General features: G+C 40.7%; 3 protein-coding genes, 1 long non-coding RNA gene and 1 pseudogene across 6 annotated transcripts; 2 read left to right on the top strand and 3 right to left on the bottom strand.

Annotated features, from left to right (window-relative positions):
- Positions 1-6,674: 6,674 nt before the first annotated feature.
- LOC138804993 (uncharacterized) lies at positions 6,675-11,342 on the bottom strand. The gene is made up of 3 exons (XR_011365394.1): positions 11,210-11,342; positions 7,056-7,182; positions 6,675-6,881 (listed from the first exon to the last, which is right to left on the bottom strand). It is a non-coding gene; the product is annotated as an uncharacterized lncRNA (long non-coding RNA).
- On the top strand, positions 8,509-10,749 carry Izumo1r (IZUMO1 receptor, JUNO). The gene is made up of 4 exons (XM_069989570.1): positions 8,509-8,646; positions 9,491-9,679; positions 10,188-10,327; positions 10,485-10,749. Exons 1-4 carry the CDS (start codon positions 8,509-8,511, stop codon positions 10,747-10,749), a joined length of 732 nt encoding a protein of 243 aa, XP_069845671.1.
- A 32,337-nt stretch (positions 11,343-43,679) lies between the features above and the next one.
- On the bottom strand, positions 43,680-58,190 carry Gpr83 (G protein-coupled receptor 83). The gene is made up of 4 exons (XM_069989569.1): positions 57,804-58,190; positions 52,550-52,675; positions 49,543-49,676; positions 43,680-46,329 (listed from the first exon to the last, which is right to left on the bottom strand). Exons 1-4 carry the CDS (start codon positions 58,188-58,190, stop codon positions 45,705-45,707), a joined length of 1,272 nt encoding a protein of 423 aa, XP_069845670.1. The 3' UTR covers positions 43,680-45,704.
- A 20,637-nt stretch (positions 58,191-78,827) lies between these two features.
- On the bottom strand, positions 78,828-137,770 carry Mre11 (MRE11 homolog, double strand break repair nuclease). 3 transcript variants are annotated; one of them, XM_069989501.1, is made up of 20 exons: positions 137,639-137,770; positions 136,889-136,998; positions 136,004-136,136; positions 130,362-130,522; positions 125,969-126,056; positions 124,880-125,021; positions 120,520-120,634; positions 119,821-120,006; positions 117,499-117,670; positions 116,078-116,158; positions 110,726-110,852; positions 109,522-109,622; positions 107,592-107,765; positions 101,313-101,375; positions 94,347-94,566; positions 92,529-92,609; positions 86,289-86,347; positions 84,744-84,808; positions 83,064-83,139; positions 78,828-79,304 (listed from the first exon to the last, which is right to left on the bottom strand). In XM_069989501.1, the coding sequence occupies exons 2-20, from the start codon at positions 136,906-136,908 to the stop codon at positions 79,248-79,250; spliced, it is 2,121 nt and encodes a 706-aa protein (XP_069845602.1). In that variant the 5' UTR covers positions 136,909-136,998; positions 137,639-137,770; the 3' UTR covers positions 78,828-79,247. The 3 variants fall into 3 exon arrangements, with proteins under 3 accessions (XP_069845602.1, XP_069845604.1, XP_069845603.1); XM_069989503.1 differs by lacking the exons at positions 130,362-130,522; positions 136,889-136,998; positions 137,639-137,770 and having other exon boundaries at positions 136,004-136,049; XM_069989502.1 differs by lacking the exons at positions 136,004-136,136; positions 136,889-136,998; positions 137,639-137,770 and having other exon boundaries at positions 130,366-130,435.
- LOC138804975 (protein LMBR1L pseudogene) lies at positions 137,628-143,446 on the top strand (annotated as a pseudogene).
- Positions 143,447-144,179: the final 733 nt, after the last annotated feature.

The raw sequence follows: 144,179 nt of genomic DNA, 5'->3' as shown, positions 1-144,179 counted from the left end.
CATTTGTTTGCTTACACACTGAAACCTGGATTACCTTGGTCAAAGGCAGGTGAGAAGTCAAATAGGCAATAGCCTATTTGATGTCTATCAATAAACAGACATTGTCCAGTGGGTCAAATATTAGAATTGCTGCCAAATTTGGAAAAAGTGGACTGTTTGGCATAGCAGGTGGTTGAAAAGGTGAGGTAACATAGAAGCTGGTGAGGAATATAAAGACAAAGGATAGTTGGGTAGATTGAAAATGTACTGAGAACTGTTGCATGTTGTAAAATGTATACAAACTTTAATTGGTAATATACCCAACAACAGCCTGATCTGAGTGGAACAGGGATGTTAGCCAAAGGCCAAGCATCATGAGAACAAAAGCCACTGTAAACCACAAGGGAAAAAAATAAGTAATCTGTCCTTTGTGGTATGGCTTGCTCTTATTTCTAATTTTCAGCCAGTCTTTTTCTATTAGAGGAACTCTGATGCCTTTCTCTGTTCTCTCTTTACTTGGATTCTCTTCAATACCTAATAGGCTTCACACTCATTTCTTTTTTGTGATTAGATCTAAAAAGTGGTGATGAAAGGCTCTAGTATTAACACCCTGAAATCTCACAACCATCATTAGAGACTGGAAGATGTGCCAGTCTAAAAGTGTAGAGGTGAGGAGGAACTGCAAAGGAAGGAGAAAGAACTGGAGAAAGGAGAAAATGGGGGGAACAAGGGGTAGAAAAGAGGAAGGGGATGGAAGAATTCATTATGAACTAGAGGGAAGTACTGAAGGAGTCAGAGGGAAGGGAAACAAAGAAGAAAGAGATGAAAGAGACAGGACAGAAAGATTGGGAGAGGAAGGAGGTCACTTTAAACTAGAAGGGAGGAGAATGCCTAAAGTATAATAAAGGAAAAGAAAGGGAGAGTAAAAAGAACGAAAAATGGAAAGTGAGACATGATAAGCTAAATTAACGACAAATCTGAATTTAAAATGTTTTTAAGAACTTGGGCTGGAAAGGTGGCTCAGTGGTAGAGTGTTTGCCTCACATGCATGAGGCCCTGGGTTCCTCAGTACCACATAAACAGAAAAAGCTGGAAATGGCACTGTGGTTCCAATGGTAGAGTGCTAGCCTTGAGCTGAAGAGCTGAGGGACAGTGCCAGGCCCAGAGTTCAAGTCCCCCAATCAAAAAAAAGAATAAATAAAAATAAATAAATAAACGTAAGGAAATAGTATCTTATTCCTCTAAGACATGTCTTTACATCTTCCTAACAAACATTTATGATCTGTCTATCTACTGTAGGACAGGCCCTGTGTCTGCCCAGGGGAGAGGCATGGCAAGGCTGCAGCAGGCAGTCCCAAGAGCAGGAGGTAGATACAAGCACAGATTGATAAGTATAAGACCCTAGGAGAATTACCTCACCACCCCATGAGGTCCCAGGAAGCACTGCTGAGAAAAAGCAAGATGGGGGTCAGTAGAAGAGAGACTGGCAATGAAAGAACAGCTTTGGCCAAAGAAACCATGTAAAAAGAGCAGGGCAATTATAGATACCAGGGCTATAGAATTATAGAAGTATAGAGAAAACTAAAAACAGATTAGGAAAGAAAGGTAGAGACTAGATTAAAAAGGATCCATGCCCTATGTTAAGGATGTGAGACTTACCTTAATGTCTATAAGGATTTTAAACATGTTAATCATCTTTACATTAAACAATAAAGGCATTGGGCTGGGAAGGTGGCTCAGTGGTAGAGCGCTTGCCTTGCATGCCTGAGGCCCTGGGTTCGATTCCTCAGCACCACATAAGAAAAAAGAAAAAAGCCGCAAGTGGCGCTAGCCTTGAGCTGAAGAGCTGAGGGACAGCGCCCAGGCCCAGAGTTCAGGCCCCACGACCAGACCCCAAAAATAAAAAATAAAAAAATAAAGTCATTCTGGTGGAAGGGAAGATTTTCAACAACTACTAAGCTCTGGTTAATATGTTTGCACTATTTAAGGAAGAAGTATATTGATGTTTGAACTTTTCTCTTTTTCAGGGGTAGGGGAAGTTCTCAGGATTAAACTCAGGGCCTCAGCTCACACTAGGCAAGAGCTCTACCATTGAGCTACTTCCCCAACCACTACTGCTACTACTACTTGGAAATACAAGTAAGACGGATGACTCAATACAAGAAAAATAATACAGAAAAGATAAAATCAATAAAGTAGATAGATAGGTTTCCATTGTAAATTTTTCTCATCATTCCTTATGTTTGAAACTTTCATAATAAAATACTTGGAAATTAGATCATTCTGGCTGCTATAGAGGAGACAACGCTTAGAAAAAAGCCGACGAGCCAGGAGGTGGCTTAGTGAGTAACAGAGGTAAGAGTTGATCATGTCCCTGACTATGCGGAGGAGAAACAAGTAGAAAAGAATTTGAATTCCAGAGCTACTCAGAAAGTTAAATCAACTCAGCCTTTGGATGAGTCTAGAAGAAATAAAAAAATAAGGATATGCTTTACCACCCTAGCTACAAATGATTAAGAGTTTAAATATGGATTGTCACTGTCTCTTGAATGAGAAGAAGGACTCACAAGACTAAGGACTCTGAGTTATGTTGAGCCCTCTAGCTGTCCTCTGCCTTCAGATCCTGGCATTAGTCATTTCTTTTTCTCTTTCTTTCTTCTCTTCTCTTTGTCTTTCTCACTCTCTTCTTTCTTTCACTTTCTCTCTTTCATTCATTTTCTCTCTTTTCTTCCTTCCTTCCTTCATTCCTTCTGTCTTCTCTTTCTTTTTTCAGAGCCAGTTTTGGGGCTTGAACTCAGGGTGGCTCACTGTCACTGGCCGTTTCTGCCCAAGGCTAGGTTTCTACCCTTTGAGCTCTACTATACCTTCACTTCTGGCTTTTTTTTTTCTGGTTAATTGGAGATAAGAGTCTCATGCACTTTTCTGCCCAAGCTGGCTTTGAACTGTAATCCTTAGACCTTAGCCTCCTAAGTAGCTAAGATTACAGGCATGAGCCACCAGTGTCCAGATAGTTCTTTGTTTCTTAGGCTGCCCTTGAACTCAGTAAGCCTTGCCTCTTGAATAACCTTACAAAGGAGAGAAGAGTCATCACTGCATGGCATCCTTTTGCCCCCCAAAGAAGACTGGAAGTGGTGCTGCTCCATCCACTGTGGCCCCTCGGAAGACCCTGAACATTGCCACACCACCTCCTTTGGAAATTTAAGGTTCTGTTTTGTTGTGGTTTTAGAGCTAAATTGTTTTTAGATCCACTGCTTCAAATGAGTCCATCCACAGCCAGCTTTGATTTATCAGCTTTCAGACAGGAAACAGATTTCTTTGGAAGACTCCTTCACAATAAGACAAAATGAGCTTTGCTCAAGGGCCTCAAACTGCCTCTCTAGGGAACAGATGCTGCCGGCCAGCCTGATGGCACTCAGAAAAGCACCCCGCCATAATTCCTCCACCCACCCTCCACCTGCCTCTGTGCTGGCTGTAATTTTAGCTCATTTCCTACAGCTTTGTCCTACAGATCATTAGAACGTTCCTTCTTGTCCTTCTTCCCTCCACATGAAGGACAGTTTTCCATTGCAGTAATGACTTGATGACGCATCTCTGGAGTTTTGTCCTTGCCATATCCACAGCCATTTTAAGCTTAACAGACAACCGCAAATATCTCTGGCTTTTTTGAGGCTTAGCACCCTCTGAATGTTTGTGAGGAATTGCATGGGGCATTCATGCTTACTTCCACCTTCCCCAGTGGGCTCTAATGTGAACAGATCATGTGGCAAAATTGCCATTCCATTTAGTATCTAATTGGAGGAGGAGGGTTCTCCCAGCTCTGCTTTAGGCAGGATGTGTATGCTGGGTGGTAACGCAACTGTTCCCCCACAAATCTAACACACACACACACACACACACACACACACACACACACACACACACACACACACACACACACACACACACACCATGGCATTTAACTGTTTTGTTTGTCGGCAGTACTGGGGATTAAGCTTACAAAGCAAGGCACTCTACTGCTGGAGACACACCTCCAGCCCCATTTTTACCTTGGTTATTTTCCAAGATAGGATCTTGCATTATGCCCAGGATGGCCCATGTTGTATTCCTTCTGCTTGTGTTTCCCTATGTCACTGGGGCTGCCAGGCACACACCACTGCTCCCAGCCATTGTATGAGATGAAGTCTAATGAGCTTTTATGCCCAGATTGTCTCCATCCCTGATCCTCAGAACTCCCCTCCAAAATAGCTAGTAATACAGGCTTGAACAACTATTGTTGGCTATTAATTTTTTTTCTTAAAGTAAACTTGAGACTCATGAAGTTGGCACTACATAGTACATACCCTTTCAGCCCTGATGGCCTCCTCTTTTTTTTGAGAAATTACTGTAATTATTATTGTTGTTATTATTACTATTATTATTACTTTATAGTTATTATAGAGGTGATATAAAGATGGATTACAATTACATGAGTCAGATAATGAGTACATTTCCTTTTCTACAGTGTCTTCTGTTCCCTCATTCTCTCCCAGGACCTCCCTCCTGTCTCCACCCACAAATTGTATAATTCACTTTCATCCATGTCCAGTGAATTCCATTGCTGTACTTTTTTACCCTTTTTCCCTCAAGTTCTTTCCCCCTCCCCAACCCTTCCAAAGATACATGAATACACCATACATAATGTAAAGAAAACAGAATCATCAAAAACTTTGAGAGAGAGACAGACAGACAGGCAGACAGAGTGGAGTCTCTTGTTTCTATATCTTGGAGTTAATTTCAAAACATATAAATATATTATTTTACAAAAATATCAAGAGGCACTTGGGCATTGTGTTTTTCTCCTGTCCTCTTTCGATCTCACTGTATCTCACTGGTTCTTTTTTTTTGTCAGTCATGGGGCTTGAGCTCTGGGCCTGGGTGCTGTCCCTGAGCGCTTCAGCTCAAGTCTAGTGCTCTATACTTGAGCCACAGTGCCACTTCCTCTCACCTGGTTCTTAGATATGAAGTCCAATATACCTGAGTTCAGATCCTAGCTCTGCATTTCTAGCTGAGCCACAGTTCCCCTACACCTAAAGCAAGAAAGACACCCTTGGGGTTGTTGCAAGAAGTCAAGTCACATTGTGCAGATGGCTCTAATTCAGCGTGCCTGGTTTTTATTGGTGTGCGATAATTATTACTCAGATGTGGTAAAGAATCATTTTCCAACAAGACCATTCATTGTCGATGGTATAGCTGAATTAAAAAAATGTTTCTACAGGGGCTGGGAAGGTGGCTCAGTGGTAGAGTGCTTGCCTTGCATGCATGAGGCCCTGGGTTTGATTCCTCAGTACCACATAAGCAGAAAAAAAAAGCCAAAGTGGTGCTGTGGCTCAAGTGGTAGAGGGCTAGCCTTGAGCTGAAGCGCTGAGGGGCAGCACCCAGGCCCAGAGTTCAGGCCCCATGACCAAACCCCCCCCCAAAAAAATGTTTCTTCAGATAAAAAATGTTTTTAAACCAGTGTGATAGCTCACATATGTACTCCTAGCTACTATGGAGGTGGAGATCAAGATTAGATTAAGGCCAGTCCAGGCCAAGTCCCTGTCTCAATTAATAAGTTGGGTGAATGGTATATGCTTGTCATCCTAGCTGTGTAGGATGCCTCCTCCAAGGCATATATCAGAGGATCAGTCCAGGCCAGGCTGGAAAAATGCAAGACCTTACTTAGATGGCCATCCTTGAGAATACAAGCAATAATAAATGTTGGCATGAACGTGGGGAAAAAGAATCTCTGATACACTGTTAGTAGGAATGTAAACTGGTGCACCTGTTCTGGAAAGCAGTTTGAAGATTCCTTCTAAAACTAAACACAGAACTACCTTATGACCCAGCAAAACAACTATTGAAATTTATCCAAATGATTACAAATCAGGATAGAGTAAAGATACTCACACAACCATGTTAATTGCTGTACCATAGTCAAGGTATAGAAACATCTCAGATGCTTTTCAATGAACAAATATATCCAAAAAGGTAGAATATAGACATAATGGAATTTTACTCATCCATTAGGAAGAATGATACTATATCATTTGCAAAGAAATTATACATGTTTTCTATCAGATGTGGAAGTAAGATTTAATTTATAAATATATAAGTAAACACATATGAACTCATGTGTAAGTAGATACAAACATATTAACCAAAATATGGCATGTGCAGGGGAGAATTCAAATGAAGTAACTCCTTAGGAAAACTAACTCAAAGTCCAACAAAACATATACCAGGAAGTTGGTGCTTGAAAGATGTCGGTGGAGGTCATAGGAAGGGGTGTAGATGAATGAAGAGAAGAAGGGAGGAGAATACACTCATAATATGTAATGCATATCCTATGAAACTTAAAAAACTGAAGGGAGGGTTTGGGTTGAGAGGAATGAAGGAAATAAAAAGGATGATATAGACCATGCTATATTATACACTGATTAGTTGAATGGTAACCCCTTTGTACAACTATTTAAAGATAATAAAAGTATAATAAAAAAGGTTACATTCAAAAAAATAAAATAAAGTAAAATAATAAAATAAAGAAAGAAGTCATGTTTTAAATGATAGAGTGACTACCTTGCAAGGCCAAGGCCCATAGTTCAACCCCTACTACTACCAAAAAAAAAATGTATGTCTAGACACTAGTATTTTTATTTCCTATGTATCAGTACCTTCAATGGCTTTTCCTACTTCTCCAAGAACCAAGCAAAAATATGGCTTTGGTTCCCAAAAGAACAGTTGCAGAATATCTCACAGGTCTATGTGTTCATGGAGGCAGTCTTGTGGGTTGTGAGAGGTGTCTTGTTTTGGCTTTGGTTGTACAGTTAAATTCTTGGGTCCCCAAGACCATATCTTATCTCTGTATCCTGTGCTCTTCAGACTACCTGGTGATGGAGTAAGAAAGGAGCAAATAGAGGTGAGTAATATAACAGGGGAAAGAGAAAAGAGAGGCAGTAAGAGAGGAGGAAGAAAGGGAGAGATAGATTCAGAAAAAAGAGTTGACTAAAATCATAAGACATATCAAAATGTAGCATCGAGTCCTTTTCTAGAACTCTTACCTTTTTTGTCACAGTAATCTCATTTTATCTGGATGGGGGAAAACAACAGATTTGTTCAACTCCTCAGAGGACTGCAGGACCAGGGTATCTCCTGATATAAGGTCATGTTTTTCTGGATACAAACAGGCTGCAGAGACAGATTAAGATGGAGGTTGCTCAGCTACAGCTGCCTGCGGCTCTGATCTCCACCTGTATCTTGTAGAAACTGAGTTCGGCAATAAATAGGTGGATTTTCCCGAGCCTTTCTCGAGCCTTTCTCACTTTCTGGGGGGTAAAAACAAGCACCTGGGAGGAAACTTCCTGTTTGAAAGTGAGTATGGAGAGAATACTCAAGCAGCAGTTTCTTTCCTCTTTTATTCTAACTTAGTGTCTGTATCTGAGCTTAGAACTGATCCTGTGGAGAGAGTAGGCAGGTTTACCCTTGAGGATGGGCTCTGACTGGCTACTCACATCTCTCTTCCCCAGGATGTCTGAGGTTCTTTACTCCATTTCATTGTCATCGATCCAGGATAGTTCCTGGCCTGAGCTGGGAGGAGGGGAGCCTGGCAGATATTGCAAAGGCCCATGGGTGGGTGCTTGAAGCAGGGTACGCCTTGCTTTTTATGGGAGTGTTGTCTTTCTTTCCACCTATTGCCAGTATAATTGAGAGCAGAGCTGGAAATAAAGTGTTCAGCACTTTACATAAGGCTAGCCTCTTTGCTCTGTGTTGGGGCATGGGCATGGAGCTGATAGCTCCTCATACACTTCTGCCTGAGCATACTACTGGCTCTGAGAGCCAACAAGGCCCATACGTTTGGCTTGCACTCAATCTGAGATGGGCTGAGGTTGATAGCAGCAGAGATACTGCTCTCAGGGAAGAACTCTGACTGAGGATGCTGGTAAGGGGCTGGGCTACACTGAGAGCTTTGGGCGTTATGTGGACCTCTCCTAGGGGCAGAAGCTAAGGTTTGGCACCTGATTGGATAAGGCTTGCATTGGCACATTGTTCCACCCCACTATGCCATCCTACAGAAAATCTGATTGCTGAGTATTTGTTCAGTTACTCAGCCAGCATTTGGAGCTTGGCTGTGGTCCAGGACCAAAGCTCTGATTTCTCAGTCCATATAGAAAGGCTGCCTATAATTGGGGGTTAGAAAAAGTTCCTCCCTGGAGAGGCTAGAGTCATTCTTTCCATGACCTCCTCCCTAGGACTGGTCCCCAGCCCTCACTGGATGTCAGTTTCTGTATCTGCACAATGGTTGGGGGTGGAATGTGTGACTGAGGATTGTTCCATCTGCCCTGAAATTCTATGATGCTGCTCAAGGCAGAAGGTCTGAGGAGTCACCAGTGTCAGAGCCATGTGAGGGAGCTTTGGAACGCATACTCCCCCTCCAGTGCCTGATCTGGTGGAGGGAGTGGGGTAGGGTATGCTACTCATCACATGAGCAGCATGAGTCTCCTTCTATGGCAGGCCATGGCACAGTGGTGGCAGTTCCTGCTAGGGTTGTGGACAGTCATGCCCACCTGGACTGCGGACAAACTGCTCGATGTCTGCATGAGCACCAAACATCACAAGAGAGAGCCAGGCCCAGAAGACAAGCTCTATATGGAGGTACAGAGGGAGGCCAGACCTGGCCTAGGCTTGAGAGAGAGCTTCTCAGGTAGATCATGGATGCGCACCAGCCCTGATCATGTCATTACTGACTTGAAGGGCAGCAGGACAAATGGTAGTCCCAGTTGCCAAATGTTGGGTTCAATATGTTCAAAATGAGTCTTCTATCAAAAGGCCCTGAGGCCATAGGACTTTAGTAACCTAATGGCCATTGCCACAGATATGGGTGGAAATACAGAGCCAGCATTTAGCCTGTGAGTATCTTACCCACCCAGTGCAACTCTATATTTCCCTGTGTCTCTCTGGAGGCCTCTTGGATTTTCCTGAAAGGCCCCTGCTGCCTCATGGTTGGAAACCCTAAGAGATTGTGGTGTGTGACAGGGAGACAATGCAGTGGGAAGTCATAGTCATTGCTCTCCTGCCCTTGGGATGCTTATTGATAGATTATCAGAGTTGCCCTTCTGTGAGGAGTACTGAAGCTATCCCATCTGCTCAAGCTTTCTCTTTATATTTTTATTTTTTGGTCAGTCATGGGGCTTGAACTCTGGGCCTGGGCACTGTCCCTCAGTTCTTCAGCTTAAGGCTCGCGCCCTACCACTTGAGCCACAGCACCACTTCCGGTTCTCTGGTGGTTTATTGGAGATAAGAGTCTCACGGACTTTTCTGCCTGGGCTGGCTTTGAACCATGATCCTCAGATCTCAGCCTCCTGAGTAGCTAGGATGACAGGTGTGAGCCACCGGCACCTGGCTCAAGCTTTCTCCTAAGGGGCATTTTTCACTCTGCCACCCTTCACCCTAGACTCTCGCCAGACCCTGCCCCTCTGCCCCATGCTTTTTGCTTCAGTGCATGCCGTGGAAGGACAATGCCTGCTGCACCGCCTCCACAAGCTGGGAAGCCCACCTGGACGTGTCCCCCCTCCACGACTTCACCCTGATTCACTGTGGATTGCTAACTCCTCACTGCCGGAAGCACTTCTTTCGGGCCATCTGCTTCTATGAGTGTTCTCCTAACCTGGGGCCTTGGATCCAGCCGGTAAGGAGATGGAAGGCAGACCCATGCAAAGCTGTTACTAAGACTGGGAGATCCCATCAACTCATAGGCTAGTATAATGGGGAATCATCAACTCATAGGCTAGTATAATGGGGAATCATCAACTCATAGGCTAGTATAATGGGGAATTCTGTCCCTGTAAGGACGGTGGCAGAGCCAGAAGCTTTTGTTGAAGAAACAGATGAAGAGAATGCCCTGGGGGCTGACAGAAGGGATGACAGGTGACACTGGTCTGATGGGGACGGTAGCAGGAGACTCTGTCACCAAAAGAGGTTTGGTGGAGTTAAATAGAACTGAGTTTGAATTCTATCTTCTGTACCTCATAGCATTATACACTGGGGCATACTATTTAACCACTTAACCTAACTGTTCTCATTTGAATACTATTTAGAGACTTTAGAAGGAATGAGGTACAGGGACCCTTGCAGCTATTAGTAATCTTCAAATTGCTGCTGTTCGTGTTCTCATCCCTCACTGTGCTTGTGCCCAGATGGACCCCAGTGGGCAGACAGAGCGGGTTTGGAATGTGCCCCTGTGCAGGGAGGACTGCAAGCAGTGGTGGGATGACTGCAGATCCTCTTACACTTGCAAGTCCAACTGGCATGGCGACTGGGACTGGAATAGGGGTAAGTAGATTTGGCAGTGCCCAAGTGGAAGGTAGGTCCTCAGCGTGGGTGCATGTGCCCACCTGCATACATCTCTCCAGAGTAAACAGGAGCACCGGAGGGGAGCAGTGGGAGCAAACTGTCCGTTCTCAGCCCCCTCCCCACCCCACCCCTCTAGGGAGGAACAGCTGCCCTGCAGAGGCCTCCTGCCGCCCTTTCCCTGAATATTTCCCCACTCCAGCTGACCTGTGTGAGAAGATTTGGAACAACTCCTTCAGGGCAAGCCCTAACCACAGGAACAGTGGACAGTGTCTGCAGAAGTGGTTTGAGCCTGGTCAGGGCAACCCCAATGGGGCTGTGGCCCACATCTTCGCTAGTCCTGGCCCTACCAGGGAACTCTCCTACACCCTCATGGCCTTTTCCGTGTGCCTATCCTTCCTCCCCTGAGGTCTTCCCTCCCACAGCCTCACTTATCTAACCATGGGCCAGGCCATGGCTGCCTCCTTCTTGAGGTCATTGAATGAAGGAGCAGCAAAGCCTGGAGCATGGAGGAGGTGGACATAGAAGCTTCAGTGGCTGGTGTCAGAGCACTTTGGGATAAGGCTCCCTCCAATGCTCTGTTGTACTCAGCTGGTGTGGGAAACCACTGAAGGCAGGCCATGCACACACCACCACCTCCTACCTTTAGAGATGGGGACAATCATGGAGCTCCAAGCCCTTCTTGTCCAGAGCTCAGAGAGACAGCATGGCCTCCTGTCCTGCCATGGGACCTTGAATAAAATGGCTGTGGCCCTTTTTTCTCTGTGTGTCATTCAGCTTCACCCCTGGTATGCACAAACAGGGGGCCAGTTTGTCCAGTGCTCTCAATTCTCAAAGTTAGGAAGTTACTTGCTGAAGAATTACTAACCTTTCATTCACTGCCACAATCTCCATAAGACCTCTCTAATGGCAATACTTTCAGTACCCCCTTTTTTTTTTCAAGAGTCTGAAAGACCTAAAGCCAAGGGGAGAGATGAAACTTCCTCAGACCATCAGTTCTGTTTTGGATGCTAAAATTGAGGCACCTATCTTAATTATGCTGTGTTCCCTCTTACTCTTAACGCCTTTTGTTTCTTAACTTCCAGCATCATAATACACTGGAATTTTGGACACTGGAGTTCTGATCTGTCCTTCTCATTTTCTGATCAGTTAGGCAGGTTTTGTTTTTTGTATTTATTTTTATTTTTTGGTCAGTTGTGGGGTTTGAACTCTGGGCCTGGGCACTGTCCCTCAGCTATTCAGCTCAAAGCAAGCACTCTACCACTTGAACCACAGTCCCACTTCTGGTTTTCTGGTGGTTAATTGGAGATAAGAGTCTCACAGACTTTTCTGCCCTGGTTAGCTTTGAACCATGATCCTCAGATGTCAGTCTCCCGAGTAGCTAGGATTACAGACGTGAGCCACCAGCACCCAGCCAGTTTGGCAGTTTTGACCTGCTCCATTTCTGACCTGGGCTCGCTCACCTCTTCTTAGGTTACTTGGTGGTCCTCTGCTCTTTGGAGGAAACCATGTTAATGCCAGTATGGATGCCTGATCAGCATAGTGCTATGCTCTAAGAACTCCTAGACTCAAGTGATCTTCCTGCCTCAGTCTCCTAAATAACTCAAACTATTGGCAGCACTAATGACACTGGTGTTTTTCTGTTCTCTATGGCTTTTGATACTCCTTGTCCTTCATGTGAGACTGTATTGTGTTTCTCTTTAGAGAGAATGAACTAGTTGGACCACATGGTTTAACTTAGAAAAGTACGGAAAAAATAAGGCAAACCAAGTGTTCTTGTTTGCTAGGATGCAGTATATGCTTCTTGGACAGTGTCATGTCCTACTGAATGAGACAGAGTATAGCACTGAGCTGGAGAAGGGGCACTGACTTCCTTTCTGTAAGTGAATGGGAGGCTGATCTGCCCACTAGACATGTTCAGGAAATTGAAGCCTGGTCCCTTCCAGCACTGGAGTGCCTTCACCACCACCCTTCTTGTGAGAGAGAAGGTCCTAGTGCTGCAGTTGGCTAGCTTGCAAGAAGTGTTCATTCTTACCAGATAAAGTGCTTATCTTACCAACTATCCCATTCTTTCTGCACCTGCCTGGAACTAGCTCACTGAGAGAGGAAACTTTATTACAGGTGTCACTAGTGTCATAAAATCAAATGTATGCAGAGTCATGACAGAAGACAGCCAGCTACTAGTCAAGGCTAGTCAAAGAATGTCTAGAAGAAGGGCTGGTCAGCAACTGTGTGAGCTGGCATCACAAAGGAATGTGGCTTAGCTTCAGTGGGGAAGAAGAGAAAGAAAATGCTGAAAAAAAGTAGCTGAGTCCTCAAGATATGAAGCAGCATGAGGAGCAGGATGGCCAATGGCTCTTAAATGCATCAGTCAAGAAATTGTGGTTTCAGGTGGATATACAGGAAGATTGTGCTTTGATGAAAGTTATTGAGAGACTATCTCAAAAACAAACTAGGCATTGATCAAGATGCACTGTACTCATGAACTGACATGTTGAATTTAAACCCCTTTGTCCAGTTATTTAAAAATATTTTTAAACTGATAAAACAAGCTAAGGAGTGGTGGGGCATGCCTGCAGGCTCAGTTCCTCAGAACAATCAAACTTCAAGGGAGAGGTATGGAAAGATTCTATCTGATAAAAACAAACTAAAGGCAAAATTACTTGTTCAGGTAGTACAGCAACAAAAAGGAGAGGGAATGCAATGCCCAGTACAACAAAATGTAAAAATATGAATACATAGGTACAAATCTCTTTAGAATGCAGGTCTGAAGAAAGTATCTGAACTAGAGCTGGGAAGGTGGCTCAATGGTAGAGCGCTTGCCTTGCATGCATGAGGCCCTGGGTTCAATTCCTCAGTACCACATAAGCAAAAAGAAAAAAGCCAAAGTGGCCCTGTGGCTCAAGTGGTAGAGCGCTAGCCTTGAGTTGAAGAGCTGAGGAACAGCGCCCAGACCCAGAGTTCAGGCCCCACAACAGGCCAAAAAAAAAAAGCTTTTAAGGGCTGAGAAGGTGGCTCAGTGGTAGAGCGCTTGCCTTGCATGCCTGAGGCCTGGGTTTGATTCCTCAGCACCACATAAGCAAAAAGAAAAAAGCCGGAAGTGGTACTATGGCTCAAGTGGTAGAGGGCTAGCCTTGAGCTGAAGAGCTGAGGGACAACGCCCAGGCCCAGAGTTCAGGCCCCACGACCGGACCCAAAAAATAAAAAAATAAAAAGAAAGTATCTGAACTGGTTGATAAAGCTGAGGGTTTAATGACTATATATTTATTTTGGGGTCAGGGTGACTTATAATTCTTTGTAGCCATAAACTATTTAACTTTCTTCAATAAAAGCTCAGAAAAGGCCAAAGAACATGTAATTTTTCTTAGCAAAAAATAAGAAAGCTGCCTGGAACACAATGAAAAGGTTTGTATGGGTTTGAAAGGGTATTTTTTAAAATTATCTTTAAGAAGTATACAAATGAGTTATCATTTGACAAAGCAGCTTATAAATATAATATATCCTGATCAATGTCACCCCTTTGAACATTCTCACCCATCCATCCCATATCTACCCCTTCTCTCATTCTTCTTAATTTTGTAAGATACACATTGAGTGTTGATTGCATTCTCCCCCTTCTCCTCCACATTTCCCCTTGATTCCACCACACCCCTTTCGAATACCTATTCTACGTATTTTATTTTGCTGAACTTTGAGTTTGCCTTTCTAAGGAATTACACTGGTTGAGTTCTCCCTTGGATCTGCCCTAGACCAGTTAATACATTTGTATACCCTTGCATACCACTCAATGTATTTACTTTTAAGTTTATAAGCAATGTCTACCTTTCACCTGCAAGGGAAAACATGCTTCCTTTCAATCTCTGGACCTACTTAGTTCACTTAACATCATTTTTTCAGGCCTGTCCATTTCTTTACAAATGCTACAATATCCTTCTTTCTAATGAATGAATGAAACTCCATTACATGACTTTATCTTCCTCACACATCCCTCTCCACCCACTCCTTACCTCGTTTTTCTTAATTCTGTAGGCTATACAGGGAATTTTCTACCACATTCTTTATTGTTATTATAAAGGTGATACACAGAGGGATTACAATTTCATGAATCAGGAATGAATATACTTCCTTTCATACAGTGTCTTCTATTCCCTCATTCTCTCCCAGTCTCTCCCTCCCATCTCTACCCATGAGTTATATAATTCACCATTCATCAGTGTCCAGTGAGTTCCACTGCTGGACTTTTCCACCCTTTTTCCTCAAATTCTGTACCCTTCCCCTACCCACTCTCCCAAATGAATACACCATACATAAAGAAGACAGAATTATCAAAAAATAAAAAAGAGAGATCTCTGTTTCCATATCCTGTTCATTTTAATATATATATATGACTTTATATAAATATAGAGGCACTTAGGCATTGCACCTTTGTGTTTCTCTCCTAAGAGTATCTTTTTTGGCCTCACAGTATGTGACTACCTAGAATCCTGTATAATTTATCATATCCCATATATTTTAGATCTAATTCCTGCGTATCCAAGAGAACATACGCCATTTGTCTCTCTGAGCTTGGCTTACCTAACATGATTTGTTCTAGTTCCATCCATTTCCATGCAAATGGCATTGTTTTATTCTTTCTAATGGCTGTGGAAAATTCCATTGTATATAGGTACCACAGTTTGGATCCACTCATCTATTTGTGGGGCATCTGGGCTGTTTCCATGTCTTGGCTGTTGTGAATAAAGTGGCAATCAACATGGATGTTCAGGTGTCTTTATCATATCCTGGCTCATGTTATTCAGGGTAGATGCCCAGGGGTGATATGGCTGGGTCATAAGGTTTAGTTTTTTTGAGTAACCTCCAAACTGCTGTCCAGAGTGATTTTACTAGTTTACATTCCCACCAACAAACACTGGGAAAAGAAGAGGCAAGAATAGCAAAAAATACATGAAGAAATGCTCATTATCCCTGGCCATAAAGGAAATAAAAATCAAAACAATTCTGAGATTCTATCTCACCCCAGTTAGATTGGCCAACATTGTGAATATGAACATCAACAAATGTTGGTGGGGATGTGGGGAAAAAGAAACCATTGCATGAATAGTTAATTTTTAAACCAAGCCCAGTGACAGTGACTCACTCCTGTAATCCTAGCAACTCAGAAGGCTGAGATCAGAGAGGATCACTGTTCAAAGCCAGCACTGGCAGAAAAGACCACAAAACTCTTATCTCCAATTAACAAGCAAAATTCTGGACTAGAGATGTGATTGAAGTGGTAGGGTGCCAGCTGTGAGCAAGAAAGCTGAAAGAGAGCTTGAAGTCCAGAGTATGTACACACACACACACACACACACACACATACACACACACACACGCACGCACGCGCGCACACACACACACACACACACTGGGGTGAATCAAATAAGACCAATTCTAGGAGTCTCAACAACTGTATTTACTAAATACTTATCATGTGCCAAGACCTTGCCCAGTGAATTATATGTGTTCCATGTTTCACTTGGGTTCAGTGATTCATCATGCTCAAATTAGAATAGTGCCAGCTATTGGAACCAGTAAAATCTGACTCTATAGTGTGAGCTTACACAGAGTGGCCTGGTAGGTAGATAAGGAGAGCATGGAAGAGAGGGAAGGCCAGGTGCTCCTGGCAGAAGTTGTGGTCAGGGAAGAGACAGGGTCCTACCATTTCATTAGGTTGGGAGGAGTGTAGCTCTTAAGCAGTGAACTGTCTGATGTGTGGTTGGATTGACTGAATGGCTTATCCATGCCCATGGTGAAAATACATGAATTAAGGAAGTGTTTGTTTTCCAAAGCTGATGTTTGAACTCAGGGCTTTGAGCTTGCTAGACAGGTGCTCTGTCACTGAAGCCAGTCCTCCAGCCCTTTTCACTCTGATTATTGTTTATATAGGGTCTCACATTTTACCTGGGCTTGCCTGGACTGCCACTTCCTGCTATTGCTAGGATGACAGATATGTGCCACCACGCTTAGCTTTCTCTCTCTCTTTTTTTTTTTTTTGGTTGGTCGTGGGGCCCGAAATCTGGGCCTGGGCGCTGTCCCTCAGCTCTTCAGCTCAAGGCTAGTGCTCTACTACTTGGGCCACAGCGCCACTTATGGCTTTTTCTGCTTATGGGGTGCTGAGGAGTTGCATTCAGGGCCTCATGCATGCAAGGCAAGCACTGAGCCACCTTCCCAGCCCCTAGCTTTTTCTCTTGAGATGAGGTCTTATGGCCTTTGCTTCCTTTGAATTTCAATCCTCCTGATCTCTATTTTTCTGGACTACTAGGACTACAGGTGTGAGTAATAGGCCACTGGTGAGTCAAAGAACTCCTCACATAAATCTCAGAGTCCCAGTTAGCCTGCCCCTTCCATTTCAAGGCCCTACCTCCAACATACATACTTAACCATTTCTGGAATTAGCTATTTTTTTAATTACTGAAAAGTTGCCTATTTTTCTGCCACATATTCAGACTGTCTTGTTGCCTTCTCTTCTGCTATAGTTTCTTAATCTTCCAATCTTTTTTAATTTCAGCAAATCATTTTTAAATTTCCAGGAGACTTTTTTCATCGCCAACTGTTTTTGGTTTTATGGATGTAATATCTTCTCAAGTCTCACCGAAGATCTAATTAGAATTTTTTCAAAAGCTTATTTCTAGTCTAAATGATGAGTTTTCTCCAGGGTCATTCTGTCCTGTTGATGATTCCATGTGCTGCTTGTTTTCTCTGTGGCTGATGTCTTCGTCCTTCAGAGATGAGCTGGGTTGTGTATGTGGTTTGCTTCCATAGAAAAGTGGCTGGGAAGTTCTGGGTATGGAAGGAATGCTTGTTGACTGGGGGGCTGGGCTTCCAAGGGTGGAAATAAATAAAGATGATTCAAATGAGCTTGAGCAAAATCAATTTATTCCAAGAGCTAGCTGCCATCACTTGTATTTTGGCAAAGACTCAAAGGTAGGTAAAGCAATGGGAATGCTTTCTTAATTAATTGGTTGCTTGATTGATTGATTACATTTTCTTAGACAGGTTCATGGTATACAGCCCAGGCTATCCTTAAATTCTCAACCTCCTGAAAGCTCCTATCCCAGAAGACCATGAACACAATCACATACAGGGAAAGGAGTTTATTGCCAGCTGAGGCTGACACGGCCACCTCCCCCTTGAGAGAGGGAGAAATGGCGCCTGTCCCTATTCAGGGACATCCTTACACCAGGGGAACTAGAGGCAGGAGGTACTCCATGCACAGCTGGGCACTGAAGACTGCGCATAGGCAGGGTGGAGTTTAGATCTGGCAGAGAGCAGGAATGAGGACCAATGGGGAGAAAGAGTGGGAGCCCAAGGAGAGTTCTCTTTTCTTTGTGAAGGGCAGGGTGGAGTTCAGGTCTGGATGGAGGGCCTTCACTGGTGCAGCTGGGGGCTAAGGGTAAAACACGGTTCTGAGAATGGCCAGGGTTGAAGGCCAGCTGCAGTTAGGCCCAGCTAGATCGACTGGCTTTCTGGGAGGGGGCCAAGGATCCAAAGTGGAGGGCATGATAACACCTCCTACTTAACACTGCCTCCTAAGTATTGGAATTGCAGGTGTGTGACACCAGGCCTTACTGGGGGAAAAGGAAAGGCTTTAAGTCTGCCTTGAATGTGGGCTATGGACAAGGGAAGCCAGAGGTGGGGTAACTAAAAGCCAGGCACCCCAAGTAGTTGCTTGGTGACATATTTGGCTTTGTCTTCTTTATCCTTAGAAGGTGGGATTAAAAACTAAGGAAGCTGCTCATTAGTCAAGTCCTTGCCACTTGAGACAGATTATTTTAAGTATCATTGTTTGGTTACTTGGGCCGCTGCTTAGAGATAGTAGTCTAACTTCCTATCAGTCTGACGAGTTCTAAAATGGCTACTGTAGAGAATGGGGCTAGAGATTTGCTTTTGTATTTGGTCTTGCTATTGACTGTATAGTTAGATTCTCAAGACTGAATTGATAGGAACAACATTAGGGTATGGGTCCTCACCTGCCAAGTAAGGAGGTTCCTTCTGCTGTGCTTACAGCCATACTTGACACTTCAGTTCTATCTAGAATTTCACTTAATTCTTTTAAGAATACCTCCACCACGTTCCCCCACCCCCAAGGATTAACACTTTTTTACTTGACCTGATTAACAATGGTTTATTCTTTGTAAAGAGTAGATGCAGGGTTTTATTTTTGCATATATATATATATATATATGATCCCATTTATTTAAAAATAAAGATTACATACTTGCTTGTATATGCATGAAACTTTTCTGAAAATTATATAAGTAACTGTTATAGAGGTTACCTCTGGGGAAAAAACAATTAGATTAAGAGGCCAGGACGGAGCCTTCATTTTATATCCTTATATATGCCATTTTGGATTTCTTACCATGTGTACTTTAAAAGATAAAATTGAGGAGGGAAGGGTTGGGAAGGTGGCTCAGTGGTAGAGCACTTGCCTTGCATACATGAGGCCCTGGGTTTGATTCCTCAGCACCACATAAGCAAAAAGAAAAAAGCTGGAAGTGGTGCTGTGGCTCAAGTGGTAGAGTGCTAGCCTTGAGCTGAAGAGCTGAGGGACAGCGCCGAGGCCCAGAGTTCTGGCCCCACGACTGGACCCAAAAAAATTGAGGAGGGAGTCTCTACAAAGATTTTTAAATATTCCCTCTGTACAGTATTTTTACAATAAAAAATAGAGAGAGAGGAGACATTTAAAAAGCAGGTGCAATGAATCTAAACATTGCCACCTTTCCAGGAGTCATGAAGCCACAGAGCCAATGCCCAAAAAGGGGCAGGCCCAGGAACTAATGTAAAGAATAAACCAATAGAATTTGTGGGCATGAAAATGCCCCAAAACGGCTAAGATGAAATGTGGGAGGAAAGGAATTATCACGAAAGAACCAACAGCCTTGGACAACTCGACTCCCATGATTTCAATTAGTAAAGATCCTTTTCCTAGACTACACTTAGGCTCAGACAGGAAGGGAGGCTCTGGAGATGTCCCAGTTCTGAATACAGCCCAACCACTTTTCCAGGATAGGATTCATTAATCCCATTCCCACTCTTCCTATACTATTCTGGAAAGTCCTGGGGCACTCTTTGGTTTGTTGCCCTGACTTTTAGGTTCATTTCTGCTCTTTCTTCAGAAAGCCTTTGTTTACTGTGAGTAGTGGCATGTCTGTCCAAAGGTCTTTTTCCTGAACCCCAACTGCCTGAAAAGGGGGTGCTGAGCACCCTCCATACCTCTTCCTAGCCCAGGCCCCCTTGGGCTCTCTACAGAAATGACTGCTTCCTGTGAGCTTTCCCCTTTGGCTTTGGTTGTTAGAGGACCTAGATTTGGAACATATTCTGGGGCTCTAAGCTGATGTTTCTCAGATCATTTCCCCAGCTTCAGCCTTTGGAAAAGCTTGAGTGTTCAGTCCCTTCCTTCCCTTCTTGGACTCCCAAGGAGCTCTCTCCCTGTAAACACTAGTTGCCCATTTTTCATTTTCCCTCCTTCCTTCTGTGCTGCCTATATGCATCCTCAGATTCACTTTCCTACAAAATCAGAAACCACATTTGGCAGTATTTTTGTCATAAATTAACCAAATAGAGAGATCTTCACACCAGGGAAGACCTCCCAGAGAGGAGGGACCAATGATGAATCTTAAGATGCTAGAGGATGCCAGCGTGGAGGTCTTCATCAGAGAGTTTACCTGCGGTGTAGGAGAGAGATCCGGGATAGAGGTATAAATCTAGAAGAGGTACTCTCCTGGAAGTGTTATTTGTCATTATGGAATTTAGTATGAAAAATATGGAGAGAAAAGTGAAAAACTGTAAGGAGTATCTGTCGCCTCTGGTTACAGGTGACAGGGAAATAGACATTAATGAAGAGCAGGTTAAAGAGGCACAATGGCCAATTTTGAGTTCATTTGTTTCTTAAGTATGTTGGACACTGTGTCAGTTGAAGGAACTGAAAAATTGAATATACAAACAATAAATAGCGTGTCTGTATATAAAATAGGTCTCTCTACAGCATCCAGGCCAGGAAGGCAAAAAACAATCCCTGGAACAATTTTCCAGAATGCCAGGTATTGATGAATTGTCAGCTTCACTATTTCTGGCATAGGTTTCTTAGGACTACTGGGGAAAAGCCAAGGATGGTGCATTTGTTTCAAGCTCCTCTACCTCTGGCTTTACCTCCAACAGTACCCATTTGGACAGATCTGAAGTCTTCCTTTTTCCTACTGCTCTACCTGCCCTTAAGTCTGACGAGTGCAAGTGACAGTGGCCGACTTGCTTGTTATAACAGGCTCAGAATAGAGCACCTTTGCTTCCCCTCCTTGGTATAGTCTTTATCTCTATATACTAACAGTGAATCAGACAAGTAAGACTCTGTCCTCAGAAAGCTGATATTGTCATGAGGGATGCAGAAAAAAAAACTAGGGAAAAACAAATCATTACAAGAAATATAAATAAGGGGGCTGGGAAGGTGGCTCAGTGGTAGAGTACTTGCCTTGCATGCCTGAGGCCCTGGGTTCAATTCCTCAGCACCACATAAGCAAAAAGAAAAAAGTCGGAAGTGGCGCTGTGACTCAAGTGGTAGAGCACTAGCCTTGAGCTGAAGAGCTGAGCGACAGCGCCCAGGCCCAGAGTGCAGGCCCACAACCAGACCAAAAAAAAAAAAAAAAGAAATATAAATAAGGTATTTTTTTAAAAAGAAACACAAGGGACTCTGAGCGGGTTGACAGTCTGCTAGTTGAGATGAGTTAGATGTATTAAAGGATTAGCTAACTAAAGGACCAAGTGTCATGTTCACTGAACAAATGTAAAGTAATACTGGAGATGAAGTAAAAGTAGGAAGAGGTACTGAGGGCAGCGGTGCAGGGGTAGGTGATCCAGGGTTGAGCATAAGGTGAACAGAAGTGAAATGCTTTTTCTATTGAGACAATGGAAGAAAAAAAGTAATTAAAAGCAAAATTAATCTCAGAATGAAAGTACTTTACTTTTGATCAGCTTATTTCTATTTTATTGTGAATATTAATTGAATATTTTGTTCCTGATTGTAAGAGGGAGCCAATCTCCAGTATTTCCTTGGAAACTGTTAAATGAATGTTAAATGTTTAATCCTCAATTAAATTTCTATGAATACACAGAGGGGAGAGGGAGAGAGAGAGAGAGAGAAAGAGAGGGAGAGAAAGAGAGAGAGAGAGGTGGGGGAGGGAGAGAGAGATTAAAGTTAAAAGTCAGTTAACATCAGGACTTTGCCACCTGCTGGGACTATAGAAACCCACACCTCTGGCCCAGTGGAGCACTCTGTTCAGAATGTGGAGCTTCGGCAGCTTATCTGAACCACATGGTAAGCAGTCCAAGCTTGCTGCCAAGAGAGCTTGTCTACCCCGGGCCAGATGGCAAATGGAAGCTTTCCAGAGGATAAACACCACCGGAAGGTGAGATTCAAAGTCAGATCGGATTACTTTCCGTGGCAGGCTATTTAATAGAAAGACTAGAAGTTTGGCACTAGCAATAAAAATGAAAAAGAGCTTAAATCACTTCAGCCTTTCCTGAGCTCTGAATCTGTCTCCAGAGATAGAAGCTGTCGCTGCAGACCCTAGACAGTGCTGATTGTGAAGCTGACAGGCTCAAGTCCTTGGCTTCATGCAGAAAGAACCCAGTGCTGGCCAGGCTGTGATTGACTTTTCCATTCATAGGCAAGCTTTGTGAGGAAGAACAATTATTCCTAGGATGGAATCTGGTGCTTTAGGAAAAAGCCTCAGGAACCAGAGCAAAGAGGCAAAAGGAAGGAGCCTGTTTCTCAACAACAGCTAATTTCAGTCTGTCCTTTGCCGATATTAAGTCATGTGGATACTTGACCGCCCCTCTCCCCCCAAGCTCCACAGCACCGAAATAGCCACAGCAAAGCTTAAATAATGTATGTTACTAAGGTGTCTATGATTAAGTAATCAGCCAGTTGTTTGTAATTCTTTTCCCAGATCAAGGAGGTCCAGTGATGGAGTTCAGATGTCTTCAATGTATTTTTAAATTAAGAATCTTAATCAGCACTCTTTTCGCTGACATATCACATGCAACATGAATTATTACCCCTGAAGCTAGAGTTCTGAAAGAACACAGAGAAGCTGAACTTAATCATGTAGAAAGGAGATGGAGTAAATGTTAGGCAAAGGCCCTGCTCAAGAAAGAAAAGAATGGCTCATAAGGCCGTATTCCACTTCTCCAGGGCCTGGGGTTCTGTGTCTCCCTGAGCTAACACCAATGGTTCCAGAGCACTGCTGAGGAAAAGAATTAGGCAATAGTTTTTGTTTCCATGTTGTAGGTGCTATAAATTGCCTCAAACTGGATAATTCACAAATAATAGAAATGTATTTCTTATAGTTTTAAAGGACAATCCAATCAATTAATCTACCTCCATATCGCCTCCTCCTGACTTGTTCTTTCCTGACTTGCTCTTCCCTCAGTTTATCTCAAGTTCTGGGATCAAAATCTGAAAGATAAACATCCTGCACCACAGTTCTAGATTTGAGGTCTGATAAAATCCTGTGAGGAAGCCAGGCACCAGTGGCTCATATTTGTGACCCTTGTTACTCAGGAGGCTGGGGTCTGAGGATTGCAGTTTGAAACCAGCCCAGAAAGCCAGAAGTGCTCTGTACATCACCTTTATAACAACAAAGTAGAGTACTGGGCAGACCTGCTTCACTTTGGCCCTGCTTCACTGCAGCACCTAGACTAGTCCTTCACCATGTACCATGTTGACGCACAATTGATTGTTTAAGCAAAGGAGGTGATACATAGCTCTTCTAGTTGTTCTTCATTAAACTGCTCAAAGCAGTTTCGGAGCTGTGGCTCAAATTGTAGAATGCTAGCCTTGAACAAAAAAGCTCAGGGAAAGTGTCCAGGCTTTGACTTCAAGCCCCAGGACCAACACACACACACACACACACACACACACACACACACACACACACACACTCCATCCTGTGAAGGAAAATGAAACTGTGACCTCCCCACCCTACCCCCACTCCCCAAGTAAGGCCAATTTCATTGATGCTGATTAAGACTCTATGCAACTGATCCTAGAGGAGAGATCAACCAGATTATTACTTGACCAAGATTGCTATGCAAACCTTCTGAGCACTTGCCTTGGTTCCTTTTCCTTATAAACACAAAGCGACTGTGAAGAAAGTACTTAGTTCTGTTTTTCCAGTGTAGCCACACTGAAAATAAATTTATTTACTGCTTAAGTATAAATGTTCTGTCTGCTTTTCTTAGGCTAGTGGTCAAATGTGCTGTGTTGGGACTATTACACACCCAGGCCTCTGTCCTGGCCTCTGGCGACCGTTCTGGGGACTGGGTCATTCAAAGTGAAAGCACCCACATGTCTGGTGCCTGGAGAAGGCTCAATTATCTGCTTTGTAGATGGTGCTTCTTACTGTTCTTCCCATGGTAAAAGAAGCAAGGCAGCTGCCTCCAATATCTTTTGTAAGGGTACCAATTATATTTTTAAAGGAAAAGCCCTCATGGCTTAGTTCTGCTGAAGAGACCCTATTTCTACTTGTTGTTATGTAAAGGTGACATAAAGAAGGGTGACAGTTACATGTCAGGTGATGAATGCATTTCTTTTTGAACAGTGTCACCACTTCCCTTGTTTCCTCCTAGTTTTTCACTCCCATCTCCCCCTCACAAGTTGTAGTTCCTTTTCAATGTATCAAGACTCTATTTCTTAATACTCGGTTTCCACATGGATTTGGTGGTGGAGAAACATCAATATTCAGATCATTCACTTCTCTGTTTAAGCAAATGTCTATATCACCAGAGAAGGCTGAATCTGCTGAAGTACTGGCTTCCTGAGGCTGACACATAATAAATCTCCTTTCTCTGACTTTCACGGTGTTTCTTTAGCCTATAGGGGTAGTTGGCCAACCTCATATATAGGGAAATTTTGCCTGAGGTTAAAAAAACACCTGTGGTTTCAAGAAGAGGGGGTTCACATGAAAATTGTGCAGCTCAGGCCTTCTCATTGCAATATCCTGCCAACGCTTCTCCTCCTCCGATACCACCTCTGCTTCAACTCAGATCCCATAGCAAAACCAAGGGTTGAGCAGGCAGACTCCTGCCTTTTGGCAGGTTGGTGGGTTTCTTATCACCTTGCCACTATGTTCTTTGACTATAAAATAATTTGTTTTGCTTCTCCAACCACTACTGATTTCCTGACAATCTATCCAACAGGACTTTCTTATCAGGAGGGACACAAACACTATGGATTAAGAGGAAATAAAAAATGAAACAAATAAAAATCATTAACAACATTGGAAACTATGTGGCCTTGAGGAAAATAGGATTCACTTGCTCTGCAAAATCATTTGTTAGAACAAAACAGTGTAGAGAGTATGTGCATTATGAATTCTTTTGTGTCACAGTGCAAAGCTAGTGTGTTTGTAAATAGATTTCTGTAAAGATTAACCTTCAGTTGCCACAACACTAATGCACATGAAAATGTACTATCTCCTTCTGTCCTCACTACAGTCCTGGGCAAATCAGTATTGTCCCCATCTTGTGAATGAGGGAACCAAGAGAAGCCCAACACAAGGTTACACAGCCCTATATAACAGGGCTTAATTCAAACCACGCTGACTTCAAAGAGGACACTACGTGCCTTGTGCTGGTACATTCCTGAGGGCAAGACTGTATTTAACAGTTATTTATGCTTCTCTCACAGTGCTTTTATACATTATCAAGCTTTAATAAGTGGTCAGCATCCTAGACCTAAAGAAACCTCCTATCAGAACAAATCCAAGTGAGTAGCAGAAAATTCAACTAATAGAGTTTCAGATAAATGGGGGCTGTTTCATTCACATGGTATCTGTAGTTTAAGCCAGCATCTCTGGAGTTCTCCCTGTCTTTCAGACACATTAGCTGTTGTATTAATCAGCATTCACAGGTAGCCAGGGGCTTTCCAGTCCCAAATCTCATTCTACACATAAGAAAGTGCAGCCTAGAAAGGTTAAGAGATTTGACAAATATCTCTCAGGTAAGTGAGCTTTGACTCAAACTCCCAGAACTGTGGCTTTTTGCTTCTAAGCAATTTTCCTATTGCAATCCTGCTTACCACTAAAGCTAACCTGATAATGGATTTCAGATGAGTCTACCTTGATCATCTACCTTCAATTTAATATGTTTAATTCTAGCCTCGCCTAAATTTTTAATGGCCAAAACGGAGGAAATTACACTTCCTGCTTTGTACGGAGTAACAAGAGGTGCTTGAAACTGGAGCCAACAGAGCCTCACAAAAATGCCCCTAAAAATCATACAGAAAGTTGGTGACTCACATAGGATTTATATCTAGTGAACTTTTATTCAAGTGTTTAAACACAACTGTGTTACAAAAAATCATTTATTTCCCTTTTACACTGGGCTACTGCCATGGAGCTTCTAAACTGTTGGAATTTGCTAAGCCGCAAGAATATCTTTTTTCTGCTAATGAGGTGACTCTTGGTGAATCTCTGAAATAGGATGAGGGCTGATCATGTCCTCAGTTTTCTTTGGTGTTGATTTTTAAGGTCTAGACTATGCATGTGAGATTAAAAAAAATGTGCTATTTGTCTTTCTGAGTCTGGTTTACTTCATTTAACATGATGAATCTCCAACTCCTTTGTTCTGCAAATGGTATAACTCCTTATAGCTAAATAATACTCCTTTGTGAATATATACCACATTTCCTTTGCCTGTTAATTGGTTATGGGCACTTTCACTGATTTGAAAACTTAGTTATTGTGAATAGTGTTGCTATACACACAGAGGTACAAGGCTCTTTGTAACATACTTAATTTCCTTCAGCTATGTGCCCCAAAGTGGTTCAGAGGGACAATGTGATCGTTCTAGATCATGTGTTTAGTTTCTTGAGGAATGTCCATACTGACTTCCATAGTTTGCATTTCCCCATGTGTAAGGTTCCCTACCTTTTTCCTCCTCTCCACCTTAATGACTTCCTCTAGAAAATAAGTGTAGGAAGCTCTTTTGGTCCCTTTTAAAAGATTGGCAATCAACAGAAATGGTATAAATGATGATGAAAACAAAGAAAGGTTAAGAAAATTATTTATATTATATCTGTCATCAACTGAATTGTAAACCCCTTCCCCAGAATTCATGCAGTGAAGTCTTAACCTACATCGCCCAATTTGGTAAAAGGCCTTTAGAGAAGTAATGGAGTCAAACCACATCATAAAGCAATCAGCAATGAACAAGAACCTCTGCTGCTCCTCATTCTCACCAACATTTAGTATTGCTCATATTCCGTATTAGTCATTCTAATACCTGTGTGGTTATATCTCATTGTTTCTGAATGTTTTCATTTACATATTGTGATTTCCATTAGAATTCTTAGTATGTTTGACATGTGCACCTCTTTTCTGCTTGCTTTTCAGTTCTGTAGAGTTTTAAGTGTGCTTTGACTTGAAGTTTAAGTAGTTAATGCTCAAGAGAAGCTGAATTTTTAAATGCTTTAAGGGATATTTATACAGAATTCATTATTGGAGTTTTGCTCAAGATATATCACTGGTCTGATACAGGATATTTCATGCCTACATAGAAATATCTAAAACTAAAAACAAATAAAAAATATCTTAAACTAAATTGGGAAAATACTGACTTTATACCAAGAAGTAAGCTGACAGCTAAACTGATGAGTAGGAGCTAATAACAGACCTGTTCATGGGGAAATTAGAGGTAAGTATACATATCAAGTGTAGACATTTATATTGCCTTTGACAATATGGAGGCTATAATCATGGGTGGAGACTTGTGCCTATAGCTAGAAGCCTGTGGCTGTGAAGTAATGAGAGTAATGGAGCTGAGACTAGGCTTTGTGAAGCCTGAAGAAGTGATACGGAAGCTTCCCATTCATTCTGGGCCACTCATGAAACACAGTGTTACCCGCAGGAAGTTCAGAGTCTATATCTGCTCTATGGTTGGGTGTAGGACCAAATTGACAATACTTATTGGGATGGTAAGTCTAAGCTGAGAGAAACTTCTTACCACCATCTGCAAATCAGAGAGTGCTTCTCTTTTCTTTTTCTTTTTTTTCCCCTGCTTTGTCCCACTGTTCTAAATAAATCCTTGTTAAATTAAAAAAAAAAGAATGAAGGGAAAAAAGAAAAAGGAAAAGAACATAAAAGAAAAGTTAAGCTAAGAAATGACCTTAAAATTTTTCATCCTTCTAGAGTAACAAGTAAAAATCTGGAAGAAATATATTGAAACAACTGTGTGAAGATACTGGAGAAAGATACAGAGTCAGATAAGAGTCCACCTTTAAAATGCACCAATTACAATTGTAGTGACTTGGAGCCTAAGGTTTTTATGATAAAGTATATTTACAATAATAGGTGGAATACTCTACATCCAAATAGCAATTATTTTTTCAAATTCAAGTGGAGAAGAACGGAACTTATGTAATGGTGGTATTAAAAGGTCAAGTAATTACTTAGAAGACAAAAATGATGTTAAATACTAAACTAAGTGATCAAAAACAGGTATATAGAGGCACTACAAGGAGTCCAAATGAAAGATAGAAAACTAAGTTGGGTGCCAGCAGCTCACACCAAGGAGGTAATGCCAGCCCAGGTAGGAATATCCATGACTCTTTAAAAAAAATTTGTTATATAAAGGAGATGTTCAGAGGGGTTACAGTTACATAACTCTTATAGAGTACATGTTTTGGACAATCTTCCCTCTCTCCCAACCCAACCCACAAGATGCATAGTTCATTTTCAACATAGGGTCCAATGAGTACCACTGCCGCATTTGTTTACCCCTTGTCTCTCCTTTTCTTCCTTCCTTCCTTCCTTGCTTCCTTCCTTCCTTCCTCCCTTCTTTCCTTCCTTCCTTCCTTCCTTCCTTCCTTCCTTCCTTCCTTCCTTTCTTTCTTCTTTCTTTTTTGCCAGCCCTGGGTCTTGAACTCAGGGCCTGGGTATTGTCCCTTAGCCTCTTTGTGCTCAAGGCTAGAGCTCTACCACATGAGCCACTTCCAGATTTTTCTGTCTATGTGTTACTGATGAATCGAACCTAGGGCTTTGTCATGCTAGGCAAGCACTCCACCACTAAGCCACATCCCCAGCCCTGTGTCTCCATTTCTGTGCACCACTCCTTAGTCTCCTAAAGGTAGATAAGCAGATCCATAAGGTTCTTATCTTCAATTAACGACCAAAAAAAAAAAAAACAGAAGTGGGGGCTAGGAGTAGCTCAGTAGCAAAGCACTAAGTGTAACATCCTGGGTTCAATCCCTGGTACCAAACAAGTAAAGAAAAAATAAGTGTCATATTGGCTCAAGTTATACAGTGCTATCCTTGAGCAACAAAAATGAGACAGCACTTAGTCCCTGAGTTCAAGCCCAGGACTAGCAATCACACACACACACACACACACACACACACACACACACACACACACACACACACACACACACACACACACACACACACACACACACACACGGCAGAAACCTTTGAAGCATTTCCTCTTTTTTCCATCTTTTAGATTTATTTCAGTTTGTTTGAATGTAAGTTTTTCACTCTTCTTATTATCTTTAAAAAATATTGTCAGAAATTATTGTGTAGAGGGATTTCATCATAATATTCCATTATAATCTTTGCCACAGGCAAATCCACTCCATCTGAAGGTTTTATTCTTGAATGATTGGTAATATATTAAGTTAGAAATGTGGGTTTCTGGCTTTCTTTTCCTGAAAGAGCTCTTCAACTTGCTGAACTCGGGATGAAAATATAACATGCTTACCAGCTGGTGACGACATATGATAGGGTACAAATCAGTGAAACAGCTAGAAACTTCCAAGGAAATTCCAAAAATCAGAACACTGCCAATGGACTGAGCTCCAAAATCTGGGAGTCATTTTTTCATAAATCCTTGGCTTTTTATTAATATGAAAACCTTGGGGGACCCTCTAGAGAGCCAGGTCCAACAAAGCAAAAGCTGTGAACTGAAAAAACTTAGAGATGTCTTAACTCCCTGTGGCAGCATAGCTCTACTCTAGCCTCTCTCTCCTACTGATCACAACTAATAAATTCTGGACAAAATTTGAAAGGGAATTAACTATCTAATGACTGCCAAAAATTTAAAACAAAACAAAAAGAAGAAACGTGAGTTAAAACTTGGAGAAGTGACATTCTAAGGAGTAAGTTTACAAGTTTTTTCCCCCTGCTCTCTTTGTAGGTTTTGCCATTTGCAGATCTATATGTAAGGTATGAAAACAGAACTGAAAATGAAGCACTAGTATTGAACCTACAATGTTCAAGAGGCTTAGCCAACTCCAGACAGGAAAAGTTCAAACAAAACAAAATCTAGGCATAGCATAACCTGGTTGCCAAAATCCAAGCTCAAAAATATCTTGAAAATAGTGAGGTGCCGGTGGTTCATGCCTGTAATCCTAGCTACTCAGAAGGCTGAGATCTGAGGATTGCAGTTCAAAGCCAGCCTGAGCAGGAAAGCCTGTGAGACTCTTATCTCCAATAAACCACCAGAAAACCAGAAGTGGTGCTATGGCTCAAGTGGTAAAGCACTAAAAGTGGTAGAGCACTTGAGCAAAAAAAAAAAAAACTAAGGGAAAGTGCCTAGGCCTTAATTTCAAATCCAAGTACTAACATACACACACACACACACACACACACACACACACACACACACACACACACACACACATAAATATACATAAAGCAAAATAATTAAAATAAATCAAAATTTCTCTTAGAAAGCATAGAGGTCAGAACATGGAGGATAACTTTTGTAATTTCTAAAAGAAGAACTGCCAACCAAGAATCATGTACATTCCACTGAAACAAATGACTGAATTTAGATTGCTTTCAGGATACAAACTGTGCATTTGTTTATGGACATGCATATATATACAATTACCACATATGATTTATCTCAAAAATGCAAGGTTACTATCACACTTGTAACTTACCATGTTGTTAGAATAAAGGAGAAAACCCATATGTTCACCTCAATTTATAGGTAACAATCATTTGACACTTTCAGTACCCATTCATAATAGAAAAGGGTAGACTCATGATAAAAGGTATCTGCAAAAACATCACAACAGTATGTTCCTACCCCATGCTATAAACCCTGTTTTCACTGTATTTGATTCCAGTGCCCTGCATCGTGTATATACATTTTTCTAATTTGGAGAAGGAGGGAAAGGGAAATAATAAAATGCTGAAATAAGGATACACACTGATCCATTATAACAATGAGATGCACAGGACACTATGTTGAAAACTAACTTTACAACTTGGGGAGAAGGAGGGAGGAGTTGGAGAGGTGGGGAAGGAAGGGATGGTAGCGGAAAAACAAAGGAGGAGGTAACAATGCTCGATAGGAAATGTACTCATTACCTTACTCATGTAACTGTAACCCCTCTATACAGTATTTTTATGATAAAAATTATATATAAAAATCATGACAAACATGATACATAGTATGAAAGATTGAATGGTTTCTATTTAATGTCTTCTATTCTCTATTACACAGGAAGATAGGCAAAGCATATATTAGAAAGAAATTAAATTACCTATATTTTCAGAAGTCCATAAACAATACTAAAATAATCTCTTAAAGTATTTATAAAAATAAATACTGAACTTAGAATATTGGCAGAATAAGAGTTTAATCATTGGCAGAATAAGAGTTTAATACTTCTTTAAAAATTCCATGTTGGAATTGTGTGGGAACAAATGCCAGAGTGATTTTTGTGAATAAGACATCAATCATATGAACAGAGAATAAAAATGGAGATGCTGGGAGAGGGAGTAGTTTTGTTTAGCTTGGAAACTTGGTTGGTGGAATGAATCAATAGTGAATTACAGGCTGAGGACAGTGCTCTAAAAAATCAATACATAGCCTTTGTTTTGAAGCCTATGGTTAAAGGGGTCACCAGAATCCTCTGCAAACCCACTGAGAGCAACCACAAAACAAGAGAGAAAGTCTTCTCACACAATCAAGTGAGAACAGTTTCCTCCTCTCTATTTCTTTTTTCCCTTTCTTTCTTTCTTTTTGTTAGTCATGGAGCTTGAACTCAGAGCCCTGGGCATCATCTCTGACCTTCTTTGCTCTAGGCTAACAATCTACCAGTTTGAGTCACAGTGCCATTATCAATTTTCAGGTGTTTAATTGGAGATAAGTCTCGAAAACTTTCCTGCCTTGGGCTGGCCTTGAACTGCAATCCTCAGATCTCAGCCTCCTGAGTAGCTAGGATTATAGGTGTGAATCATCAGCACCTGGCCCTCTTCTCTATTTCTTTGACTCCATCCCTTATTTGCTCCAGGTGAGAGAGCGAAGAGTATGATGGAGGACGTTGGACAGAAGCCAGTCCTACCTACGGTCCTTAGGGCACAATGCTACTCCTACCTGACAGAGAGACGGAAATTTGGGCTTTGAATGGAGAGCTGATTCCTTTATCCAACATTTTAATTTCTGAAATTAAAAATTGAAGCTGATTTTTAATTTAAGACTATGTTCTAGAGTAAGCAAAAAAAAAGTTTATAACATGTAAAAGTATGACACATGAAAGAAAAAATTGACCAACTGGCCTTTATGAGAAGTTAAAATTTCTGCTCTGTCAAATACGTTGTTAGAATCATCTATCTGCAATGGATTTGAGATGAGACTATCAGCATGCACTCATAGTATGCATAGCTACATTTCCTTGCTCTGCTTGCCAAAAGGTCCTAAAAGCAATGATACCTCAACAGCAAAGCACACACCTAGATGCAGATACTGATTTCAAAAACCAGATTTTAATAAAAAGAATCCAGTGCTCCTGAGGAAATAGTTGATCCTTAAATGAGAGCAAGAAATATTCAGGATGATCCTGAAGCATATCAAATACCAGAAAGTAAATAAGTGAGTACTGAAATCAGGAAAAAAAAAAATAAGAAAGCTAAAAACACAGTACCAAAATCTACAATGGTAGGAACATGTTGGATGCAGGAAGCAGCTGAGGGAGCTCCCTATGATCAAATCTGGAACAATTTAAGCAGCAAAATAAAGTAGTAGGAGGTTAAGTATAAGATAAATGATTGAATGAATGAGTGAATAAATAAGTAAATAAGAGAACGGACAATGGCAGAATTCAATAATTTATCTAACTCCTCCACCTTCATGGAGGAAGAGGAGGAAATTATGTTACTGAAGTATGTGGGTACCTTTGCAATGAGTACAGTAGAAAAGGGGAGAGGCCATAAAACTTTACAGTAGAAAAAAAAAATAAGGAACAGTGCCCGTACAAGTGCCTCCACAAATGATCAGAAATGATCATTTCTGTTTCTAGTACACACATTATTATGACATGATGAGATGAGTGCTTTGTTTCTGTAGTATTCTTCCTCAAAATAGAGAACCTTCCCTAATAATGAGAAGTATCCTGCAGATCCTACTTAAGGCACATCCTCAAATCACCTAATGAGTACTTGTTAAAACTATCAAGGTCATCAAAGCAAGGAGAGTCAGAGAAGCCATTGGTCTTGAAGAGCTTAAGAGGAAATGAACACAAAATGTGATGTTCTTATCAGATCCTGAAATAGAAGGCTTAGAAAGGCTTAGAAAATGTATATAGATTTCAGCTAAGAGCAGTGTATCATATCAGATAGTTAACTGGGACAAATGGTACATTCGTCCCATACTAGTACATTTCTAATAAGGAAAATTAAATACAGGGTATAAGGAAACTGTACTATGTTAAAATTTTTCTATAAGTCTAAAACTATTTTAAAAGATAAAAGCTTATCTTAAAAAAATAACAAAGCCTATTCATCTAGCTTTCATCTTGGTATAAAAGATTATGTAACAAAAACTTAAATTGTGATAAAGTTCAAAAAACTTACTTTTAATTAAGTCACAAGACAATTCACCTAAAATTCAGTTACATAACTACACATAACTGATAGTTTTACATTGATTCTACAAAAAAAAAACAATTCCTACCAAATGAGTCATAGGCAAAAAGTATAGAACACATAGACATTAATCCTCATAAAAGAGATTTAGATGGTGCAACAAACAAGAATATTTGTAACTAAGGAATGACAGACATGAACCCAATCAATCACTAAGGGACTTAGACAAAGAATGACTAAATTGTTTAAAAGGATAAAGGGGAAAATATCATCAATTCAAGGAGAGGAAGGAAATAGAAGAGAAGACATATTTCAGCAAAGAAACATAGTTATACAAGGAAAATAAGAAAATAGCCATTTAGCTCGGCGCCAGTGGCTCACTCCTGTAATCCTAGCTACTCAGAAGGCTGAGATCTGAGGATTGCAGTTCAAAGCCAGCTTAGGCAGGCTGTGAAACTCTTATCTCCAATAAACCACCAGAAAACCAGAAGTGGTGCTGTAGCTCAAGAGTGCAAGCCTTGAGCTGAGGGACAGCACCCAGGCCCAGAGTTCAAGCCCTACAACCGACAAAAAAAAAAAAAAGAAAAAAAGGAAGAAAGAAAAAGAGAGAGAGAAAGAGAAAGGAAGGAAGGGAAGAAGGGAGGAAGGAAGGAAGGGAAGAAGGAAGGAAGGAAGGAAGAGAAAAAGGAAGGAAGGAAGGGAAGAAGGAAAGAAGGAAGGAAGGAAGGAAGGAAGGAAGGAAGGGAAAAAAAGCCATTAAAAAAATTTTAAGTTATGGGGCTGGGAAGGTGGTTTCGTGGTAGAGTGCTTGCCTCGCATGCATGAGGCCCTGGATTCGATTCCTCAGCACCACATAAGCAGAAAAAGCCAGAAGTGGCACTGTGGCTCAAGTGGTAGAGCACAAGCCTTGAGCTGAAGAGCTGAGGGACAGTGCCCAGGCCCAGAGTTCGGCCCCACAACTGACAAAAAAAAAAAAAAAAGTTAAGATATAATAAATAGCTGACTAGGTTCAGCTAAAGGGAGAACTAATTAAATGAAGTCCCCTTGTAAAACTAATATATGATAATAAAAATATAAATAAAAACTTTAGAAATTATATAGGAGGCAGCACAGAGATAAAGGAGATAAAAACTGTAAGGGGTAAAGTAAGATTCCAAGAGGACTAGGAAGTGGAACTGTGGCTCAAGTAGTAAAGCACTAACTTTGAGCAAAAAAGCTAAGGCACAGTGTCAAAGCCCTGAGTTCAAACCCCAGTACCAGCACACAAAGGATCTACATAAATCAGAATACAGTAAAGACTGCTGTGCAACCATGTTCATTGCTGCACTATTCATCACAGCCAAGTGATGCAAACAGCCTAGAGGGCTTTCAATGAATAAGTAGGTCAAGAAATGTGATAAATTCCATCAGGAAAAAAAATATTATTTGCATAGAAATGGGTGGACATGTACCTGGAAAAAGTGGTGTGTGATGTTAAGTGAAGTAAGTCAGGCTCAGCAAGACAAAGAATACATGTTTTCTCTGATATATGGAAGTTAGATCTAAATTGTAAATATATGTAAAAATACACAGGGTCATAAGCATACATAAACAAATTTGTCAACTAAAGTATGATATATGTAGGGAAGTATTCCAATGATGTAACTCCTTAGAAGAACTAACTTACAGGTTTGGTGTGTGTGTCAAGGCCTGGGTGCTGTCCCTGGGCTTTTCCTCTATCTTTTTTTTTTTTTTTTTGTCAAGGCTAGTCACTACCATCTGAGCCACAGCTCCACATCTCTCTCTCTCCTCTCTCTGTCTCTCTCTCTGTCTCTCTCTCTGTCTCTCTCTCTGTCTCTCTCTCTCTCTCTCCCTCTCCCTCTCTCTCTCTCTCTCTCTCTCTCTCTCTCTCTCTCTCTCTCTCTCTCTCTCTCTCTCTCTCTCTCTCTCTCTCTCTCTCTCTTCTCTCTCTTTAGTAGTTTATTGGAGGAAAGAGACTCACAGACTTTTTTGCCCAGACTAGCTTTGAACCCTGATCCTCAGATCTGAGCCTTCTGAGTAGCTAGGATTATAGGCATGAGCTACTCGCACCAGCCTAACTTAAATACAGCTTAACAAAGGAACTGGAACTTGTGGTATAAAGGGAGGAGGAGAAAGAGAAGAGGGGGAGCCAAAGGAAGGAGAAAGGGTAATGAGTGCAGTCATAATATTCAGTGTGTATATGTAAAAATGGAACCAGGAAGTTTGAGGGGATGGGTGGGTTGGGGGAGATGGAGGAGAAGGATGAATGGGGTGACAATGATCTAGAATCATTGTAGTCATAACCTGAAATGTTGAAATGAAATTCCTCTGCTTAATGATAAGTTTTTGAAAGAGAATCTAATTTAAAAAATGTTCCAAAGAAGAACCAGGTAATGGCGACAAGCTAGGTGTGGTAGTGTATACCTGTGTTCGTGAAGCTACTTGGGATGCATAGATCAGAGGATCCTAGTCTAATGCAGACAAAATCTTGAGATTATAGTTGAAATGTAACAAAAGCAAAAGTTCAAGCATTGGTGTAGCAAACAATCAGGCACCAGTATCACTAAAAGACAAAAAAGTTGCAAGTGAAAATGAGTATATATGTCTGTGTGTGTTTTCAGAACTAGAAAAAAGACATAAAGTCTTATAGCAAAGGATCATAGAGTTCTAAATAAAATAAATAAAAACATATACACTCAAATAGTATTAAAAATTCAAAATGTCATTGGGTGCCAGTGGTTTATACCTATAGTCCTAGCTACTCAGGACACTGAGATCTGAGGATCATGGTTCAAAGCCAGCTGACCTGAAAGTGGAGCTGAGGGTCCCAGGCCCTGAGTTCAAGCCCACAAAACACACACACACACACACACACACACACACACACACACACACACACACACACACACACACACATTCAAAACATCAAAGATCAAGAGAAAAACCTTACAGCCATCTATAAATAAACCTGAAGGATATTATGTTAAGTAAAATAAGTGAGTCCCCATAAGGAAAATATAGTGTCATTCATATGTGGAATCTGAAGGGTTGAACTCATGGGAACAGAGTAGAATGGTACTTCCAGAGTTGGTGGAAAGAGAACTAAGATGTTGCTCAAATGGTAGAAAGTTTCCACTAGGCAGAGTGAATAAATTTGAGAAATCTCTAACACAGCAAGCTGATATTAGCTAATAATATATTATATATTTGGAAATAGCTAAAATAGTGGATCTTAAATGTTCTCATCATAAATTCAACGATAATTATCTGACATGGCAGGTCTGCTAATGTCCTTGATTTAGTCATTTCATAATGCATGCATTTATGGAAAAAACATGCTGTGCACCATAAATATATGCAATTTTTGTCAATTATATTTTAATAAGGCTAGGAAATAAAAGTAAAATAACATGAAAAGCTTCCCACATAGCAAAGACATTCAAAGAGCAAGCCCTTTGTCACAAACAATAAATGCCAGATGTCCTTAAAATAAAATAATAAAAATAATAAAATAAAATAATACACAATGTCCTTAAAATGTTAAGGAAAGATGACAACCTATTAATCTTTACACTGGTTATTATTATTATTTTCCCACTATTGTAACATAATTCTGGAGGGTAATCAACTTACTAGGAGGAATGGTTTGTTTTGGCTCCAGATTTCAGAAGTCAGTCCATTGTTGGTTGGCCCTGTAGCTCTTAGGTCTTTGAGAACATGCCTGTCATGGTGAAAGCACGGTAGAGCCAAGCTACTTATCTCATGGCAATATGGGGTCCCATATCTCCTTCCTGGCACACCCTAGTGACCTAACTTCCTTCCAACAGCAGCACCACAGGCATCAGAACCAGGCTTATGACCTGTGAGCCAAGAGGGCACTTAACTAAAGCATGGCACAATTAAACTCTCTAACTCCAGAATGAGAGCATAATCAAAAAGCTTGCATTTTCTTTTGTGCATGTATGTGTTTTGTTTGTTCATGCCTGTGCTTGTTTTGGTTTATGTTTGGTTTTAGAGGCAAGGTTCTCACTGGGTTGCTTAGGCCGGTCTCATACTCTATGTAACCTCCAGGGCTTAGCTGATGGGGAGAACCACCACACTTGCCAATACTGAAAGATGAGTCTTTTGCTATGGTAGATAAGGCTACGCCAGAATGCAAAAGGGAAAATTGCATGTTCTATTCTTTGTGATCTGCTTGTAATGCCTGGTCTGGCAGGGAAACAACAAAATTTAGAAGGCAAAGCAAGAGGTATGAAGTAGAAGCTGTGTCAAGGGCAAAGCACTGTTCTAGTAAACATTAACATTTTCTGACTTAGAAGCCTCTAGCCCACTTTACCGCAGATATGGCAGAGATTGCACTCTCCTTTGTGTTGAATGATGGGCAATTGGGCTTTCTTCTAGCACTGTCCCAGAGTATGATCAGGTGCTTTTCTCAGCTAAACTTCACTCCCACGTTATTCTGAAGATCTTGTAATTTCTCTGATACCCTGTAATCATTTGCTTTTAGACTTAAGTTAGTTGGAGTGGTGTGTTAGCTTTCTGTTGGTTGCTGCGACAAATACCTGAAGATTAAAAACAACTTAAGAAGGAAAAACTGTTATTCATTGTTTCAGCCTATCATTGCTTGGCTCTGTTGTTTCTGGGTCTGTGAGGAGCAGAGCATCATAGCAGACAGGGCATGGTAGAGCAAAGCTAATCAAGCAAATTGATTAGCAAATAATTTGTTTTACAAATGCTGGCAGGCTAAAGACTTGCAAGAAAATGGAATGCATTGGTTTTCTTCTTTTATAGGGTTTGAAGGTCATGAGAAGCAAGTCACCGGTGTTCACAGCATGTACTGACAAAGCTGTCACCATTTTACATCTCCACCAACTACATAGACTTGTGCAGGTCAAGGTGTTAACAAGAAATTTAGAGAAGCTAAAAAATCTTGGTCTTGTGTCTGGCAAGAGAAGAATTCAAACAAGACTCCAACATAGTAAAGGAGATAGAAAAGTTTATTAGGAAAGAAATATGGTAGAGAAAGAAATCACATGACATAGACATGCCATGAGAATACATCACCAGCCTAATGCAGCCATGTTTCACTCTCTGCCTCATTCAGTGCTTGGTTTTGGATTAAATAGTGAGAATTGAAGTCCCTGAAAATAGCTTTCTAAATTAGTGGTCTCCTTCCTGTGTCTTGTTATGTTGTGACACCAAAGACATCATCCTGCCCTTATCTCCTCGTTCCTTGTTCTTTATACTTTCTCATTTTTTTGTAGCCCTCTGCCCAATTTTGTTGTTAGGTTTTGGTTTATCATCTTATCCTGCCATCTATAAATCCTAATGGTGAAATGTTCCTGATTGCCTGCTTTCTATTGACTCATATCAAAGGAAATGGCAATGGTAGGGAATTCAAGCTGTGTCCTGCCAACTGTAGGTCCCTATGTTGATTCTGTGACCAGTTCTTGAGATGCCACGTGGAGAGTTAGCACACTTAGCAATGGGCAGAATCCACACATGAGAGACATTACAGTAGTGTTGAGCAAAAGCCTCTGACGCTCTTTTTCCTATGAAAACAATGAACCAGAAACAGCTTCACATTCTCAGATGACACCTACAGACCAGTGCCAATATTAAGTACTTGAAAGGAACAAGCAGTCACTAAAGCATTCAGTTTCTCAGGAGAAGACTCTGGAGTGATGCAAATAGGAAGAATAATGGCCCTCTTCAAAGATACTCAAATTTCAATGCCTAGAACCTGTGAATGAGTTCAGACAAAGGAAGACAGATTTAAGGTTGCTAATCCACTGACAGAGAGTATACTAAATTACCCCAAAGCAACTGCCCCAAAGCAATCACAAAGTTCAGATAAGTGGATATTGGGGGTGAGTAAAAGAGAGTGGGAGGGAAATTTGACAATTGAAGCTCAACTGCAATGCCATTGGCTTGAGGCTGGAGGGAGGACATTAGTCAAAGAGCATGGGTAACCTCTAAAACCCACACTGGCTGGGGAAAAGGTCTTAACCAGAGCCAACTGATAGAAATTCAGCTCCTCTGTATCAGAGTTCTGATCTACCTGCAGAACTATAAGATAAACAAATATTTGTTGTATAAGCCATTAAGACCACAGTAATTTGTTATGGCAGTAATATAAAACTAATTCAGCTGGGCACAGGTGGCCTGTACCTGTAGTTCTAGCTACTCAGGAGGCTGAGGTCTAAAGATTACTGTTTGAAACCTGCCCAGGAAAGAAAGTCTGTGAGACTCTTATTGCCAATTAACTGCCATAAAACTGAAAGTGGAAGTTGTAGCTCAAGTGGTAGAGTGCTAGCCTTGAATAAAAATGCTCAGGGACGGTGCCCTGGCCCTGAATTCAAGCCCCAGGACCAGCATAAACAGTTACAACAAAACCCTAACACAATGCCTTCAAACTGTGAGAAAAAAATGACTGTTGACCCATTGTCCTATAGTCAGGCATACGGTTGACTAAGTGTGCTTTTTTTTTTCTTTTTCTGGTCATGAGGCTTGAACTCTGGGCCTGGGCACTGTCCCTGAGCTCTTCAGCTCAAGGCTAGTGCTCTATCGCTTGAGCCACAGTGCTACTTCTGTTTTTTCTGCTTATGTGGTGCTGAGGAATGGCACCCAGGGCCTCATGCATGCAAGGCAAGCACTCTACCACTGAGCCTCCTTCCCAGCCCTTAAGTGTGCATTTAAACTACAAACACAGTGTAGGCGGATAAGGCCTGTAAAAAAATGAGCTCCTATGTACCTTTTCTTGGGAAAATGCTAGATGTTTTCTGAAAAAAGAAAATAAATAACAAAAATAACAAAGGAGCCTGAACTGATCTAATCCTACAAAGGGAAATCCTAGGAACGCAGGTATGCATAGGTACAAAGAGAAGTTATCCCAGAGAGATTCACCCAGGTAGCACAGGAAGCCCAAAGGCACAGCAGGGGACCAGCATCCTTGCATGCCCTCATACCATACAAAGAGGTTCAAATTATCTGGAGTATAATTATCGCAATTATTATTAATTAGATTGTTTATTATTATTAATTATATGCAACATGTTACAATTTACATGTGCTTTATGTTATATTTAATTATATTATAATTAATATATGATGTAATTAATGTAATATAATTATAGCATGTTATAATTAATTATAATTATAATAACATATCATTGGAGTTAGTGACCATGATATAAAAAACTAAGCATAGGAGCTGGGAAGGTGGCTCAGTGGTAGAGCACTTGCCTTGCATGCCTGAGGCCCTGGGTTTGATTCCTCAGCACCACATAACCAAAAAGAAAAAAGCCGAGCCAGAAGTGGTGCTGTGGCTCAAGTGGTAGAGCGCTAGCCTTGAGCTGAAGAGCTGAGGGACAGTGCCCAGGCCCAGAGTTCAGGCCCCACGACCGGACCCAAAAAAAAAACAAAAAAAACTAATCATATAAATAAAGTAAAATAAACCCTCAAAGAAACAACAACCTAATTAATAAATGGACTGAAAGAGAGACCTAGTGGATTTAAAGAGAAACTTCTCTGAAGAAGAAATAAGAGGAAATGGCCAATAGATACATGAAGAAATGCTTGAGAGCGCTGGCCATAAATGAAATGCAAATCAAAACAACATTGAGATTCCACCTCACCCCAATGAGAATGGCCACCTTCAAGACAATAATCGATGCTGGCGGGGATGTGGCCAAAAGGGAATGCTACTACACTGTTGGTGGGAGTATAAACTTGTTCAACCACCCTGGAAATCAGTATGGAGGTTCCTCAAAGCCTACACATAGAGCTCCCTATGACCCAGCAATTCCACTCCTGGGTATTCATCCAATAGATCCCCTTTCTTAATTTGGTATTATATGCATTGAATTTTATGACTGTATTTCCTCCATCCCTTCCTCTCTCATCATTCAAATGAACAAGGTTATTCATTCAGGAAAAAAAAATTGTTATATTTGGGTTATCTTGGCAGTAAGCTCTATTTTTTTTGGGGGGGGGGGGGGTCCAGTCGTGGGGCCTGAACTCTGGGCCTGGGCGCTGTCTCTCAGCTCTTCAGCTCAAGGCTAGCGCTCTACCACTTGAGCCACAGCGCCACTTCCGGCTTTTTTCTTTTTGCTTATGTGGTGCTGAGGAATCGAACCCAGGGCCTCGAGCATGCAAGGCAAGCGCTCTACCACTGAGCCACATTCCCAGCCCCAGTAAGCTCTATTTTTTGATGCCAGTCCTGGGGCTTGAATAAGGTCCTGGGAGCTGTTCTTGAGCTTTTTGTGCTCAAATCTAGAGCTCTACCACTTAAGCCACAGCTCTACTTCTGGCATTTTGCTGGTTAATTGGAGCTGAGTCTCACAAACTTCCCTGCCTGATCTGGCTTCAAACCTCGATCCTCAGATCTCAGCCTCCTGAGTAGCTAGTATGATACATGTGAGCCCCCAGGTCTCTATTTGTATGCTTTAATAATATAAATGAAGATCTAACTTGCTTAGAAGAGCTTGAGGAAGAAAAGCAAAGTCTAGAGCTCTAGATCTCCATTTTCAACACCATATTAGAATAATCAGAAAACTTTGTTTATGGTTAACTTGTAACACTGGTCCATGTTTGGCTTGCTTTGAACTATCTGATCAGTTTTTTGTATGTTAAAAGCCCCTGTGAACACACTGCCCAAAATGAAAGAACAAAACCTGAACAATTATCTATGTCTAATCCCACAGGGCCATTCATATTTGAACCAACCCATAATCCTCCCTCACTTACTGTAGTCAATAACCTAAATCTTGTGTTCATGATTCCTTTGACTTTCTTGTATTTAAGCTGAGCACCATAAATTCATGACCAGTCTGAAGATAGGATCCCTGCCGGACTAGAAACACAAGGAGAGAAAGAGCTGTTAAAAATCAAGCGTTTTGCCCCTGGGTGGAAACAAATAGCTTCTTCTCTTCAAGGCACTTTGTCATGCCTCAGGAAGGAAAACCAACCCAGGATTTTCTCATTAAATTCCACTGTTTTTGCTTTTTCAAAATGTGCCCAGTATTCTATCTTTCGCCCTTTCCTAAGTACTCCTGAAATGAAAGAATTAGCAAGGAGAGGAGCCTAGGGATGCTGAAGCAAAACCAGAATCCACAGCACTGGCAGCATGTGTCTGCCAGCTCCAAACTACAGTCTTGAGATAGGCATGCTTCCCCAAGACCCAGTCTTCTCAGCTTCCTCCCTGGCCCTCTAGATACCCTGCAGGCTTCTAGCTTCACAGAGGCCCTGGAAGCATGTTGCATATAGCATGTGAGGATGGGGATGCAGAGGTTTGCTCACAGTGAAAATAAAATGTATGCTACATCGAGGCTCAGGCTGGTGATTGAGGCCCAGACTATAGTGATTCCCCTTGCCAGGCAGGACTATGCTCATAGGTAACCATATGATACTCCCTATACTACAGCTATGCATGCATTGACCACTAACTTGCAAGGGCCCTTAGCAATCACCTAGTTGACATCTTCTAAAATACATAATACAAGCACTAGGATAGGATGGTTGTAGTGAACAGATTTGACCTTCAAAATCAGCTCAGAATTAAGAAGATTTGAGGAACACTCTAAAAAGTAAGATTCTTTTCTACATACTTTCAGAGAATCTCATCTCCAAGAGGGTCATATTTTTTTTTCTACCTTGGATCTATAATCTTCAGCCAGTTATATCTAAATTCACCTAATACAGAATAATAATGCCCATCCCGGAAGAGAGCTGTTAAGGTTAGTGAGATAAGCCCAAAAGCATTTAGTGTAGTAGTACAGATAGAATCTATTGTCAAATTTTAGTTCTGTTCTCCCATGGCCTTTCATTTTTCTTTCCGGTTTCTTTCCAGGTTTAGCTAATCACCCTTACTTACAACTTACAACAGTAAGCTTATTTTAAATTGATTTTTAACAGATTTTTACTAATGTCAGAGTAATTATGTATGTGGTAAAGGATCCCACACAGCTTCCCTGAAGGCTGGGGGACCCTCTGGGAATGTGATAGATTTCTTCCTGTAGATTTCGGTGTGGTAGATTTCTTCCCACACACTGTGAGCGAGAAATGGGTTCTTACAGCTCAAGTGACAGCTATGCTGCCTCCTGAATTGCCAAGAGACAGACACATCTTGAAGTTCAAACATACAGTGCAAATGCATCATCTACCCGGCTTGACAGCTGGCTCAGTGCCAGGGATTCTGGGCCAGGAGGCAGAAGCTTCTCTCCTGCTCTTTGTTCACTACGAGCCTGAATTTCCTCAGTTGAAACCTGGCCTTGGAGCACACAATCTCCACATTCTTGTCACATAATTTATGTCAATTCCCATTTTAAAGGGTACTAGTTGGGATATATCCATCTAAGAGGCACAATTCACACACAAAAGTGATACTTTATTGAGACGAGTAATTTACAATAAAGTGCTCTTTACACAACATTGAAGAAACCTGAGTTTCACAAAATTCCCATGCACAATTACACATCACCATGTGCTCTGAGGCGTACAGGGAGCAGAGAGAAGGGGCAGACATGAGTAACTGGAGGCCCTCAGGCCTGAGTCCGCTTTGCTCTGTGCCTGGGCATTATTATTATTTCTACATAGGCATGAAGAAGCTTTCCCCATCAGTCTCAAGGCAAGAACATTTTTCTTTATTCCTGCTGCATATTCTCACTCTGGTTTACAAAATTTCTATAGCAGCATTAAAGTGAAACTCATAATTACTTCTTCCTATCATAAAAACAGAAACGTGAGCCGTTTCGCCTGAAAAATTCACTTTGGGAGCCCTCTGAACTTCAAAAGCACTCTCTCCCAATGAATATCTTCTTTTCAAAAACAGCTGTTCAGAAAATAATTTTTAATTGTGTATCTTGAAGGTCTTCTGTCATCCTTATGAATAGACTAGGACATTCCATGTTTCATCCTAGGGAAGGAGGGGCTGTAACCAGGTTCTGATTCTATTAATAGCCAAGCACTCTAAGTGAAGCTTGGACACACCCATTCTTCTATAAGCCTCAGTTTCTCATCCAGCTTCACATGAAATGCCTTGCTTCTAGGAACTTTCTGGAGCTAAACCCAATACAGTACAACAGTTGTTCATAGAACAAAACTGTTTTGCCTGCTCTCATGCATGCGTTCTCTCTCTCTCTCTCTCTCTCTCTCTCTCTCTCTCTCTCTCTCTCTCTCTCTCTCTCTCTCTCTCTCTCTCTCTCTCTCTCTCTCATACCATAAAAACTCAGGACTAGATAGAAGCTGATGAGAATATTCAGTCTCTGGAATTAGATTTCTCTAGCAAGTGGCCCTTAAAAGGAATAAGGTTTCTTTGAGGATGCCATAGGTATTAGGAAGTGACATGTGAATTGCTAAGGTGATATTGGCTGTCTTCTTTCAGGAACTGGTGTGGGAAAAAATCTCATTAATCAGACAATGCAGAGAGATAGCCTGTCTAGACAGCTTGGGTGGATGAGGTGTGCAAGCATGATTATTTCCAGCATGATGGAAAGTAGGCTTCTCATCCACTATGAAAGTGGAGGAATGTGTCAGCCTTTCTTGTCTCTGCGTGATTGCAGAAAAAAAGAAATACATTTTCTAGCTGACCTGTACCATGGTTCATTGCGATAGCGTCTCCTCTAGAGAGAGGGACCTCATTCAGTCCTGCTCACCACTGGCCACACAATAGAATGGGTCCTGTTGACTTAGCAACCTTCACCTAGAGTTCCCCTGGAAGCCATTCTTCAGTGCTTCTAGTGGACACCGCTTGAACACTGCTGAGAAGTACTCTGTTATGCCTATTCCTCTTGTTGGTTATTAGAATGTAAATAGAAAATTACAGTTCAAAAGTTTAGGTGGTACACACATGCATATGCACAAAATCACAAGGAGACATATATACAAAGGGGAAAAGTCACAAATAAAGCCACAAAATGATCACACATGGATTGGTTGGGTTTAATCATTTCCTTTACAATTTTCTGAACTGTTCAAAATGGTAATAAATGTTTTCGCTTGTATTTAGGGAACATAAGTGAGTTCTTATAAGTTGGACTTGTGATTCATCTCGGCACAGTGACTTCAAAGGGTAAGGCATGAGGTCCTCGGTATGAGCACTAACCTGCTGACATTTCTCTGGCCAGTGAACCAGCCCTCTGCAGGGCCAGGTGCATGGGTCAGCCACAACTAGAGTGCATCTCAGGCTTCCTCAGTAGAAGGGCGGGGAGGCAGCTTCTGACAGAAGCAGCTGACTGATTCTGCCATTGTCGGAGCTAAGGTTGCCTTAAGTCCTTTTGCTCTGAAATCCAGGTGCTACACCTCACAGCATTTCTTAGATGGAGATTTATTAACTGGTGCCTCATGGTTTACTCATTACACGGGGCTAGGAATCCCTACAGTCCTAGGAACTCTGTTTCCAGCACTGTGAAGATTGGCCAGGACCCTCTCCTTGTCTCTTCTCAATCTCTCCTAATTCATCACCACAACTGGTTCCACGGATGACAGATCTGTCTTCCCAGATTGGAGCTGGGTAGCAGGCAAGAGGTTACTGGCTAGCACAACCCTCCGACCATGGTTCTTCTCTGTCCACGCCACCCTGAAGGAAGGCACTGGGGAGGGCATTCTTTCTTCTTGAGGCTTGGGAGGCCTTTGACACATGCGCAATAATGCCTTTAGCTCAACCCTGAAGTTCTCATTCAGCCAGCAATAGATGAAGGGGTTGTAGCAGGTGCTGCTCATGGCAAACCAGTGGAAAGCAAAATAGAGTGCATTATTGGTGTGGATGACCTTGCTGGAGAGGAGGAGGACATAGCAATTGAGGGGGAACCAGCAGAGGGCGAAAAGGACTACCACCAGCATCAGCATCTTGATGGTCTTCTTCTTTTTGCGCCGCAGAGCAAGGTACTGCTCCGTGGTCACATCACCAATTGCATTGCACAGCCACAGCTTCTTGGCCACGCGCATGTAGGCCACAGAGATGATGACGAGGGGGAGGATGTAGAGCAGGATAAAGGTGGCTAGGTCCAGGTACTTCCAGAAGAGGTCGGCTGGCTCTGGGAAGTCTGGCAGGCATAGTGAGCGTACAGTGTCCTCGCTGGGGACAGGAAGGAGAGGGAAAGAGGAGATACAGGTGTGGAAAGGCTTCCTCCTAAGAAGCCTACCTCTTCTTCCTGCCTGCCTGTCTGTCTAATACACTTTTAGAGCCATGGGTTAATTATCTGCTCATGTTTCTGGTTCTCCACAAGGCTGGGTGGTTCCGGTAAGAGAGATCCCTGATCTCTAGGCATTTACACAGAGTGGGATGAAAGGAGGATATTCTTAGGAGAGAATTACATAGGCTCAATAGCTATGTGCTATGTGCTATTTTTCAAAATTAACTCCAGGAAATGAAAACAAGAGGGATTTGGGATGCTATGGTTGTTTTCATTTCCTTTTGCCTTGTTGATTCATTTATCTATCTTTGGGAGGGTAAGAAGAGGAAAAGAAATGGAGGGACAAAGGGTGAACAAATGCAGCAGTGATACTCACTAGACACTATGTTGAAAATAATCTATATAACTTGTAGGTGAGGACTGGAGGGAAAAATGAGAGAGAGCATGGGAAAGGATGATATTGTCCAAAGAGAAATATACACTTTATCTGGATTACATAACTGTAACTCCTCTGTATATCACATTTATAAGAACAATATATGTTTTTTGGAAAATGAAAGATCCCTGAATCACTTCATGTCCTTTAACCTTACATGCTCCTAACCCATAATAAAGACCCCATAGGTATTTGTTGAGTAAATGAATGAATGAAGCAATAGTGTCCTACCCTGAAAACTAGTTCATTCATGAAAAAAAAAAGTTAGAATTTGCCATTGTTCTAGGGTCTCCTTCCCAAGGGAAACTGAAATGTAATAGATAGATAGACTGAGAATATGAGTAGGAAGACCTGATCAGTAAATGGAACTTCAGCCATTCATATATAACAATATTATTATATATAGAATGTGCCCTGGACCTCTTTGCCATTCTTACATGTGTGCTTATGGCTTATAATATGTGCTGGTGTCATTACTGGCAAAAGAAAGAGGAAACTCCCTTTCCTTTTGTTAGAAAGTAACAAAATTTAGTCTTTAAGATGTGAAGGAAAATGGGAAGTGTGAAGGTTGAGGGTCTGATTACGTGATTCTTTCCAATGTCCTGGAATTTGTGGAGGAGCCTTCAGAAACCCACCCAAACTCTAGACTCTGCTTTTGTCACCAGCGTGAGTACAGTTGTCTTTTCCACTTCAATGCCCCAGAATTCTCTTGGTGTGTGTGTGTGTGTGTGTGTGTGTGTGTGTGTGTGTGTGTGTGTGTGTGTGTGTGTGTGTGTGTGTGTGTACTAGGGCCTGACTTCATGGACGTGTACTCATGTTTGGCTTTTTCATTCATAGATGGTACCATGCCAGCCACACCTCTACTTCCATCTCAAGATCCTTGTTGTCAGTCAGAGCACCAGCCTCCAACTCCTGATGAGCACAAAGAAAGAGCTAGCACACAGGACAACCCTGAGCCAATGACAGCTCTTCCATAGACTCAAGAAGAGAAGTGGCTGGCAGTTTCCATTTCCTCCAGCAAGCTTAGAACCAATCGCTGAGGGAAGAATGTGAAAGTCTGGCTTGCTTGGCTCGGTGCAAGTAAAGTGGGCCAGTCACATTGCTCTAGAGCCTCAAATGGCACTCACTGATACCTCTTCTCCTAAAAATCCATTTTGGTTGGTCTCTCCCTCTCTCACTCTCATCTCCCTACTTCCTCACTCATCACTTGTGGGAGTTCAGACACACTTGGATGTGCACCTGCCTCCATCCCAACACCTGTTCTGAAGAAATCTCACCTGCAACTGTAAAATGCTGAGATCACTCTAAGCTCATTCACCATTTCTTTAGTGAATATGAATGAGGGTTCAAAATGTAGAGATAGTACACAAAGAGTTGGGATCACCTAGGTATCAGATCAGAAACAAGCCAAGTCTTCCTTAACTTTGTCTAATAGGTTTTAATTAACTAATTCAAAAACTTTTAAACCTTGAGTGTTTGAAAGAAATTCTCATTTGGTGAGAGCACATGGTAATGACACCAGAATGGAGCTCAAAAGAAGTAGAAAACCCCATCTTATTCATATACATGAATGCATGTTTTGTGTGAACATTTAAATGAATAGTAGTCAAAATGAACTCCAAGATGTAGAAATGAAAGTTGTTTTGGTCTTGTTTTTTAATGTGCTGTATGACATTATTTCTTTTTTTTGGGGGGGGGTCCGGTCGTGGGGCCTGAACTCTGGGCCTGGGCGCTGTCCCTCAGCTCTTCAGCTCAAGGCTAGCGCTCTACCACTTGAGCCACAGCACCACTTCCAGCTCTTTTCCTTTTGCTTATGTGGTGCTGAGGAATCAAACCCAGGGCCTCAGGCATGCAAGGCAAGCACCCTACCATTGAGCCACCTTCCCAGCCCATGACGTTATTTCTTATTTCTTTTTTCCTTTTGTTTATCCCCTATGGTCACTGTTTTTTTTATTTTGTCTTGTATATATGTTTGTCTGATTTGAGGAAGGGAAGGGGAATAACAAAATGGTGAGACAAAGGACAAAGGGTGAACCAATGCAACAGGGATACTCACGAGACACTATGCTAAAAACAAACTTTACAACTTGAGGAAAGGGAGTTGGGGCGGGGGGGGGGAGGGAAAATGGGAGAAAAAGGAGGGAGGAGGTAACAATGTTTAACAAGAAATGTACTCATTACTTATATAACTGTAACCCTTCTGTACATCACAGTAAAAGAAAAAAATTTTAATGTAAGAAAAGAAGAAAAAAGATGCATTTTGTTGAATGGCAACTCTTTTGCACAACTTAAAGATAAGAATAAAAATTTTTAAAAAGATTTAAAAAAAAACTTGCTCAATCTAAACAAGGCAGTGTTGAGTCTCATCTAAGGCAATGTGAGTGTATGCCCCCTAGTGGCAGACTCTGATAACTACTCTGTTGTCCTCGTAGGCACACTGAAAGCGACTGAAGAAGCAAAAGTTGTACAGAAAAGAAAAAAAAAAAAAAAAACAGGGAGGGGGGGACAGGAGTAAATGTGTGTAGACCAGAAAGTAACGGGAGAGGATAGATAAAAGGAGAGAAGCCCAGTGACACAGGCACTTCTAATCTTCAGAGTTATAAATCCAAAGGGAACAAACACCAATTTCCCTTTGCCAAGAAGGCAGCTGTCAATTTGGGAGGAGAGGGATGGAGCAAGCTCCCTAGAGCCCTAGACTGCTTCTATGAGTACATCTCACCTGTACTTGAAGGTAAATAACTTCTGGCAGATTGCATGTGGGAGTGAAAAGAAAGTAGCCATGATCCAGATCACAGCAATGTAGATGACACCCTTAGTGATGGAGATCCGGGGTTTTAAGGGATGCATAATCACCTGGAAAATAAGCAAAGGGTATTTTACTAGGGAAAAAGATTGAGGCAAATGAGACACCTGTTGATGTAGGGTATATTTATTGTCAAGCAACATTTCCTTTCATGGTTGAGCCCCTGAGCTATGTTGGATAGCTGAGGTAGGGCACAGTTCTGCTTCATCCACAGATCATCTGGGATCACACTGGTTGACAGTTCAGAAGCCTATAGCTGCAGTGAATTGAGCAGGGAGGTACCAAAGAAGAGGTCTAGCCAGCTTCCAGAACAAAGATGGCATAGGGAAAAGTTCATCCTTGGTCCCTACCTCTTCAAGATCTGCCTTCTAAAACGCTTGACCCTCTAAAACATGAAAGGGCCTGCAAAGGTCTGGTGCCGAGAGACACGGACAGTAACTTCTCATGACTTATGGTAGGAGGGAAGGCTGCATTGTCACTTCTCAGAAGCTCACAATAATATTTATTAAGGCTGCTGTTAACCTTGCCATGATGAGCCAGCATCCTTCACATAGAAGAGGCAGCATTGAAGGCCTTGGGCTGAACATTCATTGTGGAATTGCTATTATAGGTGGGTCAATTCTAAAATGTTTAAATAATATGGATTTATTTAAGACTTGGAAACATCTGAGGCTCATTCCTTCTTGCTAAAGGTATTTGGGGATGGTTAGTCCCGCTGCTGCTGCCTTGGGATACCATTTTAGGACATACGGGACACTCAAATGTTGCTTTTTCTTCCATTTCTTCCAAGGTTTTTTGAGAGGATGTGATGAAGCTTCAGAGCACTTTTATTCTAGACTTTGCCATTTTTCATCCTTATACTCTGATGGGAATCAGCCTAGGCAGAGGCCTTAAACCCTGCTCATGGACTATGTTGGCTTTAGGTCAATCCTCCATAGATAAGCATATGTCCTAGCTATGTGGTCACTATGAGCAACACTTCCCCTTTGTTCCTCAGAGCCACTCTCACTTCATGAGTCACCTCTCAGTTATCTGTGTTAAATTGGCTTCAACATGGGCTAGGTAAAGGCAACCCATAGCTCTTATTAAAGTAGGGAGAATTAAGAAAAGAAAGGAAATATTGGTATATAAACTTTTACATTTTCCACAACATCCCTGCAATAGATATGAAGAGCTGGTCTTTACAAAATTACAGCATTCAGAGATAAAGAGATTTTTTTCAGTCTGGTCAACCCAATTTCTGATCTGATTCATGAATCCCTTCAAAAGGTATCCGTATCAAGGTGTCATTCAGACTTTCCTAGATATGGCTGGTGACATGAAATTAATTACCTTTCAAGCAGTTTAGTCTACCTTTAGATATTTCTATTAAATATTCATTTCTCCCATTGAATCTGCGTTTTTAAGCTTCTGTCCCTTGATCCTTGGTACCTCTTGCTGCTTTTCAAGACAAATTCCATCTCTCTGTTTAACAATACTGATGTGGATGTGTAGGTTCCTTTGAGTCATCTTGGAGTAGAGCAGTCTAGTGATGAGGGAGCCAGATAGATCACAGTCTCCATTCTAGCTTCCTCATTCATAGTTACAGGATCTTGGGAAAGCTACACAGGCAATTCCCTGAGCCCTTGCTCCTTGACTCAGTATAGTCTAAACAGACAATATGGCGTACTAAATTAGCATGTGTAAGGCAACTAACCTAGAACCATTCCCTTTCCAGGACTGATATGCTGGGGTCTGCTTTGGATTCCTGTCACTAAAGAGTCACCCATGGTGCTCACTGTGGACTCTTCCATGCACCACTCTGTCACCTACTCCTGCCACCTGGGCATCCCAGTTTGTTTACTCCTCCACGGTCTGGCCAGTACATATCCATCTTCCACTCTACAGACTTTTCTCTGACCTGCAATTATGTGCTGCTTTCAAACTTGTTCAACCACTCTGGAAAACATTGTGGAGTTTCCTCAAAAAACTAAGCATAGAGCTCTCCTATGATCCAGCAATCCCACTTCTGGGCATTTACCCAAATGACCACAAACAAGGCCATACTAAAGCTACCAGCACAACCATGTTCATTGCAGTATTTTTCACCATAGCTAAGATACAGAACCAGCCCAGATGCCCCTCGGTAGAAGAATGGATCAAGAAAATGTGATACATATACACAATGGAATTCTATGCTTCCATCAGAAAGAATAACATTGCTCCATTCATAAGGAAATGGAAAGACTTGGAAAAAATTATATTAAGTGAAGTAAGCCAGGCCCAAAGAAAAGTAAGTTGCATGATGTCCCTCATTTGTAAGAACTAGAATACATCTATGATATTTTTAACAGGGGATCTCAATAACTGCTTAGTGCATAGGACCATATATAACGAAGCATATCAACATGAACACCAATAAATGGAAACAAAAGGTTCTTATTAGACCTTGTATGTAGTTTGTTCTTTTTTTCTATTGTTTTAATTTTTTCATTTCTCTTAGTTTTTTGTACCTCATGTTTTGCATGTAAAATTATTCAAAATGTGGAAGAGAAAGGGAATCACAGAAACAACAGGAGAAATGATTAACCAAAGCAACATTGATATTCACTTGACACTTGGATATGAACATTACAACTTGGCAGGGATGGGGATAGGGAGGGGTAAGTGGAAGATAATGAGGGATGTGGTAACAATGATTAAAAACAAATGTATTCATTATTTTACTTATGTAACTATAACTTCCCTCCTCACCACCTCTTCAATAACTTCAGCTTCACCTTACTACCATCAAAACAAGCTCATTTGTTTCTGAAACAGAAAGTGCTAGTAGTTAGATTTAATTGGAAAAATCAAACTGGGAATAACTTTTTGCAAAACTAAAATAAAGGGTTTAATGATGTGCTCAGAGTTGGGAATGGGAGTGGGGGGGGAGGGGTCTCACCTGGTGGCGGTCCACAGCAATGGCTGTCAGTGTCAGTGCTGAGACATGCAGGGAGCAGTACTGGGCGAAGCGGCTGACATGGCACATTCCCTTCCCAAACACCCATGTGCTGTTCACAAACCGAACCTAGAGACAAGCAACCAGAGGTCAGACAGGTCTTGACTGTCAATATATGTAAAAATCTCTGGACATTTTACATTTGCTAAAATGGCTTCTAACTTTTGGGCTTAGTATAAAGTCTACAGAACAATAGACAAAAATGTCTGGAACATTGATAGAAGGCTGTTGAAATAAGTAGTGAGTAAGAAAATGAGGGAAACTGATAGGTGGTAAATGGATCGTGGCACATTGCATGCATATATAGAATATCACAATGAAATTCCCTGTACAATTAATGAAAGGAAGAAAGGAAGAAAGGAAGAAAGAAAGAAAGAAAGAAAGAAAGAAAGAAAGAAAGAAAGAAAGAAAGAAAGAAAGAAAGAAAAAGAAAGAAAGAAAGAAAGGAGGGAGGGAGGGAGGAAGGGAGGGAGGGAGGAAGGGAGGGAGGGAGGGAGGAAGGAAGGAAGCAAGCAAGGAAGATGTATATACTGGTGGCTCATGCTTGTAATCCTAGCTACACAGGAGGCTGAAATCTGAGGATCATAGTTTTTTTTTTTTTTTTTTTGGTCGGTCGCGGGGCTTGAACTCTGGGCCTGGGCGCTGTCCCTCAGCTCTTCAGCTCAAGGCAAGTGCTCTACCACTTGAGCTACAGCGCCACTTCCGGTTTTCTGGTGGTTTATTGGAGATAGGAGTCTCACAGTCTTTCCTGCCCGGGCTGGCTTTGAACCACGATTCTCAGATCTCAGCCTCCTGAGTAGCTAGGATTACAGGCGTGAGCCACCAGCGCCCGGCCTGAGGATCATAGTTTGAAGCCAGCCCAGGCAGGAAAAACTGTGACAGACTCTTTTTTTTTATTTAATTTTATTTTATTTGTGAACATACTGTACAGAGAGGTTACAATTACATGGGCAGGATAATGCGTACATTTCTTACCAAGCATTGCACCCTCCTCCTTTGGTTTACCCTTCACATCCCTTCCCAGCCTCCCCCCTCCCCCCCAACTGTGACAGACTCTTATCTCCATTTAACTACCAGAAAAAGCCAGAAGTGGCGCTGTGGCTCAAGTGATAGAATGTTAGCCTTGAGCAAAAAGGAGCTCAGGGATAGTGCCCAGCCCCAGAGTTCAAGCCCCAGGACTGGCAAAAGAAAAAGAAAAAATGAAAAGAAAGAAAATGTTGTATTTTATGTGTAATAAAATTTTTATTGACCGATCAGAATTTAGTCTAGTGAGCAAATGTCTGAAAAGTTCTAATATGGCTGTGTTAGAATCTGTTTTTGTTTTTTGGTGGTGCTGGCCACTGTACCATTCAGCTATATTCCAAACTCCCATGCTAGGAAATGTTGTCTAAACTGGTTTTGCAACTCATCATCTGGGAAGGTGACCCAGGGGCCTAAATAAGTATAGATTAGAGTGGAGAAAGGGTATAGCCCTAGGAGCAGACCTCATCCTCATCATGTTCATTCAGCACTATTTGCTCACTCAATTAATGCTTGAATAGTATGCCCAGGAGAGACTGTGTGTCGATTCTAATAGAGGAGCTTCCAATCTGGGCAGAGGAGGGCTTAAACAACTTGAATTAAAGATAGAAAGTAATCAGTGTATGTGCTATGGAGATGAAGAGTGGGGGCTGGAGGGAGGTGGCGGGTAGAGATGGAGTGGGCCAGAGAGGAGTGGCGATAGCCATTTAGCCTAACAGAAAGAATATTCCCTGTACTTAGAGCAGAATTTTGGCCAAAACACTAAGGTCTCTCTGAGGCCCATTTTTCCTCCTCTGTAAATCAGATCAAGCCTTTTCACATAGTTAGTAGGAAAATCAAATGAGATGGATTACACATGTAGAGAAGGTATGAGTATGCCTCTTTCATAGCAAGCATGTGTCATAATTTGCCATTGTGACAGTGTAAGCAGCATTAGAAATGAGGAAGGACTTATACATGTGGAGATCAGAACAAAAGTCATAGATACTGTCTGGACACAAGTGACTCATGGCTACAATCCTAGCTACTCAGAGCTGAGATATGAAGAAGAGCTGTGGCTCAAGTGGTAGGACACCAGCATTGGGTGAAAAGGCTAAGGGTTGGTGCACAGGCTCTGAGTTCAAGCTCCAATACGTTCCCCGTGCCCTTCCCTTCCCCCCCCCCCCCAAAAAAAAGAAGAAAAGAGACATAGACACTAGGCCAGAAGTCTGAGTGAGTTGATTTAGCTGGCATGCACACAAGAAAGGCGGACAAGATTGGCTAAATTATAACACAAGGACAGCAGGCCCCAGGCTGTTTTTCCAGGTCAATGGAAAGATTCAAAGCCATTTGAGGCTTTTGAGCAGCCCAGAAACATTATTGAGACAGCAATCTTCAGATACTCCTGCTTTTCATTCCCCATACTCAGTGAGTGACCAAATTCAAACCTCTAAATATTTTTCAAACCAGTTCCCTCTTCTTCAGACCCAAGGCCATGGGGCTATGACAGCCTCACCACAGCTTTCCCCCTTCTGCAGTCTTGCCTCTCAATAATTCAGCCTGTATATTGCTACCAGGATTTCTTAACCAGGGCTGGGAAGTTGGCTCAGTGGTAGAGCTCTTGCCTTGCATGCCTGAAGCCCTGGGCTCGATTCCTCAGCACCACATAAGCAAAAAGAAAAAAGCCGGAAGTGGTGTTGTGGCTCAAGTGGTAAGCACTAGCCTTGAGCTGAAAAGCTGAGGGAGAGCGCCCAGGCCCAGAGTTCAGGCCCCACGACTGGACCCCCCCCCCCAAAAAAAAGAAAAGGATTTCTTAACCACAGATCAGATGGCTGTCATCATCCAGCTGAGCATTGTCACAGTTCTCAGGACAGAGCCAGCTGCAAATGAATATCCCAGCCCAGCAAACATGGCCCCAGTCTCTTTTTCTGGCCCATCTCCATCTCTTGAGCCCACCCTCACTGCCATCCCTCTGCTGTGCCTCTTGTCTGCTTTTCCAGCTACACAGAGCTTCAATACACAGTGAAATTTGCTGCCTCCTCGCCTTGTTCCTGTCTGCACTGAGCATTCATCTCAACTCTTGACCTGGTAGACTGCCATTCATCTAGGTCACATGGAAATGTCATGTCCTTTGAAGGTTTCCTTTGACCCAGGCATGGCACTCTGGCAGGTCAAAATGAAAACCTGTCTTCTGTGAGCTCCACTATATCCTGTGTCTGTCTCTGCCATTGTTTGGTTTGTCTACCCTAGCGCTAGGCTTCATTACAACTATGATGTATGAAGTAGAGGAAGGTAGATTGGGGAAGGAAGATACAATTACCAACTAGCCAAAGGCTGAGTAGACTGCATGGCTCTAAGACCCTCCCTCCAAAAAACCTTCTCTCTCATTGTCATCACTTTCAAAACTCTACCATGAGTTTGGATTGGGTCCATAGGTCATGTTCAAGGGTTTGCTTGTGCCAGAGGGAATACTGAGTTTTCAGGACCTCAATGTCTTTTCTTGAAGGAGACACCCTGGGACTGTCAGATCTGTGGTCTCCTAGATCACTCCTGGGTCTTGTACATAGCCACATGGCTCTGGGCAGCAGGGCTATGGCTATGTTCCCGGCTCTCCCTGCTCTAACCTTGGCATTTCCATTTCTCAGCTTAGAAACCGAGAAAGTGGAGCCAGAGCTTCTGCTTTCTTATGTACTAAGAAGAAGGGGTGTTAGTCAGAAACCTTTCTATTCTTGGTCAGTGCTCAGTGGATCCAGGGGACCATCAATAGGTTACGTATAAGCTGGAGGGCAAACAGGACAACTTCATGTTTGGAGCAGCAGAATCAGAACATAGTTCAAGAATGTCCCCCTTTCCTATGAGTAACAGACACTGGACTTCAACTAAAGGATGTAACTCATTATGGATAAAGGTTGAACCTCTCTTTACCTTAGTTTCCTTAGCTACAAAATATAAGTAATGTCCTCATAAGAGAACAAGAGACTGGATGAGTGTTTTGAAGAGAAAAGATTTAGAAGAACATCCACATAGGTAGAAACTCTTGAAAAGGTTCATCCTTTAGTTGTTGTCTTTCATTTCTATGTGTGTGTCTTTGTGTGTTTGTGTGCATGTGTGTGTGTGTGCGTGCTCATGCATGCTCACACTGAATAGGGGAGAGACAGAGAGGCATGAACAGATTCTGATTGGTAGTAAATAAGTCATTTGTTATTCTATAAATTGAAAACAAAACTCATGTTACAGAAACCTGTTGTGTATCTGTCCTTATGACTGCTAAGTCATAACCCTCATTCTAAACCCACAGAACTGCCCCCTGGCTTGTGAATGACAGAAATGGCATCACTGATGCTGGTAGTAAGGGCTGGAGGAGAAATAACCATGTAGGAAAGCCTCAGACCTGCCTGAGTCTGGGCCCAAGTCCACCTCATCCTCATCTTATTCCAGCACAGGCCTTGGGCTCACACACACAACCACAGATGGGAAATGCAATCCAGCTAAGCAGCCTAGGGAAAGGCAAAGTTTCATTGACAATTATTGTTTGAGTGCAGCAAATAGCAGCACCCTGTGAATGGGGAAGAGGAGGCTCACTCAAGAGTAGGGAGATGACTTGACATAATAATTTCAGACCTAATCATTACATCTGCTTCATTTACTGCTTGGTAAGTTTTTTAAAAATGTCCAATGCAATGAGTTCAAACAGCAAATGTTCCCTTATTTGCAACCAGCTGCGGACACTCAGATGTTTGATCCAATGTCACGAGCTGAAGAAAGTAATGGAGAAAAAAGAAGAGCGGAAGGGGAGGCAGGAGTCAATGTGAGAGAAAACCACAGAAGGAGAGTAAGTGGGGAAGAGAGAGAAAATTAAAACCATAGAGGGACTGATCAGAAAAGAAATAAAAAAGGAGATGGGGGGGGGGACTTGAGAGAGACAGAGACTGACCGAAAGACGGAAAAGCAGAGGAGAGAGTGCAAAGTTAGAAACTAGAAATGAGTAGACAGAAGAGACGTGAGGCTGAGGGTGAAGACAGAAAGGCAGACGCAGAGGTGACCAAAACGGAGAGAAAGAGGAGGATGGGGTGGGGGAGACCCAGGGAGAGACGGAGAATGCCAGGAAGAGAGGAGCGAGGGAAGGGGGGACGGAAGGGGGGTTGAGGGGTCACCGAGGGCTGAAGCCATCCCCCCCCCGCCCCGGGCCGGGCCTCACCAGCGTGAAGGGGGTGTTGAGCAGCGTGATCATGAGGTCGGCCACCGCCAGGTTGACGAGGAAGAGGCTGGTGGCCGAGTGCAGGCGCCGGTTTTTGAAGATGACATGGCACACCAGCACGTTGCCGAAGAGCGAGAAGACTATGATGAAGGAGTACGCCACGATGAGCAGGGCTTGGACCGTGGGGTTCTGCGACTCGGCCCCGTAGCGCCTCCGGCCCACGAAGTTCTGCCAGTCGGAGAAGCTGTAGTTGTTCCAGGAGAAGAAGCGGGAGGTGTTGGGCGCCGCCGGGGCCGCGTCCGGGCTGGGCTCGGGGCCCCGGCCCTCGGCGCGCTCCGCGGCTTCCCCCGCCTGGAGGAGGAGCAGCAGCAAGAAGTGCGGGCGCATCTTGCGGGAGCGCACGGTCCGGGGATCCCTGACTCCCGTGCGCGCGCGGGGCGCGGGGCGCGGGGGGCGCAGAGCCAGGCGCGCGGGGCGGGCAGGGCGCGCTGGGCGCAGAGCCGGCCCGCAGCCCTCACTGGCTCCACACGCGGGATTCTCCCCGCACTTTTATATCTCTGCTCCCCCAGGGCGCCTCTGACGATTGGGCAGAGCAGCGGCTCTGGCGGCGCCGGTGACTCAGTGATGCGCTCGCTCTCGCTCGCTCTGCCCGTTCCTCACTCCCCGCTCTCCGGGAGGACTCGAACTCACACACTGGCCCAGGGTCTGCTGCTTTCCCAGCAGCTGGAAAGGGGCGCGTGGGGACGGTGTGAGGCGCGGGGTCTCGGGCACGGCTGGATCTCAGCTGATGGGGACACCGTTCCCAGACCGGTTTCATCTTTTAACAGTTTCACACACACACTGCTTGCTCAGGAAATCGCGCTCATCTGGCTTCATTCCCACAATGAGCACTCAGCTGCCCGAACCTGAGGGAGACCAAGCATCCGGTCTAGGTCGAACAGCAGCTTCCTCACTTCCTAGCAGTGTGAGATACCTGTGCGAGGCATTTCATATTCCTGTCCTTGGTTAACAGCTCTCCTTTCCTCTATGTAGAGTTCTTAGACACACACCCACTTTATAATCTCCCACCACATAGTGGTGGAACACCACTGGAACACCGTGGTCTTGATAAAGAATTAACAAGTGTGGGTCTACTCACTACAGTAAAATACAAGATGGTGCTGATGCGGGTTAGAGTCAAGGAAGTCTCAAGAGTCAGCAAAGTTCAACTCAGTCCTGAAGGACCAGCAGGAGACAGGTCAGAGAGGAAAAAGAAGAGGGAAGAAGATGGGGTTGTCCAAGGAGGAGTCATCAGCCAGATGCTGCTGGCTCACACATGTAATTCTACCCACTCAGGAGGCTGAGATCTGAGGATTATGGTTTAAGGCTAGCCCAGGCAGGAAAGTCCAGGAGACTTTTATCTCCAATTAACCACCAAAAAAGCTGTAAGTGGAGCTGTGGCTTAAGTGTTAGAGTGTTATCCTTGGGGGGTGGGGGGAATCTCAAGGACAGCACCCAGGCCCTGAGTTCAAGCCCCAGTACTTGCACAAAAAGATAGAGGGGAGGGAGGGAGGATGGGAGGGAGGGAGGAAGTCATGATCACGTTAAGGATTTGAACAATTTCCTAAGGGTAATAGGAATGTATAGGAGGGGTTTAGGTAATAAGTGACATTATCATGTTTGGATTTTAGAACACTCCAGGGTGTGAGTAGAGAATTTGGAGGTTGTGGCTTAAAGCTGGTTTGAAGGCTGTTCACAGCCAGCGTGGAAGTGAGCCCTGAGGCAAGGTGCTGGCAGTGGGAGAAGAAATGGTGACAGGGGTTGGAGGGAGGAATCAAGAATGTTTAATCAACTTGGTTGAAAAGCCAATCACCAGAAAAGCATTAAAAAAAATCTTGCTTTGGACTTAATCTTGTCCATAGCTATTAGCTTTCTTCATTTTTATTTCTTAGTTTTGGCAGTATTGTCATTGGAACTCAAGGCCTTGTGATTGCTAGAAAGGACCTCTACTTGAACTATGCCTATAGCCCCAATTTAGTTAATCAGTCAAGTTCTAAGAACTCCATTTTTTTGGGGGGGGGTCTGGTCGTGGGGCCTGAACTCTGGGCCTGGGCGCTGTCCCTCAGCTCTTCAGCTCAAGGCTAGCGCTCTACTACTTGAGCCACAGCTCCACTTCCGGCTTTTTTCTTTTTGCTTATGTGGTGCTGAGGAATCGAACCCAGGGCCTTGAGCATGCGAGGCAAGCGCTCTACCACTGAGCCACCTTCCCAGCCCAGAACTCCGTTTTTATCTGTAATATTTCACTTTTCAAGCCACTGTCTTTGGAGAAAAAGATGGTGAGTGTAGATATCCTTCAGTTCTACTGATGGATTTTGCAGGATTATATGGTTAGAGTAACAGATTATTTCACTGATCCTAGGAGAAAAGATTGACAGGCAGAATAAACAAGACCTATTTAGCTACAGTAAATAAGCAAGGAATTGGTGCTATGGCTGAAGTGGTAGAACACTAACCTCGAGCTGAAGAGCTGAGGGTGCCCAGGCCCAGAGTTCAAGCCCCATGACTGACAAAAAAAAAAAAAGAGGAAATAAACAAGAGACTGTTTGTAACCATATAATTCAAGAGCCTGAGAAGACTTAATGGTCCCTTAGGCTGACTGGCTGAAATGTGATGGCAATTTAGAAAACAGAATTGTGCCTAGCATTGAGAAACTATTTACAGGTAGAAGGAAGTTAGTGAGCATCAACACAGAGAAAAATGCAAAGTAGGCATTTTCTTCTAAGCACTCTTCCAAGTTCCCTGTACTATTCACACATATTCCAGACACTTACTAGTGTCTCTGATTTGATTTCTTGTTCATCCTTCTCAATTTATAGGTATGAAGACATTCATGTAAGGTGCTAGAAACTTTCTCTCTTAAAAGAAGAGAAAGACTTTAGTTCTCATCTTTCCCTAGAAGTATATTCTGAGACAAAGCATCTATTCCAAAGGTATTTGGGGAAGGTAAAGTCAAACACTGCTAAGCAGTGGGGAAGTGAGACAAAGAAGGGAAACTGGCCAATAAAGAATGTCCTATAAAGCCAGCTACCACTCTGTGTATTAATCATAGACGTCAATGGTGTGAATCAGTGAGGGAGTAAGCTGGGACATCTATATATTTGGTGCAGCGCCATGTACAGGAAATCTTAGCATAGGTTTTTGCATTTATTTTTAATTAGCATAGTTCTATTGTGATTTTTAGGTGTTTTCCCACTAGGCTAATGTATATTATGCCAAGAATTAATTCTATTATTACAAATTAAATACCTGCTACTTGTTTCTAGTCATAGTTTTCAAACAACTTGCCAGACAGTGTCTGCCACAGTTTTACAGCTAAACAAGCACTGGTTTGGGGCTTCTCCGGGTGGCTGATTACCCCAGACTTCTAGCCTGCCAAGTAGGCAGTGCTGGTGGACTCCAGAGGTAGAATAAGTCTTTCAGGAAAATTGTCTGTGGTGTCCACAGCTGGAAGTTGGACTGGCATACACTTAAGGGTAGAAGGTAGGCATGAAGTCTAGAATTATTTCCTTTTCTTCTTCCCTGGTCATTCAGCCTTCTGCCCAACCAGGTGAGGCCCTTACAGCCCTCCTGAACCTGCAGCCAAGAATCCAACTTACCTTAAACTTGTATAACAACTCAGTCCGTGACAAAGCAAGAACACCTTGTCCCCCTACTACACACTGAAGTTCAGTTATGAGAAGCTTTTTCCTCAGATGCTTTATGGCTTCTGTAAATTACCATTGCTCTAAGGAATTACAGCAAGACACAAGTGGCTTTCACAGAATCAATCAACTCATTTTGCACATTTTAAACAAGACTGAGGACATTGTATTTAAGTCAGTATGTGCCAAATAGTAATTCAATGTTTTCATCTCTAATAATAGTTACAGTTATTAAAACATATCAAAGTGAAGAGAGTTTAGTGTTTCTCTTAAATGAGCTGAAGACAAAAGGAAGGCAGGTGTGTGTGTGTATATGTGGGGGGGGGGTGCACGCATGTGCACAGGGGAGTGGGAGGGGGGAGGGGGAGAAGAAGACCACGACAGAAACAGTAAATTGGCTGCTTGCGATCTGAACTCAGGCAATCAGTTATGGTCTTAACCATTTTGCTAGAGTGATTCACCTCAAAAAAGAAGAACATTATCAAAGAAATATCTTAAGGGAATTACTTAAACTAGATATAAGCACCCAAATTGAAAATGTAAACTGAATGCCCAGCATGATGAACTATTGACGTAAAGCACATAGTTATGACACTTCAGGATACTAGTGAAAAAAAGATTATTCTATGAATTCCAAGAAAGCAAAATCCCAGGGGACAAGGGAGTAGAAATCAGCTAGAAGATAAAAAAAATCAATTTCTATGAGATCGTAGATGAGAAACTTCAATTTAGGATTCTACATCTGCTCAAATATTTCATTAAAAGTAAAAGGTGAATGAAGATGTTTCAAGTATCAAACTTAAAGGACTCAAAACTTTATGTTCTCTTTCTTGGATGACGCCATGAAAAATGTGTGATGTACATTAAAGCATAACTGAAGAAAAAAAAGGGTATCTCACCTGACCAATTAATGAACGTCCCAAGATGAGAACTGAGCAGCAAGGCCACAGAACAACTATGTCCACTGGAAAAAAAGGACAGCGAATGGCAGAAACAGTCCTTAGCAGGAAGAACAGTGCTGGAGGAATATCAATACCAAACTTCGAACTCTATTACAGAGCCATGGTAATAAAAACAGCTTGTACTGGCACAAGAATAGACCTGAGCACCAAAGGAATAGAATAGAAGACCCAAAAGTGAACCCACAGGCCTATAGCCCCCTAATATTTGATAAGGGAACCCAACACACACAATGAGAGAAAGACAGCCTCTTCAACAAATGGTGCTGACAGAATTGGCTATACACGCACAGAAAACTGAACTTAGATCTTTATGTATCACCCTGCACCAGAATCAATTCCAAATGGATTTTTAAAAACCTCAATATAAGGCCAGATACCATGAAAATATTACTGGAAGGTGTAAAGGAAATATTAGGGCTCCTAGGAATGGTTGGATACTTCCTAAGATTCAGAATCACAACAAATCAAAGAAAGACTGGATAAATCAAACTGAAGAGTTTCTGCCTGGCATAGGGCATAGTTAGCAAGATAAATAGAAAGACACAGAATGGGAGCTATTTAGTAGCTATGCATAAGACAAGGGCCTCATATTTAAAATATACTTAGAACTAAAAAAATTAACCCCCCCAAATAATAAGCCCCCAAAGAAACAACAACCCAATTTATAAATGGGCTAATGACTTAAAGAAAGACATATCCTAAATTCAGCCAATGACAAATGCTGGCAGGGATGCAGAGAAAGAGGAACCCTATTGCACTGCTGGTGGGAATGTACACTAATAGAACCATGCTGGAAAACAGTCTGGATGTACCTCAGAAAGCTAAATATAGACCTTCCCTATGACCCAGCCATATCACTCCTAGGCACCTACTCTGACCAACAGAAACCAGGATACAAGGACATGTCCATGTTCATTGCTGCACTGTTCACAATAGCCAAGATATGGAAACCACCCAGATACTCCACTATAGATGAATGGATCCAAAAATTGTGGTACCTATATACAATGGAATATTTATACAGCCATTAGAAAGGACAAAATAATGGCATTTGCAGGGAAATGGATGGAACTAGAAAAATAATGTTGAGTAAGGTAAGCCAAGATCAGAGAGACAAATGGTATATGGTCTCCCTGATATGTGGATGTTAACATCAAAATGCAAGGAGACATGACAAAGTAAATAGGACTCAAGAAACAAAGGATCTCCACTCAATTTATCATATCATTTCTAGATGACTCCATGTTCTTGACCTCATATATGGTATATACATGTTGTACATCTGAGGGAAGCTAAGAGAAGGGCACAGAATCAGAGGGAAACAATTAAAAATACAAGAGAGGGCCCATCAGCTGCACTGGACATTGATAAAAAAAATAAACAACTCAAAGCCAGCGATGGGAGGGAAGAAATGAGAGGGAAAGAGGAAACAGCTAAAGAAAAGAAATGTATATATCACCCAATTTGGAAGAAATAATTGTATTGTCAAAGTTTATAGAATTCACAAACTTTATAAACCCTGATAATGAGAATTTGCCTTGTGAAGGTTAAAATGGGTTTGTGACTTTAAGTATCACTATCCCACAATACTGTGAAATTTATGTAATCACTTAATCTCAAGAAAAAATTATTTAAAAATAAAAAAACCCTCAAAAAACAAAACCCCAAGGAAACAACAACCCAATTTATAAATGGGCTAATAACTTAAAGAGACTTCTCAGAGGAAGAAGAATGGCCAATAGACACATGAAGAGATGTTCAATATCTCTGGCCATAAAAGAAGTACAAATCAAAATAACATTGAGATTCTACCTTACCCCAGTTAGAATGATCATTATCAACAAAACTAACAATAACAGAGGCTGGCAGGATGTGGCCAAAAGTGAACTGTACTACACAACGTGGCAATGTAAACTTGTTCAACCACTTTGGAGAGCAGTATGGAGGTGCCTCAAAAGACTATAAACATAGAGCTCCCCTATGAACCAGCAATTCCACTTCAGGGCATTTATCCAATAGGGCACAAACAAGGCCACACTAAAGCTGCCAGTCTAACCATGTTCATTGCCAAGATATGAAATAAACCCAGATGCCCCTTAGTGGATGAATGGATCAAGAAAATGTGGTATACATACACAATGGAATTCTATGCCTCCATCAGAAAGAATGATACTGCCCCATTCATAAGGAAATGGAAAGATTTGGGAAAAAATTATATTAAGTGAAGTAAGGCAGACCCAAAGATACATAGGTTGCATGGTTTTCCACATTTGCTGTAATAAGAATGTGCCTATAAATCTACAAGTAAACATAATAGATGGTAAAAAAACAAAAAATTACACTTGAACAAGGTAAATTAAACAAGACTCTAAACATCCACACAGTGAGCCCAAAGGAGGATTAGGAGGAAATCACAAAGGCTCAATGGCTATGTGCATATGATCATATAAAATGATATTTATCAAAATGAACTCCCAAGAAATGGAAACAAGAGGCTTTTCATTATTTTGCTTTTTGTTTTTTGGTGTTGTTTTTCTCCTTTGTCACAGTTTTTTGTTTTTTTTGGGGGGGGGGTCCGGTCGTGGGGCCTGAACTCTGGGCCTGGGCGCTGTCCCTCAGCTCTTTTCAGCTCAAGGCTAGCGCTCTACCACTTGAGCCACAGAGCCACTTCCAGCTTTTTTTATTTTTTTGCTTATGTGGTGCTGAGGAATCGAACCCAGGGCCTCCGGCATGCAAGGCAAGCACTCTACCACTGAGCCACCATTCCAGCCCCTCCTTTGTCACAGTTTTATATTTCTGTACCTTTTGTCTTGTATGTAAGTTTATCTGTTTGGGGGAGGGGAAGGGGAAGAAGTAGGACAAAGGGGGAATGAATGCATCAGTGATACTCACTAGACACTATGTTGAAAATGAACTATATAACTTTTGGGGAGGGGAGTCAGGAGGGAAAAAACTGGTAGGAAACAAGGGAAGAGATAACACTGTTCAGAAAGAAATGTACTCATTACCTGACTTACATAAGTCAGTTCCTGGAGCTAGATGCATATGTATCACCCTGTACCAGAATCAATTCCAATGGATCAAAGACAATGTAACATTTTCAACTCCAGCTTACAGTTGTTGACCAAAATTAAATTGTGTATTACTTGAACTGACATGCAAGTTTTATAAATGCTGGCTTGACTTTGGGACCAACTAGTAGCAATCTATTTAACTCATAATGTAATATTAATTCTACTACAGAGTAGCTAGGTAAAGTTTCCATGATCTACTTCTCTTGAATCAAGTGTTCCTCTGGATAATTCAGCCACTTCTGTGGTTTAACCCTTTATCATTCACTAGTGACTCAAAATCAGTATCCTACTTGCCACCTCTGTCTAGAACTCCAGACCTTTATTACACATTCACTGTTGATTGGACTTTTTTCTCCCATTCTGGGGCTTGAACTCTGGGTCTGTCCTGAGTTACTGTGCTCAAACTAGCACTCTAGCACTTTGAGCTACAGTGTCATTTCTGGTTTTCTGGTGGTTATTTGGAGATAAGAGTCTCATGGACTTTGCTGCTCAGGCTGGCTTCTAACTGCTATTCTCAGATCTCAGCTTCCTGAGTAGCTAGGATTACAGGCATGAGCCAACCAGTGCCTGACTTAACTGGATATTTTTATCTGGAATATTCACAGACAATTTTCAGGAAGTTAGTTTCACACTAAACTCCTTAGATCCCATTCTACACTCGTGTTCCTATAACTTGTTTCTTCTCTTTTTCTTGGATCACTTAGGTGAGAATTTTAGGGTACTCCCACACCACATGATGTCATGATGCTGTATATTAAAAAAAAATTTTTACCTCAACTATCATCTCTGTCATTGTCACTTTAGAGCCAGAAAAAAAAACTGTTCTTCAAGATCCAGTTTGAATGGTGCTTGCTCTCTGAAGAGACTCTGATTCTCTTGACCTCTAAGGACAAGCAAGTTCAAGGTCCCTCTTCACTCCTTTAACAGTGCTGGCATGGCATGTGGTCTATTCTCTGATGCGGTACTTCCCTTGTTGCATTCGCATTATTGCTATACAACTTTCTTTTCCAGCAAACTATCCGTTCTTCCAGACTAGAAATCATCTCATTCTAAATATCACCCCAGAGAGTAGACATGTGCAGGATTGTGATATTTCCTGGACATGGAATCATCAGAAAATCCAGGATGGGGCTGTAGTGTGGGGTCAGGTTTTGAACGTAAGCCATGTGTTTTGTAGACAGGGACTCTTCCACATGAGTCATTCCTCCAGCCTGTGAGATCTTGACCTACCAGTAGGGCTATTACAAATAAAAGCAATTATTTTAAAAGGTTGAAATTAAGGATAAGTTGTATGAGGAAAACAATCATATCATTTATACTATGCCCAGATGTTTAATTGGTACATAAGTAGTCTTTCTTTTTTGTTGGTAATGGGGCTTGAACTCTGGGCCTGGACGCTGTCCCTGAGCCCTTCCGCTCAAGGCTAATTCTCTACCACTTGAGCCATATCACCACTTCCAAATAAATAGTCCTTAACAGCAAGTGCTTTCTAGAAAGCTCATGGCTCCCTTGTCTGGGTTCATCTTGTGTTTTTCTCTGTTTATTTTAGCTTTTTATTACTTGATGTAGTAGCTATTACCTCTCTGCCTCTCCTATCACACTAAGTTTCTTTGAGAGCAGGCATCCTTCTCTTTTCCCCTTTTAAGCCAAGCTTAGCATGATGCTAGGCACAGAGCAGGCTCTACTAAATACAGAATACAAGAATGCAGGAGAACATACACAGACTTTAAGAGGCAAAAAAAAAAAAAAAAATTTCCAAAGCACTCACAGAAATAAAGTAGAGCCGGCCGCCGGTGGCTCACACCTGTAATCCTAGCTACTCAGGAGGCTGAGATCTGAGGGTCACGGTTATCTCCAATAAACCACTAGAAAACCGGAAGTGGTGTTGTGGCTGGAGCGGTAGAGCGCTTACTTTGAGCTGAAGAGCTCAGGGACAGGGCCCAGGCCAAGAGTTCAAGCCCTACGACCAACAAAAAGAAAAAGAAAAAGAAAGAAGAAAGAGAGAAAGAGAGAAAGAAAGAAAGAAAGAAAGAAAGAAAGAAAGAAAGAAAGAAAGAAAGAAAGAAAGAAAGGAAGGAAGGAAAGAAGGAAGGAAGAAAGGAAGAAAGGAAAAGGAAAAAGAAATAATGTAGATGTGTTAATTTCACTGCTTGATAACTCAAATGCTTCTCATAAGCACAAAAGGCTCTTCTGCAGGAAATTTGGCCAAAAACTTCCATACATATAACCTACACCTTCAGTCAAGTTGGCTCATCTGGCTGACCAGACAGTAACTCAGGAATAGTAAAAAGGAATATGTTATAGGTAAATACAGACTGTCCTTTTCCATCAACCATTGGGTTTTTGTTCTGAGTATAAAAAACTATTTTCTTGGGGCTGGGAAGATGGCTCAGTGGTAGAGCGCTTGCCTTGTATGCATGAGGCCCTGGGTTCAATTCCTCAGCACCACATAAGCAAAAAAAAAAAAAAGAAAGAAAAAAGAAAAAAGCCAGAAGTGGCTCTGTGGCTCAAGTGGTAGAGCGCTAGCCTTGAGCTGAAGAGCTGAGGGACAGCGCCCAAACCCAGAGTTCAGGCCCCACGACCGGACCTCCCCCCCCCCCCAAAAAAAACCCTATTTTCTCAATGTCAATGGTATTTATGAAAAGTTGAGAAGTGTGAAAGAACATAAATAAGAAAACAATTACTATAATCCTACCATTAATACTTAATGTACTTGCACTAGCACTGTTTTATATATAATTGAAAATTTATCAGTTTCATGTCATGATTATATTATTCTGAAAGCATTTCTCACATTATCAAAATTTTCTCAATAATACCCTTTTAGATGGCTGCAAAACATTTTATATTTTGGACTACCATAGCAGATTTTTCCTTATAATAAATAAAGCTTTTATATAAATATTTTTAGGTTTTTATATGGAGGGAAGACAAGCATCCATTATTCAGCTTCAACCTATCTCCTTCCTGCTGTCCTGGGTTATTAGGTAGAATAAAGTAAAAAAAATAATTTTAAAAATGCCTGAAGGCTTATAATTTTGCTAGATTGCTTTATAGAAAGGAGAGATAGATAGATGATAGATAGATAGATAGATAGATAGATAGATAGATAGATAGATAGATAGATAGATAGATAGATACTCCCACCAGCCACATGAGAACACCTCCTTTACTGTTCCCTAACAGGCAACTGTTTTAATGAAATGCACTGTACACAGTTTCCACTGATTTTAGGTTTTAAAACTCTTTCCCACACACAAGCTAATGATTAAGATCATTGGTCAGTCAGACTTGGTCCTCCATTCTCCAGTCAATATGGCTACATGATTCAGGGAAGTCTGTCTGTGAACATTTGCTTCCTGTTTGCTAGATACAAATGCTCCTCAGTGTAGTGGGCTTTGTGGTGATCAGATGCAGCAGTGTTTATAGCGTGTTTAGTATAGTCCTGCCCCAGAAAATAAGCTCAGTAAGTGTAGGATTGTTTTTAGAGTAAAAGCTCTGTAATTTCTTATCTACCATAGTATATTGGAATTTGCTTAGTGTCTAATACATAGCTGGAACTCAACATTGAAGAGTGAAAAAGTACTTATCCTAACTACTCAGGAGGCTGAGATCCAAGGATAGTAGTTCAAAGACAGCCATATCTCAAATTAACAACCAAAAACTGGAAGTGGAGCTGTGGCTCAAAGTGATAAGAGTGCTAGCCTTGATCAAAAAAGTTCAGGGACAGGGCTGGGAAGGTGGCTCAGTGGTAGAGCGCTTGCCTTGCATGCATGAGGCCCTGGGTTCGATTCCTCAGCACCACATAAGCAAAAAGAAAAAAGCCGGAAGTGGTGCTGTGACTCAAGTGGTAGAGCGCTAGCCTTGAGCTGAAGAGCTCAGGGACAGCGCCCAGGCCCAGAGTTCAGGCCCCAGGACCGGACCCAAAACAACAACAACAACAACAACAACAACAACAACAAAGTTCAGGGACAGCACCCAGGCTCTGAGTTCAAGCTCCATGACAAAAAAAAAAAAGTACTATTTAAACAATATTATGGCTTGGAGCTAAAATGTCTCCCTAAAGCTCACTTGCTGAACACTTAGTCCTTAGTCCAGCAGTGTGCAGCGGTGGGGCTCTTGAGAGTGATTGGGTCGTGACTGCTTTAGTCTCATCAGTGCACTAATCCATTGATGGAGTCATAATTTAATGGGCTACAGGGAGGTGATAGAAACCAGAGGAGCTGGGTGCCAGTGGCTCACACCTGTCATCCTAGCGACTCAGGAGGCTGAGACCTGAGGATCAAGGTTCAAAGCCAGCCCAGGCAGGAAAAGTCCGTGAGACTCTTTTTTTTTGGGGGGGGTGGGGGGGTCCGGTCGTAGGGCCTGAACTCTGGGCCTGGGCGCTGTCCCTCAGCTCTTCAGCTCAAGGCTAGCGCTCTACCACTTGAGCCACAGGGCCACTTCCGGCTTTTTTCTTTTTTGCTTGTGTGTTGCTGAGGAATCGAACCCAGGGCCTCAGGCATGCAAGGCAAGCGCTCTACCACTGAGCCACCTTCCCAGCCCCTCTGTGAGACTCTTATCTCCAATAAACCACCAGAAAACTGGAAGTGGTGCTGTGGCTCAAGTGGTAGAGCGCTAGCCTTGAGCTGAAAAGCTGAGGGACAGCGCCCAGGCCCAGAATTCAAGCCCCACAACTGACAAGGAAGGAAGAGAGGGAGGGAGGGAGGGAGGAAGGAAGGGAGGGAGGAAAGAGAAAGAAAGAAGAGAGAAGAAAGAAAGAAAGAAAGAAAGAAAGAAAGAAAGAAAGAAAGAAAGAAAGAAAGAAAGAAAGAAGGAAGGAAAGGAAGAAAGAGAGAAAGAAGGGAGAGAAGGAAAGAAGGAAGAAGAAAGAAAGAAACAAGAGAAGGTGAGGCTTTGTCTGAGGAAGTAGATCAGTACAGCACCTGAATTAAAGGGTAGATTTCGGGGGGGGGGGGGGGTGTCATGGGGCTTGAACTCTGGGCAAGTGCTCTACCACTTGAGCCACAGTGCCAGTTCTGGTTTTCTGGTGGTTAACTGGAGATAAGTCTCATGGACTTTCCTGCCCAGGCTGTCTTTGAACCGCCGTCCTCAGACATCAGCCTCCTGAGTAGCTAGGATTACAGGTGTGAGCCACCGGCGCCGGCAAGGTTAGATTTTTATCCCTGGTCTGGTTTTCATTTTTCTTTCATTCTCGAACATTAAAAGGTAAGCAAAAAAAAAAAAAAAGGTAAGCTACTTTACTTGAACAATGTGCTTCTGGCATATAACTGAAACCTTTGAAATCATTAGCCAAAAGAAACCCTTCCTATTTTAAGCTGATTGCTCTTAGGTATTTTGTCAGAGATAGGAAGCCAACACAGTAAAGTAAAAGTGATATATCACTTAAAATTTAATTACTAACAAAGCCTTAGGTTTATTAGCCATTTGCATTCCCAGTCATTTTTTAAATGTACATCTTGTTATTAAATTAAATGATCTGATAGTTTGCACTGTCCTTCAATATGACCAGACTTTATACCTAAGAACTTTCCTTAAAGGAAAAAAGCAACTATATTCAGAAGTATTCATGTATATTCTTTACACTGTTTGGTACTTTTTTATATTTAGAAAAAAGCTCACATATGATTTGAGTAGGAAAAAAAAGCCTAAAAAAATTTTCTGTGGAAAAATCACTATAAACTAGAATTTTACTGAAGAGTTTCTGCATGCTGAAGGACAAAGCTAGCAAGATAAATAGCTCAGAGAAGAGCTTTACTAGCTATGCATCAGACAAGTGCCTCACTTAAGAGCTAAAAAAATTACCCCCCCCAAACCAAATCCTAAAAGAAACAACAACCCCATTAATAAGTGGGCTAAAGCCTTAGAGACACTTCTCCGAAGAAGCAGTCAGAATGGCCAATAGACACATGAAGAAACATTTAACATATCTGGCCATAAAAGATATGCAAATCAAAACATTGAGAAAAATCATGCTGTCTATGTTTTTTTGGATCTGGCTTACTTAGCTTAATATAATTTTTTCTAAATCTTCCATTTACTTATGAATGGGGCACTATCATTCTTTCTGATGGAAGCATATACTTCCATTGTGTATATATACAACATTTTCTTGACCCATTCATTCACTGAGGGCCATTTGGGTTGATTCTGTATCTTGGCTATATAAACAATGTTGTAATGAACATGGTTGTACTGGTAGTTTTAGTGTGGCCTTGTTTGTGGTCTATTGGATAAATGCCCAGGACTGGAATTGCTGGGTCACAGGAAGCTCTATGTTTAGTCTTTCAAGAAACCCCCATAGGGGCTGGGAAGGTGGCTCAGTGGTGGAGCGCTTGCCTTGCATGCATGAGGCCCTGGGTTCGATTCCTCAGTACCACATAAGAAAAAATAAATAAATATTAGGATATTAAAAAAAAAAAGAAACCTCCATACTGCTATAAATATACAAGTAAACCCAATGGATAGTAAAAGACAAATACATACAAATGCATACACTTGTGACATGATTAATTAAACAGCAATTTAAACATTCACATGTGAGAACAAAGGAGGATATTCTTAGGAAAAGATTGCAAAGGCTCAATAGCTTTGTGTATATAATCATATAAAATGATACATATCAAAATGAACTCCAAGAAATGCAAGCAAAAGGTTTTTAATTGTAATGTTTGTGGTTCTTTTTTCTTCTTTCCTTTGGTTTATTCCCTTCTGTTGCCATTTTTTATTTCTGTACCCTTTGTCTGATTTAGGGAGGAGAAGAAAAAGCACAGAAATGGTGGGACAAAGGATACATCAATTCAGCAGTGATACTCACTAAACACTATATTGGAAATGAGCTATACAACTTGGAGGGGGTGGGAGGAGAGAAGGGAAAAACTGGGAGAAAATGAGGGAGTGGGAGACTGTTCAAAAAGAAAGGTAGTCATTCCCTGACTTATGTAACTGTAGCCCCTCTATACATCACCATTTAAGATAAATTTAAAATTTAAATTAAAAAATAAAATTTAAATAAAAATAGGGTTTTAGCTAATGAATATGTTAGACTTATGAACCCCAAAAATCCTAGCATAAGCCCATCTCAGTCTATGATTTATTTGTAGATCTTAGGAAGCCATTTACACTTTCAACATCAAACCTTGGTGAACAGGTCAAGCAAAGCTACTACTCAGTGTTACTATGAATCTGCACCACCTGAAACACTTTTCTCCAAGGACTGCCTTCCTCTTGTTCACCCTGCCTAGGATAGTCACAAACTTCAGAAGTGACTCATTTCCAAAGGTTTCAGGATATGACACTGATGCTGGTTATAAATCATGATGAGTCTCAGTAGGTAGGAGACAATGTGGCCATGTAACAATAAGGATTTTAATTTACACAGAATTATTAAATCTCGGTTCTGCTATTTATTACATTAGAAATTTTAATTGAATTCAAAGTTCTGCATTTTTATTTAATTTTTTTCATTATTTGCTGGTATTGGGGTTTGAACTCAGAGCCTTATGCTTGCTCAGCTTGTCTCCTCTAGTTAAGCCACATCTCAAGCCTGCTTTTTTGCTAATTATTTTGTAGACTGAGACTAGCCTCAAACCAAGATTCTTGGATCTCAGCCTCTTGAGTAGCTAGGATTACAGAGAGGACACATGGGGACTCAACTAATCTTAATTATTTCTTGAATATCAACTTTTTAACATTTATTATGTGTGATATTAAGCATGTCTTTTACCCCTTTCTATATTAAAAAAAAGGATAATGTGATAATCAAAAATATGTACATAATGATGATCAGATCTGGAAGCAAACTTGGGTTGATCAATGCAAGCAGGGTCCCAAAAAGAGGGACAAACAGCACATGTTTTACAGACTGGAAGGACAGGTAAGGTGGGAGAATAGGAAAAATTTTACTCTCTTGACCAGGCTGTGTCACATATGGACAAAAAAAATCCCGTAATGGTGTTAATAACAACAACAAAAAAAAAAACAACACAGGCATAGGAAGATTCCAGTAAGGATAGGTTATGCTTCTGAGCTCACATGGCAAATTTTATCTAAGGGAACCAAAACTGGCTTCTCTATCACAGAAAATGCATAGTTAAGCCCGGGAATAAGATTGTGATTGGAATTAAATCAGCTGCAACTTACAATAACTGAGAAGTATAGTCGAACAGAAACTATACATACTTTTGTTAAAACTATGTATTAGGGCATAACATTACACATAACTATGTAATTTATTTGAAATTGTAAAAAGCCATGAATTCCCAAGATATCCTTTAAGAATAACAACAAAAAGCCAGACTGGTGGCTCATGCCTGTAATCCTAGCTACTCAAGAGGCTGAGATCTGAGGATCGAAGTTCAAAGACAGCTTGGGCAGGAAAAGTCCGTGATTATCTCCAATTAACCACCAGAAAACCAGAAGTGGCACTGTGGCTCAAGTGAGAGTGCTAGCCTTGAGCTGAAGAGCTCAGGAACAGCAGCCAGGCCCAGAGTTCAAGCTCCACAACCTACAATAGAAGGAAAGAAAGAGAGGAGGGGAGGGAGGGAGGGAGGGGAAGGAAGGAAGGGAGGGAGGGAGGGAAGGAGAGAGGGAGGGAGGGAGGGAAGGAGAGAAGGAGGGAGGGAGGGAGGGAGGGAGAGAGGGAGGGGAAGGAAGGAAAGAAGGAAAGAGAAAGGAAGAAAGGAAAGGAAGAAGGAAAGGAAGAAGGAAAGAAAGAAAGAAGGAAAGAAAGAAAGAAAGAAAGAAAGAAAGAAAGAAAGAAAGAAAGAAAGAAAGAAAGAAAGAAAGAAAGAAAGAAATAAAACAAAATAGGAAGATCTGTTCTATAGATAAAAGGGTGGTCATTTTAACAACTGGTGCTGAGCAAATCCATTTTAAAATGGATCAGAATGAGACATAATTCCCCTACTTGACACAGTAAAAATCAACGCATAGCTAGATAGCAGAGTTAAATGTCAAAGGGGATGCATTCACTTTTGGGAGATGACAAAGGAATCTTCATGACTTTCTAGTAGGGAGTGTTTTCCTCAAATGGGATACAAAAAAACATTAATTATTGATAAACTGGACAAAAATTAATTGTGAAATGTTAAAACTCAAGTTTCTGCTCATTAAAGAAACTTCTAGTCAATATGCTATTTACAAGACAAACTATTAGGATTTGGAAGAAAAGATTAACCTGACTATATGAAAATAAACTAATGCATTTCAAAAATATTAAGCAAAGTCAAATAGAAACAAATTAGAAAAAATTATAAACAAAGGGTTAGTATCTGTAATCACTTTTTATATGGGGAAGACTAAAAATCCTTGCAAAATGGACAAAATACATGAATAAGCAAGCACCAAAAATGGATTATAAAGGCCCTTATATAATTTTATGTTAAGCTACAATTTTTTTGGGGGGGTCCAGTCGTGGGGCCTGCCCTCTGGGCCTGGGCGCTGTCCCTCAGCTCTTCAGCTCAAGGCTAGCGCTCTACCACTTGAGCCACAGCGCCACTTCCAGCTTTTTTCTTTTTGCTTATGTGGTGCTGAGGAATCAAATCCAGGGCCTCAGGCATGCAAGGCAAGCACTCTACCACTGAGCCACCTTCCCAGCCCCTAATCCACAATTTTTAAAAAGCTACAATCTACTAAGATACTGTTTATTATCTGTTGTTCTGGCAAAGAATTAAAAGTGTAACAACACATTCTGAAATAGACGTGTTATTGATAATAAAAAATGCCATCTTCTTTAAAAGGGGAATTTGGTCTAGCCTCACAGCTAGACCACAGCTACCATCCTTAGCCACTCAGATCCTAGTTTCAAGGCAGCCCAAGTAAGATAAATCTAGGATATTCTTATCCCCAACTAACTAGCAAAAAAGCAAGAACTGGTAGGTAAGTGTCAAGTGTTGAATGTCAGCAGTAAGTAAAATAGCTGAGCAAAAGCAAGAGACCCTGAGTTATGCCCAAGTCCCACATAAAATTTAAGAAAACAGCAACATTTGAACAGAAGTAAGTACATGTTTATTCTTTTACTCAAGAATCACACATGTAGAAATTTCTCTGAAGACACACTTCCAAAAATATAAAAATACTAACCACTATTGCAGTATTATTCGTACTTGTAAATAGCAGAAATACTAAAATGCTTAAGTACAGCATGGTAGAATAAACTATAGTATTTATGGGAGCCACAAGTGGTGGTACACATCTACAATCCCAGCACCAGGGAAGGGAAACAGGACTTTCAAATCTGATGAATAAACATTCAAGTCTATTAAAAAGATGACAAAAAAATGATAAAATGTGGATACTTGTAACCAAGAATATGGAAGCTTCGTGGCTTGACAAAAGCCAAATCTTTATTACATAAAACTTTTATAACCATTTTGTTTAAAAAGCCACAAAATACTATGAATGAAAACCTGACACATAAATATCACAACTGCATCAAACAGTGGCAGCACCACCTTGTGGCAAAAATAAGAAGTCTGAATTGCAGCAGTAGAACTGCTTTCCCAGAGAGAATGCAGGGTTGGCTTTCCCAGGCACTAGTGGTAACTATTTCCTGGACTTGCAAATAGTAAAGTGACGTGGTCACTTTCTAATTATGTTAAATCACAAGACTTTATTGTGATGAGCACTTTTAGAGTTCATGAAAATAATGTTTTTTTGTGTATCTGAATTAAAGGTCATTGGCCTAGACACTTGAATTTTCTAAGCAGTTCTATTACTTAAAAGTGTAGTGCATTCATAACTCTGTTGTAGTTTTTGATAGGAAACAAGACACTGGAAAGAGATTTATTTTCTGGAAATCACAGAAGGATGCCCCACAAATGCTTTCTTCAGATGTTTCCACTGCTCCAAAGGCTGATTATGGGTGGTCTGGAGTCATCAGAAGGCTGAGTACCTATACATCAGAAGGTTTGAAAAAAAAAAAATTCGCCCCCCCCGCCCCCCCCCCCAAATCAGCAACCAGAGCTGGGAAGGTAGCTCAGTGGTAGAGTGCTTGCCTCACATGCATGAGGCCCTGGGTTCGATTCCTCACCACCATATAAGCAGAAAAAGCCAGAAGAGGCACTGTGGCTCAATGGTAGAGCTGAAGAGCTGAGGGACAATGCCTAGGCTGAGTTTAGGCCCCACAACAACAACAAAAAAGACAAAAAAAAAAAAAAAACCCACAGATTCTGCTGCCTTCATCTATAAATCAAGGATATGGGGCGCATTTAACTATGTAAGAACACTTAGTCAAAAAGGGTGTGATATACACTGCCTACTAACAAATCTACTTGAATGAATACTAAAGACTCACAAAATGACTTGGATGAGTGGAAGAGCTTTTCACCCTGGGTACCTGCTAATAAGGACGCTTTCCTTTGCAGGTAATTCCATCAGGTTCAGGAGCCCCTTTCCGACTGTCACACCCTGGAGCAATTTTAAGACAAAATTCTTTCTCCGAACAGCCACTAGCTTACACTCCTGAAGATCAGTCTGAGCAGTGTGCCAAGAGTAGGGGGAACACTGGTTATCCCTCTCAGTGTCTTGTCTACAACTAAGCCCACAAAGCTTAGGCTAAACCTTTGTTCCATCCAAACGCTAGTAATACTTTGGATTTAAATAAAGATTGCAATAAAGATAAGGGAAAATTTACCCATGAGTATTTGAAGAGACACTGCCTTTTTTGGAATTAATGAAGGCTGCTTGCTAAAACAATCCTATGCTCATGGTTAGAAACATTTCTAAATGCCTTAGCATGTTACACTGTAATTTTTGACTGGGGCCATTTCTTTTCTTTTTTTTGGGGGGGGGGGAAGGACAAGGTATTACTGTGTGGATTTGAACTCACAAACCTTCTGCCTCCCAAATTCTGGGATTACTACATTTAGCTGACTTGGACCATTTCTAAAATAAGTCTAACACCATAGCCACGATGCAAATGCTCTTTCTTAAAACTGGACAAATCCAAATTATTTTGATGGTCTTATCTCCAATAAAACACCAGAAAACCAGAAGTGGCACTGTGGCTCAAGTAGTATAGTACAGTATTGAGCTAAAGAGCTGAGGACAACACCTAGGCTGTTCAAGCCCCACAATCAACCAAAAAAAAAAAAAAAAATCTGAAGAGGCAACATGTTAACTTCCTCCTTCAAATAAGAAAATATAAATATAACATGAGTTCTTTGACTAAGATTTCTAGGACTGTCCATTCAGGAACCAAAGTTAAAATAAAGTACTACTGGCAAGAAAACTTGGAAATTATATTCCAGAGAAGTTGTATTTCTGTGTTTTAATCTAATACAACAATAACATTTAGGTTTTAAAAAGTTCTTCAGGGGCTGGGAAGGTGGCTCAGTGGTAGAGCGCTTGCCTTGCAAGCATGAGGCCCTGGGTTCGATTCCTCAGCACCACATAAGCAAAAAGAAAAAAAGTCAGAAGTGGCGCTGTGACTCAAGTGGTAGAGCGCTAGCCCTGAGCTGAAGAGCTGAGGGACAGTGTCCAGGCCCAGAGTTCAGGCTCCACAACTGGACCCCCCCACCCCCCCCAAAAAAAGTTCTTCAGTATTTTAAAAATGTATCATTTTCGTCAGGCACTGGTGGTTCATGCCTCTAATCCTAGCTACTCAGGAGGCTGAGATCTGAGGATCGTGGTTCAGCACAAGCAAGAAAGTCCGTGAGACTCTTACCTCCAATTAATCACCAAAAAACCAGATGTGGCACTGTGGCTCAAGTGGTAGAACACTAGCCTTGCGCTGAAGAGCTCAAGGACAGTGTCCAGGCTCAGCGTTCAAGCCCCACATGACAAAATAAAAAGAAAATATACTTTTCTTTTTTTTGGGGGGGAGGTAGAGGCTAGCACTCTATCACTTGAGCCACAGTACCACTTCCTAAAAATGTATAATTTTCTTAACCCCTTTCTTCCTAAAAGTAGTTGAGAGAGTAAAATGAAAGAGAATGTCACTAATGATAAAGTAAATGGAGAAAATTATGACCATTCAATGAAACATAATCTGAGTCTTTGCCACAAATAAAATGAAAAACCCTTCCTTCCTCTAACAAAAACTTTTCATTAAAATACAAGGTACTTCTAATCACTCAAAATCCGTGAGGCTGCGAGTACAGCAAATACGATGACAATCAAGGCATATACAAGGTTTTAATTTCACATAATCCAGAACCTCTCAGAAAATATTAAAAATTATGAAGAGGTTAAATTTTGTAAGTTCTTCCCTTCAACTCTGATTAATGTAATATTAAGATAATGAAAACCCTTATCATAAAGCATAAATGTATAATGTTGCATTTTAATCCTTCCTTAAAACCAGCATTTAAGCAAAGCTTTTATTAGAATATACATTCATATATCAGGAATATAATGTTCTAAATTTATACAACATTCTTACCAATGTTAACAACTACATTTAAAAAAATGAGGAGGGCTGGGATGTAGCTCAGAGGAAAAGTGCTTGTCTAGCAAGAACAACGTCCTAAAAAAGAAAAAAAATAAAATACTAGAGAACCTATATTGATTTTATTTCCATAAACTAGGAAATATGTAATTGAATTATGTTCAGGAAATAGTATATGAAAATAGAAACTCTTATACATTAGGTTCTCTATTCACTCTTGCAAATTCCTCAAGTTAACAAATTAGAGACGTTTAAAACATCTCTAACTGTAAAATCTTCTTACAACATTTCCATTTTTGTTCCTGTATCCTGAAAATGTCTGGCTTTCATTAAATATATCATCTTCTGTTTCTTCTTAAAGAACCGACGTTCATAAAAGGATCATCATCATCATCCTGAAATAATATATAAATATTAAGTCAGTGATTCCTCCTTACTTTATTGAAACAAGAACTTATTATGCTAAAATACCAGTGAGGGGCTGGGAAGGTAGCTCAGCGGTAGAGTGCATGCCTTGCAAGCATGAGGCCCTGGGTTCGATTCTTCAGCAACACACAAGCAAAAAAGAAAAAAGCCGGAAGTGGCACTGTGGCTCAAGTGATAGAGCACTAGCCTTGAGCTGAAGAGCTGAGGGACAGCTCCCAGGCCCAGAGTTCAGACCCCATGACCGGCAAAAAGAAAAAAAAACAAAAAAAAAGAAAAGAAATAAAATATCAGTGAATCACAGGGACAGATTTAATTTTTACATTTCTTTATAAGTGTGAAATATAAATTCAATTAAATGTTTTTAATTATTTTATTTATTTATTTAGACAAATACATGCTAGATAGCCTGTTATATTCTTGGACTCACTCTGTAGCCTTGAACAAACAGTCCTAACTCCCAAATGTTAGGACTACATCACTATGCCCCAAAATAAAGACTTCTCAAGTTATATACCTATGTGTGTATATACATAATACACATATCAATAATATATACACATTCATTTCCCCCAGTTATTAACCTTAATAAAGATAAATGAGAGATAGGCGCCGTGGCTCACGCCTGTAATCCTAGCTACTCAGGAGGCTGAGATCTGAGGATCAGGGTTCAAAGCCAGCCCGAGCAGGAAAGTCTTTGAGACTTTTATCTCCAATAAACCACTAGAAAACTGGAAGTGGCGTTGTGGCTCAAGTGGTAGAGCACTTGCCTTGAGCTGAAGAGCACAGGGTCAGAGCCCAAGCTCAGAGTTCAAGCCCCACAACTGACAAAAAAAAAAAAAAAGATAAATAAGGTGTAGGTAAGCCAGGAAAAAAAGTATACCTCAAGCCATATCTAATTGGTTTGTGAACAGTTTGTTTTCCCTCATTTACATTGTATTACAAATATCTTCTTTTCTGGAAAGTCAGACAAAAATAGTAAAGCCACATACAGAAGTTCTGACTCCAAAGCAGCTATAATTGTTTATCTGTCCTCTGTTAACTGTCACGAATTGATGGCACTCTCAGACTGATTGAGTTTCCAAACAGGTGTGCCAAGTTATATGCATGGTAAGAATAAGTAGGAATATCACATATATTAATTAATTTTAGAATGAAAACAAACCTCAGATAAGCCCAAACTATATAGTTTTAAGATAATTCCAAAATAAAGATGAAAAGAACTTGCTAATCATGCTTTTCCTTAAGATTTTTTTAGCTATTAAAATGAAATTTTATGCTGTGTACTTAAGATATACAATATGATACTATGAAATACATAGCAAAATTGTTACTACAGTCAAGCTAATTAACATATCCATCAGTTCACAAAGTTACATCTTTTATGTATTTGTGACAATCAAATCTAAACCATATTCATGGCAAATACAATGCAGATTTTATTAATGACAGATTCATGTTGAACAGTGGATATCTTTATCTGTTCATCTTACAAATCTGCGACTTGTGGTTTAGGATATATATCATTACATTTTTTCCTTCTGCACTGACAGCTTTTTTTTCTCTTGAAACACCTGCAATAAACAGCCTGAAGGAGGAATGAATTGTGTTGGGCCATGTTTTCAGCATTCATAGGTGCTGGATTCCAGAATTTCTGGGCCTCGATGAAGCAGAACTTTAACCCCTAAGTACATGCTAGCATGAGACAGGTTAGCATGCAATAGGTAGACAGCTCTCACTGTCATTTTTCTTTGTATCATGAGCTATAGCAAACCTTCCCCAGTTACTGTTGTCATATTCATGGAGAGACTCAAAAGAAAAGAGCTAAGCTCCATGCCACAACATGATAAACCTGTGAATACTTCAAGTATCTAGAGTAGAAAAATACATAGGAAAAGAAAGTAGTGAGAAATGGTAACTACCAAAGGCTAAGGAGAAAAGAAAAAAGGAAATATAGACTTGTTTAAGGGATAAAAAGGATACAGATTTTCAGTCTTGTAAGACAAAAAGTTAGAGACCTGTTTTATAATAATGTAAATATATTTATACTACTGTATTGTGCACTTAAAAATGGTGAAGATCAGGCTGAGAAGGTGGCTCAGTGGTAGAGCGCTTGCCTTGCAGGCTCAAGGCCCTGGGTTCGATTCCTCAGCACCACATAAAGCAAAAAGAAAAAAGCCGGAAGTGGTGCTGTGGCTCAAGTGGTAGAGCGCTAGCCTTGAGCTGAAGAGCTGAGGGACAGTGCCCAGGCCCAGAGTTCAGGCCCCACGACCGGACCCCGCCCCCCAAAAAAAGGTGAAGATCATGTTACACGTGTTTACTACAAGGATATTTTCTTTTTTGGGGGGGGGGGCAGGGCGGGGGATCCGGTCGTGGGGTCTGAACTCTGGACCTGGGCACTGTCCCTCAGCTCTTCAGCTCAAGGCTAGCGCTCTGCCACTTGAGCCACAGCACCACTTCCGGCTTTTTTCTTTTTGCTTATGTGGTGCTGAGGAATCGAACCCAGGGCCTCATGCATGCAAGGCAAGTGCTCTACCACTGAGCCACCTTCCCAGCTACAAGGAAATATTCTTGTAGTGAAGGAGGTCATAGGCCAAAGGAAAACACCTTTAAGCACTTAACAAAAACTTAGAAATTCCTTGCTTTCATTGACAGCCTTAGAAAGAGAAACACCAGTAGCTTTCAGTTATATAACTCTAATTCAACTTAATTCAAAAAATTAATAAAGGAAAGATAAGTTTGATTCTACTTCTTTCTATTCTTCCTCATTCTAGTTGAGATTTTATGGTTGTCTCCTTCAGACAACCATCTTGATTTGGAGTTTTTCCCACACATCCTGGAGAGAGGATTTTGGTCCATGCCTCAACACTCCATGATAGGAAAATCTCCACCATGATCCTTCTAATATAAAAGCAATGTGGAGCACAGAGTGGGTGCCTCATAAACACTTTGTTAAAAACTCTTACATTATCACTGCCATTATTTTTCCATATAAATGCAATATAAATGGCAGAAGTTAAAAAAAAATACTGATTCTTTTAACAGAGAAAATTAAATAAAAGTTGAGCGGAAGTCATGTTTAAAGTCCCTAGGCTTTTTATATGAAGTAATTATGTTGATGGACATCAGCAAATATTACTTATTGACTTAATACTCAAAGAAAGGTTACCAGTGAAGCTATTTTTAAAATAACTTTTAGAGGGGCTGGGAAGGTGGCTCAGTGGTAGAGCGCTTAACTTGCATGCCTGAGGCCCTGGGTTCAATTCCTCTGCACCACATAAGCAAAAAGAAAAAAGCCGGAAGTGACGCTGTGGCTCAAGAGGTAGAGCACTAGCCTTGAGCTGAAGAGCTGAGGGACAGTGCCCAGGCCCAGAGTTCAGGCCTCATGACCGGACCCAAAAAAAAAAAAACAAAAACTTTTAGAGCCAGGCCCAGTGGTTCACACCTGAAATCCGAGCTACTCAGCAGGCTGAGATTAGGGGATAGCAGTTTGAAGCCAGCCTTGGCAGTAAAGTCTGTGAGACTCTTATCTCCAATTAAAAAATCAGAAAACCAGAAGTTGTGCTGTGGGTCTAGACTTCAGCAAAAAAGCTCAGGGACCATACCCAGGCCCTGTGTTAAAGCCCCTGACCAATAACAACAACAAAAACTTTTAGCATCTAACTACTGGTATTTATATTCATTTTATAAACAGATAAATATCAGTTAAAGTTTAGTAAAATATTTATTACCTCATCTGATTCAAAATTGACTCCTTTAGCTATTTGGCTCTGGGACATATGTTTGCTGGATGATGTACTTGAATACCTGAGGCAAAAAAAAAAAAAGTTTAAAAAACAACAAATTTAAAAACCAAAACAGTAACAACAGAAACAACAAAGAGAGTGAACTAGAACAGAAATTTTTCCTAATCAAAAATGCACTTTCAGCCACGCACTGGTGGCTCATGCTTGTAATCCTAGCTACTCAGAAGGCTGAGATCTGAGGATTAGGGTTCAAAGCCAGTCCATGCAGGAAAGTCCATGAGACTCTTATCTCTAATAAACCACCAGAAAACTGGAAGTAGTGCTATGATAGAGCACTAGCCTTGAGCTGAAGAGGTGAGGGACAGGGCTCAGGCCCAGAGTTCAAGCCCCATGACTGACCAAAAAAAAAAAAAAAAAAAAAAAGCACTTTCAGGTTTTTAAGCCAATGCTAGCCACTGAACAAACATAAACATATAAAATAAAAATATTAAAAGAAATAAAAGCATTTTTTAAATAGGGCTTTTGGGGTTCAGTTTGGATTGGGGTATGTTGTAACTATTTATAGGCTATCGCATTGAAACCTGTGTACAAATAAATTAAAAATTCTAAGAGGGGAATGTGGCTCAGTGGTAGAGTGCTTGCCTCACATGCATGAGGCCCTGGGTTTGATTCCTCAGTACCACATAAACAGAAAAAGCCAGAAGTGGCACTGTGGCTCAAGTGGTAGAATGCTACCCTTGAGCTGAAGAGCTGAGGTACAGTGCCCAGGGCCCCTGCCCAACTGACCAAAAAAAAAAAAAAAAAAAAAAAAAAAATTCTACGAAAGAGAAAAAGTTTCTGGAATGTTTGGATTCCAGTTTTTTCATTTACTAGACAACTTATTCAACTTCTCTGTGCTTAAATTTTCTCACCTATAAAAAAGGGAAGAAAATTTTAACTAATACACTTCTTATATTAAAATGTATCTATTACCATCCTACTTCTGAAAATTATAACAACTTCAAATCTCATTTCTGTAACAAGATCAAAGGATCTTCAGAAATGTTTCTTTTTACCACAGTCCACATTCCTTGCTTTTTCCTGAGAGTCCATACCACATCAAAATTAAGTGTCTGCTTGATAAAATTTCCCATGTACTGACTCAATCACTATTTAGTGGATTTGAATATATCAACTCTTTTCATCAGTATAATTTAACATTGCCTGAAGGCAGTACTATTAAACATGTCCTCATTACATCTAACTTAATGCAAAAAGTTTTTAACACAAAGTATTTTATAAAAAGGCCATCAAATATTTTAAACACAAATTTTAGTCAAACACTATTCATAGAAAATGCTAATATACAAGAGAATGGTAACAATCAAGTCAAGCTTAAAAACAACAGGCAAAATCAAAACAAAAGGAACAGCATATCAGTTTTGAAGGTAGAGTGTGTATATCATCCTTTCTATTAGCTCAACTGGATATATACAAAGTGAGAACAAAGAAGCCAAATATTAACAAAATAATATTATCAATAAAATCAATGTGAAATAAAAACAAAAGGAAATGAATTATAGGTTCTCATTGAAAATACTTGCAGTAACAATCCATCGACTTTACAAACTAGTCTATTGTTTTTCATTTTAATTTTTTGGTTTTTTCAGAAAGTTTCTGGCCTACCGTTTATCTGCTCCTGTGGTAGGAAGACTGTTTTCTTCCTCATCAGATTCATCCACTTCAATCATCTAAGAGAAGGAAAGTAAACAAAATAAAGCACAGGCGTTAGAAATTCAACAGCTGAATAAAAAAAAATTAAATAACTGATCTTTAAGTGGTCTCTCTCTCTGTAACTTTTATATACAAGAGTTACAAAAAATGAGCCAGAAACTACACTAAGCAACAAATATTTAAACTAAACCTAGCCTGATGTCTCTATCCAAATTCCTTCCTTCACAAAAGATATTCTCCACTTCATTTCTTAGCTCCTATCTCCCCTGCACATCACAGGAGTCTTGGTCCTTAAAGAAACACAGATTAGTGAGTCATCACCTAGGCTCAAGTACAGTCATGTCCTAAATTTTCTTCTTGAAGATTGGATTCAGAGGCTTTAGGCCACACGTTAGACCCTTCTCTTGAAATAGGGTTTTACTGTTTAGGCCAGGTTGGCCTTGAACTCATCTTCTTGCCTCTTACACCTCAGTGCTAAAAGCACCACACTCAGCTATCAGGTCCAATTTTAAGTGAGGTATCAAACTATGTGGGAAATATTTGGTTTCAATTATCTTTGTTGCATATCTTTTGTTATTGTTAAGTGCCAACACAAATATTTGATTTTTTATTCCATCATGGAAAATGTTATTGCTCTACATTTGTAGACACTTTTATACAGTTGTAGACATTTGATAGGTATTGTGTGATGTGTCTTCATCTAACTGAAATGCAAAATATAAAAACTAACCCATAAGGCCAAGAATGCTTCTAAACATTCTGTAATATACGCAGTATTCTTTCAGAGAAAAGAGGTGTCTGGTCATAACGTGTTGCTGCCATGAAGAAACACTGAGGAGAAATACTGAGTTAGGAGTTACAATACACAGGTTCTGGAAATGAAGCAACAGGACAAATAATTCATACTGGACTATCTTCAGAATTCAAGTGAAAAGCAGAGGCCCTTGCTAAATCTAAGTAGAACAAACAGAGCTTAAAGCCTTTTAGTTTGTTCTGAGTATAAATAAAGCCTTTATATGCAACAAACTCATTTTCATGCATGAGCCTGGTGTGTGTGTGTGTGTGTGTGTGTGTGTGTATGTGTGTGTACCAATCCTGGAGACTGAACTCAGGGCCTGAGCTTCTGTTTTGCTCAAGGCTAGCAATCTTACTGCTTCAGCCACAGCTCTAACTTTTGGGGTTTTTTTGGTGCCTATTTGGAGATGAGTCTCATAGACTTTCCTACCAGCCTGAGCAGCTAGATTACAGGCATAAGCCACCAGTGTCAGGCTGTTTGATTCATTTTTGCTGTCCCTAAATATATTATATATACAAAATTAATGGATTTCTAACAATATAAATTGTTATTTTTAAAAGAGAGAAACAACTCTTAGAAGTTTATAAATAAATGCTTAAGTTCTGTCCAGTTTTAATGGTAAACATGCTTTCCCATTTACTCTGTAAATTAAAGAATTTATAACAGAAAACAAAACAGAACTATAAACTTTTTCTTTTTACCTCTGAATAACTTTTAGTAGCAACATTTCGAGAGGGTTGCTGTCTTGCAGATTTGAAAGCTAGAATGAAAAAGATGAAATACCCATTAGGTACTTTTTAAAATTATCTAGAAAAAAATCTGCACATTTGTTTAGCTTAACAATTTTGAAGTCCTATTTGCAAAAATTCATGATAATCAATTATAAAACCATTTACATTTTTTTCAATTTGAAGGGAAATGGAGTTAACATGTCCAAATAACTCAAAAGCCTACTTGTCAATCTCATGCTGTCCCAGCTCATGCAAATATAGAAACAAGCAGTATTCATAATACGTCACACTAAATACAATGTATAAAAAAACCTGAAAGATAAAATCTGATCATCTGAATAATTAAATTAGAAGTAAAGTGTCCTAATCCCTTCCTTCTTTGTAGCTGATGAGATTTTTCTTTGGCTGCATTAATAACTTTCTCTACCTTGGAAGCCACAGTCAATACTTAAATATATCAGAAAAGATTACTATAAAACAGCATGTCTTCTGGCTGGGTGCTAGTGGCTCAAACCTATAATCCTAGCTACTGAGAAGGCTGGGATCTGAAGATATGGTTTGAAGCTAGTCTGGGAAGGAAGTCCATGAGACTCTTATCTAATTTACCTCCAAAATGCCATAAGTGGAGTTTCCCTCAATGACAGTGCCAAGGCAATTAATTCTCTCTCTCTCTTTCTCTCTCTCTCTCTCTCTCACACACACACCAGAATGTCTTTTATTCCACAATCAAATTTTCTTTGACTCCATACTTTTAACATGGTTAGAAACTTTTTATCTTTTCACTTGTTTTCTCTTGAGATCAAACTTAAAATAAATTTCAAACACCTAATTTGAAGGTTTATTTTTGCCTAACCTTGATAGTTTGTTAATATCAAACATTTCCCCAAAGACAAACCTAATCTGAATAGAGCAAGGATAGAAAAGGGGACTTAAATGAAACACCCTCAAATCCAAAATTCTCCTAGGTAGAAGAGCTCAGGCCTCTTTCTACCTAGCTTAAATTTATTATGTGTTTATTCTTCCAACTACAAATTCTTATGTCTATCTGAGAGAAGAGATTAAAAGTAGAAACAAAATTCTTATCTGCTCTCTCAACAACTGGTTTCACCTATCATCCTAAAGGCCAGAAAGAACAAATGAACAGAAAAGCCAGTGAGCATTAAACTTGTAAAGGATATTTCTGTTCAATAATACAATTCTTGTCCATTATGCCCTCAAACCTGGACAAGAAATCTGTAGTGGTTAGCAAAAGATAAATGAATGCTTGTAAAATAAATAATTTATCAACAAATAAGCATTATCTTTTGATAGGAAGGCAATTTATTATGTATGACTGGCTAGATGAGTATGGCCAAATTTCTTGGCTTCTTTAAATTTTAATTTCCTTATGTGTAAAATAGTGGTAATATCCTATGTGGAAAACTGCTGATAGAGGTACTGCTGCAATGCTTTAGAAAGTGCCTAGCAAGAAGCAAGCATTCTCATGTATGGAGTTATAAGTGGAGCTCAGGAATGCAGCAGCAGCAGTGGTGAGATGCACAAGAGTAAATCATACACAAAGGAAGTAGCCAAAGACATAATTTGTTAGGTCAGCCACTGTCCTCTGCTTACTATCTTCAATGGAAAAATTGGGGCTATGAACTCTTACTTGTAACTGTTCCTGGCAAAAAATCTAAGCTCCACTTTTCCCAACAAAATCTCAGTGCATAAATAAATCCCCATATTACAAAGAACTTGCTACAACAGAATGTGGTTTTTGTCTTCACTCTTCCATTTATAATGGATGTCTAGAAGCAACATCTTGTGGGTTTTTTTTTGGGGGGGGGGCGGTCCGGTCATGGGGCCTGAACTCTGGGCCTGGGCGCTGTCCCTCAGCTCTTCAGCTCAAGGCTAGGTGTTCTACCACTTGAGCCACAGCATCACTTCCGACTTTTTTCTTTTTGCTTATGTGGTGCTGAGGAATTGAACCCAGGGCCTCATGCATGCAAGGCAAGTGCTCTACCACTGAGCCACCTTCGCAGCGCATCTTGTGGTCTTTAATTTGTTAAGAGTTGAAAAAAATATCTCACCCATTCAAAAAATAGTTTCTTCTTTTCATTAAAAGGCTCAATATTGTCGGGCGCCAGTGGCTCTAGCCTGTAATCCTAGCTACTCAGGAGGCTGAGATCTGAGATCATGGTTCAAAGCCAGCCTGGGCAGGAAAGTCTGTGAGACTTTTATCTCCAATAAACCACTAGAAAACTGAAGTGGCGCTGTGGCTCAAGTGATAGAGTGCTTGCCTTGAGCTGAAGAGTGCAGGAACAGCACACAAGCCCAGAGTTCAAGCCTCATGACACCCCCCCCCCAAAAAAAGGCTCAATATCAGTAGTAATAAAACTTAAACCAGTGATATATATATCTTGGGCTGGAGGTATAGTTCAATGACCAAGAGCTTAACTAGTGTATATAAGGCCTAGGTGTGATCTTTAGTAAATACATACCCCACACTCACAGCTCCCCAACTGCCTGCACAGATCATAAAACTGTGACTAGGGGCTGGGAAGGTGGCTCAGTGGTAGAGTGCTTGCCTTACAAACCTGAGGCCCTGGGTTCAATTCCTCAGCACCACATAAAGCAAAAAGAAAAAAGCCGGAAGTGGTGCTGTGGCTCAAGTGGTAGAGTGCTAGCCTTGAGCTGAAGAGCTGAGGGACAGTGCCCAGGCCCAGAGTTCAGGCACCACAACCGGACCCAAATAAATAAAATAAAATAAAATAAAATAAAACTGTGACTAATACTAATTGTAGTAATCACCTACTGAGTTATACTACGTGCTATGGTCAACATTCTAAATGCTTAAAAATTCACTATTAACTATTCTGTGAAGGCTCCTATTTTATAGCTGAGGCTTATTAAATAACCAGTTTATCTTTAGTCAGGGCTTAATCTATATACGCATAATATCAGGTACCTCACAGTCATCTTTTCTCAGTACTCTTCAACATAACCAGGCAAAGGTGAAGTAGAAGCAATCACTACCCCATCTTATATGTGAAGACACTGAAATGCAGATGGAAAGCTAAACTAGCCTGCTGAGAGATACACAACTGATTAAGGAGCTTTGATGCTAATCTTTGTCTTTAGAATCAAGCCCTTATAGTAATGCTACATTGTCTTATAAATAACCTTTCACTCAGCCTTCCTCTGCAACCTAATGGCATGGGCCTGTGCCAGGCACTGCTCTTCTTTACAGTGTCAGTGCACTGCCAGCAGGTGAAGAGCTGGCCTGACTGCACCCATCCAAGTCCGACTCCAGAGCTATGTTCTTCCCGATGCTGTTTCACAAGGCAGCACAGGGATACCATTGAGAAAATCTGTGGTTTTGTTTTAATTTGACTTAATGACATAGTCCTTTTCATAGATGACTATGATTACTTTAAAAAAATTAGGCCAACTTGCAAAATTGCTAAATCATCTTAGAGACAGGCTAAGTTAATTAGACAAAAACTTCTGCTGTAAACAACACAAGCTGCTATCTCAAACACTTCCCTAGGATACCTATTATTCTGAGAAAATGTTAATACTGGTCTTAAGAATCTTGGAGGAAAAGGAAAAGAGCTAACATATAACTATGAACATTCCCCAAATGGGAAGTACAATCTGTTTCTTCACTATCATAAACTGGGACCACAAAAGCTAACAAGAACAGTGGTAAAGAGGCACACAGCATCAGAGTGGCTCAGACAGCCCTCAAGTTACACATTTAGCTGAAAAGAGTTTAAGATTTGAGGTGCTCTAGAAGCCTGAGGAAACAAAGAGGAACCTTCTCTAGAGAAAGAGTTTCATCCAAGATGTCAGATTATTTCTACTAGTATTTTCTAGGGTCAAAAGCTAAGCAGAGAAGTAATATATCTGACCTAAAGATTGTCTAGAAATAATGAAAGATACTAATTCACAGATTTATGAAAGCCAATAAATCCTAAAGCATGATTTAAAAAAGAAATACAATATTACTCAGGTGCTGGTGACTCAGGCCTGGATACTGAGTTCTGGAGGATCGTGGTTTTTTTTCTGTCAGTCATAGGGGCTCCAACTTGGGGTCTGGATGCTGTCCCTGAGCTCTTGGCACAGGCTTAGTGCTCTACCACTTTGAGCCACAACTCACTTCTAAGAGTCTCACAGACTTTCCTGCCCAGGCTGGCTCTGAACCATGAGGATAATGGTTTTAGGCCAGCTGGGGCAGAAAAGTCTTGAAGACTTCATTTCCAATTAACCAGCAAAATGCCAAACTGGAGGCATGGCTCCAGGATAGTGCGCCAGCTCTGCACAACCAAGTCAAGCAAATGTTCAAGGTCCTGAGTTCAATCTCCAGTACTACCCTACCCCACAAAAAGAATACATATTTAGATTTATGACAGCAAAACAGAAGAACACCAAAGACAGCAAACTGAATTAAAAAGTAGATAACCATCACAACACAAAAAGGCAGCATTTCTCTAGAGCTTATTACACTTTAACAAAGACTCACTTTAAGTAATGATTCTATCTACTGGTGTCTTCACACAAAATAATGAAGCCAGGAAAGTCAAGGCATCCTAGGCTAGGGCAACTGGTAACCTATGACCCTTTCGGTGGCATGCTCCAACTTTTAATGGTTTAATTTAAAAACAACATATTTCTCTTCTTTCATTTTTATAATATTTCCTAAGTGCATACTACTATACCCATTCTTCCCCATTCATTTTTTTAGATCTAGTACAAGATGACTGAATTCCCATTTTCATGTAAACAACAGGAAGTGCCTTGACTAACATCGCACAGCTGTGCCAAGTTGAACTAAAATTTGAACTCAGCCTGAATCCTTTAAATACAACTCCCCTCTGCCATCTCCCTCCCTTCTTTGCTGTTGCATTGAAACTATCAGGAAGAACAGCAATATCATTCTAAACGCCACTTTCTTACTGACAGTGAAGACTGACTGTTTTATGAAGACACAGTTAAGATTTCAGGGAGTTTTCTAACATACTGAATAATACCTGAGTAAAAACATAGCAATCAAACTTTTGTAACAAGGTCCTCAGGAGTCTCTGCTAGTTTGATATGTTTGTCCTTTCTTGTAATGTCAGCTGTTGCAAACTATCTTTAAAGAAATGACTAAACTCTGAGGCAGCATACTTCATCTTCTGGATTATATTACTATATTACTAATATATTAATTATAAGGCTATACAGATTATTGTTATTTAATTAACTAGGTTACTCTGTATAATTCAAAGATCTACTGAGAACCATTAACTAGCTAAGTTTCTAATCTCATCTTGATCTGGTCACTAATGCAGTGGGTCAGTTATTGACTTGGTAGTCCACAGAATTTGAGGATGAATCTAAGTTGTGTTCTAATGATTAGTTGTGTAACTAGTTACACAGCTGAATGCTGAGTTAGTGACTCCCCTTTTGAAGCCTCAATTCCCTTTTCTATAAAATGAGGATAACATAAGTACCTACGTATCCACTCCCTAGAGCTATAAGAGGCACATATTAACTGTTTTATAAATATTACTTATTATTGGTACAATTAATAGTTTTTATCAACCAGAAAAACCAGCTTTGCTAAGCTACTTCATCTAGAAAATGAAGAAGAAAGGCAGGCTCCTAAGTCTTCTAAGATAATTGACTTCAAGCAGTGTGGTTTCGCTTTTTCTCAACCATCTTCTTTGCTTCCGTAGCTTCTTCACCTTCTATGGATTCACAACCCTTCTGTTAAATGTTATAAACAACATTATACTGTTTCAAAGTGAGAAGAAACTACAGAAAAAAAATTTTCTGGGGCTTAAGCTTTGGGCCTGGGCACTGTCCCTGAGCTCTTCAGCTCAAAGCAAGCATTCTACTACTTGTACCACAGCACCATTTCCAGTTTTCTGGTGGTTAATGGGTAAGAGTCTCATGGACTTTAGTGCCCCAGCTGGCTTTGAACCGTAATCCTCAGATCTCAGCCTCCTGAGTAGCTAGGATTACAGACGTGAGCCACCATCACCTGGCTATAGAATATTTTTAAAGCTTACTTTTAATAGTTTTAATGCATGACAAAGATCTTATAAAGAATAATCTAACCCATGATCTTAATTTCAGTGGCTGCAAGAGACACAAATGAGCACTACAAATGTAGCTTTCCTCAGTCTTCCTATGTTGTACTTTATAAGTAACTGCTATATATCATTTATACTCCATACTCACCATCTACGATAGACATATTTCTAAATGTTGACCCAGTGGCCTTTGAACTCCTGCTTTGAGTAGAAATATCCAGACCAGTGCCTGTTATGAGAATACTAAATAGTTAGTATACAATCCTATCACCAATTAAGGCTTTCTTACATCATACCAAATGAAAGCTAAACAGTTATGTCAAAACAACTGGTTTATAAAATTCCAATAGCCTATTTAAGAATAAAATCTTGAGGTTTACTATTTTTCAAACTATTTTTTGTGTGTGTGTCATTTTGTGGTTTTCTGAGATAGGGACTTACTGTGCAGCCTGAGCTGGCCTCAAAGTCAGCATCTTTCTACCTCAAGACTCCTGAGTGCTGAGATTACAAGATTACAACTGTGTGCCACCATGACAAGCTCTGAGACTTTTAGGTTATATCTATGTAGATATGTCGAGTTAAGAGTTTAAGAAAAAAAAATCTGTAAATGTAATGATAAGTATGCATCATAAAAAAAGGGAAGATTTCTCTCCTAAGAGTTTAAACTACATTATTTTACCAGCTTAAAATTCCTATGGACAATAACAATGGAAACAAATGAAAATCTTCCTAGGGATAGACTTTGATAATATTACATCAGGAAATCACTGGAAGACAATTTTTCACTTTTTTTGGGGGGGGTTGGTTCTGGGACTTGAACTCAGGGCCTGGGCACTGTTTCTGAGCCTTTGTACTCAAAGCTAACACTCTACCATTTGAGCCACAGCTCCACTTCCTGCTTTTTTGACGGGAGATAAGAGTTTCACAGACTTTCCTGCCTAGACTGACTCCAAACTACAATCCTCAGATACCAGCCTTCTGAGGTAGCTAGGATTATAGGCCTGAGCCCGGCTCCCAGCTTACTGTTTTATAACTATTAATTGGCAGTGGCGTCATATTTAAATAGATAATGTTAATGATTGTTTTAAGAATTCAAATTGTTTTGAGGTAGTTTTCCTTTTTAAACAAACTTTATGGAGACTACTTTATAATCATACAGGAATTTTATGGTAACAAAAATTTTATAAATGAAACTGCCATTTGCTATCATTTTTCTTAATTTTTTCTTTTTTTTGGGTCCGGTTGTGGGGCCTGAACTCTGGGCCTGGGCACAGTCCCTCAGCTCTTCAGCTCAAGGCTAGCGCTCTACCACTTGAGCCACAGCACCACTTCCGGCTTTTTTCTTTTTGCTTATGTGGTGCTGAGGAATTGAACCCAGGGCCTCATGCATGCAAGGCAAGCACTCTACCACTGAGCCACCTTCCCAGCCCATTTTTCTTAATTTTTGTCTCATTATTTTTGCATCTGACAGTAAATATGACAACCAATGTACCTAAATGGTACATTTTAAAGCTACAATGTAGCTTTTAAAAAATATGGATTAAGCTGGCTCATGCCTATAATCCTAACTACTCAGGAGGCTAAGATCTGAAGATCATGGTTCAAAGCCAGCCCAAGCAGGAAAGTCTGTGAGATACATGTTCAATTGGCTACAGCTACAAAAAAAAAAAAAAAAGCAAGCAAGCAAGAGTAGAATTGTGTGACTCAAGTGGTAGAGAGCTAGCCTTGAGCCCAAAGGGGGAGAGCTCCCAAGGCAAAAAAAAATAAAATAAAATAATTAAAATAATTAAAATCCTGTGTTGTGGGTGGCCATTCAAAATTAATTCAAGTAAAAAAATGCCTGAACTATACTGCACTAAAGATTATCTTTATGCAAAGCAACATTTTTAAAGAACTGTTTTTAGAAACAAAAACTCACAATCTAGTATTTCCCATATAGCTTCTAAGTGTAAAAGATGGTGCTGACCTCGGCCTCTCTGAGTCCCTCCTCTTGATGCTGAACTCTGCCCTCTGCCTCCTCTTCGTCCTCTGCCTCGGCCTCTTCCTCTGCTAGATGCTGGTGAGATGCTGTCATCAGAGTCATCAGCCATTTGTTCTGTTAAATCTTTACTAGTGAGGTCATCAGTGCAAAAGGCAGAGATGAGATCTTCTGACTGAGATCTGAGAGCTCGGGCCCTATTCATCGCCTGGGTAGCAAGAGGAACATTGGTGTTGATAATGTAGCACCCTAGCAATCAATCAGTGATTCACATGAACACTGTAGGTTGTCTACATTATTACTTTTACTAATTACGAAATTGGCAGTTACTCACCCTCCATTAAACACCGTAAGAGATAGTTGCTGACATGCTTTTTAGAATGGGCTTTTAATAATAAACAACATGAAAAAAATCCTGCAAAAAAATAGCTTTTATTTCTAGGTTGTGAAATTTTAGAATGCTTTTTTTTATTGAGCATTATATTTTTTCCCTGAAAATACTTTTTTAAACAGGAAAACATGGCAATAATCCTTTAAACACATAAACATCTTAAAACCAAGAATATGCCATCATTTTTTAATTTAATAAAAAAACACAAATTTGAGACAAATATTTTAATTCTAAAATAAATAGGCGTTTTATGGCTTAAAAATAGAAAATCTATTATGATCTAATCTCAATCAAAATATAACAAGAAGAAAAAAACCCATTTTATTACAACTAGAAAATAGTTCAAATCCCCAAACACAAAACTATCAAGCACAATTAACAATACGATAAACATCTGCCTGGCTAAGGAAAAAACCTAAGAAGTGACAAGCTCTCCAAAATTAATGTATATATACTAGGTCACCATGTTAACATTATTTCTTGCTTGGATAGTTTTGGGTCTAAAAACACATGACTAGAGCATTTCTAAGATTTATGATACCATAAAATAAAAACAGACAAAGCTTCACAAGAAGATGAGGACAAGGGGCTGGAAAGGTGGCTCAGTGGTAGAGCACTTGCCTTGAATGCATGAGGCCCTGGGTTCGATTCCTCAGCACCACATAAGCAAAAAAAAAAAAGCCAGAAGTGGCGCTGTGGCTCAAGTGGTAGAGTGCTAGCCTTAAGCTGAAGAGCTGAGGGACAGCACCCAGGCCCAGAATTCAGGCCCCATGACCGGACCACCCCCCCCAAAAAAAAAAGAAGAAGAAGAAGATAACAAGGCAGTAAGGGAAAACATGTGAATAAAGTTGGGAAGCAGAAGTTAGGTTGATTCAGTATTCTAAGAGTTAGAAGTTATATACCGTGGTGGATACTTGTATCCCAGCAACTCAAGAGGCAAAGGCAGAAGGATTAAGAGTTCAGGTTTGGTCTAGGCAAAAGTAGTAAGTCCTGTCTCAAAACCACAAGTAGGGCTGGGAAGGTGGCTCAGTGGTAGAGTGCTTGCCTTGCATGCATGAGGCCCTGAGTTCGAATCCTCAGCACCACATAAGCAGAAAAAGCTGGAAGTGGTGTTATGACTCAAGTAGTAGAGCACTAGCCCTGAGCTGAAGAGCTGAGGGACAGTGTCCAGGCCCAGAGTTCAGGCCCCACAACTGACAAAAAAATAAAAAAAATAAGTAAAACTCAAAGACTGGAGATAAAGTTCAAGTGGTAGAATACCTGCCTGGCACGCATAAGATCTTGAGTTCAATTATCACAAGTTTTAAAAAATATATTTAACAAAAAGACTTGTACCATAATTCTGTCTAATTTGGAAAATGAACATATAAACTGATCCATGAAAAGAAGGTATTTAATAGCTAATTCTTAAAGAAAATGTGGAGAAAATTGTTAAATGAAAAACAATCCCCAAAAAGATGGCCAGTAGAAAGTTTCAAAAGGCAATTCTATACAATTTTCAAAAAACAGATAATGTACTGCAATTTCTGTAGTGCCAGAGCTCAGACAAAGAAAGCTTCCAACTGCTTCTTCAACAGCCAGCAGGGTATAGTAAAGGCAAGGCACTGCACACACACAAAGAAAAGTATAGAACCTTTCTGAGGAACATGAAAGCATGGAGAATCCAGAAGCACATGGACGACCAGGTTTACAAAGTGACATGGGATCAGTAAACAATAGCACAAAGGAAAACATGCACATTCTTTTTTTTTTTTTTTTTGGGTCCTGTTGTGGGGCCTGAACTCTGGGCCTGGGCTCTGTCCCTCAGCTCTTCAGCTCAAGGCTAGCGCTCTACCACTTGAGCCACAGCACCACTTCCGGCTTTTTTCTTTTTGCTTATGTGGTGCTGAGGAATCGAACCAGGACCTCATGCATGCAAGGCAAGTGCTCTACCACTGAGCCACTTCCCAGCCGAAAACCCGCACGTTCGTATCTCCTTAGATTCCCAAAAGGTTCCTACCTCTCCAGCCAGTCCTTGTTTACACAATACTCAAGGTACATACATAAAAACAGAACTAGGAAACTGGAAGGGATGGATGGGGATGAGACAGACGGGGGGTGTTGGAACAGATGACACTGATGAAGATGCATTGTGCTCAAAAACATGTTGAAAAGAAAGCCTTATCTAAATATTAAGACAAACAATAATAAGCTTCAGAAATGGGCAGAAACTTTCCTTTACATAGAAAATTCATTAGACATAAGCTATAACTTTTTCATATTTGTATTCTTAACAAAAACTACAATGTCTAACACGTTTACTATGTAAAGTATCCACTGATGGAAAGCAACAGGAAAAAAATAAATATTTGGGGATGTGAAGGGTAAACCAAAGGAGGAGGCTGCAATGCTTGGTAAGAAATGTACGCATTATCCTGCCCACGTAATTGTAACCCCTCTGTACCGTATGTTCACAAATAAAATAAAATAAAATTAAAAAAAAATATTTGGCCACAGTGGCTCATGCTTTTAATCCTAGACTCAGTAGTTAGCACATTAGTTTCAAGGTCAGACTGGGCATAAAATTGAGAACCTCATCTCAACAAACATGCTGTGTATGGTGGTACATGGTAGCAATCTCAGCTACAAAGAAAGGCTTACAATCACAAAAACTTTGAGACTTGATATGAAAATTACAAATTCAATACAATGTCTATCAAAATTCCATTGTCATTCTTTGCAGACAGAGAAATCAGCCATAAATTCATGTGGAAGTATAAAAGGCCCAAAACAGCCAAAGAAAAAAAAAGCAATACTGGAGATTATCACAATTCCATACAGCAAAACTTACTACAGAATTCTGGGGGCTAGGAATGTGTTAAGAATGCTTGCCTAGCATGCATGAAGCCCTGAGTTTGACTCCTCAGACCACATAAACAGAAAAAACCAGAAGTGGCACTGTAGCTTAAGTGGTACTGTGCTAGCCTTGAGCAAAAGAAGCTCAGTGATAGTGTCCAGGCCCTGAGTTCAAGCCCCAGGACTGAAGAAAAAAACAAAAAAGAATTCTGGTAACAAAAACAAGAAGGTACTGGCACAAAACAGACCCGAAGATCAACAGAATAGACTAGAAGATCTAGAAATAAATCCATACATCTATAAGCCATCTGAATCTTGACAAAGAAACCAAAAATATATGTCTGAAAATCTGTTGTTGAGACAACTAGACATCCATACGTAGAATACTAAAACTAGATTTCTGTTTGTTCTCTTGTACTAATATCAGTTTAAAGTGGATCAAAGAACTCAACGTAGGACTTGAAACCCTGAAATTAATACAGCAAGAAGTAGGGGAAACATTAGAACATATTAGAATATGCAGTAACTTCCTGAGTAGAATTCCAAGACTCAGCAAATAGAAGAACTGACAAATAAGATTGCATCAAGCTAAAAAGCTTCTGCACAGAAAAGCATATGGTTTCTAAGCTAAAAAGATAACCTAAAGTAGAATGAGAGATCTTTGCCAACAATATGTCTCATATGGGTCTCATAATCAAAATACACAATGAATCAAAAAAAACTAAACCCCTAAAGAATCAGATAAGAATAAATAGGAGGGCTGGGAAGGTGGCTCAGTGGTAGAGTGCTTGCCTTGCATGCATGAGGCCCTGGGTTCGATTCCCGAGTACCACATAAGTAGAAAAAGCCAGAAGTAGAGCTGCGGCTCAAATGGTACAGTGCTAGCCTTGAGCTGAAGAGCTGAGGGACAGCACCCAAGACCAGAGTTCAGGCCCCACAACAACAACAAAAAAAGAATAGAAAAAGGAATGAAACACATTCCTCTCAGGAAAAGTATATACAGCAAATAAATACACTAAAACATGCTTACCATCTCTGCCACAAAGGTAACACAAATCAAAACAAAACCAAGATTCCATCTCACTTCATTTAGAATGGCTATCATCAAGAATATTAACAATGCTGATGATGCTATGAGGAGACCTTATACACTATTGTTGAAAATGCAAATAAGGAAAGCAGTATGGAGAGTTCTCAAAAAACAAATAAATAAAGACAGAATTATGTGTAATCCAGGAATATTACTCCTGGGCATTTATTCAAAAGATTAGAAATCAGGAAAAAATAAAGACACTTGTACACCCATGTTTATTGCTGCACCACTCACCATAACAAAGATAAATAGCCTAGATGCCTTACAATGGATAAATGGATTAAGAAAATCAACCTAACCATTCACCAATCAATTAATCAATCTATCTTTAGAAAATGTATATTTATAGAAATGTATCTATTTATATATCTCTACAGATCGAATGTCTATCTATAGCTATCCATCTATATTTGCATCTATATCCAATGTATCTATGTATTCTTTTTTTTTTTGGTCCAGTCGTGGGCCTGAACTCTGGGCCCGGGCGCTGTCCCTCAGCTCTTCAGCTAAAGGCTAGCGCTCTACCACTTGAGCCACAGTGCCACTTCTGGCTTTTTTCTTTTTGCTTATGTGGTGCTGAGGAATTGAACCCAGAGCCTCAGGCATGCAAGGCAAGCGCTCTACCACTGAGCCACCTTCCCAGCCCAAAAATACATTTTTTCTTTCTTTCTTTCTTTCTTTTTTTTTTTTTTGTCCATTGTGGTGCTTGAACTCTGGGCTTGGGCGCTGTCCCTGCGCTCTTCAGCTCAAGGCGAGTGCTCTACCACTTGAGCTGCAGCACCATTTCCTCTCTTCTTATTTTTTATAAAATATATTTATGTTATATCTAAATTTAGCTGTATAAAACTATACCAATATATACACAAATACACACACAAAATGGAATTTTAATCAGCCATTAGGAAGAATGGAATTATGTCCATTGTGGGAAAATGAATGGATCTGGGGACAGGGGGAGAAACGAACTTAGCAAAGTAAGCCAGGCCCAGGAAGACAAAGTGTGCATGTTTTCTCTCACATTTAGATCCAAGACCCAAAATATATCCACCACACAGGAGCACATGCACTTATACACAGTCAAGTTCCTTAAAGTACAATGTATACAGGCAGTTTAACATTATGAATACAGTCTCCCTGATATGTGGATGTCAGATTCAAAATGTAACGAGATATGACAAAAGTAAACAAGACTCCAGACACTAATACACAGTGAAACTGAAAGAGGTCAGTCTTGGAAGAATAACACCAAATTGTAACACCAAGCACCTCTTCATATGTGCACAATATACAGACTGAAATGAACCCCAAAGACAAGGAAACAAAGGACCTCTTCTTAATTTGTCTTTTTTAGATTACTCTGTATTCTTTACCTCATATATAGTATACATGTGCACATCTGAGGGAAGCTAGGAAGAGGGCACAGAATCAGAGGAAAACAGGTAGAAAAATACAGCAGAGGGGCTGATCAGCTTCACTGGACATTGATAAAAGGGAACTAAGCAACTCAAGGTCAGTGATGGGAGGGAGGAAATGAGAAGTCAAGAGGGAACAGCTGACACTAAGCAAAAGGAAAGAAATGTATATATAACCCAATGTGGAAGTAATTTTTTTTTTGTTTTTATTGTTTAAGTTTGTAGAGTTCATAAACTTTGTAGATTAAGATAATGGTGATTATCATTGTGAAGGTTAAAATGTGTTTGTGACTTTAGCTAAGTGTAACTATGCCACAGTACTATGAGACTTATGCAATCATCTCAATTTGGTGATTGCAAAATAAAGAAATATTTGGGGTAAAAAAAATATAAATATCAAGGAGCTGAAAACGGTTTGAGTGGAGGTGGAAGGGTGGAGGTTAGTGGCAGGATAAATGGGTAAGGGAAAAGGGGTTGAATATAGTCTTAATATTCAATGAACATTTGTGAAAAAGGAAGTGGAAAAATTGGCATCACGGGGGAGAAGTAGGTAGGATAAAAAGGAATGGTAGAACAGGTTACTATGATTGAGATACACTAGATACATAAAATGGACATGTTAAATTGTAAAATAAAATAAAAACCAGGAAAAAAAACTAAAGCCAAAAGTACTGAGGGTGTAGCTAAAATTTACAAAAATAACTTTGACATACTAGATAGTAAAAATAAAACACATAAAAAAATTAAAAAGTAAAAAAGTAAAATATACTTCAATCATGAGTTCACCAAATATAAGACAGAGGCCAAAAATATTAACAAGTGTGCACTAACTTGTTGTTCCTAACCTGCAATGAGCCTAAGACAGTAATGAGGATTCTAAAGCTCATTTTAACCTTTCAGGACAATGACAACTGTCTATTTACCCACAATAACACTGTTAACCAAAATTTTTTGCCCAAAATGTCAGCTCTAAAAGGTAAGATTTTCTTAAAGTAGTTAAGTTGGTCTAGTGGTAACCAAGTATTATTCTAATTACTAAGGGCTCTTTTTTATGTCTTCTTCCCACTCTCCAAACAAGTTATAGACAAGAGCAAGGGAAACAAAGAATAAAGACAATAATCAAAACTACTTGTAGGCTAAGTAAATTGTATTAAATAAACCAAAAGTTACTATCCTTAGCCAACCCTTGCCCACTCATACCAGCCATGCCCTCCAAAAATTACCTCTCGAACTTCATCATCCTCTTCACTGGTATTTTTTTGTCTGCTTTCTCTGAAGCGACGTACCTAAACGATAACAGAGTAAATCATAAACATATTGGTTATTTCAATTATAAAATAATGGCTATAGCTAAGAAATACTAAGACAGATGCTGGTGTCTTATGTCTGTAATACTAGCTACTCTAAGGCTGAAAACTAAGGATCAAGATTTGAAGCTAGCCTGGGCAGAAAAGTCTGTGAGACTAGTATTTCCAATTAATTACCTACAAAGTCGAAAATGGAGGTGTAGTTCAAATGGTAGAACATCAGCTCTGACATCAGAGATAATACTTTGAGGCCATTCCAGGCCAAAAAAACCTCGTGAACCCTATTTCGAAGAGCAACAACAGGACCTGAGGCATGGATCCAGTAGTGGCCCTGAGTGTGAGGCCCAACTTCCACCACCTGAAAAACATGTTCTTTTTCTTATAACACAAAACTTGAAATTTTAAATATAGTTTGTCTCATGAAAGATGCATAGCTCTATTTCTTGGTTACATTCATTAAAATATCAGAAGTGATCATGCCTGTAATCCTAGCTACTCAGGGCACTGACATCTGAGGATCACAGTTCAAAGCCAGCCTAGGCAAGAAAGTCCGTAAGACTCTTATCTCAATAAACCACTAGAAAACCGGAAGGGGCGCTGTGGCTCAAGTGGTAGAGCACTAGCCTTTTTTTTTGTCAGTCGTGGGGCTTGAACTCTGGGCTTGGGCTGTGACCCTGTGCTCTTCAGCTCAAGGCGAACGCCCTACTGCTTGAGCCACAGAGCCACTTCCGGTTTACTAGTGGTTTATTGGAGATAAGAGTCTCACAGACTTTCCTGGCCGGGATGGCTTTGAACCGAGATCCTCAGATCTCAGTCTCCTGAATAGCTAGGATTACACGTGTGAGCCACCAGCGCCCAGCAGAGCGCTCACCTTGAGCTGAAGGACAGTGCCCAGGCCCAGAGTTCAAGCTCCATGACCAAAAAAAAAAAAAAAAAAAAAAAAATCAGAAGTGTATTCTGAAGAACAAAACCGATTCTAAGCAAAACTGTACTGCCTGCTGCTAAATGTTCTAGGTCAGTGAAAAGCAGTCTGAAATGCAAAGAAAAACAACACCCTATAATCCTATGTACTATACTTCAGCAAAATAATTACAACCAATCTTTCCTTTATGAGGCTTGAACTTCTTCAGTTGACTCTTGTATACTTTGGCCAGAAGAGACCTGGGGGCTCTTCAGTTGTTTCTAAGCCAATAGATCCAGAAAGATCCATTTTTTTCAATAGTCAACTACTGAACACTTACTGGCCACGGCTCTGTAGCGCTTACTAATCCTTGTAGTAAATAAACCAAGGGTCACTACAGATTTCTGTCTCTCTCTTTGTGACTTTACTGGGACTTGGAACTCTAGGCCTTGTGCTCTCAGTTGAATGTTTTTTCTCATGGCTGATACTCTACCATTTGAGCCACACCTTTACTGTCTTCTTGGTGATTAATCGGAGCTAAGAGTCTCTCTAATGTGTTTGCTTGGGCAACTGCCCAGCTCAAGTTTTGTTTTTAATGGTTCTAGCTCACAAATCTCCTATAGTTACAGAGTGAGAGATAGCCTGAGTTATTTAACTATCTCCTCAGCACAGATTTACTGAGTACCAACTACTGTAGAAAATTATTATATAAAAATGCACAAAAGTAGTAAAAATTCTGTCCTCACAAACTTCACAATCTAGTGAGTACATGGGAGGGAAAGTAGCCAACAGCAAAATAAGTACCCTTCCATTCTACAAAGCATTCAAGACTGAGCTAATAGTTTTAATCCCTTGATATCACAGGGGGCTAGATTTTAAGACTGTGTCAGTTATTGTAGCTATGATGATGTTAGAGGTAGATTTTGCATGTGAATCAAAGTATGTATTAGGCTTTTTCACTGACATATTCATCAGGACCTTCAGATCCCATTTTATGGGATCCTGCCAAAGTCACTCATATTTTTTAGAGCAGTATAATAGTCCATTATGTATGTGTTCATCATATTTTTTTATCCACTCACCATTTGGGGGGCAACAAGGCTGACTGTACAACTCGGCTATTGTGAATAATGCTCTAATCACAGGTATGCAGGTATTTCTCTTTTATGTTAACACTTCAGATATATATATATATATATATATATATGCATAAAAGTTGCATAGCAGAATCATAAGTTAAGAATTCTATTTTGGTTTTTTAATGAGTCTCCATGTTTATTTCAATAACATTTACCCTAATGTACATTTCCATCACAGTGTCTACATACTGCTTTTTCTCTAACTCACTTGTTTTCTCCAACACATTTGTTTTCTTGATAGCAATTCAGACTGGGATGAGATTTATTTTCACTGTAGTTTTGATTTTTATTTCCTTTATGGCTAAGAACTCTTAACATTCAGATAAATTACTTTGTACTTCTTATGGTAACTGTCTATTACAATTAATCTATCTACTTATTAACTGAGTTGTTTGTTCTTTTGTTCCTTAATTTTTTTTGTCTTTTTGCATTCTGGATATTCTGGGTTTTTGTTTTGTTTTGTTTTTTGGGTCCGGTCATGGGGCCTGAACTCTGGGCCTGGGCGCTGTCCCTCAGCTCTTCAGCTCAAGGTGAGCACTCTACCACTTGAGCCACAGTGCCACTTCCGGCTTTTTTCTTTTTACTTATGTGGTGCTGAGGAATCAAACCCAGGGCCTCAGGCATGCAAGGCAAGCGCTCAACCACTGAACCACCTTCCCAGCCCCAAACTTTGTTATAATTTTTTTTTTTTTGGTCGGTCGTGGGGCTTGAACTCTGGGCTTGGGCACTATCCCTCAGCTCTTCAGCTCAAGGCGAGCACTCTACTGCTTGAGCCACAGCGCCCCTTCCACATTCTGGATATTCTGTAGTCAATTACTATCTTCAAAAATATTTCTCCCGGGCTGGGAAGGTGGCTCAGTGATAGAGCGCTTGCCTTGCATGTTCAAGGCCCTGGGTTCGATTCCTAAGCACCACATAAGCAAAAAGAAAAAAGCTGGAAGTGGCGCTGTGGTTCAAGTGGTAGAGCACTAGCCTTGAGCTGAAGAGCTGAGGGACAGCGCCCAGGCCCAGAGTTCAGGCCCCACAACCGGACCCCAAAAAAAAAAAAATTTTTCTACCATTCAGGAGATTGGTTCTTCATTTTGGGTAATTGCTTTTGTTACTGTACAGAAACTTGCTAATTTAAAGTAATTTCATTTTCCTATTTTTTTGCTTTTTTATGGGGGGGGGGGGGGGAGGGTGCCAGTCCTGCCACTCCTACTCCAGTGGAGTCTGCTTAGCATGGGAAACCATCTATCAGACCAAGATAGGGGCTTCAGAGACCTATCTCTGAGTTTTGGGACTTCACCGAAGTCTACCTCAGAGAATGGGCTTTACAGAAACCTATCTCCAAGTTTTGGGACTTCACCCAAGTCTACCTCAGAGAATAGGACTTCTAAGAGGCCTACTCCTGGAAAAAGGCTGGCAAGCCCCTGGGAAAGATGTGTTTCTGCCTTTCTTTTCCTCACTGTATAAGAGTGCCTATTAATCTTTTACTGTTTCTGCTGTTCTTTGTACTTATTCATTGTCAACGTTCCCTTATTCAAAGCTCTTTCTTAAAAGAGTGTTGACGACTCCAATATCTGATGAGTGTCTTAAAAATATGACTAACTGGGGGAGGGGGGAGGCGGGGAAGGGAAGTGAAGGGTAAACAAAGGAGGAGGCTGCAATGCTTGGTAAGAAATGTATGCATTATCCTGCCCATGTAATTGTAGCCCCTCTGTACAGTATGTTCTCAAATAAAATAAAATTAAAAAAAAAAATGACTAACTCACCAGAGTTAAGTGCTACCCTGAAACCCCTCTTATGGAGGCTAGTAGACAAGTCATAAGCAAATATAAAAGTATTGGGGGTTTCACAAAGTCACTTCAGCAGAAGGAATTGTTTGTAAGAGAGTTGCAAGAAGCTGTAGGTGCCGCTAGAACAGAAAGAATGTATGGCAACTGCTGAGATAACTACTTAGGAGAAAGAACTTCCTGTTACTCTCTTTCACTTACTAAGAGACTTGCTAGATTTAGGCCTCCATGACCTTACTATTAAAGAAGGAACAGGAAAGATCTTATGGGACAATTAAGGCCTCTATAGAAATAAGGTAATGGTTAGATGGTGACAAACGTGGAAACCCATTATATTTCTTAGAGATAAGCCAGAAACAAGTGCCTATCAGGCGACCAGCTGGTGACCACCCAAGAATGAAGCCCTGCAGCAAGATTGTGTAAACTTTTGCCCTTTCTTATGAAGACTTCTGTTATAAAAGTTTGTTATCCTCTGCATTAAATCGCACTCAGCACTCAGCATCCACTCCTAATGTGTGTGAGTTGTCTGTTTGCCATCTCCCCATCCTATTCCAGGTTCCTCCCCTAGGTATCCTCCGTCGTCCCCACAGAACCCGGTCTGAGGCAAGTCCTGCGGTCTTAAACTCAGGGTCTAGACGCTGTCTCCAAGTCTTTTTGCTCAAGGATAGTGTGCTACCACTTGAGCCAAAGCTCTACTTTTCTTTGGTGAGTTTGGCTAAAGGTTTGTCAATCTTGTGGGTTTTTTTTTTTTTTTTGGGTCTGGACGTGGGGCCTAAACTCTGGGCTTGGGCGCTGTCCCTCAGCTCTTCAGCTCAAGGCTAGCACTCTACCACTTGAGCCACAGCGCCACTTCCGGCTTTTTTCTTTTTGCTTATGTGGTTGCTGAGGAATCGAACCCAGGGCCTTGAGCATGCAAAGCAAGCGCTCTACCACTGAGCCACTTTCCTAGCCCTCTTAGTCTCTTGATACATACTTCTAAGCTAATTTTCAGGAAAGCTGTTCCAACATCATCTATCAGAAGTATCCTTGTATATGACTAGTTTCTCAAATTACTGCCAATCTAAAGAAAAAAATGCTTAAATTTATTTATTAGCCTTGGGTAGGCATCAGTTTGACATACATAGAACAAGTTTTTTGTTGTTGTTCTTGATTTGTTTTCGTAAAACACCTACCCTTGTACTTTATTCACTACTTTACCAAAATGTTCAATCTTTTTAAAAAATAGATTTGGAAGCCGGATGCCAGTGACTCACGCCTATAATCCTAGCTACTCAGGAGGCTGAGACCTGAGGATCGCTGTTCAAAGCCAGCCCGGCCAGGAAAGTCTGTGAGACTCTTATCTCCAATAAACCACTAGAAAACCGGAAGTGGTGCTGTCGCTCAAGCGGTAGAGCTGAGGGACAGCACCCAAGCCCAGAGTTCAAGTCCCACGACTGACAAAAAAATAAAAATAAATAGATTTGGAAGAGCTTGTTAGTACTAATATCAAAAATATTAACCTTGGGGCTGGGAAGGTGGCTCAGTGATAGAGTGTTTGGCTTGCATGCATTAGGCCCTGGGTTCAATTCTTCAGCACCACATAAGCAGAAAAAGCTGGAAGTGGCACTGTGGCTCAAGTGGTGAGCTCTAGCCTTGAGGGGAAAAGCTCAGGGACAGTGCCCAAGCCTAGACTTCAGCCTCCACAACCGACAAAAAATAATAATAATAACCTTTTTTCTACCTACATACAAATATTTTCTCATGTCAATATCTTTTATTTTGCAAGGTTCATTTTAAGTCACTCTTAGAATCTGCCAAAGAAGATACTTTCTAAGGAAATAAAATTAACATTAGTTCAATAGCAACCTGATATAAGACTGTTTTAGGTACTTTCTAAATATTTTATCAGTCAATCATTTTATTATCTTTATATAGACATTTCTATCTTTATATGTGCATGTATAATGTATATATACATATATGTATATGTATATACACATACATATATAGACCTATATATACATCACATATATGTATATAAAGAAGCTGAACAATTAGAGCAATTAAGTACTAGTTTTTCAGAAAAAAACAAAAATACTCAGAACTACTTTTTTTTTTCTTTTGGTTCTGGTCCTGGGACTTGAATGCAGGACCTCAGTGCCGTCCCTGAGCTTTTTTGCTCAAGATTAGCACTCTACAATTTGAGCTACAACTACACTTCTAGCCAGAAGTGGAGGTTATGGGTGGTTAATTGGAGCTAACAGTCTTGTGGACCTTCTTGCCCAGGATGGCTTCAAATCACAATGATCACATCTCAGCCTTGAGATTACAAACATGAAATTCTAGTACCTGGCTCAGCGCTACTCTTGAGGCTGTCTACACATCCAAAATTATTACTTACTTCTTCATCAATTTTATCCTCTAGTGCATCAATATGACGCTCTTTAAGAAATCGCTGTGTTTTTTCCAATTGGTATTTCACCAGTTCTTCGATGGCATCTTTTTCTTCCTTGTCTACAAATTCTTGTACTGCCTCTCCCATCCCTCTTTCTGTTAGTAATGAGAGCTGAACATTCTGTATGAGAGAATCAATGTAGTTACTAGAAGCAGAAATCATGTTTCTATAAAATAATTGCAGATAAGCAAGGAAAGTTATAGAATAGTGTAATCAGAGAAAAAGAAAAAGAAGAGCTAGACAGCATATAAACCTAGTGATAAAAATTAAGGGGCAGAAAAAGCAAATCAAACCAGGAAAACGAAGTCTAAGACTAGTGAAGGTACAGCAGCCTGAATGGTTATAATGTAGTCTAGAAACGGCCAATGATGATTAAGAGACTAAAGTTAAAACCATTGTGGTAGGCAAAACAATTGCCCCTAAAATTGTGTACATACTGATTTCTGAAACTCGTGAATATGTTAGTTACATGGCAAAGGGAAATTAAGGTTGCCAATGGAAAAAAGGATGCTAATCAGCTCATTATAAAATAGATGATCAGGACTATCCAGGTGGACTCAGTATAATCACAACAGTCCTAAATAGGAGAAGAGGGAGTCAGGAGAATAAAAGGGTAATATAACTTGTGGAAAAAAAATGAAACACATTACTGTTTTTGGAGATCATAAAGGGGACCAAAAGCCAAGAAACACCTCCCTCAGAGCTTCTAGAAAGAAATACAGTCCTGATGTGACCTTGATTTCTGTAGTTAGATTCAGCTAGCAGGTTTCTGATATAAAGAATTAAAATAAGCCAAATGTGCTGGCTCAAGCCTGTAATCCTAGCTACTCAGGAGGCTGAGATCTGAGGATCAAGGTTCAAAGCCAGCCTGGACAAGGAGGTCTGTGAGACTTATCTCTAAAAAACTAGAAATGGCACTGTGGCTCATCCTACGTAGTAGAGCACTAGCCTTGGGTTCAAGAGCTCAGGGACAGTGGCCAGGCCCTAAGTTCAAGCCCATTGGAAAAAAAAAAAATGTAATGAATTTCTGCAGTTTTAAATAAATGTAACTAGAGGATCTAAAAAGAGGCAAACACACTTAATAGTAATTTGATTTGCATTTCTTTTATGGCTAGGGATGTTGAACATTTCTTCATGTGTCTATTGGCCATCCTTCTTTCTTCTTCAGAGAAGTTTCTCTTTAAGTCTTTCGCCCACTTATTTATTGGGCAGTTGTTTCTTTGAGGATTTGTTGTTGGGGGGGTTTAATTTTTTGAGTTCCAAGTATATTTTAGATATGAGACCCTTGTCCGTTGTATGGCTAGTAAAGATCTCATCATCATGAAACTATTATTTGTAAAGTAATTCTGAAATTACATCCAAATGAGAAAAAAAAAATTGTAAATTAAGACTTCTTTAGTAGAGAGAAAAAGAAAGAAGAGCTAGGTGCTGGTGGCTCACACCTGTAATCCTAGCTACTCAGGAGGCTAAGCTCTGATGATCATGGTTCAAAGCCAGCCCAGGCAGAAAAGTCTGAGAGACTCTTATCTCCAATTAACCACTAGAAAAACAGAAGTGGTCCTATAACTCAAGTGATAAGAGCACTAGCCTTGAGCAAAAGAGTTCAGGAACAGCATGCAGGCCTTGACCTCAAGCCCCATGACTAACCAAAAAAGAAAGAAAGAAAAAGAAAAATAATATTAACAATAATAGTTACATCAATGTTTTCTATTAAGCATTTTTTCTTGAAATTCAGTAATCATAAATAAATACAATTCAATGTCACCCTACTTCAATACAATCATTGTGAAGATTCATTTTATTTGCTAATTTTACATTTCTTAAAATCTGTTACCATGAAATAGCTAGTTGCTCAAAAGGTAAACTAAGAAATTACCTTCTCTGCTGTTTGAAAATACTGTTTTACAAGGTCTTCTACCCTAAGTGTTGTTCCTTCTAAAGGTTTTGTGATAAATCTCCCAAAGTTTATCTCTTCTCCTAGAAAAAAATAAATCCAGCAAAAATATCAGCTTCTGTTTTTAAATGTTAAAATGGCCACACTCACTGCAAGTTGTTGATAGTGCAGGAGGTTTGAATAAACACCATCAAATGCTGCTTGCTCAACATGCTAAACTGTGAGGCAAAAACCCAATTTCTGTTAATAGGGTTGTTTTTTTTCCCCTATAGTCAGTATTCCCTGCCCATACCCAGAAATTAATTACTTAGCTATCATAAACAGTAAGCAACACAACAATTCTTATTTCAGAAGTCTTAAGTGCTCTTAAACACTGTGTACTCAAAAGTCAAAAAACAAATGCAAAATTATCTGGACAATAATATATGGTAAGAGGTAGTTATTTTGAGTAATATCTAAAGTCTAAGTATGTTTTTACTTATCCGTGTTGTTTTAAAACCACTATTTTTGTGGGGTTTTTTTTGGGGGGGGGAAGTCCAGTCATGGGGCCTGAACTCTGGGCACTGTCCCTCAGCTCTTCAGCTCAAGGCTAGCGCTCTACCACTTGAGCCACAGCGCCAATTCCGGCTTTTTGCTTATGTGGTGCTGAGGAATCGAACCAAGGGCCTCATGCGTGCAAGGCAAGCACTCTACCACGGAGCCACCTTCCCAGCCCCTTGAAACCACTATTTTTGGAAGAAGCCTTCCACATTTCTTCAGTGATATCCACAAAGCCTTAAAAAAATGAATTAAAAAAAGGAGAAGTTTTTGTTCAATGTTTTATACTAAAACATCTTCCATTATTTTGTTTTTTACCAAAAACTGATTTAAACTGTAAGAACATTCTCTTTTAATTTTTTAAAGTATTTGTATTATCCTTAAGTAGGTGTACAAAGGAGATGCTATTCAATAAAGTAGTTTATGAATATAGTGGGTCCTGATCAATGTTAACTCTTTCAACATTCTAGCCATCCTTCCCAAACCAGCCGTTCCCCCAACTTTTCTTAATTCTGTAGGATATATTTTTTAAAATTTATTTATTTTTGCCACTTAACAAAGGGAAGGAATAGGCCAAAGAGGAGTGAAAATGTTGAAGGAGTGACACAGATCAAGAATATTCTTTAACTTGTAAAATTAACTAGCTTACCTGTTTTTGCCTTTTGTTCTCTATGCCTGAAAAAATGAATAATATCTTTTGGGTTAGCTACCCGATCCACAAATTTCTGGCTAAAGCGAAGAACATTGAAAGGTTCAAAACCTCCAGTATAGTCCACCTAGAAATACAGAATAACTTAAGAAATCTAAAAACCCACAATACTTTTAATACTTATTTTCTGATGCATGTAACTTTATGGTTTAATACATACAAATTTATAAATTAGTTTTCTATAATACATTTTGTATATTATATATATATATTTTTTTGGGGGGGGGTGGTTGGTCATGGGCTTGAACTCTGGGCCTGGGTGCTGTCCCTGAGCAATTCAGCTCGAGGTGAGCACTCTAGCATTTGAGCCACAACACCACTTCCAGTTTTCTGGAGGTTAATTGGAAATAAGAGTTTCACAGACTTTCCTGCCTGGCCTGGCTTTGAACCACGATCCTCAGATCTCAGCCTCCTAAGCAGCTAGGATTGATTACAGGCATGAGCCAAGGGTGACCAGCATATTTAAATACTTAAAAAGGTAAAAGTTAAGTGAAATACTTTGTTTGAAATAATCAGGTTATACAGCAAGAATTTCTACAATGGTGGTGTGTGCCTCTGTAATCCCAGCTACTTGTATACAGGACTGGAGTCTAAGGTTAGCCCAGACGTGAGCATAAATAACCTATCTGAAAAACTAACTGAAAGCAAAAGGACTGGGAACATGGAACAGGTACTAGTGGGCTTGCCTACCAAGTATGACAAAAAAAATAACAAGAAAAACAAAGAAAGAAAGAATCCCTAAACAAAACACTTCCATAATATTGGATATTTCCCATGACACCAATACCAGGTGTGCCATTTGAAAGGGGATGAAATTTATAAACAAGTTTTAAAGATAAACCCCTAAAAAACTAAAATGTCAGCCTTAGAGGTATTAGTGCATTGGTCCATCATCTCAGGGATGGGAATGTATCTTCAAACTGGACAAGAATGAATGCTGGGAAAATACAGACAGGAAAGAATCAGGTCTGAGCAGTGTGAAACAATGACCTTCAAAACATGCTATCTTAGGGCAACTAATAATCTCTCTCAAGGCAAGATCTTCCCAAAGATAGCTATAAACCTTCATCACACTTGGGATCATCTGCTAAGCTTCTGTTCATATATTTGCATTTCTTTGTTATGTCTCTAATTTCACCTCCTACCAGTAAGTTCAAAATCTCTCCTAGTTTCTATGTTCCTCACTAGATATACAAATAGGTACTGTAAGATCCATTCAATGAATTTAATAATAGTCCACTAGTTGGCATAATATGTTTGTATAATATTATCTCCACAATATTTAAGAATGAATTAAAAACTTGCTGTGCTTTGGATAAGGAATGTCGATTTGCTCTTTAAGCCTGGTTGCTTCTAATGATTTCAGACATGGATGAAAAATTACAGGATTTGTTTCCCTGATGAGAGTATCATGTAATTCCTCTGAAGTAACTATCAATGTATTACCCAGATAATCTGCCATATCAAAAAACTGCCATGTCATTAACTACTGCCATGTCATTTTAAAAAAATTCTTAACTAACTAGACCTCTGGGGGAGGGAGAGGTACTTGAACCTGAGGTCTTGTATATGTTAGGCAAGTGTTCTAAAACTGAGCCATGAAGTTCTCCTACCCAGATTTTAACAGTTTTACTCTAACCTACCCTTATTTATAATTTTCTGATCCTAAGAACAACAAAATTTGTTCAGAAAACCAATTTTATTGGATGTCCTTACTGCTCAAAGTACTCTGCTAAATGGCGAGGGATGAAACCATAAATAAAACACAATCTTCAACTAGGCACAGGTAGCTCATACCTATAATCTAGGCAACTGAGATCCAAAGATTATGGTTCAAAACCAGCCTAGGCAGAAAAGTTTTGAAGACTACTTCCAATTAACCAGCAAAATGAAGACTAGTGGTTTCGCTCAAGTTTTAGAGCACTAGCAGTAAGCAAAAAAGGGGAATAATAACGCAAGGCCTGGGTTCCAATCCTGATACCAGTAAAAAAAAAAAAAGAAAGTAAAAGAAACAAAACCCTTGAAGCTCCCAAAAATCTCACAATTTTGTTGTTAAAAATTCATAAGCTGGAGGGGCTGGGAAGTTGGCTCAGTGGTAGAGCGCTTGCCTTGCATGCCTGAGGCCCTGGGTTCGATTCCTCAGAACCACATAAGCAAAAAGAAAAAAGCCGGAAGTGGTGCTGTGGCTCAAGTGGTAGAGCACTGGCCTTGAGCTGAAGAGCTGAGGGACAGTGCTCAGGCCCAGAGTTCAGGCCCCACAACCGGACCAAAAAAAAAAAAAAAAATTCATAAGCTGGATGCAAAACAAAAGAAATGTACATACTACCCAATGTGGAAGAAATAACTATCGCAAAGCTCATAGAACTCATAAATGTTATATACCATGATAGACAATTTGCTCCAGGAAAGTTAGAGTGTGTTTGTGAATTTAACTGAGCATCACCATCACACAATACTATGAAATTTGGGAAATTATGTAACCACTTAATCACAATAAAAAATTTGAAAAGAAAAATTCATAAGCTGGGGGCTGGAAAGGTGGCTCAGTGATAGAGTGCTTGCCTTGCATGCATGAGGCCCTGGGTTGCATTCCTCAGCACCACATAAGCAGAAAAAGCCAGAAGTGGCTCTGTAGCTTAAGTGGTAGAGTGCTAGCCTTGAGATGAAGAGCTGAGGGACAGCGCCCAGGCCCAGAGTTCAGGCCCCACAACCGACAAAAAAAAAATTCATAAGCTGGAGCAGGGCACTGGTGGCTCACACCTGAAATCCTCCTAGCTACTCAGGAGGCTGAGATCTGAGGACCATGGTTCAAAGCCAGCCCAGGCAAGAAAGTCCGTGAGACTCTTATCTCCAATTAAGAAGTGGCACGTGGCTCAAGTGGTAGAATGCTTGCCTTGAGCTGAAGAGCTCAAGGACAGCACCCAGGCCCAGAGTTCAAGCCCCACGACCAACCAAAAGAAAAAAAAAAAATCATAAGCTGCTGGGGTTTGGGGGCTCTTGTCTTTAATCCTAGCTACTCAGGAGGCTGAGATTTAAGGACCTTAGATTCCAAGCCAACCCGATCCAATCAATCACCAAAAAAGCCAGAAGGAGAACTCAAGTGGCTCAAGAGATGAGTCCTTAGCCTTGGGCAAAAACTCAAGTACAGCACCCAGGCCCTGAGTTCAAGCCCCAAGACCAGAATAGTAACAACAAAATAAATTCAGGAACTGACAAGGAAGATAAATGTAAATAAATCACAAGCAGAGTGTGAATGTTGCTATAAGAAGTATATACAAGCAGAAAAAGAACAAGCAGCAGTAACTCTTGAGGGGCAGGTTTAAGTGGTGGCTGAAAGAAATAGAAAGCAAGAAAGAAGTATGTTTGCACATACATGACATGAGTGAAGGCTGGTTTGAAATTAGAAATTAGGATGTGCTAAGGAGGAAGAAGACTAAGAAGTCGGTTTAGATCAGATCATACAAACCAGGTCTGTATTACTATAAAGTTTTTATTTGTTCTTGTTAGTGCTAGGTAATCATTAAAGTGTATTTAATGAACACTAACTTGGCATTAGTGTGGAAGGCAGACTGGTAGTGGGCAAGGAGGCATCTGAGGCAGAGTTCAGGTAGGAAGTTGCAGTTATAGGCAGTAAGTAACAATAATGGCTTAAATACAACAATGACTATAGGAAGAGCAAAGGGACCTGATTAGAACATTTACTGTGCTCCAGACATCTTTTAATCCACTTGAATCTCAGAGATTTATAGAGACTGAACCGTTCCAGGTCATACTAACTAATGCCATGGCCCAATCAGCCAGCCTTGGCCTTCAACTGTTTTCCCTATACGCCAGAAATTCTCAAGGTTTAATGTGCATACAATCTTTTATGGATATTCTGTAAAAAAGCAATGGAGTCTACTGACAAATGGGACTGATGTGGGGTCTGAGATTTTATATTTTTGAGCTTCTTGGATGATGGCAATGTCACTGGTTTAAGGATTCACACTCCCTGAGAATCAGGTTTTTTAGAGGACTCCAAACATACATATCAACAAGGAGATCTAAAACATAGGAGTCAGCCGGGTGCTGGTGGCTCACCCCTGTAATCCTAGCTACTCAGGAGGCTGAGATCTGAGAATTGCGGTTCAAAGCCAGCATGGACAGGAAAAGCCTTGAAACTCTTATCTCCAACAAACCATCAGAAAACTGGAAGTGGCGCTGTGGGTCAAGTGGTGCTGTGGGTCAAGTGGTAAAGCACTAGCCTTAAGCTGAATTGCTGACAGTGCTCAGGCCCAGAGTTCAAATCCTATGAACCGACACCCCCCCCCTCAAAAAAAAGACTTCCCCAAGGCTCTACTTATAATGCTTCTACTTATGTCACTAGCTAAAACTTAAGCACATAGCCATACCCATCTGTAAAAGAAGCTAAAAAAAAAATGTAAAAAAATAAAATAAAACATAGGAGTCAACACTCCATAGGACTTTGTTCAAGCCATGATGCCATAAGACAGATAATGAACAGGAAGAGGAAAAGATAACTCAAGAGTTACAAATCAGCTGGGAACCAGTGGCTCACATCTGTAATCCTAGCTATCCTGGAGGCTGAGATCTGATGATCTCAGTTCAAAGCCAGCAGGAAAATCCATGAGACTTTTATCTCCAATTAACCACCAGAAAACTAGAAGTGGCGCTGCAGCTCAAGTAGTAGAGCACTTGCTTTGAGCTGAAGAGCTCAGGGACAGCACCCAAGCCCTGAGTTCAATCCCCACGACCAATAACAACAAAATAAGTTACAAATTGTAATTCAGTGAGATGAAAAAAAAAAATCACTGAATTTGATATTCAATGGCCAGAGGATTCATGTGTTAGATGAAGAGTATAGGCTATATATCTAAAACAAAAAATTCATATAATTAGGAAGACTTGTTACTTAAATAAAACAAGGAAGAAGGTAAGTGACATCAGCAGAGTCAGGGAGAAGAACAGGATTGTAATCATAAGGAGGGAAAGCCATAGCAAGGTGGCATTTGAGCAGACTTGAAGAAATAACAATGTACCTGGTATGTTTAAGCAACTACAAGAAGGCCAAAGTAAGAGAGAGCAAGAACAAAAGATGATCTCAATGTATGAAACAGAACAAACTTTTAAAAATGACAAAATTCAAATACATCAAACCTGTAAGAATTCAACTGGGATTAGGTCAAATCCTTACAGCTTTATTCCTTTGTCTCCAATGCTGTTCTGACTTTGAAAATTTGCCTTATTTTCAAAACAATCCATGTAAACTGCTATGCTAAGTTCAGAGCTTACTCGCAGTCGTATAAGAGGCTTCTCTGGCTGTTGAGAGTTCCCTAGCCGTTCCCGTTCAGCACTTTCAAGCATTTCTTCAATCTGAGAATAAAAATAAAGATTAAAAACCATAGTACTAAATGCAATTTTAAACTATCTAAATAGTGTTTATATTCATATCAAAATTTTCCACTTTATGGTCATCTTTATTTCCCAGGTGATCTATAAACATCTTTCAAAATATATTGTTTCGTAGCCAGGTACTAGTGAGTCATGCCTGTAATCCTAGCTACTCAGGAGGCTGAGATCTGAGGATTACGGTTCAAAGACAGCCCGGGCAGGAAAGTCAGTGAGACTCTTTTTTTTCCCCCTAGGGCTGAGGACAGAACCCAGGGCCTTGCGAGCACAGGGCGGGCGCCCTTCCGCTGGGTTAAACCCCTAGCCCCGGTGAGACTCTTATCTCCAATAACTACTCAAAAAACCGGAAGTGGTGCTGTGGCTCAAATGGTAGAGCGCTCCACTTGAGCTGAAGAGCTCAAGGAGAGCTCCCAGGCCCGGAGTTCAAGACCCACTGCGGGAGGGGGGGGGAAAGAGGGGTGAATGGATTATACATATATTTATATTGGGGGAAACACACACACACACACACACACACACACACACACACACACACACACACACACACACACACACACACACACACACACACACACACACACACACACACACACACACACACACACACACACACACACACACACACACACACACACACACACACACACACACACAGTTTTGTAATCCTTCCACTAATATCATTCCTTAACATAAAAGGGGGTTTTTGTTTTGTCTTTTTGTTTGCCAATCCTGAGGCTTGAACTCAGGGCCTGGACACTGTAAGGTTAGCACCCTACCACTTGAGTCACAACACCACTTCCAGCTTTTTCTGCTTATGTGGTACTAAGGAATCGAACCCAGGGCTTCATGCATGCTAGGCAAGCACTCTACCACTAAGCCACATTCCCAGCCAAACAGGCTGGGGTTGATGGTGATGGGTTGCTGCTGAAGCACAGGGTGCAAAACATTTGGTTTGGACTACCTTAAGTGAAATGGGTGCCTAATGAAGACTATTACAGAGTCTAAGTTCCAAAATATCCTCCCATCTGCCAATGAAATAAACTACTTATCACGTTAGGATAAAAAAGAAGAGGGGAAAAACTTAGAAGAGTATAATTAAAGTTTTTCCAAGTCTCACAGTCCTCTATTTCAATGGCATAAAAGAACAGAAAATTTATTTCACACAAACTCATTTAATGAAATGGTAATCTTACTAGCTTTATGAAAACATGAATGTTAAGGCTTCTCTCCACTCTATTGAATCATTTAATTAAAAGTAAATAATTTTCAACCATAGTAGATCTCATTAATTTTAAAACAATTACCTTCTCCAAACAGAAGCTTTGTATGGCTTGGGTTACTTTAGGATTATCTGGGTTAAAAATGTCTGGATGATTAGCAAGAACAATATCCTCCATAAAAAACTGCCGCACTGTGTGAAGAGGAATTTTCTGCATATTCATTTTCCTTCCTTTAATACGCAGAAGGCCAACGTGTCTGAAATGGAGATAGTAAGAGCTCAGTTTCCTTATGAAAATGCACAGGTTAAAACTACTTATCACTTTGTTTCTAAAATCAGTCTTACAAATAAATGTTTATTTATTTATTTCTTAACTTTTACACACTAAGAAATGGTATTAATGGAAGGATTCCTGTCATTCTCACAGGAAAAAAAGCAAACATTCCACTTCCTCATCTAACAGAAGTCAAAACTTAGGATGTCAGCAAGACCCTACTTTTTCTGCAAGTTCTAGAGATCTATTAATCTTTTCTAGTATCTGATGTCATTCCTCAATTGTGGCCATGTCTCCTCCTTCTCTGTGTATCTTTCTGTCTTAGTCCCTTGAGATCTTTTTTTCTCAAAGATTTTTTTACTGAGATTAACTACATAAATTTCACAGTACTGTGGTGTAGTTATACTTAGCTAAACTCACAAACACATTTTAACCTTCACAATGATAATCATCATCATTCTAATCTATCTAATTTACGAACTCTCCGAACATTAACAATAAAACTATTTCTTCCAGATCCAGTGATAGGTATGTTTCTTTCCATTTGCTTAGTATCAGCTGTTCCCTCTTTCTCATTCCCTCCCTCCCATCACTGTCCTTGAGTTGCTTAGTTCATTTTTATCAATGTCCAGTGCAACTAATGGGCCCAGAGTTCTTTCTTATAAGGGTTAATTGTTGTGTTTGGCACCCATCCAGATAATCTGACACAAGCAGCCATGAAACAACTATCAAAAGCTTTACCTCAATCCTCTCTTTTGCCACATAATATTCATAGACTCCAGGGACCTGGAAACAAATTTACCTTGGGAGGGCACATGTTTTTATTCCAGCAACATTTGAGCCAGCCCTTTAATGGTGAATAGAAACTTGTCTAATTGCCAAAGGTGAAGGACACATTCAAGTTCCAGTTCCAGTGGCAAGAAAGTCATGAACCCTCTTGGGAGACCATAAGTTCATGTGTCAGATGATCACGATAAAGAAGAGGAAGTCAGGTTCTGACAGCAGAGCAAGACCAGGGTATAAGTGGCAAACTACCATATGTAGAGCCTAAGTTTTATCCTGCAGAAAATGAGGAACTGTTCATTAAAACACTCATAGAGCATCGGTCACTTTAGTCCTTTCATTTCAAGAGCACGCTCTTTGCTACAGAACCTGGTGCCAACACTCATGCTGCAGAGAAGCCACTGAGCTCACATTTAGGAAGCAAATACCAGGTTGTCTCTAGGATCGCCAGCTCCATTCTTTGCTGACTGTTCAAAGGGGTTTCACCATGGCATTTCATAGGTGCATATGCAGTTTAAAATCAGCTGGGATTACTCATTTTACTCTCAATTTCCCATCCCTACTGCTCCCTATTTGAGAACTTTCAAAAAGCTCTATTTTTTTCTCTTTACTCACAAGTGCACTGTATTTCAATACTGTTCACCTCTAATATTCTCTTTTCCTTCTCCCTAAGCTCCTCAGTTTTAAAATTACAAATGTATGTAGGTATATGTGATCCTGTATGTGATTGCTTACATATGAAGAAACATAGGATTGAACCCAGCTTACTTTGCTTAACATAACCTCCAATTCTGTTATAAGACTGTAGATAGCGGGCTGGGAAGGTGGCTCAGTGGTAGAGCGCTTGCCTTGAATGCCAGAGGCCCTGGGTTCAATTCCTCAGCACCACATAAGCAAAAAAAGAAAAAAGCCGGAAGTGGCGCTGTGGCGCAAGTGGTAGAGCACTAGCCTTGAGCTGAAGGACAGTGCCCAGGCCGAGTTCAGGCCCCACGACCAGACCAAAAAAAAAAAAAAAAAAAAAAGACTGTAGATAGCCAGATAGGACACACACGCATATGTACAAAACCTAAAGCACCAAACCTGGGAAAGGAGGGAAACTCAACAAATGATCGGGGGGGGGGGGGGGGGGGGGAATGGGAATGGATGGGAAAGGGAAACAAAAGAGGAGGCAACAATGCTTGATAAGAAATATACTCATTATCTGCCCATGTAATTGTAACCCCTCCGTACAGTATTTTCACAATAAAAAAAAATGATCAAACTTTATAAGTAACCATTGTATACTGTCCATATCTTGAACCTAGGGTATGATCAGCAAGTTATTACAGCAAGGATTTCTTAAAAACTTACTTCTTTACAGCTTCTCCTGGAGAAAGAGAAGTAACTACAGAGCTTCCAGGCTGTGATATGTAGAAGAGTTGTTGCTCATTTTTGGTTGGAGCTATTTTACACTCATGTTCATGGCCCCAGATAATGAGATCAATGAAGTCATCCAAAAACTGTTCTGGAATGAAGTTAGTACTTCCATGTTTACTCCTACACCAAGATTAAAAAAATAAATAATTAAATAAATTCCTAGAAAAAAAATCTCATATTAAGTAAGTCTATATAGATCTTTAAATTCACTGCAAATAACCTTACAGGTATTTACATTAAAAATGGTTTTAGAATTAAGTCACACAAAGTAAATCTTAGTTTTGATTCTTCACTGACAATCTTTAAAAAATAAGGTCATTTTACTAAAGTGGGTTAACTTAAAAACAAATTTGGGAAGCTCACTACTTTGATCAAAAATTTTCAGCTTAAGCCCAGTGCTGGGGGGTCACGCCTGTAATCCTCCCAGCTACTCAGGAGGCTGATATCTGAGGACCACGGTTCAAAGCCAGCAGGAAAATAAGATTCTTCTCTACAATTAACTAACCACCAGAAAACTGGAAGTGGCCCTGTAGCTCAGGTGGTAGAGGGCTAGCTTGAGCTGAAGAGCTGAGGGACAGCACCCAGGTCCCGAGTTCAAACCTCACTACCAACAAAAAAATTTCAGAGTTTTACCTGTTCTGATGAATCACAAATAAGTTAAACCAAGAGTTCTCATCTTCTTTTGGTCTCAGCATTGTCACTTTTTTATTGACAAACATTCGATAGAGCCTTTCATCTGGAATGGATCCTGAAATGGGAAATTCTAGCAGTTTTATTTTCTTAGTTTGGTGTTAAAACTGAATGTATTTTGTTCCCAAATTGTTTCTCAAAAGTATTATTATTGCATTTTACTGTTTTGAGATATATCTGAATTTTGGAATTGCTTAAAAATAGTACCATTTGGGGGCTGGGAAGGTGGCTCAGTGGTAGAGTGCTTGCCTTGCATGCCTGAGGCCCTGGGTTCGATTCCTCAGCACCACATTAAGCAAAAAGAAAAAAGCCGGAAGTGGCGCTGTGGCTCAAGTGGTAGAGCGCTAGCCTTGAGCTGAAGAGCTGAGGGACAGCGCCCAGGCCCAGAGTTCAGGCCCCACGACCGGACCCCAAAAAAAAAAAAAAAAAATTAAAAAAAAAAAAAAATAGTACCATTTGGAGCTGGGAAGGTGGCTCAGTGGTAGAATGCTTGCCTCGCCATGCATGAGGCCCTGGGTTTGATTCCTCAGCACCACATAAACAAAAAAGTCAGAAGTGGTGCTGTGGCTCAAGTAGTAAAGCACTAGCCTTGAGCTGAGAGCTGAGGGACAGCACCCACACCCAGAGTTCAAGGCCCATGATCAAAAAAAATTTTTTTTTAATTAAAAAAAAGGAATAAGAAGTGGCCTCTTAGGGAGAATTCTTTTGAGTGTGGTCAATGAAATAAACAGCTAATGCCGAATGTAGAACATCTAATTGGAGACAACTGTCAAGGCATGCAAAGCTAACAATAGAAAGTTAACCTACTTAGGTATCAGAGCCCAAGAATGCTGACAAAACCTGGAGGAAAAAAAAAGTTTGAACCTGGGTGCTAGTGGCTCACACCTGTAATCCTAGCTACTCAGGAGGCTGAGATCTGAGGATCACAGTTCAAAGCCAGCCCGGGGAAGGAAAGTCCATGAGACTATTATCTCTAATAAACTACTAGAAAACCGGAAGTGGCACTGCGGCTCAAGTGGTAGGGCGCTCACCTTGAGCTGAAGAGCTGAGGGGCAGTGCCCAGGCCCAGAGTTCAAGCCCTACAAATGACCTCCTCCCCGCCACCCCCCCCAAAAAAAAGAGTTTGAAGAAAAAGAGATGGCAGTTTAACTTGATGGCCTAAACTACAAAAGAATGGCATGTTTGGAGGCAGAAAAGTAGTGGGGAGCAAAGAGATCAACAGCCCTTTTCTGCTCAAAACAGGACCCTCAGAAGCCTAGTAGAGATGCTTGGAAAGTGGTAAGGTAGAGAACATACCTGGAGAAGAAACCAGGATGCTAAGGAACATGCTGATTAAAAGATTATTCTAGAGTGTACAATCAAAGGGAAAGGTGTGGGATAGATACAGACCCCAACTGAGGAAGGTAGCACAGGATGAAATGACCCATTGGGAGAAAATGGTAAATGAAGAGATGTAATTTAGTTATAACTCAGATGTGCTGAGTTATAGTGTAGCTCAATTGGTGAGGCCAACTGAGATATGATTAATTTGAATGCAGAAAAAGAAACCATTTTTTGAGGGCTTCTTATTTCTAATATGCAGTGATTAAAACCAATCTTTTTGCTTTTTTTTTTGGTGGGGGGAGGGGTAGGGAGTAGGAGATACTGGTGTTTTCTATCTTTTTGTTGTTGTTTTTTTGTTTTTGTTTTTGGGTCTGGGCGTGGGGCCTGAACTCTGGGCCTGGGCACTGTCCCTCAGCTCTTCAGCTCAAGGCTAGCACTCTACCACTTGAGTCACAGCGCCACTTCCGGCTTTTTTCTTTTTGCTTATGTGGTGCTGAGGAATCCAACTCAGGGCCTCAGGCATGCAAGGCAAGCACTCTACCACTGAACCACCTTCCCAGCCCCTGGTGTTTTCTATCTTGACTACCAAGAGTTCCCAAGCATTCAGCATTGTTCTTCATGCTTTTTTCTTTCTTGGTTTTTTTGTTTTGGGGAGTTTTGGGGTCTTTGTTGTTGTTATTGTTTTTGCCACTTGAACTTGGGGGCCTGGGCACTGTCCATGAGGTTCTTTGGCTCAAGGCTAGTGCTCTATCAACTTGAGCCACAGCACTACTTCTGGACTTTTCTGTTTATGTGGTACTGTGGAATCAAACCCAGGGCTTCATGAATGCTAGGCACACACTATACCACTAAGCACATTCCCAGCCCTTTCCTGGTTAACCTGAACTTTTCTGCCTAGGTTGGCCTGGAACTATGATGATCTAGCTCTTAGCCTCCCAAGTACTTAAGATTACAGGTGTGAATCACTTATCAGTGCTTTATCACTTTCTGCTTTATCACTTGAAAAATCACATACAGAATCATTTAAGTTAAATTAAAATAACTGATAGCTGGGTACGAGCAGGTCATGCCTGTAATCCTAGCTACTCCACAGGCTGATATCTGAGGATTGTGGTTCAAAGGCAGATCAGGCAGAAAAAAAATACTTGAAATATACTTAAAAAGTACTTGAGAGGGCCAGGAAGGTGGCTCAGTGGTAGAATGCTTGCCTTCCATGCATGAAGCCCTGGGTTCCATTCCTCAGCACCACATAAATAGAAAAAGAGCTGTGGTTCAAGTGGTAGAGTACTAGCCCTGAGCTGAAAAACTGAGGGTCAGTACCCAGACCTAGGTCCCATGACTGACCAAAAAAAAAAGTACTTGAGATACAAAACTTACAAGATAATAAATGTGATCTTTCATTTTACCTACTAAACACTAAATAAATTAAAGACACTAAAGTTAATAAAGCAGGGCTGCGAATGTGGCTTAGTAGTAGAGTGCTTGCCTTGCATGCATGAAGCCCTGGGTTTGATTCCTCAGTACTACACAAACAGAAAAGGTCAGAAGTATCACTGTAGCTCAAGTGATAGAGTGCTAGCCTTAAGCAAAAGAAGCTCAGGGACAGTGCCCAGGCACAGAGTTCAAGCCCCAAGACTGCCAAAAAAAAAAAAAAAAAGCTAATAAAGCAAATAAGCAAATTTTTTGATACTGGAGATGACATAGCTCTAAACTTGTACTGTCCAATAGCTGTATAACACATGATACTACTACACATGAAATAAATAATTTAAAATTTTCTTGGGCTGGGAAGGTGGCTCAGTGGTAGAATGCTTGCCTTGCATGCATGAGGCCCTGTGTTCAATTCCTCAGCACCACAAAAGCAGAAAAAGCCAGAAGTGGAGCTGTGGCTCAAGTGGTAGAGCACTAGCCTTAAGCTGAAGAGCTGAGGAACAGCACCCAGGCCCCACCACTGGCAAAAAAAAAAAAATTTCTTTTTTTTTTTTTTTTTGTCGGTCATGGGGCTTGAACTCTGGGCCTGGGCACTGTCCCTCAGCTCTTCAGCTCAAGGCGAGCGCTCTACCACTTGAGCTACAGCGCCACTTCCGGTTTTCTGGTGGTTTATTGGAGATAGGAGTCTCACGGTCTCTCCTGCCCGGGCTGGCTTTGAATGTCGATCCTCAGATCTCAGCCTCCTGAGTAGCTAGGATTACAGGCGTGAGCCACCAGCGCCCGGCAAAAAAAAAAAAAAAAAAAAAAAAAAAAAATTCTTGTAGTCATATTAAAACTAAAATGGAAAAGTTATTTTTAACTTAACCCATTTGTTAATAGATTTTGATTTTTCCTTAACCTCTTAAATGTTGTGTTTAGTTTCAGCAAGCAACAATTTGAGACCAGCCATATTTCAAATGCTCAGTATTTACATGAGACTAGTAGTTAACATGTGTTGTACCAGACCTTTCAAAGACTTTTAAGACCACAATTCAGTTGTGAAATTATTCTGTAATTCAACCATCAAAAAGAAAAAGCCCAAAACAATAAATAGTAAACAAAAAAATTTTTTTCACCAAAACTGCAATTAACTAGTATGAACAGCTATTGGCCCTTACTTTAAAACATTTTTAATAAAACCTTCCATCAATTTGTAGTCACTAGTAAAGAATGATCAGATTTGCTTTTTTTTTTTTTAAAGTCAGTTGTGGGGCTTGAACTCATGGACTGGGCACTGTCCCTGTCTACTTGAGCCACGGCACCACTTCCAGTTTTTGAGTGGTTAACTGGAGATTGTAGTCTCACTGGTACTTTTCAGCCTGGGCCAGCTTTGAACCACAATCCTCAGATCTCAGCCTCCTGAGTAGCTAGGATTATGGACATGAGCCACAAGTGCCCGCCCGGATTGTTCTACTTTTTTCACAGGGCTACAAAGTTAACTTCAAAATTTAATCTCCTAATTGTTTAAACAATTATTTGTAGACATAATAGTAAAATAAAGCCATCTTACCTAAACCATATAGAGCAATTTTTGTGCTTCCTTTTTGAAGCAAAACTGGGTTAATGTCTATCTTCTCCACAGACATTGAACGTCCAAAGTGATTTACAAATCCAGCACAACTTAAAATATCCAGAGCACAGAGTGCATCTGCCTATACAAAATAATATTGTATATAGAAGAGTAAGTGACCTGAAGAACTATCACATTACTTATTAAAGCAATATATCCTACAGGAAACATATTTCTTACATCCAAAATGAGAATATTTCCGAGTTTAGAGTCCTTACATGTCAGAATATGTGGACAGAACTTACAACTAAGCATCCTAAACCAAAAATCCAAACTGTACAAATTATCCAAAATCCAAAACTTTATAAGCAGAAACTTTCAGATTTTGGAGCAGTTTGGATTTCAAATTTTTGAATTAGGGATGTTCAACCTGTTCTTACAAAAGTGTAGCTTAAAACAGTATCCTAATCTAGACCTACAACAACTGAAATTACATACCAAATAAATGCCAAGTTAAGATCTCGTCACAAATGAAATAATTCCTTTGAAATATTAAGGCGTTAAAAAAAGGGGGTTTGGGGGTGGGCTGGGAAATTGGCTCAGTGGTAGAGGCTTGCCTCGAATGCATGAGGCCCTGGGTTTGATTCCTCAGCACAACATAAGCAGAAAAAAGCCAGAAGTGGCGCTGTGGCTCAAGTGGTAGGGCTCTAGCCTTGAGCTATGAGGGACAGTGTCCAGGCCCAGAGTTCAGCCCCCACAACCAACAACAACAACAAAAAAGAAATATTAAGGCGTGAGCCACCAGCACCCACATTAGCAAACATTTCTTATAGTGAGATTTTAAGAGATAAAAGCACTGGTAAACTCAGAAAGTTATGTAAATCCTACTCCTGGCGATTAACTGTTAAACTCGGCTCCAATAAATTAAAGAATGTCTACATTTTTTAAAAAAATCTGAAAAGCAGCATAAATGCTTATACTAATGACAACATAAACTCAAATTGACTATAAACTAGACAAAATACAAGAATGTTTACAACAGATAATTAATGACTTCTAAAATTTCAACAAACTATAAGTAGTAATTACCCCTGTGGGATCATCATGATTGCCATGAATGCTGAAGACTGGAATTGAAATGTTGAGATTGCCATCTTGGTAGTTCACCCATGGAAACCTAAAAAAAAAAAAAAAGATAAAGTACAAAACATTCCCCAACATTGGTGCAATAAATAGCAAATGACGCCCAGATTACAGCTTTATATTTTTAAAATATAGTTAAGTAATTTTTAGTAATAACTATCATAGTCATTTAAACATATTTCCCTTGTCCTAAAACTTTATCACTCTTCTTCCCAATCAGTTGTCCTTAATGCCTGGCGGGAGATAACCAATGAATTTCATTTTCTCATTATACACATAGTGTGTCCTTTTGAGAGATTAAAATAGATGTAATATAATATGCTTTGCTTTAGGGTCTGCCTTATTTCATTCTCCATGTTTTTCCTATTTTTCCATATTGCTGTAAGGATCAGTTACACATTGCTTTTATTATTGAATAATATGTCACTATATGAACATATCACAATCTATTATCTCTCTACCTGTTAAAAGACTTTCATGTGTTTTCCAGAGCTCGGCTACTATAAATAAAATAAATAAATAAACCACACAAGTCTTTCTGAGTAGATATATTTCATTTCCCTTAGATAAATATGTAAGGGAATTGCTGAATTACATTGTAAATGTATGTCTAGTACTTTCTAAAAAACTGCCAAGCTATTTGTCAATGTCTGTATTTCCTTCCTTCCTTGAGAGAGAGAAGGGGGGGGAAGGGAAGACAGTGACAGAGAGACAGAGACAGAGACAGAGATAGAGTGTCCTGGGGTGGTTAATTGTATATAAGAGTTTCATGGACTTTCCAGGCTGGCTTTGAACTGTGATCCTGAGATCTCACCCTCCTCAGTAGCTAGGATTACAGGTGTGAGCCATCGGTGTCTGGCTTGCCAATGTATTTTTACCATTCTACCCTCTTAAAAATCAGGGATGAGGGGCTGGGAAGGTGGCTCAGTGGTAGAGTGCTTGCCTTGCTCAAGTGCTTGCTCAAGTGGTAGAGCACTAGCCTTGAGCTAAAGAGCTGAGGGACGGTGCCCAGGCCCAGAGTTCAGGCCCCATGACCAGCAAAAGAAAAAAAAAATTGTTGCTCAAGGCAAGCACTCTACCACTTGAGCCACAGCGCCATTTCCGGTTTTCTGGTAGTTTATTGGAGATAACAGTTACACAGACTTTTCTGCCTGGGCTGGCTTTGAACTATGATCCTCAGATCTCAGCCTTCTTAGTAGCTAGTTTTACTTCCAAGTATGAGCCACCAGTGCCCAGCTCTATAATTTTTGTGTAAGAATTTTCTGAACAGAGAGGAAAGCATGACAATACATATCCTTTGGAATCTAAATGACATAAATTAACAATCCCAGCTATCACCACTTTCTATCCAGGCAATTTAATCTTCTATCTATCCCTACTTCTAACCATCCAGTTCCTGTGGTAATTAATGCTAGCACTTTCTATTACACATTTTCAAAAATATGTCTCTACATGCTTAAGAATACATTTTTTTCCTTCTTACATTAATGGCGGTACCATATAGATTTCTATACTCTCCTTTAATCACTAAACATGGTTTCGAAAACATGCCATAGTGATAACCTCTATAAAGAGCTTGCTTTTACATTGGTTTGCCTATTTTCCTATATGAATTAGTTAACTGGAAGAGGAAGTTAAGCAGAATTCAATACAAGGCAAAGTAAAACAGTATGAGCTATAGGTATAGTTCAGTGGAAACTGCTTGCTTAGACTGTGCAAGGCTCTACGTTCAATCCCCAGGAATCTCTTCTCTCAAAAAAAAAAAAAATCAGATAGGAAAGAATGGAATACAATGTTTGAAAAAATTTAATGGATAAAATTCAGAATTGCTGAACAAAAATCAAAATGCCAAGAAACAGAATTAACTCCATCACTAAATAAGACTATAAATGCTACAGACGACGAGAAAAATCTATTTATAATAAGTATGTTAGTCTTTTTTTTAAATGCCAGTCACTATTCTATTCATTAACTTAATCTTCACAACTCTGTAAGATTGGCTATGTATTAGTTTATAAATGATGGATTAGCCAGGCACCAGGTGGCTCACACCTGTAATTCTAGCTACTCAGGAGGCTGAGATCTGAGGATGGCAGTTCAAAGCCAGCACAAGCAAGAAAGTCCGTGAAACTCTTATCTCCAATAACTACCAGAAAACCAGAAACGGCACTGTAGCTCAAGTGGTAGAGCACTAGCCTTGAGCTGAAGAGCTGAAGGACGGCGCTCAGGCCCAGAGTTCAAGCCCCACGACTGACCAAAAAAAAAAAAAAAAAAAAAAAAAGAAATGATGGACTTGAAGTAGAATGGTTAAGTGACTGACTCAGTCCAACTAGTTACAAAACCAGGATTTGAACTCAGAACACCTAATCTAACATCTTACTTACCATGTCTCACTCCCTTTCCAGCAACTATACTTACAGTAGACTTCTCAAAAGCAATAAAAGATAAGTGCTCACTCCTTATAGATACTCCATTACAAAAATTACCATAAGCTATTTCAGAAAAAGCAAAGTACCCAGGAATGGTGGTACACAACTATAATTGTAGCCTCTTGGAAAGCTGAAAGAGGACCTTAACTTCAAGGGCTCTCTGGGCAACACAGTGAACCCCCACCTCAAAAAAGGAAGAAAAAAGGATTGGCTCAGGGGCTGAGGCTTTGTTTGGCACATGTGAGGCCCTAGGTTCCATCCCAACTTGGGGGATGGAATATAAGAAACAATAGTAAAGAAAAAGGCAAATACAGAAGTTGCGCTGTGGCTCAAGTGGTAGAGTGCTCGCCTTGAGCTGAAGAGCGCAGGGATGGCGCCCAAGCCCAGAATTCAAGCCCCATGACCAACAACAACAAAAAAAGGCAAATATGTCTATAGGTCTGTTGGGGTAGAGAAAGCAGTTTAAAAAGAGAGTATACTTCAAAACTAAGATGAATGAAAAGGAAACATAAGTAAAATAATGTTAAACGTTACAGAAATCTTTTAGAATGCAATTCTAAATAAAATCACTAATCACAAGAAAAGTTAAAAATAGACATTTCTTACAAAAATCTCAAAGTTTGTCTCCCAAAATAATTTTTAATGTTTCTCCCAAAATATTAATAACATATATTCCTAGTCTGATTATTTCTCCCTCCAGAAGTAGAATTGAATTCCCCTCCCTCTGAGCATGGGCTGGACTTAGGTACTACTCACTTATACATAGAAAGGGAGAAATAACTTTACCCTGAAGAAACCTGGCAGTCACCTCCACAACCAAACCATCAATGTTAAACCTCATCAATAAAAACTCCTATCTATGCATATACCTACTGACACTATCAAATGAGCCTCATTCCTCACTATTCCAATGTACAGAAAAACAAGAGAACATAAAAGAGTTACAAAAATGCTTGACCAGTACTTTTCAAAAGTACCATCATAAGAGACAAAGAAAGAAAGAGAACCACCGGGCGCTGGTGGCTCACGCCTGTAATCCTAGCTACTCAGAGGCTGAGATCTGAGAATCCCGGTTCAAAGCCAACCCAGGCAGGAAAGTCCATGAAACTCTTATCTCCAATAAACCACCAGAAAACTGGAAGTGGCACTGTAGCTCAAGTGGTAGAACGTTAGCCTTGAGCTGAAGAGCTGAGGGACAGAGCTCAGGCCCAGAGTTCAAGCCCCACAACTGACCAAAAAAAAAAATGCGAACTTGACACAGGAAGGAAATTTAGAAACATTCAATTAAATGTAATGTGTATCTTGAACAATAATCAAGAAAAAACAATGGTTTCTTTATAAGGCTCTGGAGGAATACTACTAGAATAAGATAAACAAGCACATATCTTCAAGAAAATGAATGATATTTGACTACATCAAACTTAAATCTTAACAAAAAAGCCCATTAAACAAAGTCAAAAGACAAGCTGCTATTAAAAATATATATATACATGATTAATACAGGCTTATTATTTTGAATATGTAATTTCTGCAAATCAGGTATGAAAAGACAAAAATTGCAATTTTCACGTTAAATTATGATTATGAACAGAAGAAGACAGCAAGGAGGAGAAAGAAATCTAAGGAGTGTAATAAAAGGATAAGATTGATCAAACATGTGTGGAGATATAACAAAGAAATCCACCCCCACACACCGTATTACAATACAAGCTAATAAAATGTAAGAAGACATGTAACCCCTAGTATTAAATGCAAACTAACACAATGGTATACAGAAAACTCAAAGAATTACATTTGATATGAAACCAGACTACATGGAAGATTTAATGGTTGTTAATGTGTGTATGTGTGTGTATCACAAAGAAATCACACCTAAGTTAACACCCACTTGAATACATAAATATACTTACTTACTAAAACCAAAGTTGACTGACTGATCACTGATGATTTCAAACTGCACAGGACGATCACCCATACAATATTTTCTTAGTAACTCAAGGCAGGTATGCAATGTTTTCCTTGAGGGCTTATTTTCATGAAAAAGATCACCACCTAACAAAATGAAATCCACCTAATAAATGGAAAATGGTATTAAAATAGTTTTAAAGGCAAAAAAAAAAGAAAGAAAGAAAATCACAGATAAAAGAGAGAAAAGAAAAAGTTTTGTTTCTAAGCATAATTCCATTCCTTGGGAGGCTGGGGTAGAAGGATGATGAAGTCATTAAAGGCCAACCCAGCTTCCAATGCTCTTGTATACAGAAACCTTGTCTCAAATCTCTGCTTCCAGAAAAATATAAAAAATTGTATTTAAACCCAGGCACTCATGGCTCAAGCCTATAATCCTAACTGCTCAGGAGGCTGACATCTGAGGACTGTCATTCAAAGCCAGCCTACACAGGAAAGTCTTTGGGACTCTTATCTCCAATTAATGCACAAAAAGCCTAAAGTAGAGCTGTGGCTCAAGTAGTAGTCTGCTAGCCTTGAGAAAAAAAACCTCAGGGAGAACAGCCAAATCCTGAGTGCAAGCCCTAGGATGGGAGTGTGTAGGCACACACATGCATACTGCACACACACATTTTAAAAGACATTATTAACAATGCTCAATAGGAAGTGTACTCATTACCTTACTCATGTAACTGTAACCCTCTGTATAGTATCTTTACAATAAAAAATTTTAAAAAAAGACATTATTAAATGTCTGAAATTTTGAAACCTTATGTTTCATTTACTCAAATGACCTTTCAATTTGGACCTTTCAAATCAAGACAATTAAGCTGACTCTTAGATTTGAGTTGTTAGTGAACAGATATCATTTATGCAAAATTTAAAAAGTTCTAGAGATTAACTGTACAGCAATATGAATGTACCTAGTACTATGATACTGCACACTTTAAGGTCAGTAAGTTTTATATTCATTCTACAACAATGTAAACATTAAAAGATATTTTTTAATATTTTAAAGGACTTTAAATGATTTTTTTAGTTATTTTAAGGGCTTGACTCACTTCTGTTTGTATTCCTGCCAAAAATGCGGAACCTATATCTAATCATAAGGAAATGTTATCCAGACATATCCAATTTGAGGACTATTGAGCATAATAACCAGCCTGAACTTTAAAAAAACATCAGGGCCATGAAAGACAAAGGCAAGCAAATGTACTAGATTAAAAGAGAATGCCAATTAAATATAACACTTAATTCTGGCTTGAGTCCTGGACACAACCTACAGACAATCTTGCAGCATCTTAAAACTAAAGGAAATTTTGGTATGTGTGCTACGGTTAACCATGGAATTTATTCTCAAATACAGAGGAAGGTTAAGAAGGAGATTAGGAAGATGGAAGAGGAACTGAGAGAAAAAATTGAGAGGCAGAAAGTAAAAGAATAAAACAAAAAAAGAGGGGAGAAATGAAATGAGATAAAACCAGGCACCAGTAGCTCATCCTAGCTACTCAGGAGACTGAGATCTGAGGATCACTGTTCAAAGCCATCCCAGGCAGGAAAGTCCATGAGACTCTTATCTCTTGTAAACTACTCAAAAAAGGCTTACATGGTGCTGTGGCTCATATGATGGAGCATTAGCCTTGAACACAGACAGGTTTAGGGACAACTGAGTTCAAGCCCAAGGATGGGGAAAAAAAGAAAATTAGATAAAATGTTAAAAATCTGGGTTATAGTACAAAATTCTTGGTAATAAGACAGTTTCTTTCTTTTTTTTTTTGTAAGGCAGATTATTTCAAAATTGTTCCAGCATGAGGATACTGGAGAGAAGGGAACAGTGAAGAGTAATGGATTTGAGAAAAAGTATTGAAAATGAAAGGGAAAGGGAAATAAAAGCCAAAGAAACTTCGCCTCTGAGAGAATTGTTTTAGGGCTTGAGTCACAAAAGAAAAAATACATGCAAGATTCTGTGGGAAGGAATATACCCGCTTTGTTAGTTTTTCTGCCCCAAGCAAAAAAGAATGTATCTTTAAAAGAGATAAAAGCAGCCATTCCTTCACTCAATAAATTTATAAATGTAGTGAGCCAAACCAACCTGCTAGTCACCTAACCTACTGTTTCTTAGATCCTTTCTAGGTACGAGGATATAGTATAAAGAAGCAGAAAAAAAGTTTGAGCATCATGGTACAGCCTGTAATCCTAACTTCTTAGAAGGTAGAAGATCAAGAGCTCCAGTCCAGCCCATGTAAACTTAATGAGATCCTGCAACAAAAAGGTTTGGGAGCATGACACAAGTGGTAGGGTGCTTTGCTACCAAGCACGAGTACTGGGTTTAACTCCAGTACTGCCAACATCAACAACAAAAGACTATTTTCAGAGTTCTACTTTAAGTAATGTTATAGAGTTCCTGGAGATATCAAAGCATCCTCTTCAAAAAAGCAAAATGTGACCTGAGAAGTCAGCCCCCGCAAGAGCAGGGGCTGCAGCAGGGAATCCAACCTACACTGTTGTGGAATGGAACATGCCTGCATGGACAGAGCAGGATACACCAGGCCAGATCAAGTTAGTCTTGTAGTTTCACTTTATTCTATAATTAATAGGAGGCCATTTGGGAGATTTTAAGCAGCACAGTGACAAAATTTGACTTATGATTTTAAAAGTGAATGGATATAGGGGAAAACAATGAAAATAGAAAGACAAATGGGCAACAATCTAGGAAAAAGAATGACAAAAGATATTTCTGTGTGTGTGTGTGTTTGAGCTTGAATGAAGGGCCTCACACTCTCACTAAAGGCTGGTGCTCTACCACTTAAGCCACATGTTCAATTCCAGTTCTTTGGTGGTTATTGGTGATTAAAAGTCTCATGAACTTTTCTGCCCTGGCTGACTTCAAATCTCACTCCTTAGATCTCAGTAGTTAGAATTACAGCTGGGAGATACTAGTACCTGACATATATTTTGTACTAATTTTATAGATATGAAGATAGAATAGGCAGACAGATGCTCAGGAAGAACGAAAGGACAGATAAAACTGAATAGAAAATCTCCAGAAAAGTTAAGGCTGGATGTGTGGTGTTGTGTCAGGCAGCATCACTATCCACATGGACATTTCTCCCAGCTCTGCTCCATCTCTCCAGACAAGACCCCATGGAGAAAGAGAATTGGACATGAAGTAAGGAGGTGGTCAGGTCTGGCTGGTGCCATATTGGCCACATGGGGGATGGCAGGGTCTGGCATTTGTCTTCATGCTGGGGGAAGGAAATGTCCCCACCTCCCAGGTGAGGGGTATGTCCAGATCCCTGGAGGCAGAGGAAGGCACTTGGCTGATATGTTACTGAATTTGTCAATCAAGTACCTGGGACTGGGAATTTCCTTTGGACCTGCCCCCTGCACTGATCCTATTTAGGCCTAGACCAGCACTGGTGCCATTAAGCCATGCCACATGTGTCTCCATGATCAGGTCTGTCTCCTGTCTTCAGTCTCGTCTCAGGTCATCATGGCATCCCAATTCAGCTCTAATAGAGCTGAACTGGTTTGTTGGTATTGTTTTTGTTCATTCTTTCCTTGCTAGCCTGTTTCCTGACCATGTTATGTATATTTGGGGGCTGCAGGCCTTTGTTACTATGGGCAACCAGCAGACTGCTTAGTCTTGTAATAAAGACTCTAAAATTCCACCTACCTAAATGTGGCTTTGCTAAGTTACCTTACAACAGACACAAACTACCAGGCCAATCACATAAAACTCTCCTGTTATCTCAAGGAAGAAAAAGAGGAGTTTACTGGGGCTGTTGTTTTTGCCGGCATACAGGGATTTCTCAGTGCAATCCAAGAGCCACAAGCTGGGAATCTCTGAGAAATTACTAAAATTGAGAAATAGCTGGGCACAGTGGCTCACATCTGTAATCCTAGCTACTCAGGAGGTTGAGATTTGATGATCACGGTTAAAAGCCAACCTAGGCAACAAAAGTCCTTAAGATGCTTATTCACAATTAACCAGAAAAAAAAAAAAAAAGAAGAGTAGCTGTGGTGCAAATGGTAGAGTGAGACTTGATAGGGACAGCACCCAGACCCTGAGTTCAAGCCCCAGGACTGGCACAAAAAAATAATAAAAATAAAATAAAATAATTGGAAATCAGGACTCAAAAGCTATATTTTGGCAAGCAACAAGATATCTTAAGAACGACCATGTGTGACTTATAATTGGAACTTTGATTGTTAGATATAATTTTTTAAAAAAGTTAAGCTGGAAATATTAGTTTGCAGGTCACCAATATTTATGTTTACTCTTTAATTCTCTCTCAGATCTAGACTGACATTTAATTACCTGCTAGAATAAGTGTAAATAAAAAATTCTTTAATGTAAATAAAAGTCCACTCTCCACACACACACACACACACACACACACACACACACACACACACACTACTCTCTCTCTCTCTCTCTCTCACAGAAATAGTCATGGGGCTTGAACTCTGAGCCTGGGCATTGACCCTGAGCTCTTCAGCTCGAGGTAAGCACTCTACCACTTGAGCCACAGTGCCACTTCCAGTTTTCTGGTGATCAATTGAAGATAAGAGTCTCATGGACTTTCCTGTCCAGGCTGGCTTTGAACCACAATCCTCAGATCTCAGCTTCCTGAGTAGCTAAGATTACAGGCATGAGCCATCGGTGCCTGGCTCTCCACATAATTTTGGTGTGTGTGGTACTGAAGGCTTTCAGGGCCTTTACCACTTTAGTCACACCCCCAGTTTTGTTTTTCGGAGGTCTTGTTAATTTTGCCTGGGCTGGCCCCAAATGACAATCCCCCTACCTCTGCTTACTTCAGGAGTTGCTGGGAACCTAGGTGTTTCTGTGCCCAGCTTGCTTTTGAGATAGGGTCTCATTAAGTTTTACACATACTAAGCTTGAACAGTGATTCTCCTATTTCTGCCTCCCAAGAAGCTGGGATTATAGGTGTACACCACTACGAGTGGCATTCACTCATTGTTTCACATACTTATTCATACAATTCATACTGTAATGCTCCTGCTGAGAGACTCAATTCTTACAAATTGCACATTCTAGCAGTTGAAGCCTTCCTTAATGTAGTTCATACCCTTCTTTTTAAGACTTTCAGCACACACTGCATGTAGGTGAACCAAACCTACCTACCAGTCACCTAATATAACTCAGAAAATGCCTCACATCAGGGCCCTAACTCCTTCTTCACCTAGAGCATACATTCTCTATGCTCTCTCAGTCACAAAGTCTATGTTTCCTTGAAAGTTTTATGGCTCTTATTACATATTGCATATGAGTATTCTGGATATGCCTTATCTCCCATTATGGCCTGTGTATGTTCTTTAAAAACAAAACCATGAAAATAATCTTCTCATTTCAAGTAGAAGTTGCCATAGTATTATCACACTTATTTTAAGTACTTTGTAAGGATTTATAAACCTTAAAACTGCTTACCAAAGTACTTCTTGAATCAGGACACACAGCACACAAAATTATCAGGCAATGTGAGCATGTGCGGGAACCTTTAATGGTAACTCTAACTTAGGAGAAAAGAGAACCTGTGGACTAAGGAAAGATAGCCGAAATCAAAGAAATGTGAATCAAACTTACTTCTTTTTCTTGGGCAAGTCTTAATATTTCATCAAATGTGACAAATGTGTCAGGTCCTCTCACTGCATCTTTCTCCATAAATCCAAGATGAATATCCGTAGCAACTAAGATTTTAAATGTATTTTCATCATCACTGAAAAACAGTGCAGTGTTTTTTTAAAGTTCAACGTTAAAAGTATTAATAGTACAGTCTATTCAAGAAATCTGAGAGTATAGTCAAGCAAATTGGGACTTTAGCATAAAATCACAGCAGTTATGCAGTAAAATCATTTTTCTAGCCTTAAACTTGGGTCTGAAAATTGGAAGTATTCAACAGATCTTTAATATCAGATAGTTTTCCTGATCATGAACTTAATAGAGAATGTGTACAAATTTTTAAAAGGTTCAATTAACTTCTCAAAAAGTTATAACCTTATTAAAACAGATACATATATAGGTATATAGATAGATAGATAGATATATCTTCCAGACCTTAAATCCTGCTGTTTTAATACTCCATTCTACCACCAAAAAAAAAAAAAAAAAGCTTCTATCCTGATTTGGTGTTTTAGAATACCAAAAAGAAAAATCATCAAAAAGAAAAAAATTACTGCAGGATTCCAATATATAGCTATATAGTCCCTTAAGTTAGTAACATACAGTATAGATTTCTAAACACTGAGAGTGTTCTTTGTGATGACTAACACTTCTGCTCATAGTTGTTATTTTTGTCTACTAAATAAGTTTTTTCTTTTTGACATACTAGCTCTTGGACTCAGGCCCTTAGAGTTGACAGACAAGGGCTTTAGTTATTGAGCTATGGCTCCCAGTCCAATTTTCTCTTAAGGTGATCATGGTTCATAGATTTCAGATACTCAAAAAGGTTCCAGAAGTTAACAGGCTTACAGTGGATCTGCAGGACTCATTTTTATGGTCGGTATAGAACCTCTAGGACAGGCTTCTCTCGGCGTATTCTTGGGTCATGTGTTCAGCAAAGAGGCACTTGATTTCAAATTCTAAAATAAAAACAATTATAATACGTTTTAAGTGGAAAAAAGGCTTCATATATATTCTATTTTATCAACATGAGTTAAGACTACAGAGCAATCTGCTCCTAGCCAAGCAGACTGGCAATTCTGAAAGTCTTATAATCTTCTAAGAACCTTACGTTTAATAGGCTAAGAAAACATTGTATTTCCGTTGCCACTCCAACTTCACTATCACGATTAAGCTATCTCTTATCTTCACTTTCCTTGCTTTTAATGTGAAATTAGTGTTAAGTTAAATGAATGGGCAAAGAAAGGATCTACGGTTCAGGTTCAACACACAATCCGGGATAGCGAGAAACATCCCGTTTCCTGCCGGATCATAGGGTTCGGTTTCGTTTTGTAAGATAAGCTAGCTATTGGGAGGGATGGACCCCATGTTTGAAGCCGGAACACACATGTGGTTCGAAGCTACACTGCCAGTGCCAGCGGGACCCGGGCTACCGGGTCCGCCGTCCGGGCTGCGTCTGCTTCCGGCCCAGGACGAGCCTCGCGGGCCCCCGCAGGGGGCCCGGCCGCTGGGCTGAGGGTTGGACCGGACCGCGGGGCCCTCCCGCCGGCCACTCCGGCCCGGCTCCGGGCACCAGCAAACCCGAGAGATGGAGGATACCTGCACCAGGTGCTCCGAAGCCCACCTCTGGGCCTCGAAGGAGTCCCACGACCCCGGAAATGCAGGTGCTAGTCGTCTGAGCAGCGACGCGCCCGATTTCGCCCGCCCGCCAGGCCACCGTCCCCCCCACGAGGCGCAGCGGAGGCTTCTCGCGAGACCTCTTTCAAAACGAGGGCGCCTCAGGCGCCATGGCTTCTCATTGGCTGTCTACCCCGGAGGGGGCGGGACGGAGGTACCGCGGAAGCGGAAGTTCGGGAAAGCCAGGCCTCTTCCTGGATCATTCACACACACCGCCCGCCCCCTCCCTGTAGAACTGAGTTAGAACAGGGAGCGTCCTCATGCGAACCCCGGGAAAGCGTCGTGACTCTTGAGTCCGTGGCCCGCGCTCTCGGACGTTTGGAAAGGCGCAGAAACAGCTCCTGTGCGGATGCGCAGTGTATTTTAATTAAATCATTTATTTCAAGTGTTTGTCTGTGTGTTGGGGGGGGGGGACACTGTCCCTGAGTGTGCTTTTGCTCAAGGCTAGCACTGTACTACTTGAGCCACAGCTCCGCTTCTGGCTTCTTGGAACCTCAGCCCTGCTCCTGCTGTTTCTGTCTCTGCTTTGGCCCATCATGAGACAAGCAGCTCTGCTCCACCAAGTGCTCTTCTCCATGAGGTTCTTCCTTACCCGAAGCTCTGAAACCAAGAGCCAAAGTAAGTCATGTCTATGTGTGTGTGTGTGTGTGTGTGTATGTCTGTCTGTCTGTATCTGTGTTGATGTGCCAGTACTGGGTTTGAACTCAGGGCTTTGGCTTAGTTTATTGGCTAAAGGCACCTTCATTTCTGTCTTTTTTTCTAGTTAATTGAAATAAGAGTCACTTAAGATTTATCAGCCTGGGCTGGCTTCAAACCATGGTCCTCAGAACTCACCCTCATGAGTAGCTAGGATTACAGGTATGAGCCACCAGTGTCCAGCAATCTTTTCTTCTTCAAGTTTATTTTCTCAGCTATTCTTGTAGCAAGCTGACACACTGTGTACACAGAACCAAAGAGTAAGCTAGAGTAACTCCTTTTATGACCTAGCATATTATCTGTCGTGTCAAATGTGTTATGTGCTCTTTTTCTTTGTGCCATTCCTGGGACTTGAACTCAGAGCCTGTGTGCTGTCGCAGGCTCAAGGGTACCATTCTACCACTTGTGCCATATTGCCACTTGCAATGTTTTGGTGGATGATTGGAAATAATAAGAGATAAGAGTGTCATGGACTTTCTTGTCTGGCTGTATTGAATGTGGATCCTTAGATCTCAGCTCCTTGATTAACTAAAATCATAGACATGATCCACCAGTGCCAAGCCTCATGTGCTTGGTAGAATTCATCTTACTTGATACAGTGTATCTTTTTGTTGTTGTTATTGTTGTTGTTGTTGTTGTTCTTGGTCGTGGGGCCTGAACTCTGGGCCTGGGTGCTGTCCCTCAGCTCTTCAGCTCAAGGCTCTACCACTTGAGCCATAGGGCCACTTCCAGCTTTTTCTGCTTATGTGGTGCTGAGAAATCAAACCCAAGGCTTCATGCATGCAAGGCAAGCACTCTACCACTGAGCCACCCTCCCAGCCCACGGTGTATCTTTTTTAAAAACTTAACTTCCGCCGGGCGCTGGTGGCTCACGCCTGTAATCCTAGCTACTCAGGAGGCTGAGATCTGAGGATCGTGGTTCAAAGCCAGCCCGGGCAGGAAAGACTGTGAGACTCCTATCTCCAATAAACCACCAGAAAACCGGAAGTGGCGCTGTAGCTCAAGTGGTAGAGCGCTCGCCTTGAGCTGAAGAGCTGAGGGACAGTGCCCAGGCCCAGAGTTCAAGCCCCACGACCGACAAAAAAAAAAAAAAAAACTTAACTTCCTATCTTACTGATAAAACACTGAAGGTTTTTCCCTTAGTTCAGGAATAAGAAAATGATGTATGCTGACATACATCTTATTTATCATTGTACTGAAAGTTCTGGTTGAGACAACAGAATCACCTTCCTTGGTGATTCTGGTGTGAACTTTGAAGACCAGAATGCTGGCAGAAATGCAGACAAGTCTGCTCACAATTTTCAAGTGGAAATGAAGACTCTACTGGGAGTTGGACTAGAGTCTTTCATCTCAATTTTGGCAAGAAATTTACCTACACTTTGTCTATGTCCTGAGATCATAAATAAAGCTCACTTTAATGAGCTAATAATTTGGCAAAGGAAATTTCAAGACAACATGGCATTGGGTTTGGGGCATAGATGTTGCTTGTTGGCTGCTTTTAGCCAGGTTTACAGTGAGAACTGGAGCAGGAAGCAGAGCAAGAAGATTTTTAAAATATGCAATTTGGTCAGGAAATGAGTGTCTTTAAAGTTGTGAACACTGAAGTCACATTTGTTAGAGAATCATGCCATTAAAAAGGCCATCCTTACCCTAATAACATAATAAACTTTCTTACCATACATTCTCACCCTATAACCTAATAAACTTTCCTATCACCTTTACTACACTTTACACGTTACTGAAATTATCTCTTGGATACAGGGATGGAGATAGAAAGGTGCACTGGTGCTCTGTAACACTTTTTGTGCGGTGATCCAGGTGGAATGTCTGTTGCTAGGCAAGCACTCTACCACTGAGCCACCTTCCTAGCCCCTGGAATATCTGTTTCTGATTAGGATTCCTTCTTGTGTGTGGCTCCTATACTTGCTTGTTTCTGACTGGGATCCACAGAAGGAAAACTCACCATCTTCCCTCCTCACACGTGGGGTTAAGATATACCGAGTTACGCTGTCTCCAGGCTGCAGACAATGGTCCTCTTGATTCTGACTCGGATCTAAGGTGTCTGTATTTGCAGGAGGATTGCACCATCCTCCCTAGCTTTTTCCAGGTTCAGACATACTTGTTCACTGCTCTATAGGTTTTTTTTCTGTTGGACGCTGACTGATTTCTTTTCCTCACTCAATATTATCTTTGGGCAGTTCAGCTTATGCTTAGGTATAACTTGAAGTTCCTTCTAGGAGCTGCCTATTTTCCTTCAAGGTCATTAAGTACCAGATGCTTCCTTTTTCCTACTAGAAAATCTGCTCACTAATATTTCCAGGCTTCCCATAGCAGGATTGGGCTTACTTTTCCCTTGTTAGACGATGAACATGGCCACAGGGAAACACGGACATTGGAAGAAATAGAGGTATGGGGAAGGAGCTACATAACACATGTACTGGTTACTAGAAGTATGTTTTGAAAGTGACTTTCATTGGTTTACCTGCCTTGTGGGCTGTAGTGATGAGCTGTCCTAAACATAAGCTCTAGCTATAGGAGTGTCTATAGGAGGGATTCTATGTCTAGAGAATGGCAGGAGCCATCTTCCTTTGAGACACACTATCACTATACACTCACCCCTCTGCTGCATTCTTTATAAGGTGGCGTGGCCAACTTACAACTAGCCTTGACAGCACACTGTCTTGATCTTTTCTGCTGTAATTCTTTTTTTTTTTTGCCAGTCATGGGGCCAGAACTCTGGGTCTGCGCACTGTCCCTGAGCTCTTCAGCTCCAGGATAGTGCTCTACCACTTGAGCCACAGTGCCACTTCTGGCTTTTTCTGCTTATGTGGTACTGAGGAATCGAACCCAGGGCCTCATGAATGCAAGGCAAGCACTCTACCACTGAGCCACCTTCCCAGCCCCTGTAATTCTTCTAAATGGTTTGACGTGCCTTGTGTCTAGTTCTTTGTGTCCCTATCACAGGACCTAGACCTACAGAAAGGTCAGATGTGTCTGTCTATTCAGGACATCGTAGGATATCCCTGCCGGAAGTGGTACTGTGGCTCAAGTGGTAGAGCGCTAGCCTTGAGCTGAAAAACTGAGGGACAGCACCCAGGCCCAGAGTTCAGACCCCATGACCGGACCCCCCCCAAAAAAAAAAACTTTTCAATTGCAAATATAGAAGTTGTTCTGAGAGTCCATGCTTGATGCACCAGGGATAATTTTTTTTTTTTTTGGTCGGTCGTGGGGCTTGAACTCTGGGCCTGAGCGCTGTCCCTCAGCTCTTCAGCTCAAGGCGAGCACTCTACCACTTGAGCTACAGCGCCACTTCCGGTTTTCTGGTGGTTTATTGGAGATAGGAGTCTCACGGTCTCTCCTGCCCGGGCTGGCTTTGAACCGCGATCCTCAGATCTCAGCCTCCTGAGTAGCTAGGATTACAGGCGTGAGCCACCAGCGCCCGGCACCAGGGATAATTTATGCACAAGCTTTTTTTTCCCTTTCAGCAAGTTCTTTCTCATTCTGAATTCCCCAGTTATTCACTTTATTACTTGGTGTCATTAAGAGTTTTACCCTAGGGGCTGGGAAGGTGGCTCAGTGGTAGAGCGCTTGCCTTGCATGCTTGAGGCCCTGGGTTCGATTCCTCAGCACCACATAAGCAAAAAGAAAAAAGCCGGAAGTGGCACTGTGGCTCAAGTGGTAGAGTGCTAGCCTTGAGCTGAAGAGCTGAGGGACAGCGCCCAGGCCCAGAGTTCAGGCCCCACGACCGGACCCCCCCCCAAAAAAAGAGTTTTACCCTACGCAAATTATGTTTTTCAGATAACTGGCATCTATCCAAACAAAGACTAACAATTTTAAAAACTTTAAAAAACTGAGTTGCTTTAGAAAGGCTTCACTAGATGGATAAGCCTTTTTGTTCTCAAGTGTTTCTGAAAGTAAATAAGAGAACACTGCAGAAAGCAGTTTGTTTTCATCTAGTGGCCAACTGTTATTCTTCTAATGTCTTCACATATAAATTACTATATTCTATGTGTGCTGGTAAACTTGTTCAAAATTAAATGGAAATAAGTTGAGTGGTTCTCAAGAATAAAGCATTTTGGTCACTTGGACCCTCTAATGATGGAGGGTCTGAATGTTTGGCAGAGGTGGCCTCATCCCTGGTCCTCTCCCCAGGCCCAGAGACAATCCCCCAACTCCAGTTATGCTGAACGAAGTCTGGAAGCAGCTGACTATGAAGTGCTACCTGTGCAAGAGCAGCTACCTCACAAGAGGATCCATGAGTACATCATCTCAGTGCTCTACAACCTTGGCCACGTCTTCCTAATGCGCTTCAGGAAGCCTGCTGTGTTCACCACAGAGGCTGATGAAGATGCCACAGTCAACAGGACTGCACTGGAGCTGTGCACCTTTGCCCTGGCAGTCACCAGGGTGCTGTGCTGCTCTCACCCTTCCCCATCATCACCAATGAGGTACTGCTGTCACTCCCACACAACTGCCACATCCAGTGGCTCCATGACTCCCTTATTCATGGCCTCTGCAACCTTAATTCTTCTCCAAGTTCTCCTTCATCTTTCTCACACGCTTTGCATATTCCAGAGTCTGAGGGCTTTGCTAGCTCCAGAAAGGGCTATGAGATGGTGAGGATGTTGATGTTCCCTACTTGGCATTAGCCATTGTGGACAAAGCCAGCAGTCACTCTGACTTCTGGGATTACTACCTCCCTTATCTCCACTCCTACACCTCCTTCCTTAGGGCTCTGTTGCTCCTGGTGTGCACCCCAGTAGGTCTTGCCCTCATGTTCTCCTTCACGGGAAAGCTGCTGGTCAAGCTCCAGCTGTTAGACGGGAAAACGTCTGAACTGTTCAGGCTGAGGCAGCTCTAACCTGTAATTCTACCTCTTGCTGGCAGGATCTGTAATTCCACCTCTTGCTGGCTGCCTTTACTCAGAGCTGCTGCAGATAGGTCCTGGCTGTTTCTCTACTGCTAGAGAAGCAGTAGAAGGCTTCAGGCTGGCAGCAGAATCTGGGCTACAGCTGGCCATGCTGTGCTCGCTGGTGTTGACCCTCTGTCTATGCTCACTGTGGATATCCATGTTCCAGAGCTGCTCATCAAGGCGGCTATGCGGCAGGGCATGCAGGATGCTGCCTTGGGTCAGGTCTCCTCCAGGCTGGGCGCCTTTGATATCTTTACTTGATGGTATCCTCAAGTGTGGCTTCTGAAGCTCTCCTCTCTTCTGAAGTCTCTGGTCCAGATAGCATGACCAACCATCATGACACAGGTAATTGGCAACTGTCTGCTCCTGGTCCTGAGCTCAGCACTTCTGTCTCCTTTTGAACCCTGGGCCTGATTTGCTTTGACTTGCTGGGTGACCAAATGCTTTAATTGGCTAAGTAACATTCTACATTGTGTTCCTCTATGCCTTTACTGACCCCACCACAGTGACTAGTGAAGACCTTCACCACAGCTGTGACTGATCTGATCTGAGCCGCTGGGCTGGACAAACTGCTGCTGCCTGTCTCCTGTTTCCCCAGGCATCTAAGGAAGACACATCAGTGTCCTCCAGCTAGGGGTGGGAGAACTGGACACTGCCATCTGCTGCCTAGTCCTGGAAAGGAGTCTAAGGTGGCTGGACCTCAGGATCCTGAATCTGAAAGGATGGGTCAGCAGAGGGAAACTGAGCATCCACATCCATGCATAATCAGAGCTAGGGTGTGGGACCAGGCCAGGGTTTTCAGACTTAGCTGTGGCCTCAGATGGGGTAGTTAGGTGACTGGATCTGGCTTCTGGT

This window comes from Dipodomys merriami, unplaced genomic scaffold, assembly GCF_024711535.1.
Source record: "Dipodomys merriami isolate MVZ:Mamm:240054 unplaced genomic scaffold, mDipMer1.0.p SCAF_38, whole genome shotgun sequence".
Taxonomy (NCBI): Eukaryota; Metazoa; Chordata; class Mammalia; order Rodentia; family Heteromyidae; genus Dipodomys; species Dipodomys merriami.
Note: the sequence above shows the minus strand (reverse complement) of the source record. Positions and strands in the feature narration are given on the sequence as shown.

Bases quoted from the DNA above. Each gene is read 5' to 3' on its own strand.
- Izumo1r (XM_069989570.1), top strand. From the start codon at position 8,509: ATGGCACAGTGGTGGCAGTTCCTGCTAGGGTTGTGGACAGTCATGCCC. The intron at 8,647-9,490 runs GTACAGAGGGAG...TTTTTGCTTCAG, and splicing joins AAGACAAGCTCTATATGGAG to TGCATGCCGTGGAAGGACAA. The intron at 9,680-10,187 runs GTAAGGAGATGG...GCTTGTGCCCAG, and splicing joins TGGGGCCTTGGATCCAGCCG to ATGGACCCCAGTGGGCAGAC.
- Gpr83 (XM_069989569.1), bottom strand. From the start codon at position 58,190: ATGCGCCCGCACTTCTTGCTGCTGCTCCTCCTCCAGGCGGGGGAAGCC. The intron at 52,676-57,803 runs GTGAGGCCCGGC...GCTTGTCTCTAG, and splicing joins TCAACACCCCCTTCACGCTG to GTTCGGTTTGTGAACAGCAC. The intron at 46,330-49,542 runs GTGAGATGTACT...TCCTGTCCCCAG, and splicing joins TTATTTACCTTCAAGTACAG to CGAGGACACTGTACGCTCAC.
- Mre11 (XM_069989501.1), bottom strand. From the start codon at position 136,908: ATGAGTCCTGCAGATCCACT. The intron at 120,635-124,879 runs GTAAGATGGCTT...TTCCCATTTCAG, and splicing joins AATTGCTCTATATGGTTTAG to GATCCATTCCAGATGAAAGG. The intron at 79,305-83,063 runs GTAATAAATATT...ATATTATTTCAG, and splicing joins TCAATTTTGAATCAGATGAG to GATGATGATGATGATCCTTT.